This window comes from Microtus pennsylvanicus, chromosome X, assembly GCF_037038515.1.
Source record: "Microtus pennsylvanicus isolate mMicPen1 chromosome X, mMicPen1.hap1, whole genome shotgun sequence".
NCBI classification, from domain to species: domain Eukaryota; kingdom Metazoa; phylum Chordata; class Mammalia; order Rodentia; family Cricetidae; genus Microtus; species Microtus pennsylvanicus.
The window spans coordinates 22,195,222-22,339,400 of NC_134601.1; the positions used below are offsets into that span (position 1 = coordinate 22,195,222).

The window sequence follows — 144,179 nt, forward strand, 5'->3', positions numbered from 1 at the left end:
GTATACTACCAGGCTTTAAATTATAACAAAAGAAATAGAATGTATGCCATTATTTCTAGAGACTGTCACTGGATTTCTTGATGCATTTCCACTATTTGTCTCCATCTTTCTGAGAGCCTAAAGAGCCTCATATCTACTCTTGTGCTTTTAACTGTCCCAACTCACTAGCCTTTCACTTTTATCTAAATAGAAACTGCATGCTCTCATATATTCTCTTACAAGACTCAATTATTTCAGTAACATCATAAGAACAAAATATGCATAAATATTCATATTGTTTATAACATCTGTAAATATGATCCTGCCATTGCAGCTTGCAAATATAGGGTTTGTTATCCAATTAGCAGAAATACTGAACAGGAAACATCTGAATTTGGCAGCATCAGATGTCAGAGTTGCAGACATTCAAAACACACAAGGGTTTTAACTTATTTCTGAAAACTCTTCATAAATAACTACTTCCATTCCTAGTTGTATTTGTTGATAAAGCAGAAGCCCTACATGAGTAAATGCACAATTTCCATGATGAGAGTGTATTTCTGAAAATCTCCAATAAATTCTATCTTTGAGTTTCAGGAAGGTGTGGCCCCTTACAGTTTTTGTATGATGAGTGACTCACTCACCATTGTGGATCTTCAGGAAGACTCGATACAGACTATATAGGCAAAGCAGAAAAAAAAAAGAGCAACACATTTTAAGCCTTGTGTATGTTCTCCTCCAAAACACCATTGCTGCTTCAGAAAACTGAAAGTCAGGCTATGGCAAGGGCAACATTTCTAGGATACAGTTTTATGTCACTGTCTCTTTGTGCTTACCGAAATTATGATACCTGGATACATCTCTTCTTACCTATTACTCTCCTAAGTATCCAAGAGTTTCTCAGAAGTAAGATGCCACAGAGCTGTAGTCTAGCACATAAACTTAGTTCCTTTTCAGAAAAACAGTATGTAAATAACTCAGGAGAGCTAATAGTGAGAGACACACACACATATACAAACACATCACACACACACAAACATACGTAGATAGAGAGAGGGGTTGGGAGGCTGTGTCTATTCACTGTCCCCCTGCTTCAGTCTCCTGAGTGCTGGATTTACAGCTGGATGTCACCAGGCACCAACTGGCCTTAACATTTATAATGTAAACTCCCCAACTACTTATCTCTAATGCTATTATAAATATTCCTATAACTGACCTTTCTAGAAGAATGGTGAGGAATTGAAAGTTGATATCAGTGTGCTAGTAAATCCATCACAGATGAAAATAATGACATTTGTTTATTACATTTAAGATTCAGGCAGAATCTGTGCCAGAATGTATAAGAGCTTATAGTTAAAACCTTGCTAGGGGGAAGATATGACCCACATTGCCATAGTCGTATTTGAAACCTGGCTCAAAAGCAAAGCATGTAACTAATTCCACACACCACATTATTCATACACTTTGAAGCGGTAATGTCTTAGTCAGTTCAGGCTGCTTGAACAGAAAACCATCAACGATGGAGCTTTTGAAAAACATATTTGTTTGTCACAGCTTTGGGGGGTGGAGCATCCAAGATTAAGGCACTAGCTTGGCCAGCTCTGGCGAGCACAGAGACCTTAGTTTGCAAGTCATTGTGTGAGAACATCCGTCTCTTTCTCATTTAATCACAGCACTAATCCTATTCATGAAGGCTCCAATCTCAGGGCCCAGTTACCTGGAAATACCTCTCTTCAAAATACTGTCACATTAAAGATAGACCTTTAGCTAATAGATTTGCATGGGGAAAACATTGTATTGAAGTTGTTAATAAATACAGTGGGGATAATTTCACAGTCTGACCTCCTGACCTCCCTCTTACACACACACACACACACACACACACACACACACACACACTGAAAATCTATTCATTGAAGAAACATTATTAGTTGTTCTGAGTTATACACATACTGTTTTTTTCCCCATTAGATACTAATATTATTGATGGAGGAAGGTCATTGGCTAATAAAGGAACTGCTTTGGCCCATTTTATTGGTTAGGACGTAGGTAGGTGGAGTAAACAGAACAGAATGCCGGGAGGAAGAGGAAGTGAGCTCAGACTCGACATCTCTCCTCTCGGGAGCAGATGCCTCAGAGAGAGACGCCATGCCCCGCTCCCGGGCAGACACACGCGATGAAGCTCCGACCTAGAATCTTCCCAGTAAGACCAGTGCTCACAGATTATTAGAGATGGGTTGATCGGTATATCAGAATTAGCCAGTAAGGGCTAGAGCTAGAGGGCCAAGCAATGATTCAATGAATACAGTTTGTGTGTTGTTATTTCGGGGCAAAAGCTAGCATAGCAGGCAGCTGGGGTGTTGGGGACGCAGCCCTGCCGCCCTATTACTACATATCATGTGCTAGACTATATCTAGGTGGCATCTTGCTTCCCAAAAATCAAACGCTAGGACTGATCATTACCCAATGAGCTTTAAAATCGCCATACAGTCTCTAAAATCTAATTGACCCAATTTAAGAACAACTTTGACAACAAGCACTATACTGAGTGCAACTTTCTTGGGGGTAATGTGGCTTTTGTTTTTTTGGTAGGTTTTAGTTTTCTTTTGGGGTTTGTTTTCAGGACAGAGTCTCTCTGTGTAGCCTTGGCTGTCCTAGAATGCACTCTGTAGATCAGATTGGCCTGTAACTCAGAAAACTGGGTGCCTCTGCCTCCCAAGTGCTGGGATTAAAGGTGTGCACCACCACCACCAAGCTGGGTTATTTTTTTTAAGGACCCCACACCTGGAGGTGTAAGAACACAAAAATGTAGTTGTTTATAATTCTAAAGTCTGGAAGTCCCAGAGTCACTCTCTCTTCAAAGCTTTTAGTCAAAAGCCTCTGCCCGCTTTCTTCCAGTTTCAGGTAGATGGAGCTTTCCCTGACCTGAGGCAGTATGACTGCAGTCTATGCCTGTCTTCTCATCATCAGCCTCCCTACATCTAAACAGTCCTCTTGGGAAAACAGCAGTCACAGTGGATTAGGATCTACCTTCATTCTATACAAGCTCCTCTGAGCATGCTTGCAGGTGCAAAGGCCAATTAACAGGTACCAGGGCTAGGGATTGAACCTATCTTTGAGGGGGACACCATTCAACCCATAGCACTGGGGGAAAAGGATTTCTGAATGATCCTTTACACTCTGAATTCCCTTACCTCTTCCATTCAAACCCTGGATAAGTCATTCCATTACCCAGCACACCATTAATTTTGCCATATTATTAGAAAGATACTGCCTAAATGGAAAACAATAAATAAAAACACAAAGATTTGATTTACTTTACTATTTTTCATTTTTAAAGTATCTTCCAAATCCTATGGGGGAAAAGCATATCCCAGTACTCGAATCAAGCACACAGTCATTAAAGTCTAAAACCACAGATGTCACAGGCTCCATGTGGTCATTGCCTTTAAGCACACAGTCTGCTACAATCTGTACCAACTGACACTTCCAGGTGGTGTACAAGAGAAGCCCCAGGGAAGCTGCATTCCTTCAATCTAGCCGCAGGGTAACATATATCACAAATCCCAACTTTTAAGAATGCTTTCTCCTGGATAATCTGGGGGCTTTTTAATTACATTCCTCCTTCCCTTTAAATGGGTCATAGGAAAAGCGAGCACCTAGTTTCTATGATTTAATGAAACTGTAATTTGTACATGGATGCTGATATTGTATAAAATCTCTATCCCAAGCGTGAAATGAAAACCAGTCACACTGACAATATTATGCAGGGGTGTCTTAAGTTCTAGGACATTTTATTATAGGCCAGTGGTGCCATCTCATAAAAAGAAAATGATGAGTCAGTTTGACACCACAAGAACAATATTTTCCTGGGAGAAATTTTAGAATATTCTGCTCCTAGATCTGAACTAACTTAAACACAAAACGAAGTGAACAGATGGCTACGGCATTTGCTATCACATATGGATGAATGATGTACTGGGTCCCCTGCAACTAAGACTTTCTGGGCCTTTTGACTCTCAGATGTCAGGGCAGTGTGGCTCCAAAATCCTAAATTCAACTATGCTTTTGGGCAGAGGAAATTAGGATGCCCTACGGACAGTCAGTACATGGCCTGGCCAAAATCAAAATGCCTATCTGGTGTTCCTATGCTGAGCTGTAGAGATTTTTGTTTACCAGATTCAAATGTAAAGCCTAATAATATCCATGCCTATGCATTCTTCTGCCTCAGTGACTATGTCTCTATGTTGCTTTCCATGCCATTCCTTTCAGCCTGCTCTGTATTACCACCAAGTTTTAAGAAAACCTCATATCCACTAGAAATTCTCACTTCCTGGGGGTCCCCACATTCACTTAAGATTTTAATAATGCCATTAGTGACAGTTGCTGTCCCCATTGTCCTTCCAGACTTAGAGGATGACCTCTTTCCTCTCATATATAGTCACTATCTTGGTGTGGGAGGTCCTCCTGTCACAAACAAGCGGCCTTCCTGTTACACTATCCCACACCATCTAGTCCTTTTAGAGATCAGTCAGATTTGGAGCCCAGTAAGTCTGGTCATACCTATCATAAACTGCAATAATGGTTCGATAAATATTTGTGGTACTGGAGTTTGAACCAAGTGCCTTCCTCATGATAAGCAAACACTCTACCATCAAAATGCATCTGAAACCCATATTTTACATTTTAATTATTTGTTTTTAAAAACAATTAATTTATTAATTATGTGAGAACTGTATATAATGTATATTGATAATATCCTCTTCCTCTCCCTACTCCTCCCAGGGCTACCTCCACTCTCCTTCTCATCCAACTTCAAATATTATTTAAAAAAATTAAGACAACTACAATTTGTGTTGTCCAAAGACTTTTGAGTCTGGGGCCTGTTCTGGGGGCTGGTCAACCTACCCTTAAAAATATCTGACTTCCCATAGCTCTCCAGGTAAGAGTGGGAATTCATGTCTACCTCTTCCTTTCCTTGTTAATATTCTCAAGTTTTAGCTTGCGTAGGTCTTGTACATAATTATTTAATCCTTCTGAGTCAACATTTTCACAATTATGCTTCATATTTTTAATCTTTTTACATCAATATCCTGAAGCCTGTGTGAGCCACTGGACCTAGCTTTAGAGTAAAAATGTTTTTAAAGGGTAACTCCAGCGGTGGTTTGAATAAGAATACCCTCATAGTCTCATATATTTGAATGGTTCCCAGATAGCAGTGTGTTTAGGAAGGACTATAAGGTGTGGCCTTGTTGGAAGAGGTATGTCACTGGGCAAGGACTTGAGGTTTTAAAATCCCCATACCAGGTCTAGTCTCATTCTTTCCGCCTTCATCTTGTGGAGTTAATGTGAACTCTCAGCTATTGCTCTAGTGTTATGACTGCATATACACCGTTCTGCTCCCCATCACGATAAATGTGGACTAACCCAGGGAAGAAAGCTCTTAATTAAATGCTTTCGTTTATAAGCTGTTTTGGTCATGGTATCTGTCCACACCAACAGAAAAGACAACCCCAAAATTCCAAATAAGCAATGAGCTACTTACTAGTACCTTACAGAAATACTAACTGTAGTGTATAGCTTTGTTTCAACAATAAACTACTTTTGATACTCTCTACTCTTGCTTATACTATGTGTTTTGGAGATTTGAGAACCCTTCCCCACCTCTCACATGTTCTATGTGTTTCTTAATTTCTATTTGCCTTCTTCTTACTTCTGTTAATAACAATGAATATAGATTCAAGGTTAAATTTGTCTATTATTAAGATTCTTCATTCCCAAAATTATTTGTGAGATGGCTCTGCTTTTTTATAGAGTTTCACAGTGATATTAGAAAATTATTTTGATTGTAGCACTCATATCCATCAGATGAAGAAGCATTTACTTAGTAGGAAATCTCTTGTTATGAATTAAATCAGATTTAATACACTGACATCCTCAGTATTTCTAAATGTCACTAACTTTGGAAACAAAGCCTTTTAGAAAATAATTGAGCTGGCTGCACTAATGTACATCTGTAATCCCAGGAAGGCCAAGGCAAGAAGATCACAATGTTAAGACCAGGTTAGTTAGATTCTGTCTTAAAATTTAAAAAAAAAAAGCATACTTCAGAAAAAAGCAATTAAAGTTAAGTAAGGTCAAATGGCTGGGCCACAACTCAGTATGTGTGCTTATTCGAAAAAGAAAGAAGAGAGAGCATGTCATGTGAATTCAAGAAAACAGCGATTGACAAGCCAAGGAAAGAGTCCTCAAGGGAAACAAATGTCACCACCACTTTGAACTTGAAGACTTCTAACCTCCAGTTTATGAGCAAATATGCTTTTGTGACTTTATGATACTCACTTTTTAGTATGTTTTCAGAGCAGTCCCAGAAAACTAATAAACTTTCTTTAATGTCACAAATCCTCCTCCTGTGAAGAACAAACCAAAGAGGATGTGTTTTAATACATTGTTCATACGCCATATTTGGCATTTGATGTGTTCTTAGAAATAAAGACAATGTCATCCTTGTTTTGTACTAAGAATCATTCTGTCTAACGATATAGTGTTCAAACCCTAATTATAGCTAGAAATTTTTAGAAATGGACCAATGTACAGGTACATTTCTGTTACCTGGCAACCAAGAGAGTGAGGCTGAGGCAGGAAGATCAGAAATTTGAGGCCAGTCTAGGCTACATAGTGAGACTCCCTTTTTTTTATTTTGTACATAAATAAGCTTTATTTGCAGGGGAGCAGAAATTTAATCAAACAAGCCAAATCCCATGTCATAATCCAACTCCTTGAACTCCTCCCCGTCTTTCTTCTCCTCTGCTGGAGGGGCATAACCAGCAGCAGGAGCTGCAGAGTCAGGGGCAGCAGAAACAGCCGTAGCCCTACCAGCAGACACACTGGCAAGTTTACCAATACCCTGGCCAGTGACATCCTCAATGATTTGCCCATTCAGCTCAATGATGACCTAGTTGAGCCTGTTATCACCTTCCTCAATGCCCACACTGTCTAGTATCTTCTTATGTCTTTGGCACTAGGAGAGGAATTGATCTCAAGGACAGCAAACAAGCAAGAGAGTCCTTAAAGTATTGGTCGACTGCTGCAGGACTGGCCTTGTTGGCCTCAGGCAGCAAAAGGTGAGACTCCCATTTTTACAAAAAAAAGTTGATGAATAGATAGGACACCTGATTATGACCCATTTCATCAATTTGGGAGTCATATAACATTTTTCAGGGATTCAGGTCACAGGACCTCTTCACATCTCTGTTTACTATTCAAGAGCAAGAAAGAAAAAGACCTGTCTTGATCACTGCAGGCAAAGACCAAGTGATAGGGTGTGACAGCATTTTGAATGTGTCAAACTTTGGAAAAATATACAGCCTGTAATTTAGCAAAGGACAGGGATTGCTAGATGTTTATAAAACGTCCTCTGTCTCACCATAATCATCAAGTTTTAAAAACTAATTATGAACTGATGAAATACACACAAAAAACTGCAAGGGAGACTAGCATTTAAAATATTAGCATTTTTAGAAATACAAATACTGCAAGTTTCCTCTCATATGTAGAGTCTAGATTTACATATACATATACACATACCCCCCCTCTGTGTGTGTGTGTGTCTGTGTGTGTGTGTGTGTGTGCTATATAATCAGAAATGGGGCAGTGAGAGAGAGACAGAGGTCTAAAGAGGAACAAAAAAAGATTATGGAATATGTGAGACATGAAAATAGAAGAAACTGCCATTTGGGAACGACTAAGGGAGCTAACAAGAGATGTTGAAGGGCTGGGAAAAGAATAAGAATAGAGTATATTAACATGTATTATCTATGTGAAAATGACACAGCAAAATCCATTACTTTGTATGGTGTCATGGGACTCAGCCGTCTGGTAATGACATTGCTGTAGCCATCTTAAAACAAGAGCAGCAATAGTTAATTACACAAGACCTGTGCAAGATAGTCCCTCTTGGCATTCTCAAAGTACACTCAGTCCTTCCTGACTCTTAATACATACATCAAAGCAGTTAGCAGCTGTTGCGTGAGGAGACACTTTTTTGATGATATAGCTGCCAGTAAGTCACTCATGCTCCTGAAGGCAACCTCTTCTCTTCCTGTACATAACCATGACTAACCTTGCTGATTCTCTGAACTACATTTGAATGGCACTCTTTCTCTAGTCTTCCATTAATCCCCAGTCTGGAGAACTAGAGATCTATTCATGTCTCCTCAGGAAACATCACAGAGCACAATAATAAGAATAACAATAATAACTGCTTTGACCCAGACAAAACAGGTCTAAGTTCTGCCAATTATCCTTTGGATAATCCAATTCTTTAACCCTTGATTTCCTATATTAGTCTGTGTTTCATTACTATAACAAAATGCTGAAGGAAATTTTATAAAGAAAGGAGTTTTATTTAGCTTTAGAAGTTGAAAGTGCAAACTATATGGTGGAGGTCTGGAGAGAATCCCTTTGGTGGTTTCACATCATGGGGTCATATGTTAAGTATCTGTCATGTGGTCTTTCTTATTTGTAAAGCTACCAAGATTCATTTATAACATCTCTAACTTATGTCACAACCATATCTAATGGTTTTCCAAAATCACTGCAGTCCAACTGACTTTCCACCCTTTTGACACCATTAGCATAGCTCTTTGGGTATTAAGCACCTAGATGACTTTGGGAGATGAATGGTATTCAAACTATAGTACTTCCACAACAATAAAATATAGAAAAATAGTAAATTATAAGTTACTATTCATATTAATTGAGGTAATGATGATTGTAAATGAGTTAACACAAATTTAGCACAATATGAATATACAGCAAGTACTTAATAAATGCAGATATATCAATGGTATGTTTTATACAATTTCTTATTATGTAGCTCAGGTTATTCATAAAATTATGATCTCCCTGCCCTAGCTTCTCAAGTAAGTACATTACAGGACACTATTCATATTAAAAACCTAGACATAGGCTTTATAAATCCTCTTACACTTCCCCAAACCACAACTGTACCTCTTAACAAGCTCAACCTCAGCCTTAAGTCTTCCAGAATGATCACAGAAATGCAAAACTTGGCAAGTGATTATATGCAAGGAAGCTGGTAAAGACATTAAAGAGCACATGTGGTTTTCATTTTCCTGAAAGAGAAACCAAAGTCTGAGTTTACACTGTCAGGCCAAATTAAAAGATACAACCAAACTTTGGATTCTCCCCTAGCGGAGCCAGGTGGTCAAGCATAAACCATAGCAAATCTGATCAGGCTGTCACCGTTTGACCTTTGAGGTTCAAGCTGAGTTCAAAAAAGAAACAGCAGAATGTAAGTGTGGAGAAGAAAAGGAGACACTCCACTGAAGTGGAGCAGGAGCAGACACAAACGTGCTTGTCTAACAGGTAGCTAGCTCTCTTGCTTCTGGCTTCTACATTCTGGAATGTAGTTCTTAGAGAGTGATGGGAATATGCAGCCTTTGTGAAGGGTGTGGTGTTCTTCGGGTACTGGTGATGACAGAAGGGTGCCTACATCCCCAAGGAGGCAGACTTCTAAAAGCTCCCTTACCTGTTTTAACATGTGTCCATGAGTGTGCAAATTTAGCTTGGAAGTATCTAGTTCATACCCGGATAAGGCACAGACATAGGAACAGACTTGAGGTTGGTCGTTGCTTTCTTCTCACTCATTGCTATACATTTGATTTTAACTGTGTGTATTGGAGATATACAGTACTTATCTTGACATACATGCATACAAGTGATTATATCAGGCAATCAAATGAACATATTCATTGCATCATATTCTCCTTTTACTAACATTATTTTTTCTTTGTTTGTTAGTGTTGGCTAGTGAGGATATACTAGAAAGAAAAAAAGATAAGAGACCTTGATGAGAAATACCCATGTCACACAGTGCTTACAGTGTCCCACTCTACAAGCTTTGCATGCAATGATCTCATTTAATTGTGCCAGCATCCCTGTGAGGAATATGCTTTCCTTAACTTTCTAGATTTAGGTGCACAGTGGGACAAAGTAAATAGAAGTAGTGAATCCAGAATTCAAATTAAATAATCCATCTCTAATCAATCTTTCATAGTGCCAATACAAAACATCTAGTAATACGTCAACAAATGCTTTCCAAGTGAATGAATAATTTTTGGATATTAGAAAATATGTATATTTTCTTATTCTCTTGGATTGAGATTTTAGAGGCTACAAAGTTTTCTAAAGTTTTTAAACTCTATTTCCTTCCAGCAGCTAATGCTAACCCATAATTGGCAGTTAAACTTGAGAAAACCAATATACTCTATTCTAAACTCACACTGTTTTCTCAATTTGATTAGGTCTTTTGAGCATTCCATATAATTTTGTTCATATTCATTTCCTCCCCCAACTTTCTCTAGATCTGCCCCCTCCTTACTCACCTAACTTTGTGTCCTTTTTGTTCATTATTCATTCATTTGTTTGTTTATTATTCAATGGAAAGCCACACACCCCAGAGCACAAAGTGGAATTGATGGATTTTTAAAAACAAATTTAAAAAGCCACATTTTTAGCTTGACATGTTTTCACTTTTCTTTCTTGATAAATTAAATCAACCAAGTCACAAAAATTGCACTCATAATCAATAACAAATATATACATCATTCTAAAATAGAGGGTATGCATTACCGAAAATTATAAAGTACAAGGAAGCATTCACAATGCCACCTTTAAAGATTCCCTATGTTGACTTGTAATGAACATGCTCCTTAACTTCCTTAAAAAATGGATACATACAACAGAGGAATTTACATACATGTTTGTATATGCATATGTGTCTTGGTTTGGGTTTCTATCGCTATGAAGAGACACCATAACCATGGCAACTCCTATGAAGAAAAAAATTTAATTGGGATAGCTCACTTACATTTTCAGAGGTTCGGTCTAATATCAACATGGTGGGACAGACATGGTACTGGAGAAGTAGCTGAGAGTCCCACATCTTTTGCAGGAAACAGGACGTGGTCTCTTTTTTGCTTGATCAAAGGAAACCTCAAAGCCCAGCTCCACAGTGACGCACTTCCCCAACAAGGCTACATCTCTTAATACAGCCACTCCCTTGGGGGATAATTTTCTTTCAAACCACCATAATATATGTCTTGGAATTCAGGGCTTCATTCATGCTAAGCCAGTATTTTATTGCTAAGTCACATCCTTACTATTTAATGCCTCTTTTTTTTTAAGTTTATGATCTGTATCTATGAACTTCAGTTAAATTTTATCTCATTTAATATGATAAAAATTACCCCACAGTTGAATAAAAAAGTCATTTCCAGTAAAATTTTCTTAATTATCAGTAAGTTTTTTTAGACCATTATTCAAAAATTCCAGAGCTAAGATTGAGATATGGCTTGGTGGTAGAGTATGTGACTCACATACACAAAACCCTGGTTTCCACCCCCAGTATAATATATAAAGTGAAACGTTAAATTAAAAAGTAAAATAAAATAAATCACAGTACCATAGAAAACTTGTTTTTGCTCACTGTTATTTTGTTTTATTTCAGCCATGATCTTGCTACAAAACCCAGTCTGCTCTCATAGTCAAGACCATCACATCAGCTTCTGAAAAGGAAGTAAAGGTTTGCTAGCAGGGTGAAAATGTGACTGGATGAAGTACTAACTATGTCCCCTAACATTCCTGAGAGACTGTATGGGGCATCTGGAAAAAGGACAGAACTCTGTGGAAAAAGTCAAGGGCAAGGGCTGATTTCAGATCATGATAGGCTCAGAAAGAATTTAATAAGGGTATAATAAATGAGGGTATAAAGATAAAACCAAAAATATCTTTTCAGATATTTTGAGACAAGTAAAGGTCTGAATGATGATGCAAATATGATAGCCTGAGTGATCTGATCAGACTCATCTCAAAAGGAGAAATTCAAGTAGCCAACATATATATCCAAATCTCTTAAGAGCATAGTTCACCAGTTTTGGTTATGAACAACAAAACTACTATTAGGTACCATCTCACCTCAGTTATAATACCTACTAACATAAGACACTAAAAAATACAAAACAAAAATAAAGATATGGAGAAAGGAACACTTGTGTACTGACAGTGGAAATGTAAATTATTATGACTATTTGGAAAAAAAATGGATGTATATAAAAAATGGAACGACTATGTTCGAGCTATCCCACTAATGGGCATAGGACCAAGGAAGTTAAATCAGCACCAAAATGACAGCTGTATGCCCATGTGTATTATAGCACTATTCACAATAGCTGAACTGAATATAACATAAGTACATATCAGTGGAAGAACAGACAGATACTCAGTATTCTCAATTGAAGTACTGCAGCAAGTTGCAGGACAACCTAGAATGCATAATGGGTGTCAAGTCAGTCAGCAGTACACAAGACTTCGACTCAAAAATCCAAAGAAAAGTGGGTGGAGGGATGACTTGGAAGTTAAGAGTACTTGCTGCTCTTCCAGAGGACTAGAGTTCGGTTGTCAGGATCCACACTGGGTGGCTCACAACCAGTTGTAACTCCAGTTCGAGAGGATCCAATGCCCTCTTCTAGTCCCTGAATACACTTGTACATGTGAGACATGTACTTGCATAGACACATGCCCAAAAATGTTTTTAAAGTCTTTTTTTAAAAATGTAAGAATTCAGGAATCAATAAAGAATATATAATGTAAATTTATATAATGCAAAGATGAACATATGTATATAATAAAATTTTATTCAGCTATGAAACAAAGAAAATCTTGATTTATGTATTGAAAATAGATAGAGGTGGAGGGTGTTATATTAAGTGAAATAAGGCAGGCACTAAAAGACATACTGCATGTTCTAACTCATATGTGGAAATTAGAAAGAAAAATGAACTTAATCTAGTACAATAATAATTGTAAAGGTTGGAAAGAGTGGAAGAGTAGATTAAGGAGACCAATTTTGATTATTTCATATTGTGATGTATATACAGTAATACCATTGTAAATTCCTTTAGTAGAGGAGTAAACATGTGTTCATCATAAATAAAATTAAAAATAAAACAAATATAAGTATATGAAGTGGAATGGAATTAATTCTTCATGGTTTCCCTGTTAGGAAGAAGTTATTAGGTATTAGGTTATAAGAATAGAATTAAAAGTAAGAAAATGGATGTTTCTGAGGTGTGTGTCTGTCTAAGTAGGTAGGTAGGTAGACAGACAGATTTAAGTTAGTTTCTATATAAGACATAATAAGATATTTGTCTTTCTTAGTCTGTGTGATTTTTCTTGACATAATGATTTCAAATTGCATCCAGAGGCTCTAGAGATGACTCATTGGGTAAATGTACTGGCTGCTTTTCTCGAGGACATGGGATCAATTCCCAGCATCCACATGGTGGCTAACAACCATCTATAACTCCAGTCGCACGGTATCCAACACACAATTATGGACTTCTCTGGCACTGTATACACATGATACATAGAAATATATGAAGGTAAAGACCCATACAAATAAAACAAATATAAATAAACTCTCCAATTGCATCCATTTTCCTACAAATATCTTAATTTATTTTTTTCTTTGTATACAACTGTATAAAATCATATTGTACATAAGCACAATATTTTATTTATTCATTTGTCTGTTGATGAACATATAGACTGGTTCCATGTCCTGCTTATAATGCAACTATAAACATGAATGTGAATGTGTCTCTGTAATAGATTAACTTAGAGTACTTCAGGTATAGAATCAAGAACAAGTGACTGTCGAAATGTTTCAGCAGGTAAAGACGTTTCTTGCCAAGTCTGGTGCACTAAGTTCAATCCCCAGATCCTATGCAGAAGAAAGAGAAAACCAACTCCTCTGACCTCCATTGTCCTTTATTGTCCTCTGAACTCCACACGTGTGCTCCACACATGAATACTACCATGGTGAATGCGTAATCTCCTCCAACCCCTCACATACATGTATGCATGCATGTACACATATGCATACACATAAAAATAAATAAACTAAAAATAGTGATATAGGTGGGTCTTATGGGGTTTCTACTTTCATGTGCTCCTAGTTACAAAGGGTGGAGCTGTCTCTCCTATGTCCTGTCCAGCCTGAGTTACCTTCCTGCCACCTGTATCCTTTGTCACATCAGGTTCTCCTGTTCTCCTCAGCTGAGTCCCTGGACAATCCCTCCCCCAGGATTATAAGAGATCATTTTGAGGCTCCCAGATCTAACACTACCAGGCAACACAGCTAGCTTTTGACAATAGATTCTTCCTCAAAATGGCACTTGACTGCATCATTTCAAATCCCCTAGTGTGACAAAATGCTACTTATTTGCACCACTAACATTTTTGCTAAAGGAATCACTGTCTCATTAACACCCACAACTGGATTTGAGGTTTGTGAGGGTTGTGAGCTGGTAGTCCTGAGCACAAGACCTCCTGGCTTCCTTCTGGCTTACCTTTGGAAGCGGTTTCTGATACCTCTCCCCTGAGAAAACTGTGGAGTTGGCCCTGTGATTGTCTTGCTTCTCTGTGCTCAGAGTCTTTGTTTCTGCTCTTTTCTATATCCCTTCACTACCTTTTGTATTTTTCCAAAGATATTCCTTTATTTCTCTTTTAGAGGTAATGCCTATTTTCTCTTATTCTGAATTCTTCTTCACTAGCTCTCATCGGAGCAGCATCTAGTCTCCCATCTTCCCTGAAACCTCAAGGAGTGACTTTTCTAGAGTAAATTACAAAGGGAGAGAGAAAGTTCAGAAAATGACTGCATGAAAGAGAGCTGGATAAGTTTCCCCTCCTTTGTAGTTCTTTGAGAGTGGGAGATAAGGACAGAGTGTATGAGCAAGTTCAAGTATAGTTGGTTGAAGGAAGAGTGAACTAAGCTCCTTCTGTTGTGACTTTCTCATTTTGTCAGGGTAAAAAGGACAAGTCTCTGGGGGAAATCAGCTTCAAGAAATCTGATCAAATGTGGAGTTTTTTGTTTGCTTGTTCATAAAGTTTATTGACAACTGTTTGATTTCCATACACAAACAGCACTTGAAATTCACACACACACACACACACATGCACACACACAAAGTACTCAAATGAAGTAGACATACAGGCTCCCTTTTTTAAAGGGAGACAAGAATTCTTCTCTCCCCTTAACGAATTCTAAAAGGATGAGTTTGTGTAAGGAGGGGGTAGATCATAACACAATTTTAAAAATTAGCTGTCTAAAACCTGGTCTGAAGATGGCTGAGTGAAAGAGAGACGCACTGTTCTCACCTATGAGATTTTCTGTATACATATCAGTTAGTGGGTAAAGGGGAAGATATAACATTCTGGAAGAAGTAAAGTTTCTATGAATGCTTAGAACCTGGTCAGATGAAAAATGACTGAATAAGTCTCCATCCCTGGGGTTACTTATAAAGTAGATAGATGAGGGAAGATTATAGCACATGTAAACAGCTGAGGAGATCAAAACATGATCAACTGAAAGAGAAACAGAACTAGAGTTCCTGTTAGAAGTTTCTGAAAGAGTGTGCATGAATAGAACGTCATCTAGAAAGTAATGAAGTGTCAGAGCATGACTGATGGAAGAATGACTAGATCATCTTCCCACTCTTACAGTTTCTTTGAGGGTTTGCATTGCCTTGGGAGAGAGATAATCAGCAGAACTTTCTTTAAAAAATGATGTGGGTTCAAAATATTAATAAATGTGCAGGAGCTAAACAATTGCTTAAGTCTTGTGAATTCTGTTGTGATAGAGGTGTGTTGGTGGAATATTCTAGAAAATACAACAAACAAAGACAATGTTTCAGTATGGTTTGGTTTGAAGAGGTCTGAATCAAGTTTCTGACACCCTATTTTGTTTTGGTTTTGTTATTTTGGTGGTGGTGGTGGTGGTGGTGGTGGTGGTGGTGGTGGTGGTGGTGGTGATGTGTGTGTGTGTGTGTGTGTGTGTGTGTGTGTGTGTGTGTGTGTGTGTTTGAAAACTATGACAGAATTTTCAGGAAGAAGTGATCAGAAGCCTAGTTCAGAATGCAGTTTGATGAAGAAGAACTGAATAAGCCTACATCTCTGGGCATTTCTGCGAGGGTGAGATAAAGAAAAAATATTCTAATGGAAGTAAAGGTCATAATGTGGTGATGTGGTTCTGAGAATGTTGCATCAAAGGGAAACTGAGCTCAGCTCCCTTTTCTAAATGTTTTTGTCACTGTGCTGGGATAAGCACAGAACATAAGAGATACTTGGGAATTGATTAGAACATAATTGGTTGAAGGAAAAGTACATTCTTTGTGTTAAGAGGCTGGTTTCAAAGTTTTGGAACAATTGTGGGTAGGGTGTAGAAGGATAGAACTTTCTTGAAGTAGAGTCATAGGTGTGCTCAACATATGATTGAATAAAGAAGACCTAAATCCATTTCTCTGGGGTTTCAATACAGGTTGAAAGTTGAAAAGAAACTTCTCTTTTAAAAACTATGTAATGAAAGACAATCCGGGTCTTTTATTCATAGATACCAAGCCATATGACAATGAATTTGCATATACTAAGTTTCTGCTGTCAGACAACCAACTTTTTTTTATCAGGTAGATTGTTTTTCAAAGTCGGTGTTATTCATTCACCTACTTCTGATTTTAAGTCACATTATGGGGGCTGTTGTCAATATGCTACCTTGACATTCTTTGCTTCTCTTTCTGGTTGTATTTATATATATATAATTTTATATGTCAAAGTTTTGAGAGGAATCATGCAGGGTTTAGACACTTAGGAGAGATTATGTGGTAAAAGTACTTATGGAGGCCATGTCCAAAAAGATATTCTTCACGAGACAGAATTAAGGAAAGTGGTGATGAAGGAGAAAGCGGAAATAGAATCAGAATAAGGAGGCAGCTTAAGTTTGGGTTTTTATTAGGAAATGGCTGAAAGAAAATCTTAGTGGAAAGTTTAGTCTCTAAAATTACACCAAAGTTAATTATTTAGGAGTTCAATCCCAAGTGTGATAACCATACAAGTAAATATGTATTTTGTAGTATGATAGCAAAATATGTCATCATTAAAATTAATTCATGAAATATTAGCTCCTAGAAGAATTAGATAGTGGCTCAATCAATCTACATATAGACATAAGGAGTAGGAAAACCAAAATAATTAAAATCAATTCTAGTGATACTAAATTCTCTATGAATTAATCTTGGTGTATTATCCATATATGTGACTATCACACCAAAGAAAACAGAAAAAAATTAAATCACCCCTAAAATTATGTCCAATGTTTGTTTCATAGATGTGTATTTCTATTGTCTGTTTTAAAAGCTTATCTGGAGCAACAGGAGGGCAATTGACTCAACAAAAGTAATTCTAGTCTCATTGGTTCCTGAACAACATGAATGAATGCTCATGTGAGGAAATAGGGGAGACTTCTATCATCAAATTAATTACAGAAATATGTCAATGGATAGAGTCTATGTAAGTAAGCATATATCTGAAGGAAAGGGGAGACATCATCACTAATGTTAATTCCAAATATATCTGTTTCTGGGCTAGATATTTGTTATGTCAGTTTCATGTAAAACTCTTCACAGGAGATGCTACAAGTTTATTGGAAAGTCTATTTGGCCACATTGGGCACCATTTTTTTTTCTAAAGTGCAATGTACAGGACTGTGAGAGAATCTACCACTGAGAGGAAAATCCTAGGGAGTAAAAGAAGTGAGTAATCAAAGACACAAGTGGTATAAGTCTTGTCTCTGAGTGGGCAGGAAACCACTGTACAGTGGCTAACGAGCCAGTTATTCTGGTTATAGGAAAAGGAAGTAGGTACTATAGGGTCAGGACACTCCACAGATTGTGGTTACTTAATATGAAATACATCTGTAGAGAGGAAGGCTCAGCTTCAATAGACAGTGACCACTATCTTAGTAGAAAATAAAATGGGCAACTCTAGAATCAGGGATTCCAGATCATGGACAAGCAACCAAAGAATGAGAAACCATTGAACAGATCTGGAGATCTATACAAATGCATGTAGAAATTGGCCATCAAAATATGGATTCCAAGACCACAAAACAGAGGCAGAGCCTTAAAAAGATGAATACTTTGTTTACTTATTGTGTGTGTGTGTCTGTGTGTGTAAATTATGGGGAGGGTATAGGCACACAAATATTTGGTGTCAGTGGATAACTTTATGGAGTTGGTTCTCTCCAGTTTTACATGAAATCTGGGATCAAACTCAGGTCATAGAGCTCACACAGCAAGTACTTTTACTGACTGAACCATCCTGCCAGTCCATGTTGTACTTTTGATAGAAGTTCCAGAACCTTTGAACACCAGGTGAAAGGAGCAACAGAAGGCTCAGAAGCTGAACTGGAAGCTGAAGAGACTATACATGGACAAGTCATCAAAATGGGAAGTTGAACTCATTTCAGGGGCCTTAGTGAATAGTTTGGGAACTAGAAAATTTGCTTCATTTTATAAGGCACAAGCTGCATGAGATAGCATTTGCAATGCATTAAAGGAGAGGAATCGGAAGGTTTGTGCTTGGCTGGAAAGCTGGGGTTCAGAACATCATTAATGCAAACTAAAAGCCTTTTCGATTCAGAGAATTCTTTTCCTACTGGGATATATTTTTATACTCCATTATTTTGTATAAATGTCATTGCTAATCACATTTTGTAAGTAAACATAATTACTTTCTAAAAAGCCTGGAGACCAGGGTGAAAACCTGGCTCTGAAATTTATCTGAATATAAATTCTGGCTTAACACACTTAGGTGAGCATTTTTCTGCCCGTGTCTACATGCCTGCACCAAAAAATACTTTGTGAGCAGTGACTTCTTAGAACAATAGTTATTTTGTGTTAGCTAAAATTTGTATTTTCAAAATATTTCTTTCTTTTCTTTCCTTTTTATGTTTGTTTTTGCGAGACAGGGTTTCTCTGTTTAGCCCTGGTTGTCCTGAAACTCTGTGGACCACGCTGGCCTTGAACTCAATGATTTGCCTGCTTCTGCCTCTCAAGAATTAGGATTAAAGGTGTGCACCAACCCAACCTGGTCCCACAACATTTCTTTAACTACCTCTTTATCATTTTTTTAATATTTATTTATTTATTATGAATACAATATTCTGTCTGTGTGTATGCCTGCAGGCCAGAAGAGGGCACCAGACCTCATTACAGATGGTTGTGAGCAACCATGTGGTTGCTGGGAATTGAACTTAGGACCTTTGGAAGAGCAGGCAATGCTCTTAACCTCTGAGCCTTCTCTCCAGCCCCTACCTCTTTATCTTAACCTCATTCTTAGAGAATTTTTCAACCAGGATTAACTTTTATTTTTCAGAAGAACATTAAGGCTCTATCTCCTAACCCCAAGGAAAACAGCGTTTCTAGCAGTCAATTTTGAAATAGAGCTTGAAGAAAATAGAGACATCACTCTCATTCTCTAAAGGAACAGACCCAAATTTTGAAGTGATTTTTCTTTAGCCAGGTGGTACAATAAATGAGCACAGCTGGGGTGAACCAAAATCACGATTTCAGTCACTTCTCTTTCCATTAGCTGTATGAATGGAATATTTTTTAACTTTATTTATTCTTTGTGTCTTTCACATCGTACATCTCCATCCCATTCATTTCCTCTTAACACCCATCCTCTGTCCTTGCAACCTCCCCCCTCACCAACATAAAATAAAATAAAAATTTAAGAGAAATAAAAGAAGAGAAGAAAAAAGGAAAAGGAAAATCAGTCTTGTCATGGAAGTTCTAGTGTGATACAGTGAGTCACGCAGTAAATCCTTTTATTCATATATCTTTACTTCCAAGTGTTCAGTGCAAAGAGTCATTGGTCTGGTTCAAGGCCTCTGATTGCTACACTATCCATGCTGGACCCTCGTTGGGACTCCTCTGGGTTATCCTGTTGTTGCCCTGTGTCAATCCTGCAGGTTTGGATCTCCAGGACCAACCCTTTCATGTTTTCCAGTAGATAATAGATGAGGTGGATGTTGAGGTGGGCCAACACATTGCCCTGGTTTTGGACCTGGGTAGTTGCATGGTTGATCATCCCACCAGCTTTTCCTTGACCTTACTACCAAGGTAAACTCTCCAACTTTAGTATGGTTAATTCATCTCTTGTAGCAATGAACAAGCCGTGGGGGCAGTTCTGCTTCCACATCCGCAGGGTCAGTTACCCCACATCTATATCTTCAGGGCCACCTCTACTGTGGGACTCAGGTGTGGTGTAAGGGCCTGTACTCTACAGCTAATGAGGAATAGGGACATATCTCCTGCTCTTATAACCCCAGAACCAGCTATCCCAACTAACTCAGGCATTGATGGACCAGAGTGTGGGTGTGTTGGAGGGCATCTTCTCCCCTATCCTGACCAAGCCACCACATGACAGATGAGTAATGAGGACATCTCTCCCATGCTCACAACTTTGAAGCTGGCTCACCTAGAGCTGTACTATCAGGAATGGCCCTGTTGTGTTGCCCAAAAAAGATGCAGGGCCTGCTCTCCAAAGTGTTGAAGCTGGTAGAAGGCAACTCTCCTTCTCTTAACGACTTATGGATGGAATCTTATGTGTTGAAAACTTAAGTAAGTTGTTGGGTGTTTTCGGATAGCACCACTATTTTTGTGGACTTTGGATTACTATGGGAGTGGATAAAAACTGGCACAACCATAAAGTTGAAAACCTAGCTTTAACAAGTATGAGAAGCTTCTTAGTTGGAACTCTGAGTTTTTGTTGATGTTTGACTCATGTAGGCACTGGTTTCAACTGGCAGGTTTTGTCAAGGTCTGTGGACATGCTGCTTCTTAAATGATTTTCCTTGTTTGTTTTCTCAAAAGCATGCTTTGGAATGAAGTAACATAATGGATTGGATATGATTCACAATAATCAAGTTACAAAGGGGAATTGATATGTGCACAGATAAGAAATGATTGGTCATGGGTTGATGATTACTGAGACTGCAGGATGAGTAAGGATGTGGAGGTCCATTATATTGACGTAGTTGTTTCTACATATACCTATGATTTGCCATTATAAAAGCTTTACCAGCACTATTACTTGATTTTAGAGACATGGCAGATAAGAGACAGAAGCTGGGTAGTACATAAACTCTCAAAGCCCAGGGCTTATCTACACATCTGGTAGATTCTACTGTCTTCTGAAGTGATAAATGTGCATATAACTGAACTTGTTTTAGGTGACTTAAATTTACATGAGATTGAAGAAACGGAAATTAACTCGGGCATAACGGTACACACCTTCAACTCCAGTACTCAAGAGGCAGAGGCAAGACAATTGCAAGTTAAAGGCCACCTGGGTTATACCAAAAGACCCTGTCCCCACCAAAAGTAAGTAAGGGATATGTAGAAATAGTGGTAAATATAAATGTACCTTTCTGTTCTGAGTTGATGAAAGAGGAAATTGCAGATTTTATGTAAAAGTGCCAATTTTCATCAGGTGTTGCTCAGTCTATGAGTCTAAAATTCACCATGATTTTTATTCAGAACTTTGATTACTAGGAGGAAACCACATTTGTAAAATAAATAATGGAAGTGATGAGACTTGTAGTGGACATAAGCAGTGAAATAGATTTTATGATTTGTAATTTTGCCTGCACAACACTGAAAAATCCAGGAGTGGCTGCATATTTGCTAAGCAGTTAGCTGGTTCTGGCTGTGCTCTCTGGCTCTGCTGTAAAATTACTTACATTGAGGCTGGCATTAATGCCTCACTGCTGAAAAATGAATAGGTAACCAACATCAAATAACAGACAGTGGTGGGTAATTTTTCAAGGTTTTATGGTAAAATAAAACAGATTTAGAAAGCTTAATGAAGCAAACATATATCTTAAGCAATTATGATGAGATAAACCACCCAAGGACAAAGACACGAAGGCTACACAATTAGAGCTCTGCAACCCATCCCATGCACTATCCTAATCCCAACTGTATTATCAATGAGCCATTAGGCTGGCAGGGTAACTCAGGGAGTAAGGGAGCTTGCTACACAGTACTAGTGACCTACATCCTGGAACTTGTGTAAAGGTGGAAGAGTTATCCACTGATCTATGCTTTGTGGCACACCCATCCACACAAACACACATTATGTGTACACTCATGCAATAAATAGAAACAATTGTAAGTGGTCTCTGTCCTAACTTTTCCAGCACTCAGTCTTTCACTTAAGTTTCTCACCCAAATGCATGTTTGTAAGGACAACCTTAGTGAGGTGCCCCATCATCATTCTTTTGTTATTGTTTATTCCTTTGTTGTTGTTGAGACAGATTTTCACTATATAAAGCAGCCTGGGCTCTAACTTGTGGGTCTCCTGCCTCAGCCTCCCAAGTGCTTGAATTATAAACATCTGCCTCCATGCCCAGCTTCCCCCTTAATCAGGCTGAAATCTTTTAAAATCCTGGATTTTCCACTCTATCCCTTTTCACCTTGTAGAGACTTTCTTTTGTCTTCTAGAGTGTTCTATGGGGTTGATTTTGCTCTGCCCTGAATTTCCTGAAAATTAGTATTTGCTTGCACAGGCTTGATCAGATTTGAATTGATTTTGTTTTTTATTTGTCTGCCTACATGAAGGTATATACCTCTATCTGGACGCCTATAAAAGCTTGGTTGTCTTTCTTTATATGGTAACTTCTTTAACCATCAATGCCATCAAGCTTGAGGTTGAAGCCATCTGCGGATATTTTTGTTGTCAGAATTGTGTTCTCTCAAATGGAAAGGGACCCATGGGAGCAATATTCTCTGAGTTCTTGGACATCAATAAATTGTTCTATGGCCTTTTCTTTGGATGTCAAGTTGGACATAAAATCTTTGTCCCATATTTTCTTTATTTAGCTCTATAAAATATGCAGTGTCCTTTCTGCTAAGAGAGTTTTGCTGTCAAAGTCTGCTGATAATCTGATTTTCCCTTGCTTATAAGGAATTTTGATCATCTTAACAGGAAAGACTTCTCCCTTCAAAGTTCAGTGATTTTCCAAGAATGTATTTCTCCATTGATTGCTCTGGGCCATTTTCTTCAGGTGCAAGATTGTATTCTTCTAATATGTGCTCTTGAAATATATTTCAGGAAGTTTCATTGCCTTGTACTTTTTATAATTTGTTTCGTGTTGTTTGCATAATTTTCTTCTTTGGGCACTGAGAGTAAGGAGAAAGAAAAAAAGGTTTTGAACAGCTGCTGGGAGCATCATCACAGGGATGAATAAAGAATTGCCAAGCAGTATTGAAAGCCCAGCTGAGATTAAATGGCATAAATTTGTAGTACTGCCAATTGGCACAGTTATCCAACTTTCTGTAGCAGAACTCAACACAAGCAAACAAAACAGATGTTTGGGATTATCTAGTGCTGTCTATTGGCAAGGTACGTGGCAAGTACGGTCAAGGAGTGACAGAGCTAGGGACTAGTTGAAATATAGTTGAAATACTTAACAAAATGTTAATTGTAAAAATAAAATAAAAATATTTTCTAAGAGATCTCTAATAATCTAACATTTTTTCTAACAAAAGAAAAGAAAAGTAGGAATGAAAGTAGTCTAATTTTTTAGAAGAATGTTTACAGTACATAAAGAAATCTGGAAAAAAATAATTGAAAAATAAATCATTTTCCTCAATTTGTTATTTGGACAAAAATACTGTGGTATGGTCTTGGCCAAACCATAAAATGTACCTATGTGTTTTGTTGTAAGATAATAATGTAAAGTAAAACAGCGACTTAAGAAAAAATAGCTCTTTAATTTGAGACTTTTTGTAAGTCATCTAAAGCAATATTTGTAAATGTCTGATTCATATTAATCTTATTTCTTCTGAATTTGAGAAGTATGAAGCAAAAAGTGCCAAAATCCTAGAAAATAAGTACAACTGCTATTTGTTTATGGAATTTTATATCAGAGAGAGAGAGAGAGAGAGAGAGAGAGAGAGAGAGAGAGAGAGAGAGAGAGAGATTCACTATGTAGCTCAGGTTAACCTAGAATTTAGCATCCTCCTGTCTCACCTCCTGCAGTACTGGGATTACAGGTTCTCATATAGATCTACTTTCTAAAGTGGACATGGACCAATATTTCTGAGTATTTGAGTATTTTCTGCTCTACACCCAGCTTAATGCAATACTAAACATAATTATAATAATAAATACTGTTTCCTTGGTTTATCTTTCCTCACTGAAGTGGTACAAATGCCCCTTACTGAAATTCTTTTTTCTTCTCCTCTAAGTGCCCCTTTACTTCAAGCGTCTTACCTGTGACATTATTTATACTTGCTGACTGGTTCACTGTCTTCTGTCTTCCTGTTAACTGTTGATATTATCAACTTGATGGTTTGTAGAATCACTTACACTCAGACATCTGCACATATCTATGTGAGATCACCTAGAATAGCTTAAATGTGGTAGGATGACCCACACTAAATGTGGGCAACATAATTACATGGGCTGGGGTCCTATACTAAACAAAAGGAGACATGAACATGCAGTAGAATTAATAAAAACCCAGAGACAGGTATTGGGGTTCAACCTAAAGATCAGTAAAGCATAACAGCCAAGCCACTAGAGAGCTCTTAACTCTAAGAAATCTCCAGAGCGAGTTCCTGTCTCACCCTCCTTATATTCCTCTCTAGCGCTGGGAATAAAGGTGTACAACACCACCGCCCAACCTCTATGGCTACTTATGTCAAGCATTTTGTCCCAACAATGAGAAAAAAACTAATACAAGTAACAATATATGATGTTAAGTTTTTTAATGAGTTGTGGTGACTAAAATCTCAGCAATTAGATACATACAAACCACATTCTTAAATAGGGAAAAATCAGCAGTTAAATGTAGAACATCATGTGCAATTTATTTTCTATAGCTAACCTTTCTCTGCTTTTTCTTGCCACTACTAAGTCTATCGTTCCTTCTCCAGCTTTTATTTTTTCATCTCTCTCTCTCTTTCTCTCTCTTTCTCTGTCTCTGTCTGTCTGTCTGTCTGTCTGTCTGTCTGTCTCTCTCTCTCTCTCTCTCTCTCTCTCTCTCTCTCTCTCTCTCTCTCTGTCTCTCTCTCTCTTTCTCTGTGTGTGTGTGTGTGTGTGTGTGTGTGTGTGTGTGTGTTTGAATGTGTATGCACATGCAGGCACATGTAGAGGTCAGAGGCATGTGTTGAGTACCCCTCTCTCCAGTGTATCTTTTGATGCACAGTCTTTCACTAAACCTAGAGCTCACTGATTCATATAGGCTGAGTGGCCAACAAGCACCAGGGATTCTTTTGTTTCCACCTTCCTGTGCTGAGATTACAAGTGTTAGCTACCTAATCTATCTTTCTATTCTCCAAATTCTCTTACTGTAGTGTATCAGTGCCCATGTCATAAACTTAGTTCTATTTTACTTGCTCTAATATGGTGAGCTTTAGGAAGAGCTAACCAGCTAAGTGAATTTCCCTCTTCTTTTTCATCCTCTTCCTCTTCCCCTGTCTCATACAGTAATCCAGGCTGGCCTCAAATTTGTAATCTGTCTCTCTCTGCTTCCCAAGTTCTGGCATTACAGATACACTTGGCTAAACAAGATTTTAATGAGCTCATGCGGACTAATCCACCCATGTGTATCCTTTATGACAATCTTAGCCTCTCAGTCATTTCGCATATTGAATTACCTTCAATCTATTTCCCACTGTTGCTCTTCATAGAAGGCTTGAGAATGCTTCTATTGTCACCCATAATGCCAGTGTCTGATGTTTTTACTGGACCAAAGCAGCAGTAGAGCTACTGAATGAATGCTTCCTTGCAGTAGCTTGCCACATGTCTCTGCTGCTATTGCAAGGATTTGAGTAATATTTTCCTAAATTCATCCTCACCAGGAATTTCAGAATATGACCATCTTTCCAAAGCCATCTTTGAAGGGTTGTTACAAAAGACAGAATGGGTACAGAGAGGAAACGGTTCTATGAAGACAGAGGAGAAATCAGAGTTACAATAGCTACCATAAAGCAAAGGCTTTATGTAGCCACCAGAAGTGGGAGAGATGCCTTATTTGTGGTAATTGATTATGGTAGTCTACAGGAAATAATTTGTAAATATTGCACAAAAGATTCTGTATCTGATCAATACCAAAACTGTTGGCATGAGTACTACTGTCAATTTGGATCTAGAAGTTTCCAGAGTTATTCTTGTTAACGAAGCCTCTTTGAATAAGGATTAAGGCTTACAATTATTGGCCCTAGTTTTATACACAATCTGATACATGCCATGTTATTCTTAGGATCTATTTCTTCTATGTCTTTCAAGTACTGTTATCTTTAAGAATTGAATTTGTTCATCTTGATCTGAAACCTATAATTCTTTAGCAAAAGAGCCTTTGGAGGTTATTATATTAGTGAATATAATACTCTGTGTGGATCGATCCTTTGTTTCTTACTGTCATACATTCTCCTAAACAATTCTTTAAATATGCCTGATGCCCTGATGCTCTTCTAAACTTGTGTGTGTGCGCGCGCGCACGTGTGTGTGTGTGTGTGTGTGTGTGTGAGAGAGAGAGAGAGAGAGAGAGAGAGAGAGAGAGAGAGAGAGAGAGAGAGAGAAGAGAGAGAGAGAGAGAGGGAGAGAAGCTAGGGACACATGTAGCAAGGCTGTCTTTAAGCATGCTATGATGTTAACCCAATCTATTGCCTCTGACACTCAAGTATGAGGATTAGTGTAGAATACACAATTTATTTTCTCTTTTCCAAATAAAATGCTCTTCCCAGAAAGACGAAAAAAAATAGACAATCCTTCAAATTAGTCATTTTTCTAAAAACAAACTGTGTGCATATTTCTCTGCACTTATGTATACATAAGTGCAGGTGCCTGTGGAAGTCAGAGGCATCAGCTATCCATGTGGCTACTGTAGAGTTACAGACAAGTTTAAGTTTCCCAGAATGGGTGCTGGGAACTGAACTCAGGTCCTCTGCAAGAGCAGTACATGCTCTTACCTAACAAGCCATGTCCTCAGCCCTTCCAGCAAGTCTTCTACATCCCAATGCAGGGGGGATTCAGAAAAGTTGAAACTATCTGGTTCCCACTTATCAACTCGCAGGGGCTGCTTGTCTGCTTCCACTTAGGACCCAATAGAGAGCTGATGTTCACTACCAACATGGACCATTATAAGTTTTTATTTCTCTATGCGTCTCTTGGAGCAAAGGCAAGTTGTGTGATGTTTCTTGTCCCGTTTTAGACAAGACATTTCAGAGCCCTTTCCTTTCTTTCCCAAAAGCAAACTGTGAAGATTAAACAAAGCCTCTGAACAACTTTGTTCTTTATACTTTTTTCTTTTCATGCTTCCCTCTCCAAGCTAAAGGGAGTCACAGGACTGTGGCAATGTTCCATTCTCTCCACCACTCATTTATGTATCTCAAGGACCTTGTGTGATTCGGCACAAGCACCATCTCTGCCACTCATGCATACCTTGGCTGCAGAGCATGAAAGGGTGGCTAAAAGGAGGAGGGCACAAGTTTTTGGTCGGAACACCTTGGAATGAGGGTTTCTTGTAGTGCTTTCCTTCAACCTGATAATTTTACCAAAAAAAAAAAAAGTCGATTGGAAAAAAATTTAAATCTTATAAATCTCTACCATTAAGTAAGAGTGGAGACATTTCCCTAATTCTTACCTGTTACCTTTGAAATATTCTGCTTACAAGGGTAGGGAGCAAACTCTAACACCCTGAAATACAGGTGCACAGTGTGGTCTTCAATGAATAGCACTGCAGGACATGCAGGGCAGAATATTGAGTAATGAAGAAAATTTTTAAAAGAAAGTAGTGCTTCAATTATAGTATAATATGACAAACTAAGCCTTTGTGCTTAAGTGTCTCTTGCCAGTGTCAATAAATCAGTTTTCTAGCAGAGAACTCTGTAACAAAAATCAGTTTTTCCTGTGGGCAGGGACATAATTACCTTGAGAGCTTGCCAGAGACATATAAAGAAGGACAGGAGATTGGCACCATACGTGGTAATAGGCCATTTTAAAGCAGTCACAGTTAATGCTCATGAGTGGGAATAAATGCAAGCTATATATGGAAGTAATTCCCCTGTAAAATTCAAGAAAACAGATGCATTCAGATTTCAATTCAAGATAAGCTTGTGGTAGTCTGTTAAATAACCAGTTCTTCTTGGTTTCTTGCTAACCCTAGGCTTTCTGCTGCTGGAAGAAAGGACGTGGTTGGTGTTATAAAATAACCAAGTCCAAAGAGCTGTCCTTCCTTACAAGAGACTCTAGTCACAAAATCTACATTAGGATTTAACACTTTAGCATATACTAGGTTTGAAGAGAAGCCTTATTCTACTTTAGCTTTGTAGGAAGATTCCAGGCAATAGAAGATGTGGATCAAGATGCTAGAAGCAAAAGAGGTTCAGGTTTACATGTGTCCCATGTCTACAGTAGATGACATATACTAACATTCAGTTTTGAAGTAAACTGCATTTCCCTTGCTTTGCTTCCTGTGTCATATGTACAGTTTGCTGATCTCATAAGTCAGATGCTTAATATTTTTTTATATATGTAAGGCCATAAATACCAACTTCCTATCATCCAGTCCAAAACACTTTCTGTTTGGGGTTCTGTGTATTCTTTGTGTGAAGATTAAAAGCATACTAATCCATGGGTACCAGAACCTTTTCACATTTCTTACTACTGTGATCACAGGCAAAATGACAGTTGGGTGCAGTAATGGCCTTCTCCAAAACTTCCATAATCTTGACTCACTTCACAGCAGTCTACTTACATTGTCCTCGGTTTATGACAACTTGCTCCTTCTGTGCTCTCTCCACATCTTATGCAAAAAAACACCTAGGTCCTCTCCCTGAATGTCCTCTTCCACTTAACTGCGCTAGACAATCCTGGCAAGTCTCCAAAGGAAAGTCATTTTGATTCATGTTTTGGGATTTCCTGGAATGATTGTCAAGTGAAATAAATTGCACGTGAGAGTTATTCTTTTCTCTGCCCTTATCCTCTTAGAAATTACTATGAGTTGTGTAGAGTGAGTGCTGGTAAATAGCAATTCACAAATCCGTGATGAGCTGCATGTGCCCAGTGTTTAAAGTGGCTAGAGACAGCCTCAAATAATGACACCAACCCCTCCATACTCAGGGCATCTTCAGTAGTCAGGTCTCTTTAATTCCTATTGTTTCGTTTGTGAACTTCAACTCAAGATTTAAAGCACAGTCATTTACATATGAGCCATTATGTTTATTCTTGCTGGGTAAGAGAACCTGGTTTTTGTTTCAGGAGTCAGTCAGACAGAAATCCTTGTGGTAGCTAGTATCCTCAATTTAACAGAATCAGAATTACCCTGGAGAGGCACGCCTCCAGGCACACCTATGAGAGAAGCCACTGATTTAGCCTCTAGGCACACCTTTGAGGGATTATCTTGATTAGATTAATTGAAATGGGATAATGCATCCTAAAAGACAGCAGCCCTATTCCCCAGGGCTAGGGTCCTGGACAGTGTGAAAAGGAAAAAGCTAGTTCAGTAGAAGCATTCATCTTCCTCTGCTTCCTGATTGTAAGTACAATGTGAGCAGATGCCTCAAGCTCTTATTACCAAGATGTTCTTTCTATGAAAAAAAGGTGAGCCAAAAGAAACCCTTTCTCCTCTGAATTGCTTTTGTCGGGGTATTTTAACAAAACAGAGAAAGGTAACTAAGAAATCCTAAGAGACAAACTAATTGCTAGAGTCACTTTGATTTTGATTTTCCTCAAAACATGGATTTAGCTAGAGTTTGGCCTATAACCAAAGTTCTAACAAATAAGATAACAAAGAGAATATGGGTACTATACCTAGGAACAAGTTTGCTTCCCAATAAAAGTGTCAGGGCATAAATGAGATACTTGCTGACATTACCCCCTTCTTTCTTCCTGCCTTAGACTAAGAAGAGAATTTTTAGCATTCCTAGCAATCTACCAACCATGATATGACAGGAAGAAAAAAGGCACAAGTGAGTAAGACACTAATGAAAGTGAATGTCTATGTATTTGATGTTGGTGTTGAGCACTCTCACCAACTGCAACTTTTCCCCATAGACTCACATTCCAGACTTCTTGGTTTCAGAACCTGTGCATATGAATGCATTAATGAGAAACATTCATTTATTACCATGGAGAAGTGTCTTGTGGTCAAATAATATGTTGTCATTAACAGAAACTGGACAAAAGTTATATAGATAACTTACTGTGTTTTCTTTTATCTCTGTAACTCTTTGTTTATAAGAAAATTTATTTTAAAATAAAGAATTTAAAACATTATCAAGGACCTCCCCCTAAAACTTCACTTCTATGAATTTTTTAAATAGTTATATATTATAAATTAATTATTTTAGAAATTTGTATTTATTAAAGAAAGTCATGAAAATATTTATTGTGTTTTTGTATAAGGCCCTGAGTTCCATCCCCAGTGCCCCTAAAACTAATAATAATGCTTATTACCTGCCAACATAAATAACATATTTTCATTAGAGTTACATTTTCCAAAACACCAACATTTTAGTGAGAAGAGTATCAGTGCTTCACATTTATTCAAGACAGTTAAGTGTCTGGTATGACAGATTTTATTGTCGCTACCTGCATTTGATCTATTGGGACATGTTGCCCTGGATCAGTCATATGAGAAACATCTAGTTTTACATCAGTATTTAGTTTGAAAGGAGTAAGTTAATGCTTTCTCAGATAATTATAGATAACACTATTTAATAGTTCATTGAAACTGAGGAGGTGGCAGTTTTTAAAAAGGTCAGTTGCCATATAGAATCAGAAATCATATTGATTAGTGTTTCGTAGTCTAGTATATTAAAATCCATTTCTATTTCTTAGAGTTAGATTGGATCTTGGGCCCACTATTGATTCTTTAAAATGAGGCAGTCACTAATTATTTGCAAATGCTGGCCCACTTAGTTAGGCAGGGCTTCTTACATTTTCTAAAACAATATAAAAAAATCACAATTTGTTAATACAGCGATCGATACTTTCATAAAAGTCTTTATTGCTGACATATTTGGGGGCCACTCCTTTGATTTGTGCTTTGATTTCCAGTACTCTCAGACTCCATTGCTTTGTACCCAGTGGTATAAATGTCACCAGGGTAAAGGAGGCAAACAGTAGCTTATATTTATAGTAATCATGGTTGTGAAGATTCTAAGGGACTCTCACTCTGAGAACCACACTGAAACTTACATGAGACAAACAAATCCTTATTTCTTTAGTTCACCATTAAAGAAGTTTTCAGTTATCTGTGACTAAAAGCATTGCTGATGCACACAACAGAGTGTATTATAGAGTATCCCTTGAGTCACCCATGCTCTTCCACTTCTGTTTACAGAAAAAAAAATCCTCTGGTTATCTTTGTAATACAGTCTATTTCTTTTACAATGCCATGGACTTCACTCCTCTATTTCCAGTTGCAATATTCTGACTGGCGTGTGCAGTCATAGGCTATAGATTCCTCAAACAATGTTAAGAAATCCTCAGACTGAAAGCAACCTACCTAGTTTTGAAATATATCTCAAGATTTAATTTATGGAATATGAATCTTCAATTATTAAAGTTACAGAGTGTGCCATTTTGAACACATTAATAATAAACTCATAGTCACCAATAATGCATCACTGTCAAATTAAAGACAGAAATCAATGTAGTACTTCCCTTAGGAGTCATTTGACTAGGAGGGGTCCCAAATTTGGATTCTCTACTTTGCTCTTCTTGTGGCTCTAGCTGTCCCTCTCTGCTGCATGAGCCTGATTCTGTGCCTGCCTGAAGGCAGTCTTGTGAATCTGTCCATCCTTGTGTGTCTTCATATGCTTACCTGTATCTGTCAGTCACAAAGGGCCTTTGCTCTCTGTGTGTGGAACAGCACAAAGAGCATCACATGGAGAATTAATGAAGGATACTTTACAGAAATCTGCAAAAGAGTTTTAGAAAGGATTAAGTCATTGATTTCAACTGACCAACATAACAAAAAGTATTACAAGCATTTTTTAAAATAAAACAATATCTGTATGTTACATTCAACATTTGTGGTGGGTATTCATTTTATAAGATGACTTTCAATCCATATTTGTTGTTTTCAGCAAATGATTATGATAACACACATACAATCACATAACCTCTTATCTAGGGAATGAAAGAGGATATAAGTAGGGATTACACCTAAACATTAGCTTAGATTGTAAAACTTAATTACACAGGAAAGCCAAAGCAGTTAAGTTGTTGCATTGTTTTCTTAAAAGAAGGATAAACAAGCAGGCTGAGGACATAGTAGGATAGCAGTCTTAAGTGACCCCTTGGTGCATTTTGAACTCTGGCTGTGAGGTCCCACATATTGCCTAGCCTTTTAGAGTGAGAAACTGAGCAACAAATCAACTTATTTTTATAATTATATTTGGAAAAGCTTCCTTTAATTATTGCTACATTGGGCTATCTAGAAAAGCAGCATATCTCAAGACAACGGAGTGCAAAACAGGGACAAGACACTGTCAAAGGTGTGGTGCTGGAGACATTGGACACTAGGTACACAACATAGTTCAGACAAAAGAAAAGGAGAAAAGACCTAAAAACAATATTAACTTCTGCATTATTTGATTTGGGGACATATTGCAGGAAGAATGTTGGTTCTGTGTTATTTTCCAGTTCACAAGTAATAAAGTCAATCAGTATTTTAACACTCGGCTCACCGCATTATCTAGTGATAATGCTTAATATGTGAGTGTGTCTGTATATAATGAAACTGGCAGGAAATATAGGCAGGGGTGTGAGCAATTTTTATTTATTTATTTATTTATTTATTTATTTATTTATTTATTTATTAAAGATTTCTGTCTCCTCCCCACCACCGCCTCCCATTTCCCTCCCCCTCCCCCAATAAACCCCCCCGCCATCATCAGCCCAAAAAGCAATCAGGGTTCCCTGCCCTGTGGGAAGTCCAAGGACCTCCCACCTCCTTCCAGGTCTAGTAAGGTGAGCATCCAAACTGCCTAGGCTCCCACAAAGCCAGTATGTGCAGTAGGAACAAAACCCAGTGCCATTGTTCTTGACTTCTCAGCAGTACTCATTGTCCACTATGTTCAGCGAGTCCGGTTTTATCCCAGGCTTTTTCAGACCCAGGCCAGCAGGCCTTGGTGAGTTCCCGAAAGAACATCCCCATTGTCTCAGTGTGTGGGTGCACCCCTCGCAGTCCTGAGTTCCTTGCTCGTGCTCTCTCTCCTTCTGCTCCTGATTTGGACCTTGGGGTTGTATTGCGGTGCTCCAGTGTGGGTCTCTGCCTCTGTCTCCTTTCATCGCCTGATGAAGGTTAATATCCAGGAGGATGACTAAATGTTTTTCTTTGTGTCCACCTTCTTATTTAGCTTCTCTAGGATCCCTAATTATAGGCTCAATGTCCTTTATTTATGGCTAGAAACCAAATATGAGTGAGTACATCCCATGTTCCTCTTTTTGGGTCTGGCTTACGTCACTCAGGATAGTGTTTTCTATGTGCATGTCCATGCGCACGCAAAATTCAAGAAGTCATTGTTTTTTACTGCTGAGTAGTACTCTAATATGTATATATTACATGCTTTCTTCATCCATTCTTCCATTGAAGGGTATCTAGGTTGTTTTTAGGTTCTGGCTGTTTAAAACAATGCTGCTATGAACATAGTTGAGCATATACTTTTGTTGTATGATAGGGCATCTTTTGGGTATATTCCCAAGAGTGGTATTGCTGGGTCCAGGGGTAGGTTGATCCCGAATTTCCTGAGAAACCACCACACTGCTTTCCAAAGTGGTTGCACAAGTTTGCATTCCCACGAGCAATGGATGAGTGTACTCTTTTCTCCACAACCTCTCCAGCAAAGGCTATCATTGGTGTTTTTTATTTTAGTCATTCTGACAGGTGTAAGATGGTATCTTAAAGTTGTCTTGATTTGCATTTCCCTGATCGCTAAGGAAGTTGAGCATGACCTTAAGTGTCTTTTGGCCATTTGAAGTTCTTCTGTTGAGAATTCTCTGTTCAGCTCAGTGCCCCATTTTATAATTGGGTTGATTAGCCTTTTACGGTCTAGTTTCTTGAGTTCTTTATATATTTTAGAGATCAGTTGTCAGTTGCAGGGTTGGTGAAGATATTCTCTCAGTCAGTGGGTTGCCTTTTTGTCTTAATGACAGTGTCCTTTGCTTTACAGAAGCTTCTCAGTCTCAGGAGGTCCCATTTATTCAATGATGCCCTTAGTGACTGTGCTGCTGGAGTTATATGTAGGAAGTGGTCTCCTTTGCCCATGTGTTGTAGAGTACTTCGCACTTTCTCTTCTATCAGGTTCAGTGTGTTCGGACTGATATTGAGGTCTTTAATCCATTTGGACTTGAGTTTTGAGCATGGTGATAGATATGGGTCTATTTTCATTCCTCTACAGGTTGACATCCAGTTTTGCCAGCACAATTTGTTGAAGATGCTCTCTTTTTTCCATTGTATACTTTTAGCTCCTTTATCGAAAATCAGGTGTTCATAGGTTTGTGGGTTAAAGTCCGGTTCTTCTATTCAATTCCATTGGTCGACTTCTCTGTTTTTATGCCAATACCAAGCTGTTTTGATTACTGTAGCTCTGAAATAGAGTTTGAAGTCAGGGATGGTAATACCTCCAGAAGTTCCTTTATTGTATAAGATTGTTTGAGCTATCCTTGGTCTTTTGTTTTTCCATATAAAGTTGATTATTGTCTTCTCAAGGTCTGTGAAGAATTTTGATGGGATTTTGATGGGGATTGCATTGAATCTATAGATTGCTTTTGATAGAATTGCCATTTTTACTATGTCGATCCTCCCAATCCAAGAGCAACGGAGATCCTTCCATTTTCTGGTGTCCTCTTCAATTTCTTTCTTCAAAGACTTAAAGTTCTTGTCAAATAGATCTTTCACTTCCTTGGTCAGAGTTACCCCAAGATATTTTATGCTATTTGTGGCTATCATGAAAGGTGATGCTTCTCTGATTTCCCTCTCTGCTTCCTTATCCTTAGTGTATAGGAAGGCAACTGATTTTTTGGAGTTGATCTTGTATCCTGCCACATTACCAAAGGTGTTTATCAGCTGTAGGAGTTCTTTGGTAGAGTTTTTGGGAGCACTTATGTACACTATCATATCATCTGCAAATAACAAATGTTTAACGTCTTCCTTTCCAAATCGAATCCCCTTGATCCACTTATGTTGTCTTATTGCTATTGCTAGAACTTCAAGCACTATATTGAAGAGGTCTGGAGAGAGTGGGCAGCCTTGTCGTGTTCCTGATTTTAGAGGGATGGCTTTTTCTTTTTCTCCGTTTAAATTAATGTTAGCTGTCAGCTTACTGTAAATAGCTTTTATTATATTTAGATATGACCCTTGTATCCCTAATCTCTCCAAGACCTTTATCATAAAGGGGTGTTGAATTTTGTCAAATGCTTTTTCAGCATCTAATGAAATGATCATATTTTTTTCTTTCAGTTTATTTATATGACAGAATACGTTGATAGATTTTCATATGTTGAACCAGCCCTGCATCTCTGGGATGAAGCCTACTTGATCATAATCGATCATTTTTCTAATATGTTCTTAGATTCGGTTTGCCAGTATTCTATTGAGAATTTTTTCGTCGATGTTCATGAGTGAGATTGGCCTGTAATTCTCTTTCTTGGTTAAGTCTTTCTGAGGTTTTGGTATCCGGGTGACTGTAGCTTCATAAAAGCAATTTGGCAATGGCTCTTCTGTTTCTAAATTGTGAAATACATTAAGGAGTATAGGTATTAGCACTTCTTGGAAGTTCTGGTAGAATTCTGCATTGAAACCATCTGGTCCTGGGATTTTTTTGGAAGGGAAGTTTTTGATAACAGCTTCTAATTCTTCGTGACTAACAGGTCTATTTAGATTGTTCACCTGGTGTTGGTTTAACTTTGGTATATAGTACTTATCCAAAAAAATGTCCATATCTTTTGCATTTTCCAATTTTGTGGCATACAGGCTTTTGTAGTAAGATCTAATGATTCTCTGAATTTCCTCTGTGTCTGTGGTTATGTCCCCCTTTTCATTTCTGATCTTATATATTTGCGTGTTCTCTCTCTGTTGTTTAATTAGTTTGGATAGGGGTTTGTCGACCTTGTTGATTTTCTCTAAGAACCAGCTTTTTGTTTCATTGACCCTTTGTATTGTTTTCTGTGTTTCTATTTTGTTGATTTCAGCCTTCAGTTTGATTATTTCCAGTCTTCTACTCCTGCTGGGCGCATTTGCTTCTTCTTTTTTTTTTTTTAAGAGCTTTCAGATGTGCTGTTAAGTCTCTAATGTGTGCTTTCTTTGTTTTCTTTAAGTGGGCACTTAGAGCTATGAACTTTCCTCTTAGCACGACTTTCATTGTGTCCCATAGGTTTGAGGATGTTCTCTCTTTGTTTTCATTAATTTCAAGGAAGACTTTAATTTCTTTCTTAATTTCTTCCTTGACCCAGGTGTGGTTCAGTAGTTGACTGTTCAGTTTCCATGAGTTTGTCAGCTTTCTGGAGGTAGCGTTGTTCCTGCCTTCTAACTTTAATCCGTGGTGATCTCATAAGACAAAGGTGGACACTGATAATTTTTTGTATCTGTGGAGGTTTCCTTTGTTACCGAGTATGTGGTCAATTTTCGAGAAGGTTCCATGAGCTGCAGAGAAGAAGGTATATTCTTTCCTATTTGGGTGGAATGTTCTATAGATGTCTGTTAAGTCCATTTGCTTCATTACCTCCAATAATTCTCTTATTTCTCTATTAGGTTTCTGTCTGATTGACCTGTCCATTGGTGAGAGGGGAGTGTTGAAGTCTCCTTCTATTAGTGTGTGTGGTTTGATGACTGCCTTGAGTTTTAGTAATATTTCTTTTACATAAGTGGGTGCTTTTATATTAGGGGCATAGATATTCAGGATTGAGACTTCATCCTGATGAATTGTTCCTGTTATGAGTATAAAATGTCAATCTCGATCTCTTCTGATTGAATTTAGTTTTAAGTCAGTTTTGTTAGAAATTAGTATGGCCATGCCTGCTTGTTTCTTTGGCCCGTTTGCTTGAAAAACCTTTTCCCAACCCTTTACTCTGAGTAGATGCCTGTCTTTGTGGTTGAGATGTGTTTCTTGTAAAGAGCAGAATGTTGGATCCTGTTTTCGTATCCAATCTTTTAGCCTGTGCCTTTTTATAGGTGAATTGAGCCCATTAATATTAAGTGATATTAATGACCAGTAGTGTTTACTCTGGTTTTCTTATTGTTTTTGGTAGTAGAGTTTGTGTGTCTCCCTTCTTTGAGTTGTACTGGTGAAGGGTCGCTAGATGCCTGAGTTATTGTAGGCAGTGTTGGCAATGTTGGATTCCTTGGGTTGCGATTTTCCTTCTATTAGTTTCTGTAAGGCTGAATTTGTGGCTACATATTGTTTGAATTTGTTCATATCCTGGAATGTTTTGTTTTCTCCATTGATAGTGAACAATAGCTTAGCTGTGTACAGTAGCTTGGGCTTGCATCCATTGTCTCTTTGTTTCTGCAGTACATCTATCCAAGACCTTCTGGCTTTCATGGTTTCCATAGAGAAGTCAGGTGTAAGTCTGATCAGTTTACCTTTATAAGTTACTTGGCCTTTTTCCTTTGCACCTCTTAATATTCTTTCTTTAATCTGTATATTTTGTGTTTTGATTATTATATGGTGAGGGGATGGTGTTTTTTGTTTTTGATCCAGTCTATTTGGTGTTCTGTATGCTTCTTGAATATTCAAAGGAATATCTTTCTTTATGTTGGGAAAGTTTTCTTCCATAATTTTGTTAAGAATATTTTCTGGGCCTTTGAGCTGTGACTCTTCTCCTTCTTCTATCCTTATTATTCTTAGGTTTGGTCTTTTTACTGTGTCCCATATTTCCTCAATGTTTTGTGATGAGAATTTGTTGGCCTTGCTGTTTTCTTTGATTAGTGTGTTTATTTTCTCTATGGTGTCCGTATAATCTGAGATTCTTTCTTCTATCTCTTGTATTATATTGATTATGCTTGTTTCTGTAGTCTCTGCTCATTGACCTAGATTTTCCTTATCTAGCCAGTCCTCAGTTTGTGTTTTCTTCCTTGCTTCCATTTCAGTTTTGAGTTCTTGAACTGTTTCCATTACCTGTTTGATTGTTTTTTCTTGGTTTCCCAGGGTATTATTTATGTATTTACTCATTTCTTCAAACTTTTTGTTATACTTCTCATCCATTTCTATAAGGGCATTCTTTACATGTTGTTTGAGGGTCTATTGCTTTCATAAAGCCAATTTTTTCCACTTCTGTGCTAGGGTGTTCAAGTCTTTCTGTTGTAAGATCATTGGGTTTTGGTGTTTTCATGTTGTTTTTCAGATTGTTGGGTGAATTCTTGCCTTGGCACCTGCCCATCTCCTCCTACCAATGCTATCTAGTGGGTCTTCTAAAACAGGATCAGATTTCCCTGCTGGCAATTGGCCCCACTTACAAAATGCCCCCGCTCCATTTCCTGGGTCCCCCTGTGAGCCAAGATCCCTCACAGTACTCAGAAGGGTCTACAAAAACAGGACCAGGCTCCCCGTTCGCCAGGGACCTCGTCAACAAAAGGTCTACCACTCTGTAGGCCAGCCATCAAAACAAAGACACTCCCACTCTTCCCCGAGCACCCGACCCAGTGCCCAAACAGGCTGAACTGGGTGATCCCGTGGCCCTGCGGAAGAGAGGGAGAAGGAAGGAAGCCTCTGGGGGCAAGCTAGAATGGGCCAGGGAGAGAGAGGTTGCAGCAGAGGAGGAACAGCCCCAGCAGAGGGGAGCAGCCCCTGCAGGCTGACCAGGGAGTCAAGGGGGTCGGGGAATGGCCCCGCTCCATTTGCTGGGTCTCGCCGCGGGTCAAGAACACTCTCTCCACTTAGGAGGGCCTTGAGGGACAGGTCCAGGATCCCCATTCGCCAAGGACCCCGCCAAAAAGGACCTCCCACTTTGCAGGCCAGCCACCAAAACACCTACTTGAATTAGTTGTAGTGGGACGATCTGCTCTCAGTTGGGCTTCACTGTTTCAAGCTTGGACCATCAAAAAATATAAGTTCCCATCTGCAGTGCCACAGCCTGCGTCTACGCTGGACTGTCTGTGCTGCCGTCCGCGTCTGCCAATAAAACACTTCTTAACCTTAATACAACTTATCCATTACTTATCTATAAAACACTTCTTAACCTTAATACAACTTATCCATTACTTGTCTATAAAACACTTCTTAACCTTAACTTATCCATTAACATTTCCTAATCTTATCAATTATCCATAAGATATCTCTTAACATTTGACACACTAAACATATGTATTAACACAGCTATGCTTTTCTCTTAACATCTCATACACACATGAAATAGCATCATACGACCTGGTATTCACTGGCTTAAAAAGGGCTTTTTGAATTTCTTCAGGCTGGGCTCTTGTTGGCACTGGGGGCTGGGTAGTGTAGATTGACTCTTGACCCCGTAGTCTGCGCTCGGGAGAAAAGGTTCCGATGTCCTGTTCCAGGCTGGTATCGGGTACTGGATCAGTCCTTGACCACGTCGTCTACGGCCTGGTGCTAGTCTATCTCAGAATGTAGGGCCTTGGACTCGGCTTTTCGAGTGACCAAATCTCTGGAGACAAGGCTTTTAGTTCTCTACTCTCGAAGACAAAGTTTTGCTCTCGGGATGGCAAAGCATTCTGAAAGGCAGAATATCTTGTCTGTTCTTGGGAGACACACCTTCAATGTCCACTCTCAGGGAATGAGGCTTTGCATTCGGGATGCAAGGCATTAAATGTCTGTTTTCAGGAGATGAAGCTCTGTACTCAGGAGAAGGAGCATTAAATGTTTAGGCAAGGCATTTAATATTTCTGCTTTCTGGGAGGCAGGCTTGGAGGATCTCTCTCTGCAAGGCTTGCTACCCAGGCCATTGTGAGAAATGAGATAACCATCCTGCTTCAGCCATCTCTTTTAAGTCAGTTCGGAACTGCCCCTCGTTTGATCCTTCCGATAACCAGGTATCCTAGGTTATCAGAATCGACTGGCCACAAAAGAATGGGGGTCCCTCATGTGTGGCAAGATTATTTCATAACCACAGTTGCTGGGTGCAGCCCTCCCATCTGGCAGGGCAGATGGGTGTGACAGCCTTCAAGTGGGCAAATGTTCTCTTAATATTTCACCTTAGTAATTTTCCACACCACACACAAGAAGAAATGTTTTTACATTACACCAAATTACATTCATTCTTATTCTATAAATTTCCTGCTCTATCTACCCTACAGATTCCCCTTTTTGTATTCATTCAGAGGAATCTGTTTCCATGCTCATTACAGGTAGCAACAGCTTATCTGACAGGGAACATGACTTCTCTGGATACCAACCATGGCCCGAGAACTTGGCTGTCACACCATGTAGAAATATGGGCCTAAAAGCAAATAAGCTTAATTAGAGGCTATGCATATGAGTGCTGAAGAAACTATTACAATCACTCTTTCTGAGAGAAGAATCCAGGAGTCACTTCAGAGGGACAGTGATATTGGAAACAGAACTATGTCCTCAATTTGACTCATAATTAAGTTCAAGTCTTAAACCATAATTGTATGGCCTTGTCTTCTATAACATAGAATATTAGAGACATACAAACAAGGAAAAGCAACAAGTAGGCTAGAGAGGGCTGATATTTGCTCAGGGATCCAGTCCACTTGAACAAATACTTGATACCTTCCAGAAGTACCTGGGGGAGAATCTTACAGAAATCTTCAGTCATATGCCATACAATTAGGGACAAGAGCAATTGATATGTGGTATTGGTATTTACAAGGTACCCACAGAATAGTGAGGCCTGGGGAAATGGGAACCATGAACAAACCTGCCATTGCTCAAATGACCTTAAAGTGGAAGTTATCTTTTACTTGTGCCTTTTAAAGGAATGCAAGGTATTTACTATACTGAGAAACTGTCTGATGGGCATATCAGATTGGAGTAGATGGAATATACAAAGATGTAGATGCTCCTCAAGGCTATAATGAGATCCAGTTTGTGTGCACCATGTGTTTTCATTTTGTATAGCTGCATATGTACACACTTAGAGAGAACCCTGCTATGTGAGCACAACACCAAGTGTAGATCAACTAGTTCTCAGAAGTGTTGAGATAATTAAAAGACTATAATTGTGAGGAATGAAAGATGCCAACTACTCCCTCCTCCCATTTAGAAGATCATTATGCAGCTATTAGGAACCTCTGAGGCTCAATAAACATCTTGATTATTTATAACATCTGCTTTGTCATGTAAATTTAGAACAGTTAAAAATCTCTTAAGATTTTGAAGTCTGAAGAGCTTCTGAAAATTGGTCAGCAGCTTAAAGGTACTTCTTTCATTAACGCAATTATATAGTAATTGGACATACAATGAAGGCAGAAAGTGAGCTTGGCAAATCCTTGAGTTTTAGATCGCTTTTATACTTATAACACTCCATTTACCTGAAGGGAGACAAAAAGGGCTATTCAGGGTGTCAAGGTTTGTTACTGCATTACACAATTCCCATCTAAATGTCCTCATACAATCCATGCTCTAGATATTATGGTTGTATAGTAAAGTTTTTGGTTATTTATTTTATTGTTTGTCTGTTTTGATTACTTTTCATGATTCTTTTACAGTGTCTTAAATAAGCAGTTGAATTAACACATCAGGATTTCTTCAAAGTCAAATTTGCCTTATGTAGAAAGTGTAGGCTGGATTAGAATAGTTAAATAAGCTACAGCAAGCACTAAATACACCACCAAATATAATTTCTTCAAAAATCCTGAGGGGAGGTGGCACCAGCAACTTCAAATTTCAGTAAACAGATTAAAATGAAACATTTCCATGGCTTTTCTCTTCCAATTCAATTTGACTATGGCAGCACTTCAAAGATTATAAATAAAAACTATGGTAACAGGGAAAAAACTTAAAGAATTCTTACATATGAAGGCATATGCATTATGTGTAGTCTCCTCCTTGTGAGATCATCAAAACTATGTTACTAGTAGAATTAAATACTACAAAAGGTCTATGCCAAATAAAAGTAACCACTAATGTTTCATTTTCAGTCTCTTTAATTTTAAACTTGGATCCTTAAAGTAATATCACCCAGGCACTATTCCTGTAGCCAGGCCTTAAAAGTGATTCATTATTTAAGATACGATATGCAAACTATACCTCAAGTGAAAGTCCAAATTACCAGTATCATGAAGAATTGCCAGAGATAGGAAGTCTCAGACCCTTTTCCTAAAGGATCACTGTTCTGATTGAAGACAAGAGACTCACACAAACAAAATGATCAAGATAGGACATGGTTACTATGTCACATAAGTACACACATACTAATAGCTACAGCAATTCAGACAAGGGTTTGAGAAGCCTCTTCTTTCCTGAGGCTATGTGGTGACTTGAATAATAATAGCCACTATAGCATCATGTATTAGAATACTTAGTAACTAGGGAGTGGTACTATTTGAAAGGACTAGAAGGATTGGGAGGTATCCCCTTGTTGCAGGAAGTGCATCACATAGGATGGGCTTTGCTATTTCTCTTCCTGCTGCCTGTGGGTCAGGACGTACCTCTGAACTACTACTCTGGTGCTTGCTGAATGCCAACATGCTTTCCACCATAATGATAATGGACTAAATATCTGAAATTGTTAATAAGTCCCCAATTAAATGCTTTCTTTAGAAGAGTTGTTTAATCATGGTGTTTTTTCACAGAAACAGAATACTGACAAAGACAGGCTTTACAAGAGTAAATGTTCCAAAGGTGTTCTTCAAGCTGTGCAATTTTGCTGTAATTAGAATCAAAGTACTATGCATGTAGACAATAACTTATTGTTCCAAAATCCTGGGTGTAGTTAATTCATTTATTGTAGTGTTTTTTATTATCAAAATCTATAACTATATATGACCATATTAAGAAATACAATGGGAACAAAGTTTAGAGAAATTAAAGCACCTAACTACCATATGTTCTTAATTTCTAATTGCTATATGAAATACAATTAGAACAATGTATAAAGAAATTAGAATATCTAAATATCATGGTTGACCTTAATTACTTAAGACCAGGAGTATTTAAATTTTACTTGTTTCTGATTCAAAAGTTCACAGAGATCCCTTGACTTTCAGAGGTTTTCCCCCCATGGTATAAATTTTAACTGTACAAACAAAAGTGTATTTGACTTGAAAAATTGGTTTTCTCTTAGTACTGTTCAGCAATTCAGTTTCACTAACAAGCCCCAATCTAGTGTCTTTGTTTATAGAAAAAGCTACTTGTAATTTTAAATGAATGTCATTTATTTATGCCGTGGCATTATAACAAAAGTAATAGCCATATAGAAGCTGACCTGTTCTCTGTGCTGTTGTGACCTTCTAATTTTAAGGGAGCTTTTTTTTCTACATCTTTAATTCAACAAGCATTTACTGGTTAGTATGTGTCAAAGACTATAGTAGACATTCACAAAATAAGAACAAAAGGAGGAAAAGGTTTCTTAGATCATGTACATGAATAATTACAGTAGGGTAGCATTAACACCATAAAATGTCCAAGTGTCTTACTTGGCTTAAGACTCTTGCATACTTTCCTAGTCATACTGATCAGTGTTTTTTCTCTCTTTGCCTTCCTTTTTATTAATTAAATTTTTAAATTATTTTGAGAATTTCATATATGAGTACTATCATTTCTACCCTGCCCTCTCATATTTCCAACTTCTCCTGTGTATTCTTCCTCTGATTCATGACCTCCACTTTATTATTCTTTTTTTTTTTTGAGACAGGGTTTCTCTGTAGCTTTGGAGCCTGTCCTGGAACTAGCTCTTATAGACCAGACTGGTCTTGAACTCACAGAGATCTGCCTGCCTCTGCCTCCCGAGTACTGGGATTGAAGGCATGCGTCACCACTGCCTACTTTATTATTCTTACTCTCTCTCTCTCTCTCTCTCTCTCTCTCTCTCTCTCTCTCTCTCTCTCTCTTTTTCTTTCTGTCTCTGTCTCTGTCTCTGTCTCTCTGTCTCTGTCTCTCTCTCTCTCTCACACACACACACACACACACCTATTCTGCTGAATTCATTTAGTGATTCTCATATGTGCATATTTGTGGCCCAACTACTTGTGATTGGATAACCTAGCAGGAAGATTATTCCTGAAAATAAACAGACTTCCCTTCTTTTAACAGTCACTATCCATCTGCCTATAGCTAGTAATCTAGATATGGGGCCTTGTGAAATTTTTTCCATATATGTTGGGGTATCAATTGATGTGGTCATTATACAGGTCCTGTTTATGCAACCATATTGCTGAGATTTCATGCCTACAAGAAACATGTCCTAGCTGGTGAATCTTCTTACTATTACAATCTACCTCCATCCACATTCTTAACTGAGACTTAGGTGTAGAGGCTGCACTGTAAATATATCATTTAGTACTGGGTTGTCAACAGTCATTTATTCTCTGTTTTATGAACAGTTGTAGATCTCTATAGTATCCTCCATCTGCTGCAAAAAGAAGCTTCTTTTGTGAGGGGTGAGAGCTATATTTATCTGTGTGTACAAGATGAAACTATACTTACTTAAAAAAATAGTAGTTTCTCTTCTAGGGTCTTTGACCTCTACAGGCACAAGTAGTTGGCTGAGTTCATAGTAGCAGGCATGAATTTCCACCCATATGAACATGCAAAGAGATAGCTGTTGGTTACTCCCAAAATAAAAGTGCCACAAATGTACCATTGAAGATATCTTTTCTTGCAGGGTATTTCTGTAGTTCACAGTATTTTAACTAGGTAAGACTATTGATTGCTTTTCTTATCCTGGCATATCGCCTTCTGAAACTACTAAAGATAGTCCTCAAGTAGAAGCCTTTAAGCTTAGTTTAAGGTCAATTCTTCCATGTCCTGAATCTGAAGTATGTGATACCTGCAGCATTACAGTATTTTCTCCAAGTTCTGGGAGGTAACGAAGGACCTCATAGAAATGGAGTATATTGATTCAGGCATTCTGTAGACATCCCAGACCAACAACCCAAAGGGATTTTTCCCTTTACTGGCCTGGAGATTTCATTCTTGGGAAAGCATTATTAGCCTGTGTGGATGGCGTGGCTCCATTAAGTGTGTTTGTGAGGGTATGATAGTATTTTTAAGTACTTGTAAAATAATGTTTCCTTGTGTCTTTTCCAAACATTCTTAGAATTATTAATCTATCTATATTCCTTCTATGAATTACCCTTCCTCCCCTCTTCCAGATAAAGTTCCCATCAATGTTTTCCCCATTCCAGATAAAAGTTCTCATCCATGTTTTCCCCATTATTGCCTTCACAGCACCTTATTTTGGCATCTTTGTGCATTATCCTTTAGGTGTGATTATGTGAGTCTATGTTTGGGACTTCTATCCAATTCAATTGATTTGCATGCGTCTTCTTTAAGCATTGGTCTTCTCTTTACCCACATGCCCTAAATTTTAATTTTAGGGCATTTGATAATGTTGTTTCTCATTTCTGTCGTCCTCTTTGCATCCATCAGCTAGCTATGTCCAATTATGCATAATGCTTCATCAGAAAAACTGTTCCTGGCCCCTTACATTAAGTTTTCTTCCTGTGATATTCTCAGTGTGCCCTATATGTTTCCATTTTAGCTTTTATTTCAATTTTAATTGATTATCTGTGGAACTCCATGAAGGTGAAATTACATCAGTACTTTTCACTTAGTATGTTCCCCCTGGCAAGCTCAGTACCTAAGACATTCAAGTTGCTGAGCACCACATATTTAAGGAGAAAGGAGAGGCAGGTGGGAAAGTTGAAGGGAGGGAGACTGGAGGGAGAGGGACAGGCAGGCAGGTAGGAAGATGGAAGGGAATTGAGGGAAAGAAAAAGGAAAGGAGGAAAATTGTTTATATATGTATAAGGAGTTTATGGGAGTCAAAAGAATTTGGAGGAATGTTCACTTTTAAGGTTTCTCTCTTTGTTCACTTTTAAGGTTTCTCTCTTCATCCAGTATTCCTAGCTTCTCTGTCACTCCCCTCCTGACTAAGAAAAGGTGTGTATGATTTCCAGGCCCAAGAAAATGTGCTAAATTCAGCCACTTTCTGAGGCTAGTACCTCTAGCATGAAAATGATAGAGATCTCAAAAGATTACAGTATTATGATTTCAGTAGAGGACTTCCTAAAGAAGCAATTCTATATGCATCTCAAACTCCTGGATATCCCCTCCTTTCATATTTACAAAAGTTCTTGTAAGTAGAAAATTCTTCACCTTTATTTTTGTGATGGAGGAAGTAGAAAAATAAACATCTAAATAAGAGTTGTTAAGTCATTTATAAATGCACTGCTTCATCAGTCTGCCCTCTTTTCCCGCAGGTAATTATGAATTGCTTGAATAAAGTGATAGTCATCAGTCTTAGGGAGATTAATGTTGTGAACGTAACAGTTCCCTTCTGGTGTGGTTAATGCCTGCAGTTAGATGCTTCCATTTTTATTTTTTATTATGAAGAGAAGAGACAACACAAAATCAGTCATCTTAGAAGGTTTCATAGCAACCCAGTGACTTTTTGATATCAAACAGCAACTCCTCTTTCCATATTCAAAAGACTAATATAGCATTTGAAGTTGTCTTTTCATTCTTTTATTGTAATGCTATAATTTTAAGTTACTATAGTAACCAGTTTGATTTGAGTGAAGGCTTCATTATTGTAATTTTAATTGTTTGGTTTTGTTTTCTAGTCTAGTTCCATTTCAGTTTAAAAGATGAAAAAAAGATTATCTTTTACTATTCTCCAAATATCATGGAACACAAAGACAATTTAGACAGTGATTGTGTCTGACTATTTCCGAAACTATATGTTTACACATCAATACTCAATGTCTATTTTAGAAACATTAGACATTGTACTAAAGCACATCATTGTTTGATATAATTAAGTATAAAAGTACCAGTAACAATTCTCCAACATGCCACTGAAAAATATATAGTGTACAACTATTTAGGCACTACATTACTGTAAAAAAATATTTATTTTCAACTTCATATATTACATTGAAAACATAATCATCATATTTAAATCATTAAAAATGTAAGAACTAAGAAAAATACTCTTACAGTGAATTCATCTGATTTTATCATAGTAATCAATTAATGTAATTTAAATTACCCATGTCTGATTAACTTTTTTAAAGTTAGTTAGGGTTGTTATTGCTGTGATCAAATACCATGACCAAAATCAATTTGGGGAGGAAAGGGTTTATTTCAGCTTTCAATTCCAAAATCACAGTGCACCACTATGGAACTTAGACATGGCAGGGAACGAGAATCAGGAACTGAGGCAGAGGCCATAGAGGAGTGTTGTTCACTGACTTTCTTGTTCACTTTGTTTTGTTTTGTTTTGCTTTTGTGGCAACTCCAACTATAGGATGGTCCATCCCACATCGATTATTAATCAAGGCTTACTTATAGGCCAATCTTATGGAGGTATTTTCTTAGTTATGGCTCTTATATAATGCCACCTTGTGTCAAGTTGATATAAAACTAGCCAGAACAAAAACTCTACTAATGCATGACTTAATAATTCAAAATAATCAATTTGATTCCTGAAAAGACAAGTAAGTAACCCCATCCATTACACCATCTTGGACAGTTTGGAATCTGAACCCAGAGTCCACACAGAACTTCAGATAGAACTTGTAGAGCCAGTTCACCCCCCCTGTTCATGTCAGTCACTCACTGATATCTAGCCTCTGGGATGTCAGCCACCCCACCCAGCATTACACCCCAAGCCTGCATGGAGCTTGAAATAGAACTCTAAGATATCCAGAGCACATCCTCTACTCCACCTCCTCATGTATCAGTCATCCCAAATACTACGCCCAGTTGGGACCACCTGAATACTGAACCAGAATAGTCTCAAGATTGAAAACTGAGCATCATTCATCTGGTGCATACCATAACAAGTTTGTGTAACAGCAAAGATACAAACACTCACCCAACAAAAGTAAGACCAGATATTCATATACAGAAATACCAAAAGCAAGCTAATTCCAGATACCTAGAACCCATCACAAAACCACAAATATCACGAAGATCAAAGATTACATGTCTCCTTCATTAACCAGCATCTCCATCATAATATTCCCCAAGAAAAGCAATATAAATGACTCTTAAGACAGTACTTCAAAATAGCAATCATAAATATGTTTAAGGAGCGCAAAAAGAACATAAATAAATGTCTGAATTAAGAACATGAAAACACAACAAGACAGTTGAATAAGATTATAAAAGCAATTCAGGATATGAAAATAGAATTTAATTAAGGGATAAGAATCTAAAAAAAATCTAAAATAGAACTCAAAAATATAAAACTCAGGAAGTGAAACAAAAAGTCTCAGAAGGAAGTTTTACCAACTGACTGGATCAAGTGAAAGTGAGAATTTCAGATATCAAAGACAAGGTAGGCAAAAAGAATCATTCAGTGAAAGAATATGTCAATCTGAGATGATAGTTTATATAAGTGTCTCCAAAATTTCTACCATGGAACTTCTACAACTCATAAACACCTTCAGTAATGTAACAGGACACAAGATTAACTTGAAAAAATCAATAGCCCTCCTTTACACCACAAATGATAAATGGATTGAGAAAAAAATAAGAGAAACATCACACTTCACAATAGCCACAAATAGCATAATATATCTTGGAGTAACTCTAAACAAACAAGTGGAAGACCTGTATAACAAGAACTTTAAATTTTTGAAAAAAGAAATTGAAGAAGACACCAGAAAATAGAAAGATCTTTCAAGTTCTTGGGTAGGGTGGAATAAACATAGTAAAAATAACAATCTTCCTAAAAACAATCTACAGACTCAATGCAATCCCCATCAAAATCCCAACACAATTCTTCAAAGACACAGAAAGAACAATACTCAACTTCATATGGAAAAGCAAAAAACAAACAAACAACAGAATACCCAAAACAATCCTGTACAATAATGGAACTTCTGGAGACATCACAATCCCTGACTTCAAACTCTTCTACAGAGCTATAGTACTGAAAACAGCCTGTTATTGGCATAAAAACAGAGAGGAGGACCAATGGAACCCAATCAAAGACCTGGATATCAATCCACACATCTATGAACACCTGATTTTTAACAAAGAAGTAAAAAATATCAAATGGAAAAATGAAAACATAATCAACAAATAGTGCTGACATAACTGGATGTCAACATGTAGAAGAATGAAAATAGACCCATATCTATCGCCATGCACAAAACTCAAGTTTAACTGGATCAAAAACCTCAACATAAAACCCACCACACTGAATCTCATAAAAGAGAAAGTGAGAGGCACCCTTGAACACATTGGCACAGGAGACCATTTCCTAAATATAACTCTAGTAACACAGACATTGAGAGAAACAATTAATAAATGGGACCTCCTGAAACTGAGAAGCTTCTGTAAAACAAAGGGCATGGTAAACAAGACAAAATAACAGCCTACAGAATGGGAAAAGATCTTCACCAACCCCACATCAGACAGAGGGCTGATCCCCAAAATATACAAAGAACTAAAAAAATTGGTCATCAAAAGAACAAATAATCCAATAAAAAAGGTAGCTTATTGACAACTTTAATATATCAAGATTTTCTCCTGGATTACAATCTAGGTAAGGAACAAACAAATCCCAACCTGTGTAAATAATAAGGTTTTTTTCCCATTATTCAATCTATAAACTTCCATAAAAATTTGCAGAATCATTCAACATGTTTAGGAAATTTTTATTTAATATCATATCAACAATTCTTATCCATGGCCATGTAATTTTGTAAGCTACTCCATGTGATATTTGATGACGAGACAATTTAGTTTTTAGAATTGAAGTAATGCCTTTCTCTAGACTCTTGCCTTCTGTGCCACACTGATCCCCAGTAAGGCAAGTTATGGAAGGTTTATGGATCACATAATGTTATTTTTTCATATTTTTTTATTTTAAAAAAATTACTATTTTACGTACCAACCCCAGTTCCCCTTCCATCCCCTTCTCTGCCACCCTCCCACTCCTCAGAGGGAGTAGGGCCTTCCTTGGGTAGTCAACAAGGTTTGAGATACCAAACATAAAAGAATATACCCTCTCTCAGCACCTCATGGAACCTTCTTTAAAACTGACCCCATATTCAGTAACAAAGCAAACTTCAACAGACATAAAAATTTAGATTAAACCCCTGTATCTTATCGGATCACTATGGCTTAAAGTTCAAAATCAACATTATAATTATAGAAAAGCCTACAAACTCATGGTAATTAAAGAGCACTCAATTGAATCACACCTGGGTCAGGAAACAAAAAAGAAAGAAATTAAAGACTTTCTAGAATTCAACAAAAATGAAAGCACAGCATATCCAAACTTATGGGACACTATAAAAGCAGTGCTAAAAGGAAAGTTCATAGCACTAAGTAAAAGAAGGGCGGAGTCAGAGATGCCATGGATCCGCCCTCTGAGATAGACATGCTGGAACTTTGCTGGTAGGCCACCACCTATGGTGATACACAGATTAATAGAAATGGGTTACATTATCATGTAAGAGTTAGCCAATAAGTTCTAGCTAATGGGCAAATCAGTGATGTAATTAATACAAAAAAAGTAAAGAACATGGCGAAATTTCACATTGGTGACTAAGCAGCATGCCTGAAAGCTCTAGAACAAAAAGAATCAGACTGACCCTGGAGGAGCAGATGCCAGGAAATAATCTAATTGAGGACTGAAATCACTAAAATAAAAACAAAGTAAACAATACAAATAATCAATGAAACAGAGAGCTGGTTCTTCTAGAAAATCAGTAAGATAGACAAAAGATTATCCAAACTAACCAAAGGGAGAGAGAATATCCAAATTACCAGAATCAAAAATGAAAAGGGAAAAAAAAAAAAAAATGAAAAGGGGAACATAACAGCAGACACTAAGGAAATCCAGAGAATTGTTAGGTCACCTACTGTTCTTTAACTGAGCATTTACTGGTTACTCCTAGCAACAGCTTAAGTAAACAACAAAAAATGAAACTTTGCAATATCTTTCCTATCCTTTCCTTTGAAAACTGTAAGAAGGGACTCCCACTGTGTCAATGTTCTAAATTCTTCTCTGAACCCCTATTATACTATTGTTTGTCACAGTGGTTTGAATGAGAATGTCCCCAATAGCCTAATAGATTTGAATGATTAGCCACCAGAGAGTAGCTCTGTTTTGAAAGGCTTAGGAAGTATAGCATTGTTGGAGGAAGTGTGTCACTGGGGGTGAGCTTTGAGGCTTTTGAAAGCCCAAGCCAGGCCTAGTGGCTCTCTCTTCCTACTGCCTACAGATCCCAGTGGAGAATTTCAAGCTACTTCTCCAGCAACATGTCTTGTCTGCCTGTGCGCCATCAAGTCTTCATGCCAGGAAAATGGATTAAATCTCTGAAATCGTAAGCAAGCCCTAATCAAATGCATTCTTTTATGAGTTTCTGTGGTCATGGAATTACTTCACAGCAATAGAAAACTGACCAAGACATCTATCTCTGTCTATGATCCTAATAACTCTTAACAAATCTCTTACCGAATAGGCTAGTCCTACTTGGTATCCTCCTTGAACATAACATCTGAAAACATTCTACGATTGTATTATGTCTGAAACTTAGAGGAAGTACTGATGAATCATAGCTAAAATGAAACTGAGGAGGGGTAGAAAGACAGCTCTGTAGGTAAAGGTGCTTGTCTGCAAGTCTGGTGACCTGAGTTTGATCATCAAAGCCCATGAGGTAGAAAGAAAGAATTGACTTTTCCATATGGATAAAGAAAAGAACTGATTTACAAGTTGTCTTCTCACCTCAATATATGACACAGTACATCGATTTTCAAACCACACATGCACTCACACACAATTCAAAATTTGAAAAAATAATAACTGAGCAAGACTGATATAAAGAATAATGAAGAAAGTATGCATTTGAGAGAACTGAACAGTTCGCATAAAAGCTACCTGGCTTTTCAATTCCATTTTTTACTAAGCAAATATCCATTCAACCTAAAATTACTTAGGGTTTACATTTGACATAGTCCCTAAATCACTAGTGGTTATATGATACCATTTGTGGAAATATGTAAATATTGTGTAAATACAGATCTACAAACCAAGCATATTTATTTGTAATAAGAGTCCCAATATAGTTAATAATTCTGTGAAATCAAAGTGCCTTCATTTTTTCTACAAGCTTTAACTTTCACCAGTGATATTGATATGTATCTCAATATATGCATGCAATAATTAGGGGCATTTCATATTTGTAAATTCAAAGTTAACTGTATAATATGTATTCCGAGATAGCAGGCGAAAGAGACTATTTTTCCTAATTGACATTGAAAGAAATGATTAGCATGCTGCAGTACTTGTCTAACTCCTTTAGATGCATTAATTATTCAGGATTAATTCTGGGAAAATCCAGAGAATGCTTATGATGATGAGTTCTTAAGATATACAACTGTTCGAGGAGATAAGAACTGTTCATGAATTTATCATGTATTCAAATACACTATAAAGATCTTGGCTGCTATAAATGTCTTCTACTTTTTATATAATTACTAACTATTGGTGGTGAATGCACATTAACATTTGCCCATTAAAATCAGATTACAATTTTCTGAACTATTAAGATTTATTAACCTTGGACAAGGTTATATATAAACTACTTAAAGCCATGTATTCGTGAATATATTTTATATACATTTGCCTCTTTCATATGAAATGCCTTATCTGAATATGCTAACAAGATTAATATGCCAACTCTATACCAGCTAGAATATAGACAGTTGAAGATACAGTCATCAAACTAGATAATTAGGAAGTATACTGTCTAGCAAGAGAGATTATTAAACAAACATCAATAAGGAATTGTGGTAATTACTACAAAAAAAGCAGGGGACTCATGGGATCATTTACATAGATGTAACCCAGCATCAAAAAGACAAATCTTATATGTCCTTTCTCACACATTTGGCCTACCTTCTAATTTTCATATGCTTGTATTTATGTCGGAACAAATTTATATAGAGCTTAGAAAACTAGAAGACATCAATGGAAGAGAAAAAATGACTTAAATGAGTATGGAAGGTTGGGGGTAGTCAAGTCAAACTAAGAATGTATAAAAATTCCATGGAAATATGTTACTTTCTATATTATTTTTTTAAAAAAAATGTTACTGTACAAAAAAAGAGGCAAAGTATCCTGTTCTTAGACAAGATAGAAAAGAACACTTGCTAGATACTTAGTAGGAACAGCATTAGGAATTTCTTTGCAACATATTCTCAATGATTTAAAGTTTATGGTGAAGCTGCTGGAACCCTGGGCTTGGAGGAGTCAGAGAAAATCCTAGAATTGTAGATCTGGACAAACCTGGAAAAGAAAAAAACATTACAACCGGTAGTCAAATGGGTGATTCATCACATGAATTACAAAGAAGAAAGGAGCAACAAACATGGTGACATCTACTTATACAGAAAATGATAGTTAAAAAAAAAAAAACACTAGGCAGGAGGAAAGACACATTCCCGAGTGTTAACAGCTCTCAATGTTTCTGGTTACAGTGGAGTATGAGCACTCTCTGACAACATATTTTGTTTGCTCATGTAAATGCATGTGACTGATGAATATATATTGGTTTTGAAATAAGAAAGTAAAATACATGGTGAAATTATTTTTTTGTTTAGCCAGTCTTAATTTTTTCCAGTCACTAAAAGCACAACTGGATGAGCACTAACAAACTTGGCTAGATAAGAGATGGGGAAATTGCTTCAGTAGTTAAGAGCACTTGCTGCTCTTACAAAAAACAGGAATTTGGTTCCCTGTACTCACATAGGGATCTGACACCCACTTCTGGCCTCTTAGGGCACACACACACACACACACACACACACACACACACGGATGGAGGATACAGAGAGCAGATACACATGCATATATATAAATAAAAATAAAATATTTTTTGAAAATCATATATATAAAGTTATTATGCAAATTAACTGAAGCATAATGCTTAAGGATACATGAAGGATTAAAAAAATCTTTTGAAAATTGCATCTAACTTATTAATTTTTGAAATAAGTAATGATGTTGTATGTCATATACAGAACAAACCCCCACCTGCCCCAAAATATCATAAATTAAAATTGTAATCCTTAATGAAATTGTGTTTGGAGATAGTGCTTTTATGAAGATAATTAATGTGAAATGAGATCATAAAGAGAGAGCTCTAAGGTAACAGGACTGGTCCCTATAAGAAAAGAAAGAGATAATGCATTTCTCAGATAGGAAAAGTCACATGAACATGACCACATGCAAACCAAAAAGAGGCCTAAGAAGACAGTCAGTGGTGGCACACATCTTTAATCCAATCATTCAGGAAGCAGAGACAGGCAAAGCTCTGTGAGTTCATGGCCAGTGTGGTCTACAGAGTGAGAGCCAAGACAACAAGGCTACACACAGAAAGAAAATAGGCCTAAAAAAAATAACTAAACCTACTGACCTGACATCTTAATCTTGGAAAATTCATTTCTATTTTGTTATGCCAACCAAATAGACTTATATGCTTAGGATATTTATGTCCAATCAAATCTTCAAGTTGACCAACATGTTTTAAGTTGAAATACTTTCAAAGACTGTGTTGATGAAATGGCATATGATTTTTTTCCCCTTTTAAGACTAGCATTTGATTGGTGAGAGGGAGGTAAACACTCTACCTTGAGCTGTGACAGTCTATTCAACAAAGGCAACTGCAATGGTTAATTTGACTAAACTATGGGATACTTATAAATTTGATAAAACATTAAGGTGTTACTAGATGAGATTAACACTGACATCTTTTCTTGTCTTCTAGGACATATACATCTTCTTCTGTCTTTGACCTCAAACAAACTAGAATTTAACATCCTTTAGATGTACTAATCTGGCCAATCTCCCAAGTAACACCAAAATTTTAGAGTAATGATCAGGCAATAGAAGAATGAAATCCATGACCAAGTGAAGAAATCATAGTGAAACAAGGAACCATCAGAAAACTCTCATATAGAACTGAGATCTGATTATTTTCAAGGTGACCCACACTCACTTCAGCTGCACACAGATTCTGATGGCTCCTTGTTCTACTATGCTTCCTTGTCTTGGCCATAAATTCCATTTCTTTTGCCTAAAGAAATAGCTTGGACCTTTTATAAAGAATTATATGCTGAGCCTGGGAAATACAAAGACCGTTTAAAAGCAGTTTGGGAGGGAGGGAGGGAGGGAGGGAGGGAGGGAGGGAGGGAGGGAGGGAGGGAGGGAGGGAGGGAGAAAGGGAGGGAGAAAGGGAGGGAGAAAGGGAGGGAGAAAGGGAGGGAGAAAGGGAGGGAGAAAGGGAGGGAGAAAGGGAGGGAGAAAGGGAGGGAGGGAGAGTTGACTCCATTAGAAAAGAACACATACAAAAGAGAAGAAATAAGAAAGAAAGAAGGCAGAAATGAAGGAGAAGAGAAAAGAATAGAGAGAGGAGAGTCATTGCATTAACCCCATCACCAAATCATTTATTAGTGTGGTAGCAGTTTCCTCCAAAATTGAAAACCTTCCTTCTTGGAAGGAACACATTAAGACACAAGAAATACAGAGGGGTTGCGGGCAGGAAACAGATATTCAAAGAAAATGAAAATAGATTATTTTCTTATAAAGGGATAAATGGAAAACTAGAATTGGAGGATTAAATGAAGATGGGGATAGGAGGGCTGGGAATATGGAGAAGTATGGGTAACACAGAAGGGCTTTTGAAAAGCAATATAAAAAATGTGCTACTATAGAGGCTTCCTGAAATATATACGAATACAAAGGGAATTTACATGGAGTTACCAGGTAATAGAGAAGACAATGCCCCAACTTTGTGGATTGTAGGCATCAAACTTGGGTCATCAGGCTTATACAGCAAGCACTTTAGTTACTGTACCATCTCACTGACTTGCCTTTCTTTTTTATTGACACCAAGATTTTATGTAAAACAGCAATGCAATTTTTAAAATTTATAATTTTACTTTTCTCATGGGAGGGCATAAATACAGGCCCCCACTGCCATAAATCATGCAGTCAAGTTTCCCATATTTTGGGAAATCATATGGGGTAAGCACATCCAGAGTACAATGAATAAGCCTCACCCTGGGAAAATAACCTCTGCGGTCATATCAACCCAGCCAGGTAAGTATACAACTGTGCAGTTTTTGAAGCTAGAATCTTTTTATATTTATATTTATTCTTACATGTCACATAATTTCTCATACTTGAGAAGTACCATGTGATCTTTTGATACATATGCACATTATATAGTGATTAATCATATTAATTAGTATACACAACACCTCAAACATGTATTTTTTTTTTGCAATGATAAAATTCAACGTCTTCTTGAAATGTACATTATGGATAGCTATACTCATCCAACAGGCTGCTTAAGGACACCACAGAACTTATTCTTCCTTTGGTCTATCCCTTCTCATCTATCTTCTCCTCTACCTTCTCTAGACTCTCATCATCTCTATTCTACTTTTTATGAAATTGGTATATTTAGGTTCTGTGCATGTGGGAGATTGTGTGCTGTTTATCTTCCTTTGCCTGGCTTATTCCCATTTAAAAAAAAAGTTTTCCAGTTTCATCTGCATTGCATAAAATGACATGAAGTCATCCTTTTTCCCAAAGAAAATGAAACAAGTGTCAAATGAATATTTCCACCACTCATGTTTACTGCAGCATTATTCACAAAGTATGCAGACAGGAAATTGGTCCTTCCAGAATTTTCTTAACAAAATGGATAAACCCTGTCATCATGGCACACACCACAGAATGTCATGAGCTCATCCAAACTGTGTAGTTTTGGCTATCCTAAACTACACAGTGAAATTTCGTATTTGTTAAAACAGCTGTCATTTATGTACACACAGAACAGCTATGGAATAGGACTGAATCATGTTTTGTGGGGACCTTGATCATATGTGATAGCGTCAATGTAACAATTCAGAAAATATTTGATATTTGTGCTCTTCATTTCTGAGAATTAACTGAATGAGAGATAGAATGCAGTTTCCCAGATACGATTCCAGAAGCAGCAGCCATGTTCTCACATGTGGAATGGGTAAAATGATGTCACGGTTGCTGATTGTAAAACTCTATTCCAAAGCACATCACAATAATAGGGAGGAAACAAAGCAAATGTGACGGAAAATGTATGCTCAGGAATTAACAGAACTCAGAAATTCATTCCTTGGACTTAAAAAAAAATCTTGTCAGGTAGTTTAAATCTTCATGTATTTTTTTTAAGAATGTGCTTCCAGTGAGTTTTCTCTTGTGACTTTCTCTTTCTCGTCCTTTTGTGATAACTCATACACACACAATAGAAATCAAGTCTTTAGCATCTTAAGCACTAGAATGTATCCAAGTTTGCAACTTATCATTGATTTACTGTATCTCTTGTCATAGCAAATATTTTCGTTTTATATAGATAAATATGTTTGATTTTTAAAAAATAACTTCTGTTCCTCTTGCCTTGCCAATCTCTTTTTGTTATCCTTTGTTTTTCCTTCAAGATTTTAATTTTTATTTGTTTACACTTAGTATGTAATCCATCTGGATTTTTTTCTTTTCTCATTTTTTTTTTGTTTTTGCTTTTATGAGTTGGGATCCTAATTTTATTTTCTTCCATATGGATAGCCAGTTGTCCCAAAATCACATAATAAATATTCCATTCTTTGTCTCTGAATTTGAAATACCATTCTAATATATATTAGCGTATCATATTGTTGAGTTTATTTCATTTTATATATTTTAGCCTTCAATTTATTTACAATTTATAATTGTGCAAGTGGTTCTCTAGTTGTTCAGTGTTGTTTATTGAATATTAGTGCTTATCCACTGGTTTAGAATGCCCTACGTATCTGTTTCATTCATCTTTCAATTTGGGCCCCAGAATCTTCCCCTTTCCTTATCTGTAGTTCTAAAATATGTTGTTATGTCTGGTAGACAAATAATCTCCATCTTTTTACTTGTCTTTATTCAAAAGTAATTGGATATTCTCATATTTATTCTCTCAGATGAACTGTAAAGTATCCTGACTGCATCATATCTACCTCAATACATACAGATATTAAGTATGTATAAAGAGACATACACATGGTGGTATGACATGCTTTTGAGAGTGCATCGTATGTGTACATACAGTTTCTGTAGCACCTTCTGTAATTTATATGCTTTTTCACATTTTTTCATTTATTAATTCATTTATTTTTTTTAAAAAACCCTATCTTTTCTCATTTTACATACCGATCCTAGTTCCCACTCCCTCCCCTCCTCCTCTTCCCTCCATTTTTCCTTCATTTTACCCTCGCCCCACTCCACTTCTCAGAGAGGGTAAGGTTTCCCATGGGGAGTCAACAAAGTCTAGCAAACTACTTTGAGGCAGAACCAAGGCACTCTCAAATATAGCTAGGCTGAGCAAGGTATCCCCCGAAAGAGAATGGGCTCCAAAAAGCCAGTAAAAGCAGTAGTGACAAATCCTGGTCTCACTGCCTGTGATCCCACAGTCTGCCCCAGCCATACAACTGTCACCCACATTCACAGGGCCTAGTTTGGTCCTATGCTGGTTCCCTCACTGTTCACTTGGAGTGGGTGAGCTCCTACCCATTAGCTCAGGCAAGCTGTTTCAATGGGTATCCCCATCATGGTCTTGACCTCTTTGCTCATATTGTCACTCACTCTTCCCACTCTTTGACTGGACTGTGGGAGATCACCCCAGTGCTCCACTGTGGATCTTTGCCTCTGCCTTCCATCAGTTGCTGGATGAAGGTTCTATGGTGACATTTAAGACAGTCATCAATCTGACTACAGGGTAGGGCCAGTTATGTCATCATCTCCACTATAGCTTAGGGTCTTGTCTTAGCTGGGGTAACCCTTGTGGATTTCTGGGAGTTTCTTTGGTGCCTGGTTGCTTGCTAGTCCCATAAAAGCTCCCTCAATCAAGATATCTCTTTCCTTGCTCTCCGTCTCTGTCTTTTCTGTATCTCAAGAATCCTGTTCCCAAAAAGTCTCCTCCCCATCCCCTTGTCACCTTCTCCTCCACTTCTGTGCTCCCTTCTCTCCAGACTGCCATGCTCCCAATTTTCTCAGGATATCTTGTCTATTTTCTCTTCCCAAGGGAATCTATATATGTTTCTCTTGGGGTTCTTCTTGTTACTTAGTTTCTCTGGGATTGTCGACTATAGAATTTTTATCCTTTACTTTACAGTTAGTATCCACTTATGAATGAGTACATACCATGCTAATCTTTCTGGGTCTGTGTTACCTCACTCGGGATGGTTTTATCTAGTTTCATCCATTTGCATGCAAATTTCAAGATGTCATTGTTTGTTACATTTCAGTAGTATTCCATTGTGGAAGAAAAAACTATCTTCAACAAATGGTGCTTGAATAACTGGATGTCAACATGTAGAAGAATATAAATAAATCCATATCTATACCCATTAAAAAACTGAAGTCCAAATTGATTAAAGAACTCAATATAAATCCAACTACACTGAACCTGATAGAAGAAAATTTGAGAAGTAGCCTTCAATGCATGGGCACAGAAGACACCACTTCCTAAATATAATACCAGTATCATAGACACTGAGAACAACAATAAATAAATGGGACCTCCTGAAACTGAGAAGCTTCTATAAAGCAAAGGTCACAGTCAATAAGGCAAAATGGCAGCCTACTGAATAAGAAAATATCTTCACCAACCCCACATCAGAGGATTGATCTCCAAAATATATAGAGAACTCAAGAAATTAGACATCAAAATACCAAATAATCCAATTTAAAATAGGGTACAGACCTAAACAGAATTCTTAACAGAAGAATCTCAAATGGCTGAATGACACTTAAGGAAATGTTCAACATCCTTAGCCATCAGGAAAAAACAAATCAAAATGACTCTGAGATACCATCTTACACCAGTCAGAATGGCTAAGATGAAAAATACCAATGACAGCTTATGCTGGAGATGATGCAGAGTAAGGGAAACACTTTCATTGATGGTGGGAATGCAAACTTGTACAATCACTTTGGAAATCAATATGGCGGTTTCTCAGAAAATTGGGAGTCAATGTACCTCCATTGAGATCCAGCAATACCACTTTTGGGTACATATCCAAAGAATGCTACAAGGACATTTGTTCAACTATGTTCATAGCAACATTATTTGTAATAGCCAGAAACTAGAAACAACCTAGATGCCCCTCCACCAAGAAACAAATGAAGAAACTGTTGTACATTTTTTACATTTTTAATGTCCATAATTTTGTTCATTTTAGTATGTGGTTTTCCTATGTAATCGTTATTAATGTTATGGTTTGAATCTTAACTGTCACCAACAGGCTGGGATTTTGAGGGTTTGTTCCCCAGCTGCTGCACCATTCTGAGAGGCTATGAAACCCTTAGGATGTAGGGCCTAGATGGTTACAGTGTTTTAAAAATGTTGCAAGATCCCCAGCAGGCCCACAGAGCAGCTAGTCCCAGACAGAGATGGCTGCCGGACCCAGAGCAGTTAGTTGCAAGATTCCTGGCGGGCTGGTCCCAGCGAGGCAGGCTGGTGTGAGCAGGGGGTGGGTAGAAGGGACATGCTCAGACACATTGTATGGAATAGAATTGGATATGTATTACTTAGAGGAGACAAAAAGAAAGAGAAGAAGAGGAGATAGACAGAGAAGGGCCCGAGAGAGGGACATGCGTACACGCCAAGAGGGGACAGACAGACTCTAAGATGGCAGGAGGAGGGCAGGGGTCGCCAGGAGTGGGCATAGCTTGTCTATTAAAGAGATAAAAACCATAACATAGTGACACAGTGGATTCTTAATGGCAAACTGTTGAAGGTTACTGCACACACCCAAGTTCTAGTCATTCTCTACTGCTTGGCCTTCCAGGACGTAAATATCCATTGCCCAATGCCTGAACTGAGGATCTACCCTGCCTTCTCATCAAACCAGGGACCCCTGTGAAACCATGATGTCTGAAACTTTTCTGCATTAAGTTGTTTCTGTAAGATACAACTAGCATTAAAATATGCTGGTTTTATTTTTCATTTTATTATCAAATAGTTGATGGATAAAATCAAAGAAACTGACTTTAACATATTAATACGGTGCTTTTTGTACTTCTTTCTCTTGTCTTTTTTAATGTTGGTGGGTATTTTGCCTGAGTGTGTGTGTGTGTACCCCATGTGTGCCTGGTGCTTGAGGAGGTCAGATCCTTGCAATTGGAGTTACAGACTTCAATTGAGAGCCACCATACAGGAGCTGGAAACTGAGCTCCAGTATTATGGAAGATCAGCAAGTGCTCTTTTCCTCTACCTCTCTCTCTCTCTCTCTCTCTCTCTCTCTCTCTCTCTCTCTCTCTCTTCTTTCACACACACACACACACACACACACACACACACACACATACACACACACTGTAATTTTTGTAATGACAGGGCTCTCTATGTAACTCTGGCTGACCTGGAACTTGCTATGTAGATCAGGCTGGGATTACAGATTGTGCTACTATACCCTACTTTCTGATTGAATTATATATTTATATCTTCTGAATGCTTTGACAAATAATAATGATATACCATTATCTTTATTAATAATATTACTTCATGTAATAGAAATAAGTAGATAAAGGCTAGAGAGATGGCTTAGCCATTAAAAGCTAGGTTCACAACCAAAATATAAATAGACAACTCTATTTTTCTAAATTTTAATGAGAATTGTTCTAGTGTTTCCTCATAAAATATGCTAATGTTTTCCTAAACTTATTTTTTAATAAAAAAGAAACTATATAGGGTCAGATTAGGTGTTGGTAGAAATTATCTTTATTATTCTGCTTTAAAGGTGCCTTATAGTGGCATCTGTTGAATGTCCCCCCCCCTCAAAAAATGTACAGAAGTAAGCTGTCATTACCATGCAGACAAGGCCAAGAAAGATACCACACATAGGCACAAAAATAGCGTGGACATGCCGTTAAAAAACCTCAGGTCACAAAGGTACAAATCTCTTAAGTGTTTCAACTCCAAGTTCTTGAGGAGCATGAGTTTTGCCAAGAACAACATCAAGAAGGGCCTAAAGAAGATGAGGGAAAACAATGTAAAAGCAATAAATTTACGTGCAGAGGCCATCCAGGAGGTCACTCATTCTGCCAATCAAAGGGCAAAGCTCAAACTGAGACTGATGGTGACATCTCAGCCTCAGGCTTCAGCTCTTGTTCCAGCTCCAACTGCTGCTTGGCACCCAAAGGTCCCAAGACCTTTGTGAAGGCCAAATAGTAAAGACCTCTCTGTTAATATGAAGACAGATGGACTGGTGTGACCTCCCTCCACCCCTAAAACTGTATGCAGATGGTTGGTGTCCTGTGCTGTTTCTACAAATAAACTTGAAGCAGGACCCATTCAAAGGAAATACTAAAACGTCTAGGAAAGCATATCTTTCCCTTGACCTGTTATTAAGAATTCCTATGCTAACTTTTTTATGAATTTACAGCATAAAATTTTTTAAATGTTACTGAATTCAATTTTGGGTTTTAAGATTAGTATTAGATAAATATTCTACAATAAATACTCTTTAAACTAATATGTTTTCTTTGAGTGCAGCTCAGGTTCCATAATTTTCAAAAAGCTGTTTTGAGAAAGGCTCTCATTCTGTAGCCCTGGCTAACCTGGAAGATGTTATATAGAACCAGGCTGGCCTAGAATACATGAAGATCACCCACCTGCATCTCCCTCAGTGGGGCTCGAATTACCGGTGTACACCACCATATCTGGTGGGCCCCATACTTTTAATAATACCTTTTTGTTCTTCCATTTTTTAATAAACACTGATTTAAGCTATGCTTTATTTTCTCTTAAATCCCACAGTTATTTCAGGACTGTCTTAGATACTTAATGGTTTGCTTTCCTAGTTACTGCCTTTTGATAATGGATGATGTTATATATTCTCGCTAAAAAACAAGGTTGATGTGATTTGATAAATGCAGTAAGATCTTTTTGCAAATTAAAATATTTTGTTAACTTTTGTTAATTATCTACAAATATTTGAAAAGACGAAACTTTTTGCTGTGGTATTAATGAATGTGTCAAACTGATAACACTCATAATAGATTAGTCTCTTTCCTTGTTCTCCTCCCTTATTTAATTTATCTACAATTAAGAGAGCTGTATAAATAGCTTCCTAAATGGTAATAATTTTTTCAACTTTCCCTTATGTTCCAACAACTTTTGTGTTGCCTAACTCCTAGACGTGGCTTTATCAATAAAAGACAGATTTTTCAATGTACTTGCATGTTCTCTAAATTTAATTCTACTTTTTCTGATGTTGAAATGGTGACCTTTTCTTTCTTCCAATTTGCATTTGCCTGGGATAGCTTTGTTCTTTACTTTAGTTTTAACCTTTCTTTAACCTAGTCTTAGAATATTAGTCTTGTGTCTTGAGAATTTAATCCATTCACATTTATAATAATGAGTAATATATTTGGCCTTAATTTTGGCATGCCATTTGGTGTACTTAAATATTCCAAAGCTTACTATGTCACTGCCTTTGAAATTTACTTTCCCAATACTCTAGTTTTTCTTGGGCTCACTGTCTTTCTCATTCTACTATATTGATATGAACCTTGCATATGTTAGGTTTAATGTGTGATATTCTAGTTTCTCAAAGGAGCTCTGATTTGTAGTCTGTACCCATTGCTGATGCAGATAGTGAAAAGTCTTATTAATGATAACTTGGAGAGATAGGAAGAGATTTGCAAAGTAACAATCAAAAGCTGGCTCTAAAACACTGGATTTATTTTACTAACATTTGCACTTAAACTTTTGATCTTTGGCACAGCAAGGTAGCTCAACAGGTAAAGGTGTTTGCCACACAACTTGGCATCCTAAGTTTGGTCTCTGGTACCTACTTAAAGTTAGAAGGAGAGAACTGACTCCACTGAGTTGTTTTCTGACATTCACCTACATGCCTACACATGCACATCATGTCCTGCTGACTACAAATAAATTGGATCTCTACATATACACAAAGAATTAATCTTTTCATTATATAATTAATCCTTTAGTAATTATTTTGGAATTGCTCTTATATATTTCAGAAACAACTCAATAATGATTATCCTTTAGTTAATTTTGTGGTTTTTCTGATCAAAACACTCAGAAACATATTTTATGATGATATTAGTAAATTATTCAAATGGCATTCAAGTCTATAACTTTTCTTCACATTGCAAGTTTTATTCTTAGATTAAATTTTAGTAGTGAGGTGGTATCTTCATAGCTACTTTGAAACTCCAGAAATGGTCTTCACCCATTTAAATATGATTTAATAACAAGATAATTTGCAAATTAAAGCACAAGAAACAATGATACTTTTCTACAGATCATGCTGTAAATAGAAGTGACTGTGCACTCTATATAAGAATTTCTACCTGTGGAACCTCTTCTGGAGCCTAACAGAAACTTAGAGAACTTTCTATTTTATTCCTTTAAATCCTAATTTCATCTTATGTGTATACTCATGCATATTCAGGCAATGCATGCACCATTTTCACGAAGTGCCCACAGAAGCTAAAGGAGGATGTCAGATTCCCTGGAACTGCAGTTAGGGATGATTGTGAACTGCTCTGTGAATGCTAGGAATTGAACCCAAGTTTACCAGAATAGCACTAATTGCTTTTAACCACTGAGCCATCATTTCCACAGAGTTCCTTATCGCATTTCATTTGGTTATTGGAAACTGACACCATAGTCTGCAGAGGGCTACTGCAGAGGAGGCGGTTCCAACATTGACAACATTTGTCTTCCTCCAAACAAAGATAGGGAGTCAAAAGGGTTGTGTACAGTACAGGATGAAGTTTGATTTTGTTATTTTAAAATATTTTTGAAAAGTTCTTAACCATTCTTCCTCCCCTGCCCCATCTAGTAAGTAATTTTTGTCTTCTAACAATGCTGAAAAGAAAGAGAACATGACTAGAGCATAAAACCTAGGTCCTAGATCTAGGCTGGGCTACATATTCCTTTGCATGGAAATTGGATGTTTCCTTGGGGTCTTTATGTCTTTGTCTTGTCATTTGATCTTAAAGTAAATGATGCATACCCTCTTTTAAACTGAGTAATTATTTATTAATCCATTTCAGGGAATACCCTACTCCTTACCAATATACTATCCAAAAGAAATGAGAACACATGGAGTTCTTATTTTAGAGAGAGAGAATTCAAGATGGAAACTGAATTTCCTGATTGTCACCTCATAGCTCAATCACCCAACTTCAGGTTTGTTGGTATATTATGTCCAAAGTCAAAAATTTTATAAAACATATTTGTGTCCTTTTCTTCCAAGTGAAGAGGGTGGGTAGGAGTTTCTTGGAAACTCCTTGTGATCCAAAGGTTTGTATGTTTAATTTGCTCATATCTATATGTACATAGCTAATGAGAACCAGGGGATTTTCTTTCTACTATAAATGTATTCTTGCAACTTCAATAATTAATACATTAAAACAGGTTTGTGCTTCTGCTATAGTGTTTAGCTTCATAAATGCCCCCACATTTAATAATAATAATAAGTTTATTTATGATACTGAAATTGTCCTATTGCAATTGTTTGAAGGTGGTCAAGTGTAGTGAAAAGAGTGTAGAATAACAGTTAAGAGTTTGACTCCATTTATAGTTAGAGGAATTCAACTACTTGCCTTTTGATTTAGCCTTAAAATGAATGAATAAGATTATATACATCTTCAAGGTTTATCTACTTATAATAACTTATTTCTTGAATTACTTAAAAATAGCTCATTATTGCTTACAGATGAAATATGTTTATGATTCCTTTATCTTATCTACAATATTTCACTTTCGGCCATGCCTTAAAGTTCTGTAAGTGTGCATGTTAATAGAGTTAAAATAAGAAGCAATACAGTAATGAACACTTCATTCATGCATGCATAATTCTTGTTCTGATAACATTTTTGAAATCCATGGTATTACTACAAGTATTCCTTTTTTTGTTTCCATAATGACAAAATAATATTAATAATACATGCCTAGAATATTAACTATGTTGGGATAATGAGAAGCTTAATCACCTAAAAATCCATTGGAAATAATTCATGATTGTGTTTTCTGAGGAGATCATTCACTTTTGTTACTAAGCTCATCCGCGAAATGTCATGGGACCTTAGTGATGTGACTTCTGTGTCTGAGATCATCATGCCTGGGACCTCCGCATGCAAGAATGGAGTTTTAGAGGTGAAAGACTAAAAGTTAATTATTTTCTCTATTGAAGATAGACACTTCCATTTAGTGGGTATGGTTTAGGAAAAATTGTGTACATAGTGAAAGATAACTAGTATGTAGTAGTCTACCTAAATAGTAAATAAATAATTCTTCAAAATATCTTTTAGCATGTCGTTGGCAATATCGTTCACAATGTATTAGCACATGGTGAATGGTATTAAGCCTCTTCTAAAAACATATAATTATTTTTAATTTTACAAATAAAATGACTATGACCTACAACTGATCCAGATTATTCAACAAATAAATGGCATCAAAGATTAAAAAAAAGAGTAAAGGAAAATTATTATTATGGCAAGCCCCAAACATGACAGTTTTAGTATATGACCTCAATTGCATTCTGATTACAAACTAACGTTAAAAAGTTTGACTTTATGGTCTGGAAAGATGGTTCAGTGGTTAAGAGTCCTTGCTACTTTCCAAGAAGACTAGGGTTTGAGTTCCAGCACCCACGTGCAGCTCACAACCATCTGTAACTCCAGTTCCAGAATGGTGTTCTTTGGCATCAGGCACACATATGGTAAGCAGACATACATGCAGGCAAAACCTCAGTACATATCAATAAAAATTAAAGCATACTTTAGATAGTTGGGGAAAATCAAACAGAAACATATGTGAGAACATTAATGAATTGTTACTTTTGTCAGGTTCATAATATTGTGGTAACTTTAAAGTGTTTTTAAGGATAAGATTAGCTAATAACACATACTTTTGGGGTGATACTATTATTGGGATTTGTTTCAACATGTTCAAACACAGAATGAAATGATGGAGACAAATTAATGGACCAAGCATGGTAGGAAGATGATAGTAGTTGAAGCTCGGTGTTGAATATATGACGATTCAGCATACACATAGATCTAATTCCTTGCCATCTGAAAAGTCCATATTGAAGTCATAAAACATTGAGTAAGATCAAAATAATTACAGAACACAGAGTTTAATGTTTACTCTTGGAACCATGACAATGACATGTAGCAAAATTTCTCTCCAAGCCAGATGAGAGAACAAAATTCAGGAAAGGAAAGTCTACAGGGAAAATAAATCCCTAGCAAGCATAAAATGCAAACCAAAGCATTAACAATAAATACTGATTCACATGAAACCACAGAATTTTCATTGAACCAGAACTGCCAAATATAAAATATGTGAGGGACAGGAACAAATTCAACAAAATGCTGTTTCTGAGTGACACTAAATCTGGGAAGTAGGTTGAAAGTAAAAGGATCCAAAAAAAAATGCTCTCATTTGAGAGACTGCTAACAAAAAAACAAGCAAAAGGTCAGACTTGCCCAGAGGAGCACACCTAAGACACTCTAACAAGCGTATGGAATCACTGCATGAGAAAACTTTTAATTAACCACTCTACACTTGCATGAACTAGAAGGTGACAGGGTTTAAAACAGAGATAGAACCTTTTCACAATGGGAAGTTTTTTTTAACAAGTTTCCTGGTGACTGATGCTTTGACTAAACAGAGAATTAATAAGGGAATATATGACTTGAATGGTTGTTTGAGCAAACAGATGCATGTAAAACTCTAGATTTAATAGCCCAAATGACACATTTGCTAAGAAAACAGAAAAGTGTATACATAGTATCATTTAGCCAACCAGAATCCCTCATAGAAGCAGTATAAAAATGAGAATAGTAGCATTAAACATAAAAATCACCAAGGATAGCTTTAGAAAAAGTTATGATGAGTTTAGTGAATATGGCACATTAAAGTCTGTTAATGTTATTTTATTGTTAAAATTATCTGTATTTTCCTAATTGTCATCAATGAATGGAAGCCAGTGCAGAGATCCACGGCTAAGCACTGGGCTGAGCTCCCAGAGTCCAATCAGAGAGAGGGAAGAGTGATAATATAAGCAAAGGGGTCAAGACCAAGATGGGGCTAGTGGGAGCTCACTGCCTCTGGACTGACAGCAGGGGAACCTACTTAGGACCAAAGTAGGCCCTCTGAATATGGGTGACAATTCTTTGGCTTGGGCAGTCTGCGGCGCCACTGGCAGTGGGACCTGGGCATGAACTGGCTTTTTGGAGCCCATTCCCTATGGAGGGATACCTTGTTCAGCATTGATACAGGGGGGAGGGACTAGGTCCTTCCTCAACTTGATATGCCAGAATTTTTTAACTCCCAAAGTCCTCATGCTCTCTGAGAAGTGGATGGGGGTTGGGGGAAAGGTGGGGAGGTAGGAAGATGGGAGGGAGGAGGAACTGTGGTTGGTACGTAAAATGAAAAAAAAATACTTTTAAATAAAAAAATAAAAAAAGTATGTGCTAATGTTCACAACAAACAAACAAACAAAAAAACTCTACCTCTCATCTTAAAGGGAATAAGAGATAGTTTATTATGGGGCCATTTTGAGTGACCCTGGCCCAGAAACACAGAATTAGATTACCCCAAATTCTCCATTCCAACCTGAAAACCGTTTCATGAACTTGTATAATTTTATGGAACAAAGAGAGTTGTAAGGCAAGTTGAAAATACATTTGGAGGGCACATCAGAGAGACAGGTATGGCGAGACAGGGGGAGCTTTGGCCTCAGATACTATCTGTAACATTCTTAGCTTTCTGTTGATGGATGTTAGAGGATCTACTAAGTTAATATATTTAAAAGCTTCTTATCTGTTAGTTGCAGGCCATTCGTTCCCACACAGAGGTAGGCAAGGTAGCAGGCTAAAGCTAGCTCAAGATAAGGTATTTAGGCTCTGGACTTGCAACATTCCAACCTCTCCAGATCTCTGCAGTTCTAATCAGTCTCTGTAGACACACTTTCCGGTAATTCTGTTGACACAGGTGAAATGGCTAAGCTGGCAAAGGGACTTTACGCACTAAGCCTAGTGACCTGAGTTCTGTCCACTGAACACACGTGAAGGTGGAAGGAGAGAACTAACTCCACAGAGCTGTCCTTTGATCTCCATATATACATGGAGGCACATATGGACCCCCTCCCCTCCAAACACACTTCACACACATACAATAATAATAATATTTATATTTACAAACCGATTTGATGAGTTTCTAGCCTTGCTTGACAATGCCATAACAAAACTTCATTTCATACAATGAAGAAAAACAAACTAACAAAGAGTTTACTTCCCTTTTCTACTTCCGCATTACCAGTCTGCCTTTCACAATCCCTTTTGATACAAAGCCTCTGAAACAGTATGGTAACCTGCTTTCATTTGTTCTAGTTGTGTAAATAGAAAGCAAATATTTGTTACAGTTTTCATTCAACTAGTTGGTAATTTTGAAAGAGTAAAGGAAATGAAGTCAGAAGCCAGTGATAATTGATAAAGGTATCTTGAAAAAAAAAAACTGCCAAAGATTTAATGTCCTATAAATTGTTGAGAAACATTACCAATAAGTGGGAATACTATTCATTCCAATATTAGTCATAACAGAATAGGATGTAAGGATATAAAGAATAAAATGAATTTTAGTGAATTGGAACATACACAAGCTAGGGCACCCAGTCCAATGTCTTCAGGCTGGGACAATGGGCTAGAAAATCAGAAGCGTTGACATCACTGTGGGCCCTTGAATCAGAAGTTTGCAGTGAATGATGATGAAGGGTAAAGCAGCATCAGAAATGGAGGAAGCCAGTGTGAGTGAAGTCCTAAGTGAGTGATCATTGTTGACATGAGCTATAAGGATCTAACTGTGTTGCCTAAGCTATTCTTGAACTTGGGTTCCTCTTGCCTTCTGAGTGCTGCCATGCAGGTGCACTAGCATGCCTGGTTTGCAAGTTTGCATATGCTTGCTGTGGCTATTCTGTCCATCCAGGAGTACAATCACTGCCTTCTGATGTTCTCATTCTGGGTCATTATCCTATTTGGCAGGATGCAGCTTCAAACACAGCAAACTGATCCTCCACAGCTGTATCCAGTTCACTAGGTACCTAGTTTAGGTGGGTTACATGCAGACTGGTGTACATGCCTGAGGAGTGGGTGAGGTAGGCCTCCCTACCTAATATAGATTTGCTTGCTTGCTTTTAAAGACAAAGTCTTGTGTATTCTGGCTGGCACAAACACGCTGTTGTAGCTGAGAATGTACATCCTCAGGCTTCTGATCTTCTTACTTCCACCTCCCACATTCTGGGATTACAGACACATTCTACCAGGCGGTGCTAGGTAGGGATCATTCCCAAGGTGTTGAGCATACTAGGCCAGCACTCTACCAACTGAGCAGCATCTCTAACACTATGGGCTTAAGAGATAGCACGGCAGGTATATGGCAGCTGCAGGGAAGCCCCCTGAGCTAAGTTCTTGAGTTCCCTGGAGTGGTTTTATTACTTGTGCTTAATTTATTATGTCATTTTTAAAATTCAGATAGAATCTTGTCCTATTGTTCTATCTAGATAAGAGAATGACCTACAGAAGTCATATTTTTGGTTTGGAATGAGTTTAATATCAATGAACCAAAGTAAAAGAAGAGATAGCAAGGAGCTAGCCACTAACTGAGCTCCACGTAGGATGAACCTTGAAAATATGAACACTAAAAGAAGCTAGATGTAAGTGCCACATTTTATCATTCTATTTCTATGAAGTGTCCAGAATATGCAACAGAAAATATATTGATGCTTATGTGGAGCTAGATGGAAATAGAGAGAATAGGCTGGATTTCTACCTGAGGTTATGAAAATATTTTAGAATTGATTGTGGAAATGGTGGCAGAACTCTATAATTATACCATATAAATATGTTATAAGCCGGTAAAGTTGTTTACTTCAAATACACGACTCATAAATTTGTGTTACCTTACAATAAATGAGTTAGCAAAAATGTGTAAAGGTGGGAAAATATTTGTTTCTTTCTATATTTTTCAGCTTCGAATTATGATAAAGGTGTGGAAATTCCTGTTACTTAAAATAACAAAAAATAAAAACAAAGAGAAGGAGGAAAAGAAAGGAGGGAGGATAAGGGAGAAGAGTAGAGGAGGCTAGAAAAGGAGAGTGGAGGCAGAAGAAAAGGTGAGGAGAAGAGAGAGGGGGAAGGGAGGGGAGGGGTGAGGAGAAGAAAGGAAAAGAGGAGGGGAGGGGAGAAGAAGTGTAGAAAGTGAATGAGGGAAAAGGAGAGGGAAAGGTTAAACCCTTCTGTCACACCTATATGAGCCTGTATGTGAGCAGAAATATAAATTGGGCTTTGTCCAGCTTTCTGTAGTACTGAATAACCTGGCCATATGATATATCAGATTAGAATGTCATATATTGTTTTCCATTTACTGCTTATCTGTAACTGCAAAAACACTTGGCACCCCTGCCAATATGCTTGGCATGTTGCTCTTCTTTAAGATAGAGAAAAATTCTCTTCATTAAAAAAAAAATCATCAGCAGGCCAAAGGAAAGACAGTCACCTGGCTTTGTCTTTCTTTTTGGCAAACATATATTAACCAGATGAGATTCCTTTAATCCTAGCACAGTTTTCAATAATAGCTAGCTTTGATTTGCATCACAATAACACGGTAGTGTTAATACACAAAATGAAAAGAAAGAAAACTAGCATACCTAGGATTTTCCCCTCCCCACTCCCTAACAAACAGTTTAACTGTGTATATTGATCAGAGAAACCTCAGGGCCCATTAGAAGAAGAAACAAATGCACAGAGCGAGAATCAAACACAGCTAAGTATGTATGAAAAGGCCACAAGGAACCCTGCTGCTTTGTATGCTAATTAAAAGATAAGATAAGGGTCAGCAAGGTGGTTGAGGGAGTAAAAGTACTGGCTTCCAAGCCTCATGGCCTAAGCTTGATTGCCAGAACCCATATAGTAAAAAGGTCAGATTACTCCCTCAAATTGTCTTCTGATCCATACACATGTGTGTTTGCATGCAGGTGCACACGCACACACAGAGAGCATATAAATAAATAAATAAACATAATAAGATTTTAATTAAATTAGCAAAAAGAAAACAGTTTAAAACTGACGCAGAGAAATTAAGAGCACACTGTTACTGATAGCTTATACATCCCTTGATAGACATCTGCCTTAGCATAGCCTTCTCATTTGTTGATGGTAAATTCAATTTTGCCCTTTTTTTAAAAAAGCATTTGTTTATCCTTATTTTATGGGCATGAGTGTTTTGCCTGCATGTACATATGTAGAAGTGCATGTACATAGGCATACAGCCGGCAGAGGTTAGAGAACGGGTGGTATCTCCTGCAGTTACAAAAGATTGGGGGTGGACCTGTGGGTGCTGGTCCACTGCTAGCACAAGTGCTCTTAAATGCTGAACCACCCCCCCCACACACACCCTAAATTTACCCTGCTTTGAAATTTCACCTTCCCAACACAATAGAGAAGAGGTCAGTATGTAATCCGTTGCAAAGTCAGTTGCTGATAAATGAATAGCTGATAAATCGTTGCCCTGATAAGTAAAATCAACTGTGTTTGAAAGACTAGCAGGGACTAAGAATTCAATGGCAGAGTGCAGTTCAAAATACTCCCTTTTGTTAAAAAGAAAAGATTCACTGTCAAGATTAAACAAAAGTGCACAGTTAATGGTGGAATTTCAATCAGGACAAATGACTTAGAGAAGATGGAAATTCAGGTGAGGTTGAAGGGTGCCTGGTATGGCTGGGGCTCCTCAGCAACCTGGCCCCTCTCACATTTGCAGCCCTAGCGCTGAGCCTACGGTTGCCAGGCCAATCTTCTTGGGCTATCAATTATACTTGAAGATTTGGGGGAAAATATGAGTTTTATGCAAATTCACCTGTACTTGGAGCACAATGCATATGTTTGTTCATATGGAAGTTCAACTATAAAACAATAGGCCTCTGAAACATTCTGAGCGAGGCACTTTTGAACTTTGCTTGAGAGTCGTTAAAACCACACACCTGTGATCAGGGCACTTGGAAAGCTGAAGCAACAGAATTATAATAAGATTGAGGCCTGCTTTGGCTAAATAGTGTGACCTTGTCTCAAAAGAAATACAAAGTATGATGGGTAAGCCAAATCACGAGTGACCCAGATATTTTCTACTTCTTAGTGTATAAATCCAAATGTCAATCCCTTCCCTTGAGGGTGGGCTGGACTTACTGTCTAACAAGTAGACTAAGCAGGAAGTGATGGGGTGTTACTTCTGTGATCAGGTTACAAATCAACATGACTTCCACCTGCAGCAGCCTTTTGGGCCTTTCAAACTTCCAGGTTGTGAGCTGCTCCTAGCTGAGCCTTGAAATGATGGCTGCTCGAAAGACTCTTTGACTCTGGATTTGTGGGAAAATCTAGGCCAGCAACGCTGTAGGAATAAATTGGGCTGTTACGAGCTTACAAGATTTTGGTAATTTGTTAAGCAGCAGTGGATAACTGACATAGCATGAAAGCAATAGTACTGCCTGGTTATGTGCAGAACAGAATTTTAAATCCATTGGTCTTTAAGAGGGATCAATGCAAAGGAAAAAAGGAAGTGGAAAAGGAGGGAGAGGAAAGGCATAGGGAGAGAAGGGGGACAGGAAGTGAAAGAGAGAGAGGAAAAGGGGAGGAGGGGGAGAGGAAGGGATGCATTACTGCCTTCTGAACAGCTGCAATTCCTCAGAAATAGAAAAGGAGAGAGGAGTTTGGCTCAGTTCCTAATTCCTCCCTTCTCATTTTGAGGATAATTAGCAGTTAATCATGAGCTTGCATTTGCTAGTTGTCTGAAGATTGAAATATCCAGTACTATCCTTACTCAATAATAAACTTCACATCTCCCACTTTTCAGGCATAACCCATCTTAAACACCTCATGCTATATAAAACCATTTACATGATGTCATGTAATGTCCTTTGAATTTGGCACTTTTAACCAGCCTCTTTCTATATCCCACCCTTCTATAAAAGAACTGGTATGTACAAGAGATGGGAAACTTTCACCACTCTGTAATGATCAAGGAGAAAAATCAACCTGGCATGTTGAAAAAAGACCAGATTTTAAAGTAATTTTCAAAATTTACTTTTTCAAATATCAGGCACTTCATTATGAAATTAAGGCAAAAGTAATTTCATAACGTTACATATAGTATTAATAAATTATTAATTATTTATATAAACAATTCTTTTAATCGCTTATATAACTATAAAACAATTCCTTTTAATGTTGGCATTCAGATTTTGAAAAAAAATATGATGATTTCTTCCATGTGTTTTGATACCATGGTTGATTAAATATCTGAATCTTAATTCCTCTTAATCTACTTATTGTTAGACCTTAATGTTGTAAATGAGATTTTTTTTTACTTTTTCCTTGATAAGAATTATGAATAGACAAGGACTATATGTGGTATGTATTAAAAAGTAAGGAAATTCTTGTTTGCTGAAGTATGAATTTAGAGGATATTATGTGAAGTGAAATAAGCTAAGCACAGAAATTTTAACTTCAAGTAGTTAAATTATAGGAATAGAGAGTAGAACACAGATTACTAGGTCTTGAGCCCTGGCAATAGTTTGTTGTGAGAGACAGAACGGTCAAAGGAAACAAAAGCTTCAACTAGACAGGATGAATAGAGCTAGTATGGTGAATTACATGTTGTTACCACAAAATAAGTATTTTGAGGAGGCAGAGGTGTGATTTAGCTTAATTTAATTTCTCTGCAATATATAAAAAATCAAAACCTATTCTATTCCCTAAAAAGATATTCAATTTAAAAGGCTTTTTGTTTTAGACAAGGTATTACTATGCTGCCCTGGACGACCTTGAAGTCATAGAGATATCCCTGCTATCACCTCCTGTGTACTGGGCTTAAAGGCCTGTGCCACCATAGTCTTAAAATCACTATCTTTTAAAATAAGTGTTGGAGCCACAAATTATCGCAAGTTCTGAGTTGCAATTGACACTACATTAACAAACATGTTCCAAACACAACACAGACTATTTCATTCTTCCTAATAACATAAAAATGAGGAATAAAAGCAGGGAGTAGAATGCAGAGATTACCCAATGGCTAAGAGCCCTTGCTGTTCTTCTGGAGGACTATTCCCAGTACCCACATCAGGCGGCTCACAGCTACGTGTAGCTGTAACTCCAGAGGATTGAACACATCTGTCCTCTGTGGGTACCTGCACTCACTCCCGTACACACACCCACATGCAGACACACACAGCTACACATAATTAAAATAATAAAAACATAAAGCTTAAAAAGTGAGAAAAATGAACAATAGCACAAAATTTCACACAATCAGCTTGGATACAAGCGGCAGCATGTAAGTAGACAGAGAATGCTGTACAGGCTTGGTGAGCCTGGAGTAGTCCACTCAGATCAGGAGGAATGAGTGTATATGTCCTTCCAGCTCTTCCACTATAACTGGAATACAGGGTAGAGCATTATAAGTCACTGACTGTTCCAACACAATGCTGTGTACTTCTGTGCCTCTATACGAACCTTTACAAATGCATACCCGTGGGAGCTGAGTGGTGACCTATCTTTCCATTTCACTCAAGATCAGTGCTCTTAATCAGCATTGCTGTTTCAGCCACTCCATCAATTTGATGGACATTCAACTTGAGGGAGTGAATTTTCCATTACTAAGAATTATATGTAAGCTTTTTTTTTGTAGTGGAGACACTTTTAGAAAATTATGCATAGGTCTGCCAAGGACATTGTAATTCTGTCATTCTGAACACATTGTACAACCAGGAGACCTAGACTGATGCTGTGATTGTAAACCACTTTGGGATCCTTTGGGATGAAGCATAATGCCTAGACCATTATATCATATAAGAACAGGAAGGAACAAGAATGGCAGAACTTATGAGGCATTAATCACTGAATATTATTTCTAAATTATTCAAAGTGATTCCCGGGACAAATGTTATCTCCATTTTGACACCAAATCCATGTAGACTTGACAGGTAAGAAGCTTATTGTTGCTTTATATTTTCCCTGCCTCTTTTCTTTAGATTCATAAGTCAATAGTACGTTGGCTTGCTTCCTTACAAAAGACACAGCTACATCAATAGATATCATCCATCAAATACCACCTAGATTGTACCTCAGGGAAACTGATTGCCCACAGATTCCCTTCAACATCCCCACAGTGGTTAGCACACAGTTCTTCCCTCCCCATCTTTTCCGTGCACGGAAATTGCTTTCTTTCTTGAATTCAACAGAGATTTGGCTTTTTCTAAGGCAGCCCTCAGGGACATTTTGAAAGCTTTCTCAAGATTGTATCATTTATTTGTCTGCTACAAAGCAATGCCGGCAAAAAAAGGCTCTAAGTAACAGCTCAACATTACACAGCAAATCCTCTGTGCCCATGTTGAGGTCAAGGCCTGGCTGTTTGCTTCTTGACCATGGAATAAATCACTCTTCCCCTTTGGTAGAGCAAAGTGAACTGAGGAGAAGCAAAACAGGCCTTTTAGGAGAGAGGAAAGGAAGAGGGGTAGAATTCCACAGCCTGCCTCACCCAGTTGGAAATCAGGCTGCATCTGCTCTTTCAAGATGACATAAGGAAATGCTCATTTTACCCTATGTACATTCTATGAAAAACAACCTTCTCATGTTGCTGGTGAGAATTCAAAGAACACTTCCAAATGAAAGTTGACAACTTTATGATTAAAGGAATTATGTATAAAGGAATGTTAGGGAGGTTGCAGCCAAAATATCATCAAAATAAAATTTAGCATTTCAGCTTAGGCGACATCTCATATTAAAGATAGATTAAAGTGTGGATTTCATAGTCCTGTCTAGTATAAAACCTAACAATCAACTTCCGATGATAATGTTATCTTGAAGACTTGGGGGAGCAAACTTGTAAAATGCCAGGCGTGACAGAGAATGCCTGCAAGACGTGAGTTGGGGAGGTGGGAAGAGGAGGCTCACTAGGGATTGTTGCTTAGGGAATCTTGCTGAATTGGTGAGCTCGAGGCTCAATGAGAAATCCTGCCTCGGAAAATATAGTGGAGTCTTTTCAGAAATCACCTAATCTTGACAAGCAAACACAGGGCCATGTACTCTTGCACACAATTGTGCACACACACATGAACATATACATCAACCATATAAACACACACATACAAAGAATTTACTACATATTATGCCACAAACAAATATAAACATGTATCTCTGAAAACCACTATATATTGATGGCATGTCTATATAACTGAGTTATACATGGGGCATATATCATTCTACCTTGTCTTTCTAAACTGCTGTTTTTCCAAGAAAGATCCATTTCCTTCCCCGTTTATTTTCTTTCCCAAAAAAGCACTCTCGGTCTTCTCTTCCTTTAGGCTTTACATGCTGTATAAATTGATCTCTCTATTACAGGAAGGAAATTTTTGATTTCCTGTCTGTTCTTATCATATCTGCTCTAGTATAGTAACACCTATCTGGCCCCATAATTTTATATTTTAATTGTCTTTGGTTCAACCATTTCAGTGCATCAGTAGATGTAATAGCTGTAAACTTTGAATTGGTTTTCTGTTCCCTGTCATGTAAAGGATGTCCATAAAATTAATCATGACATCCAGAAACGTGTTATTGGGAATTAACATAGTTCAGAAGAAGAACTGGTTGATTAGGATTGGAATGTGGGGTTCTAAAGATTCTAAAGATTCTCTTGGCTTCAGCTGAGTGATTGTCAAGCTGTACTGTTCAGTAGAGCATTAAATTGTCTCTTAATCATAATACTTAACCTTGAGTCCACCAAAGTTTAGGGAGAGAAAGTAAATACTTGAAGGTATCGGGTGTTTTTGACCTTGAATTTGAGTATTGCTTTTGACATTAAATAAATAACCCTAACTAAATGGAGTGCCTGAATGCAGCAAGGAAGAAATTAGAGATACTTTCCACTAATGGACAACAATGGAAAATGACTGATAATCATGACTCTTCCCAGGTTAGAAGTGCGGTACTCTGCTCTTCAATGTAAACTCTTCAATGCAAACTTAAGTGTGAGCAAATTTTAGAAAATAAAACATGAGGCAGAAGACAAGACTGATGCTTTTCCCCCACTGTAAACCCTAAGAGACCTATGTGAGAAATGGCACAAGCAGATCCCTTGAAAATCTACACTGGCCATGGAACAGAGTAATCATGCCACCTCTATAACTTATTGCTTGTTCTTTCCCAACAAAAAGAAAGACAGATAGCACTGGAGTAAGGTAAAAAGTAAGCCCCCAACACTTTAGTCCCAGGGCTTAAAAATAAAACCCTGAAACACAGATTCAAGGACCGGGTATCAAAGAGATATGTGTCTTGGATTACCAGCCCATGAAGTCAATTAAGGTTTTACAAGGATTGGCATGCTAGTCTGCCTTGGAAAGAGCAAGCAGGGAAACTTAAGTAAGCCTACTAGCATTGATGAAAGCCATTTAATCTACTACTGAAAGATTCAACATATTTGTATTAAGAAATCTTTGATGGGGATTTCTAGCACATATAAATAAGAATCCTAACAGAGACTGAAGAAAATGGGAAGAGAATTTTTCCCTAGTGGAAATTGGCATGTAGAAAGGTAAATATACAGCAAGTGCCCATGGTCTTCTGGTTAGTAAGGATGGATTCCAGATTCAACCCAAGTCTGTTTGATGTTCAAACCCAGAGTATTTCATGCATACTAAAGGCATCAATAAAATGAAAATGATAATAGTGCTTGACACATAGAATTTTATAAATGGTCAGACTATCATCTGTCACATGATTTTGGATAAATCCCTAAACAACATGCAGAGAGTGAAAATAAATAAATTAACCATAGTGGATGGAAAGGGGTTCATCTTGATAAGAAAATTCCATATAAGCTGTAAATGACATGCTGTTTGATCCAGCAAATCCTGTACCTAATGCCCTCTGTTACATAAAATGTATAATTAGATGATCGTTGCTACCACTTAGTAGCTTAGAGGAGATTAATTGTGATTGCTGTACACTATTAAAGTATAAAGCTACCCGTAGCCTAAGTAGATTTCATTCCACTGTTTTCATAAAAACTAAAAAACTACAATGTATGTTTAGAAAAGCATTATTTGGGCATTATTCTGAGGTCCTAAACTAAGGATTTTCAGCATGCACATTATAAGTTATGAATGATTAATGTACAACATGTGTAAGGCAATTTCTTGCTTAATATATAGAACTATGGGCAGGAATTCAGTTTCCTCAAATCACAAGAATCTGTTTGGAAACAACATCAACTTGGCTTTATACAGTTCCAATTGGTTAATTATCATATCAATGTATCATGATTTCTACTTTTAAAATAATAGTCAGATGACTAAATACCCAGAAATTTAATAATAACTTTCATATACTAGTTTTGAAAATAACTGTCAGGCTTTGATTAATGAAAATTCACAAAGTCTTCCAGACGAATGGTAACCGTAACACTGGACTATGGAACATCTTTCAGTAAAAATTCTAATGACCAACATCAATTGTTTGAGTGTTTTTTAGCATTGATCTCAATGAATTTCTTCTCCCTAAGCTTTGCTAAAAGGCGAGGTGGGGGGGATACATCTGTATCATGAGTGGGTCTTTGATTTTTAGTATATGCAATTGTTTGGATTCATGCCTCAGTTCTTTCTTTCCCCTGAATACAGGTACTCAATTATCACTGGATCTCTGAGGCAGACAAAGGTGTTTGATTTGTAGTATTTCCTTCAAAGCATTAATACGTACATAGAGAAGAAGTACCAGGTCATTGTAGCAATTGTTTTTTTTTCCCAAGCCACTGAACAGCATAAACTCAAGCATCTCTGCATCTTCCCACTGCGCCCCCAGCAAGTCTTCATGACAACCAATCCTCTTAAGAAAAGAAGTGGGTACTAATTATTAGTGGGTAAGGAATATAACACCCTTTCTACTTTGAAAACAAAAACACATAGAAGTGTAACGATGGTTTATTTATTTATTTATTAAAGATTTCTGCCTCCTCCCCGCCACCGCCTCCCATTTCCCTCCCCCTCCCCCGATGAAGTCCCCCTCCCTCGTCAGCCCAAAGAGCAATCAGGGTTCCCTGCCCTGTGGGAAGTCCAAGGACCACCCACCTCCATCAGGTCTAGTAAAGTGAGCATCCAAACTGCCTAGGCTCCCACAAAGCCAGTACGTGCAGTAGGATCAAAATCCCATTGTCATTGTTCTTGAGTTCTCAGTAGTCCTCATTGCCCACTATGTTCAGAGAGTCCGGTTTTATCCCATGCTTTTTCAGACCCGGGCCAGCTGGCCTTGGTGAGTTCCCGATAGAACATCCCCATTGTCTCAGTGTGTGGGTGCACGCCTCGCGGTCCTGAGTTCCTTGCTCATGCTCTCTCTCCATCTGCTCCTGATTTGGACCTTGAGATTTCAGTCCGGTGCTCCAATGTGGATCTCTGTCGCTGTCTCTTTTCATCGCCTATAACGATGTTTTGACTAATAAATAATTTGTTCTAGTACATCAACAGAAAAATAATGAAAATTTATCTATGCAGTTTACAGATTTTTTTTCTTTCTTCCATAGTGAGGATTGAAGCCAGGGCCATGCCCATACTAAGTACATGCTCTACCACTAAGCTACATCCTCAAGCCCAATAAATAACCAAATCATTTAATTTACAAGCTAATTTTATCTCTTCATTGATCATGACACCTGTAAGTTAAACTTTTCTTTTAACTTATCACTTAACCCAAGAAACATCTTTAATTAAAACTTATTACAGATTCAAATTATTAGTGTCTGAAGATGATTAGCATTTCCACATCAACATTGTATACTTTTTTTACAGTGTTAACATTTCCTACCACTTTTTCAAAAACAAAACATGTGTGTTATGATTCTAACCAAATAATGTCTAGACATCAAACAAAAAAGGTTTTTCTAATCTTTCCATCTATTTTTTAAGTACTAAGAGAATTTACCAAGGAAAAAAATGAAAACTAGATCAAAGTTTGAGCATTTTTAAAGACAACATGTTCCCACTTTTGACAGATAAAGAGGTAATAAAAAAAAGTTCTGCATGCTGTGATCAATAGAAATGAAGACAGTTGGGGTTTACTCTTTTTTGCCTTTAAAAACTAAACAGGGTTCACCAATGACTTCATTAAACTTGGCACTTCAAGGCAAGCAAAATAGCATTCTACATTCCTGGTACAAGCTGATAGTAAGTAAAGGATGACATTGAATTAAAGAATGTATTCCTTTATAGGAATTCAAGTACAGTCTGCCCTGCTATTTTCCAGAATCAAATGCAATGATACATCTTGAATTAAATTATCACGAATCCCTTATTCCCCTCATAAAGAGGTAAAGGAGGTTTTTTCTGCCCTCCTCTTCAACTAAGTTAAAACCTAGATCAGAATTTTTAGTTGAGAACTCTAAATGAAGACAGTTTGCTGCAATGTTGTCACTTTCCTCAGTCTATAGGCAACTCTAAGTTAAAGTAAATCCCCATTACTCATATGAAAAGTTCCACACTTTCCCTAAAGCTCTCGGGATTTCTTGAGTTAGGAGAAGTTGAAAAGGGAGGAACTTGTCTCCCTAGTATGTGACTCCCTGATTTTCAATATTCTTATCCACCCTTTATGTAAAGCCGTGACTTTTCATCTTACCACTTTGAAGTCTTCTTCTGTCTTGTCAATCCCATATACCAGTCCTTACTGATGACTCCAGAGTACTGCTAGGATCCTGCAGTATGGAGAGAGATCAAGGAGAGAATGTTGAACCACATTGAGTCAGAACTAAATGTGACATTTCAGATATCAGAAAAGAAAAATGTGAAACAAAAAGTGCAAAAATGGCAACGAAGATGGAAATGCATTCAAAAATATGAGATGACACATGGTTCCTGTCTTCATGTAGAAGGCACATAGTCTATTGAGGCATATTGAAATATACTTGGACAGAGGTAAAGTTCAAGAGTGAATCTTTGTTCTACTTGTTTCTTTTTTTTTTTCAAATAAGTCCTATGATTGGATAGATGTCAAAGTAAATTGGAAGCTAGAGAGTTACTAGGTGTCTAGTGCTGAATTTTACAACTGGCCAAGAGAAAATCTGGAAAGATTATGGTCAGACTGAGGGTTGAGATACAGGTGTTTCTACTGTCTGTCAGGATGTTCCCTATCTGTCCATCTTTGTACACAAATCGGTAAAAAGGGAATTTGGTCTCCTCACTGTATTGGATATTATTTCCAAATAAAGTCTTAACTCTTTCATCTTCCTGATTTTATTCCTTGTACATCAGAATCCAATAAGTTCTTGCTAAGAGGGAAAATGGTTTTGGAAATATCTTATGATGATGTTCAAATACATGCCAAATCTTCACTGCATACAGAAAAAGTTGTAGAGGGGGGCATCTTATCATTACACGGTAGAAATAGGTAATCAGAGTTGAGAATACAGATATGGAAGTAGACAAAATGTTCAAAAAAGAATCTTTCAGACACCCCTGTAATCAACTTTGACATGTCAGTGTTTGACCTTGAAGCAACTTCTGGCAAGTTGGATGGCATAATTTCCTAGAATATCAAACTGGATAGATCCATTAGCCTGGTGACCCTCACTTGGCATTTTCAAAGAAATTTATGACTGGTAGTGATAAGGTTGTGAACACTAAAAGCTGCCTGGGTGATGAAAATCCTGTCTGGAAAAAAAATGTGGACAGATTTCCCCAAATATAGTCACACATTCACCCTCCTTTAAAAGACATGTTAAAGTCCGACAATGCCAGGAGCATTGTGGACTCTATTTTTTTTTTTGAAATTATCTCTTCTAATGGAAATGTTTTGAATCTTACTATGTATGTAGAGTTTTGCTAGGTATGTGGGGAAACACACACACACACCCACACAAACGAGATGACCTTTTCTTTCTTGTAATTGAAAGATTATTGGGCAAATAAGTAAATCAGAGTAAGTTCATGCCACGTGGAGGTAAAGACACCCTACTGGGAGAGTTAAAGGGAAGAAGTGATTGATTCTGATCAATGAGTGTTAACTGAGGAGATGATTGACTCAAGGTAACTAAATTAAGTTGGACCCTTTGTGAAATTGAAGAGGAATCTACATTGTTTCACTGGTTTAAATCCACAATGGGAAATCTGCCCAGAGATTATCCATCCTACAATGGAAGAAATGTTATTAATGAGACAAAAGAGCTTTCATCCATGTCACCACGAATCATATAACCTAAACGCTATCAGCAAATAATATCTGTTCTCACAGGAATTTCTCTGTGTTACAAATGTCTAAAATATTTAATTCGAGAAGAGCAATGTCAGGACTCTTAGTGGTAGAAAAATAACATCTTGAACACTGCCTAAAGGAACAGAAATACATAAATATTCTATCATTAGAAAGATGTACTGGAGAGTGAAATAAGAGTCATTTGCTGGGCTCAATATAACTGAGATTCACATTTTTCCCACAACTACCAACTGTTCCATAATTACATAGTAACCTTTTTATTTCTAATCTTATCATGCATCTTAACCTCAGAATGAAAAATATTTTAAGAATAGCACCTATATATAATGAAGTCCTTGAGGGAAGAACCTAAATGATAGTGTACATCAAGACACCTATCTCTTTGATAATGTGAAGAAAAAAGGCAAACTCATAAAGATATCATGTCCTAAGTACTAGAAAAGTAGAATTCACTCTTAACTGTTATCTCATTCTTATACATTATATTAGACTTGTACATTTTTGTACTCCATCCTTATCGCTATAAATAAGAGAAAACTAGCAAAAAGTACGGAAGAAGATACATAAAATAGTCTGATATCAGCCCATGTTGTTACTTTGACAAGCATTTGACATTTGATGTTATAATGAAATAGAGGGTGCTCAAGATGGACAAGAACTCGCTTCATACAGTAATGAAATTACATAAGTAATATTTAAACAATTAATGTGTTTCTGGTCATAATGGCTCATCCCTGCAATCTTTGTACTTGAGAAGCTGAGGCAGGAGAATCAAAATGGGTTTGAGATTAGCCTTGCCTACAGAGTGAGTTCTAGGATACCCTGACCTACAGATTAGGGCTTTGTCTCAAAAAATAGTAATAATTAATATATTGGGCAAATGGAGAATATGTTTATTTTTCTGATTTTGTTAGTATACAAAATAATTTTTATATTTCATATGTATCATTATAGCTTACTCATATTTTCACATACACACCATTGCCCTCCCTTGCTCATCCTCCCCCTCCTTCCTAATGGTCTTCTATCCCCTACATAGATGCCTTTTTGCTTTCATGTCAAATACACACACACACACACACACACACACACACACACACACACACACATATTTGGACATATATATGTGAGAGAGAGAAAGCAATATTTGATCCCCCCATTACTCTATTCTTGCGCTATATCCATCTTCTTTAGAACTATTCTCCTACATTGTCATCCTTCAATTTCCATATTAGTTAAACCTTTAAAAAAGACTAGACTCCACATATGAGAGAAAACATGTAATATTTGTCTCTGAATCTGGCTGATTTCACCGTGATCTCCTGTTCCATCCATTTATCTACAAATGAAGTAATATCATTCTTCTTTATATATTAACAAATCCTCGTGTGTGTGTATGTGTGTGTGTGTGTGTGTGTACCACATTTTCCTTATCAATTCATCTATTGATGGAAATCTAGACTGGTTCTGCCTCTTAGCAGGGGAGCAAGGGAGGGCAATGATGTGAATGATGCTGTAATAAAATATTGATGCTCTGGTTTCTCTATGGTATGCTGACCAATAGTTCTTTGTGTAAATACCTAGGAGTGGTAGAATCGGTCATATAACAGTCTGGATCATGTGTTCTTTTAGCTTTTGAAGGTTGTACTAGGTCATTCCTTGTGACTGCAATTACTTGGTTCTCTGGGAAATTTCTATATGTGAATAAAATAAGAGGCATGTACAAAACATTAGAGAACTTGAAATATTTTTAAAAATTTGATATCCAGAGCTTTGTTCTTATGGATCAACCACATACATGCAATGTCCATGGAGTCCAGAAGAGGGCTTTGAATCCCCTGGAACTAGAGTTTCAGACATTTGTGAGTTGCAATGTGGATGTTGAGAATCAAACTCTGGTCCTCTCGCCAAGCAGTCATGTTAACTGCTGAGCCATTTCTTCAGTCCAACTTGCAATATTTTATGGAACAACAACAAAAAACTATGTTGAAGTCTTTGTGTAGACCTAATATTTAGAAACACGTATTTTTAAATTCTTTTTAGAGAACTTATTTTTTAACTACCTATTTGACAACCAGAATTGAGTATTTTATTTGCAAAAAAAGTGTGATTTATCCTTAAGTCATAGTAACTCCAGAGCCTAATCATAGTGAGATTTTTAGGGTCCATAACATTTAATATTTTAATTCATTTTAAATTATAAAAAGCACATATTATCCAAACTCAATTGTATTATTTATATCAACATAGTCGTAATATAAATTATATAAGAATATTATTAATATTCTTTAGTCAAGAAAGGGCCCATGAAGACAAAAGTGGCTAGTGCTCATTAAAGACATATTGTAGTTACCATGTGCTTACTTACATTCTATGAGAAAGAGACTGCCTGCTGTAGTCTAAACATATCCTCTAAAACCCATAGTTTAAAACTTAATCATGAATAAGAAAACAATAAGAAGTGTATGCTTAGAAAAAGTGAGTTCATTAGGCAAAGAGCCAATTGTAAAAGAAGAGATCATATGAATGGAATTAATAGTTTTATAAAATGGCTGAACTGAACAGTGCCCTGGAAACACAGCTTAATAAACTCAAGATGAAAGATAAAATAGTCCTCAAATAAAATGGGCAGAAAGAACAGAACTGATTACTGTTTCCTATCCTATTTAAGGTAAGTGCCTAGGAAAGTATCTGGGATGTATTAAGTTCCCAATAAATATTCATAAAATATTGAATGAACAAATAAGTCGTGTTTAATTGGTCATATAATTGCATCTTACATAATAACAAAATAATTACACTACATGTAACAGTCCTTCAAAACTAGAGCTTACAGGCCCAAAAATTGTTTTAGGAATATAGATCAGAGTTAGGCTTGTACACATGATCTTGGAGACATGATCGCATCTAGATGCTCTCTCTGGTCAACCTAAGTTAAATTTCACTTAAATTTACACTAATTTAAATTTAATAAACTATTAAAAGGAAATGGTTATTCCCTCAGCCATCTCGCACATTTCAAGTAAATAGTGAAAGTGTTTTGGCCTCCATGCTACTTCCCAGAAGTTTAATATATTAGTCCATATTTTAAGTGTATTTCTTATACTTTAAATGAATTGGTTCTAGTTTGTCTGGATGAATACATTTTCCCCTTTTTTAATTTACAAATCACATCAGTCTTCATTTGGAACCCTCTTAATTTCTACCTGGTAGGGCATTCACTATTGGCTATTACTATAGCTTTCTTCGCAAACAAAGGAATTGCTGAGTTTACTGAGTCACAGGAAAAAAGGAGAGAAGAGGCTGAACCTTGGGATCTGATAGCTACTCTCATTAGTGGTGTGCTTGCTACTGAGTGATGCTGGTGAATTCTGACTCTCTTTAAAGCACTACTACAGTCAGTAGCTGGTAAGGCAGGAAGTGGGTGACAGACTTGCCTTCCAGTGATGTTTTCTCTAACACCTCTATGATTTGCCTTAGGGAATGCTAATGATGAGTCTCCAGCATATACTCTCTATGAAACATTAGAACCACAACTTCCCTGCTCATGATCCCAACTAACTCTTCCTCTCCGGAAATAATCATGTACCAGTTTAACAGCTGATGGGGAGTGAAATCTCAAAAATAGCCTCTTACCCTTTAGTCCAATACAAATTTCCCCAATAAAGACCTGGGAAGCTGTGTTTAAAAATGGTTTTGGAGTCTGGGCCTGGTGCCTCACTCCTAGATTCTAGTACTAGGGAGGTTTAGGCAGGAGGGTCATGAATTTGAGAACAGACAACACTGTATAGTATAAGACTACGCCTCAAAAAGAAAGAAAGACTGTGTGTGGCTTATACTTTTTTTTTCTTCTAAATAAAAAAAGGCAAATAAAGGTGGGGGGGATTGATGAAAACAGGAAAGAACAGAAAAAAAGAAGGAAAAAGATAACTTTACCTGTATTCATTATTAAGGCCCAGAAGGTAGTTCTCCGGTGGAAAATTAGTATTTCTATACCAGGTACTGAACAGAGAACCATGGGAAGGGTGAGTAATTACTCTATGACTGAACTACAGCCTGAGACCAAAGCTGACTGATTTTGAGGAGACATCATACCAATTTCTTTTTTCTCACTCATGTTGGCAATGACCCAAAAGCACTTTGATTACTGTAAAACATAAAACACTGTGACCTGCTAAGAGATTTTTCAATCAATGAAAAGGGAGCAGAAGTACCAACGTTTGGGGTCTATCAAACACAGGAGCACCTACTTAAGATTTGGTTAGAGAGGGTTTCCACTTAGGATGACAACATCAAACTACTGTATTATCGGAAAACAATTACAAGGGCATATGGGGCAAAGCCTGGACTACTTCAGGAAGAGTATACTTTACAGTCCTTCAACAATAAATGGAAAAGTTATTTTCTGATAACTTCACAAACTTAGCTTTTCTGAAACTACTCAGAGTTCCACTCAGCTTTATCGTGAACTCGGGCATCTTTCCCAAGAATATTCTGACATTAATTTGTCAGCAACTCCGGTTGCAATAGGTTTTTAGCTCCAGAATATTCGTGTTAGGCTCACCCTGCTGTTTCAACTTGTTTGGGAAATTATAAGAAATATTCTTCCACCTTCAAGTGAAAAAATATCATGGTTTCAGGTTATTCAATCAAGTATTGAATTGTTTCTTTGTCATTTAGTCCATCACAAAGATTTGTAATAGAAGTAACCAAGCATCAGGTGCTATATAAATAATATGTGAATAAGCCACCCTTAGTAATAAAAAGAATACACACACTCCACTCAAATATCCAGTAGAAAAGTACAATTAACTACAATTATATTTTATGTTCTGCTAAAAGTGAAACTACAAATGAGAAATGAGTTAACTCTCAAAGCAGCAACCTTCTCAGGGTCTTTCTTTGGAGTCCAGGCTGGTCCCAAATCCCTGAATGCAGGAATCACAGGTTTGGGCAGGACCACTACACTCAGCTCTCAAGGTCTGTTCTCAAGCATGTGCACATAGTGATAGGTGAGCGGCCCTGCCTGATCTGTATGTCAACAGGTCGATGCTTTAATAAGTAAATTTAATCTTAGTAAATTAATCACCCTAAAACATTTTCTAAAAAGTGAATGTATTGATTTATTTATTTTACATCCCTGCCCACAGTTTCTCCTCTCAGTCCCTCTTTCCACCTCCCTTTGGCCCCATTCGCCCCAATCCACTCCTCTGTTTCTGTTTAAGAAAGAGCAGGAATATCAACAAAAGTTGGTATATCAAGTTGCAGTTTAAGAAAGGGCAGGAGTATCAACAAAAGATGGCATATCCAGTTGCAGTAAGACTAAGCACCTCCCCAGTAAAAGTCTGAGAAAGACTCTGTCCCCACTGTTACAAGTCCAATAAGAGGACCAAGCCACACAAATGTAATATATATGCAAAGGGCCTAGATCAGTCCTATGCATGTTCCCTAAATGTTGGTTCAGTCTCTGAGGCCATATGAGCTCAGGTTAGTTGTCTCTGTGAGTTTTCCTGTGGTGTTCTTTACCTCTCTGGCTGCTACAAACTTTTCTCACCCTCTTGTGTAGGATTCCTCAAACTCTGCATAATGTTGGACTGTGGGTCTGCACCTGTTTCCATCACTTGCTAGATGAAGCCTCTCTGATGACAACTGAGCTAGGCGCCAATCTGGTCAAAGGAGATGGCCAGTTCAGTCTACATATTTGCTATTGCTAGGAGTTAGCTGGGGTCATCCTTGTAGATTCCTGGGAGATTCCCTTGTACCTGATCTCACCCCCCCCCCCGACATACACACCTTTCCAGTAGTTTCTTTCAATACCCTGCCACATACAATCTGACTGCTCATGTTCCCATCCCTAACTGTCCTTACTCCACTCAAGAAATATCTTCTATTTCTCCTTCCCAAGGAGATCTGGGCATCTCCTCATGAACCCCCCTCTGTGTCTGTGGATTGTAGCATAGTTATCCTTTATTTCATAGCTAGTATCCACTTATGAGTGAGTGCATACCATGTTTGTCTTTCTTGGTCTGGCTTATCTTACTCAGCATGATTTTTTTCTAGTTCCAACCATTTGCAAATTCCTGGTGTCCTTTTTAACAGCCAAGTAATACTCCATTGTGTAAATTTCATTCTCATCATCTATGCATCAGTTGAGGGACATCTAGGTTGTTTCTGGGTTCTGGCAACTACAAAGAAAGCTGCTATGAACATAGTTGAGTAAGTGTCCTTGTGTTATGATTGAGAGTCTTTTGGGTACATGCCCAAGAATGGTATAGCTAGGTGTTGTAGTAAGCTGATACTCAGTTTTGTGAGGAACCACTGCACTAACTTCCAAAGTAGCTGTACGACTTTACACTCCCACCAATAATGGAGAAGTGATCCCCTCTTTCTACATCCTCTTTAAAATATAACCTCCGAGTTGTTTTGGTTTGCATTTCCCTGATAGCTAATGATTGAAAGACCCTACAGACCCCCTCCTCAAAACCCGCAGCTAGCATGCTCCCGGGGGAACGTCCTGTTTGTTTTAAACAAATCTCCGGATCAGCAGCCAGCCTGCTCCCGTAAGAACATCCCAGGTGCCTGAGAGAACAGGAGATAGAGATAGGAAGACTGCAAGGCAAGATGTCAATAAGATAGGATGTCAACAAAGCAGGTTAGTTATAAGATAGGAACAGGATGACTGTTGCCAGGCATCCATGCTGAGAGAGGAAACCTTTCATGCCCCCCGCCACATTCCGATAACCACGCTTTTGCTTCTGTAAACTTGCTTCTTGCTGACACCCATGCTAAGAGGGGAAACCATTCATGCCCCCGCCTCATTCCGGTCGATCGATAACCACGCTTTTGCTTCTGTAAACTTGCTTTTTGCTCTTCCCTATAAAAAGCCCGTCCTCCAGTTGGCAGGTGCGCAAGTCCTCCGAAAGACTTGCTGCCCGCAGGTACCTGTGTTTACTCAATAAACCTCTTGCTAATTGCATCCTGTGGCCTGGTCTCGGAGTGTCCTGGTTCTGGGGTCTTCATCAGAGAGGAAAGGTCCTCTCTGAGGGTCTTTCATTTGGTGCATGGGCCGGGAAATTGAAGACCTTCACCCAGGAGCTACCGACCCACCACCGGGAGGTAAGCTGGCCAGCACCCATTCGTTAGTCTGTGTCTGTGTCATTTGTGTTCTTTGTTAAGCTCTGTACGCTCAGATCTGAGTGCTCTGAATCTGGCGAGGTAGAAAGGAACTGACGAGTTCGGACTTTCCCTCGCAGCCTTTTGGAAGACGTTCCAGGGGCGTCTGGAGCCTTTGGGGCTCAACCCGTGTCGGAAAGATACGTGGATCTGGTTGGAGAAGGGAGGTCTGGACTCCCATTGTCTCCGTCTGAGATTCGGCATTACGCCGAATCTGCGCCGGCGCATCTGTATTGTCTGTGTATTTTTGTGCTTAATATGTTCTTTGTTTTGTATATCTGTTTGTACTCGAGTCTAAATCTGGTACCATGGGGCAGTAAATAACCACCTCTTTGACCCCAACTCTATGAAAATCCAAAAGGAACGCTGACAGTCTGCCCCTCCTTTACTTCTCTAGGCTGTGCCTTGCTGAGGCTGTGCTGCTGAGCTGCCCTGCTTGCTATTGCAAGGGGGGAGGGAACAGGGCTGTGATCTCCTGCGGCACAGCCTGGGGCCAGGCCTAGGCGGGCAACCAGCCTCTGAGCAAACTTCTCAGCAGGACGCAGGGCAGGGCATGGCAGCAACCCTGGCCCAAGTCAGAGAAGGGGGCAGCCATGGCCCCCCTGAAATCCCTGTGCTGAGAGTGACGTCCTCTCTTGCTGACCTGAAGTCCACCAGCACCGCAGGGGAGGACTGGGGGAGGAGGGCTGCCTTAGACAGTCCAAGGTGTTCCCTCCCCCTACAGCCAGTGCAAAGGTCTTCACAGCTGCAGTAGCAGTGTGAGGGCTAAAGAGGAACTGAGTTGAGGCTTCCAGACGGTGGACCAATCCTGACCTCACAAGTTCCCTGGAGGGAATTCCTCCTGGGGCCTCTGGAATCCCATTCAGAGAAAAGCTGCTAGATTGCTGTGAGTACTGAGGTGGGGTATGGGAAGCTTGTGCTATACAACTAGGAGCTCACTATGGACAGAGCTGAGACTGAAGCCAGGTCCTGGGAGGATCCCCAGTGGGGTTCCCTGTGGAGAAGGCTTGTTTTCCCTGGAAAATAAGGTGCTAGAGATTAAATGGCAGCCCCCATCTGCAAATGCCATGTAAAACCTTGTGCCAAAGATCTGTGGCCCTTGCCCAGGGGAAATAGCTGGTGCTAACGCCAGGGTCACAGAACTAAGGCCTCCTGTGGAGACACATGCCAGCCAGTTGGGTCCAAGCTGGTGCTAATTCCTCCCCACAGGACCCAGTAAGCCTGGGAACCTACAGTAGGCCATTTCTCTGGGGTCGGATACCCTATTAAAAAGCAAAGGTCCCCTAAAGAACCTGGACCTTTCCATTTTGGCAGTAGGGCAAGAGATTGCAAGTAAATATCCCTGTGGCTGTTGGTAAATGGTGAATGTGGATTCAGGAGTGGCAGGTAATGGAGTAAGCTGACATTAAAAGGGCCTACCAGCCCTGATAACATCTGTCTTCTGGGGATGCTCTATACCAGTCATCATGTGCTGCATCCAGGTAAAAGCCTCTGGTTTAAAAATTGGAAAAATTAAATTAAGTCACTTTAAAATAATATGCATTGTTGGTTTCTATATTTCTTACTATGCAGTGTGTCCAGAGGAAAGTAAATTCCCAGCTCTGTTTAGATGGATGCAGGACTACACTGTCTTCAAGAACTATTGCTGTAAAAGGCCTGGCACAGGGCCAGGGCCATATGAACAGCCCAGCTGAGCTTCTAAGCCAGCCCATGTTTAGATCTGAATTTAACACTTGTTAGCTCACAATGCTTGTGATAAGGTGGGGGCCCCGAGTTGCCCCACAAGGCAAAGATCTGCTAAAGCCTCTCACCCCACTACGATGGCAAAGGGGGTGTTACTGAATGATGAGGTTGAGTTAAAATGGCCCTTTTGACTCTTTATAATGTTTATGGCTATTTTAAAAAAAAAACATGGCAAAGATTCTCATTTATTATTAATATAAAAAAGGTGCATTTTGGGTTGTTTTCAGATTCTGTCAATGATAATATAAAGGATGTCGCTAAGTTTTTAAGGTAATATGTTATCTAATTCTGAAAATCCACCATGCTAATGTTCAAAGTAGCTGTAAGCATAAATTGTCAAATGATATTTTTAATCTTGGTCAGTTTTACAGGAATAAGATAAAATCTCAGAATTGTTTAATTTGCATTTCCCTGATGATTAAGGATGTTATATTTAAGCAAATTTTAAATATCTTTCAGTCATTTCAAGTTCATTTGTTGAGAATTTACAGTTTTGGTCTGTGACATAATTGTACTGAAATATTTGTTTTTATGAGGATTAAGTTCCTAAGTTCCTTATATGCCTCATGATACCTCCCCATTCTACAGGTTGATATTACATTCCGTTGATTATATCCTTTGCTATACAAAAAGCGTCTCAGTTTTAAAAATCTTATTTATTGATTGTTTCTCTCAACGTCTATGCCACTGAGGCTGTGTTTGAAAATGAATTTTAAACATTTTTTTCCTTCTATAAAAAGTTCAATATTGTTGGTTTTATGTTAAGGTCTTTAATTTGTTTGGATTTCAGTTTTGTGCATAGAGATAAATATGGATCTATCTTCATTCTTCTACATGATAATGTCTAATTAATTCTTAAAGGGAGAAACTGACAGTCAAAATGCTGGGCTCATGGCAAATCTCAGGGGGGGGCTGCAAGGCACCCCACTAATTCGGCCAAGGTAAGAGAGGTTCTCCAGGACCAGTTACAATCTATGCTCCTTAAATGATTAATAAAAGTTTACAGGCATTTTACCCAACCTCTGGAGGTCAGCAGACAGCAGTAGCCATGGCCTACATAGGACAGGCAACATCAGATATAAGAAAAAGTTACAGCAAGTAGATAGGTCACAAGATTATACCTAGTAAAATTTGGAGAGACCAAAAAAAAAAATGTTAAACGAGGGACAGAGAAAGGGAAGCGAGAGAGAGAGAGGCGGGAAGCAAAAGAAAGATAGGACTCAGACAGATTAGGAGCCTGGGCAACAGAAGATCAAAGACAAATGAAGAGGAACACTGGAACTGAGTAAAGAATACAAATTGGACACCTTACGAACTAGAAATTTGGGAAAAAGACAAATAAATGACTCGTTCCTCCCTGGTCACTTCTGAATGTATGACCAAAGCCTTTTGTTGACCAAACGAGGGACTTTTGCTTTCGCTGCTGTTTTCAGTTCTGCAGGAGACGCAGGCTGCTTGTCTGCCTCTGCCTCTACCACGCCCTCCTCACCAGGATGACCACCTCTCCCTGCCATCACCGCTGAAGAAATCCTCACCTCCTAGCAACTGCCTTGGTGCTGTGCTTGCTCTAAAGCCTGCATGAGCTCTGACTGCTCACTCTACAGTCTTGCTCCCCTCACCCATGTCAGACTGTGATACAGCAGTCACCATGCTACCACAGGTGCCCTCCTGTGCCAGACTACTGCTCCTGTGCTGGGCTGACGTCGATGGACTATGGATCCTGCCAGCATCTGCATAAAGGACAGGCGAATGGCAAAATGGCAGGCTAAGCTGTGCCAGGCAGAGCCGAAAATGAGGGCGAAGCTTGCCAGGGGCACAAGGCTGGCGGTCCGAGCTAAGCAGGTACACAAGACTGAAGGTAAGCGGAAGGCGGGGGCAACATTGGTGGACAGGAAGCAAATGATCTGGGCCAGTAACCTCCCTTCAGGGATGGCGGCCCGACTGGAACGCTGAACTTGTGGCTTTGATACAAGCTCTACAGATGGCAGAGGGAACGTCTATACTAACAGCAGGTATGCTTCAAAGCAATATACAGACAAAAAGGACTGTTGACATCTGCTGAAATTTTGAGCCTCCAGGAGGCCACACATTTGCCAAAGAAGACAGCCATCATACATTGACCAAGATTGAGACATCCAATGTAATGGCTAAGAAGATCATAAAAAAAAAAAAAAAATCATCCTAAGGTTTGGGATGCCCAATGTAATCATGTCCCATAATAGACCTGCCTTTGTTGCCCAGGTAAGTTAGGGTGTGGCCAAGACATTGGGGATCAATTGGAACTTAAGCTTACCAACCCCAAAGCTCAGGTCAGATAGATAGGATAAATAAGATTCTAAAAGAACAAATTGACATAATTGGCCCTGGAGACCAGCAAAAATGACTGGACAGACCTCCCTCCCTCCTGTCCTGTCCTGGGTTCAAAACACCCCGGCAATCGCTGCCACTAGTTCTGTTGCCTGGCTAGTTAGCTGCTGCTCATGTATCCGCTGACAGTGGCTGACCCTGGTGATGAAATCCTGAGCTCAAGGCTTACACAGGGCAGGCACATCCGCTATAAGGTGGGCTTATATCACCTTTTAGGCTCTTCTTTCCTAGAGTCAGAAACCCACAGGGCTCTGCTCATTTTTCTTTAGGGTCTTTTGAAGCACAATATCAGACAGCAGAAGCAAAAGGCAATTCTGTTCTGTTCCTCCACTGTGTGTCTGGGACTTATTGACAGGAATTATTTTTTTACAGTTTGAGATTTTTCCGGATCAGACCGTTTTGTGCAGATAACTTCAGAGAAAAAGCAAACACACCTAAAGCTTCCTTACCTCTTGATAGGTTTTGTTTTTCTACAGGAAAATCTTGTTTTAATCTGTGGGGTTATGAAATGATATGGCTTTCAAAAGATAAACAGATATGGTTTAATATATGATAAAATAGATATCAATGGGATGTTAAAACTTTTTTTTAATGCTGTAGTTACAAATGTAAAGCCTGAGTAAGTCAGTCTCAAAAAGATATTTATGTCCTCATTCGCTGTCCTCTGGCTTTAGGGCTTTTTGTTTTGTTTTAAACATTTGTCATTCTGTATTGCATTTTCTCTCATTGTTTGTTAAAGTTCTCACAATGGACACAACCCTGTACATTTGGATAAAGCTGATGCTACAGGATGCAATGGAAACCTGTAAATGCCATGTGGTGCCAGCTGGACCAAAACTGACCTCTCCGGCACATTCTCTGGAGTTGAGGAACAACACTCCCGGTGTCTACAGCAAAAGAGATTTGTATTCATAATACTGAACTTGCCTCTTATGAGAAGGCATCCATGTGTTTCTTAGGGCTGAGTTAAGCTCTTTGTAGTCAATAGACTATTATTGCCACAGTGTTGGGTGCTATTCTCGGGTCTACAGTGGTTCACAATGTCTACCATGTAGTTACTTTCAAGCCTCATTCAGATAATTTTGTTAAGAGCTATGTACACCCTAGAGATGTTCTACTATCTTCTCCCAATACTGCTCTGTAAAGTATAAGTTATTTTGTCCCATCAGTTGTACTAGTTTTCATATGGCTATTGTCTGAGCAAATCTTTCAGAGGTGGTGCTCCATAACAGGAGGGGCCTGGACCTGTTGCTTTTAAAGAAAGGGAGTCTTTGTGCTACACTCAGGGGAAAATGTTACTTTTATGCTGACCATACTGGATTGGTTAGAAGATCCATGACCAAGCTTAGAGAGAGGTTAAGACAGAGACAAAGCTGTTCGAATCACAACAAGGATGGTTCGACGGATGGGTTAATAAGTCTCCCTGGTTTACAACTCTATTGTCTTCTTTGATGGGTCCCTTGATTATCCTCCTTCTGATTCTCCTGTTTGGGCCTTGCATCTTAAACCGCCTGGTCCAGTTTATAAAAGATAGGCTGTCAGTCATTCAGGCCCTAGTACTGACCCATCAGTATCACATGTTACCACAACAAGATACCGAGGTTCTGTAATTGCTTTGAGTAAAAGATTTAACTCATTAACAAAAGAAAAAGGGGGAAATGAAAGACCCTACAGACCCCCTCCTCAAAACCCGCAGCTAGCATGCTCCCGGGGGAACGTCCTGTTTGTTTTAAACAAATCTCCGGATCAGCAGCCAGCCTGCTCCCGTAAGAACATCCCAGGTGCCTGAGAGAACAGGAGATAGAGATAGGAAGACTGCAAGGCAAGATGTCAATAAGATAGGATGTCAACAAAGCAGGTTAGTTATAAGATAGGAACAGGATGACTGTTGCCAGGCATCCATGCTGAGAGAGGAAACCTTTCATGCCCCCCGCCACATTCCGATAACCACGCTTTTGCTTCTGTAAACTTGCTTCTTGCTGACACCCATGCTAAGAGGGGAAACCATTCATGCCCCCGCCTCATTCCGGTCGATCGATAACCACGCTTTTGCTTCTGTAAACTTGCTTTTTGCTCTTCCCTATAAAAAGCCCGTCCTCCAGTTGGCAGGTGCGCAAGTCCTCCGAAAGACTTGCTGCCCGCAGGTACCTGTGTTTACTCAATAAACCTCTTGCTAATTGCATCCTGTGGCCTGGTCTCGGAGTGTCCTGGTTCTGGGGTCTTCATCAGAGAGGAAAGGTCCTCTCTGAGGGTCTTTCAATGATGTTGACCATCCCCTTAAGTGTTTCTCAGCCATTTGAGATTCTTCTGCTGAGAACTCTCTCTTTAGATCTGTACCCCATTTTTAATTGGATTATTTGGTTTGTTGATATCTAGTTTCTTAAGTTCTTTATATATTTTGGAAATCAGCCCTCTGTCAGATATGGAATTTTTGAAGACCTTTTCCCACTCTGTAGGCTGCCATTTTGTGCTATTAATGGTGACTTCTGTCTTACAGAAACTTTTCAATTTCATGAATTCCCATTTATTAATTGTTAACTTTAGTGCCTGTGCTGCTGAAATCACCCTGAATCTTTGTCTCTTCATCTGTAGCTTAAGATGATAATGAATTCTTCTATGCACTATTTCTCAAAACCTTCTTATGGAAAGCTAAAAGGAGATAACTACTATTCACAAGATGCAAAACTATTCATTCATATATACCATGTTCATTTAGCTCAGAATTAGAAGAGCTATTCAAATTATAAAAATAAATTCAACAAAGTTGTTGATATTGAGTATTATGGAATCATTAACAATTTATAGGCCTTCATTCAGTGTCTTAAATTAGCAATTCTGAAGGCTTTAAGGTATCTTATGTGGGAAGGTGATAAAATGAGAAACAGGTCCTTACCCTCAGGAAGCACAGTGTGAGTGAAGAAGAGGCATGCCTGTTGAGCTAGCTAGCTTTATGTCAATATGACACAACATAAAGTGATCAACAAGAAAGTGCCCAGACCATTGTGAATGGTGCCATCCCTGGACTGTTGGACTTGGTTTCAATAAGAAAGCAGGCTGAGATAACCGGGTAAGGACTGTGCACACCTTTAATCCCAGCACTGGAGAGGCAGACACAGGCAGATCTTATTGAGTTCTAAGCTAGCCTGTTCTACAGTGAGTTTTCCAGGACAGCCAGAGCTACGCAGAGAAGCTCTGAGTAGAAAAAAATAAAAAAAAAAGTGGGGGGAAGAAGGAAATAAAGCAAGGAAGGAAGAAAGAAAATGAAAGAAGGAAGAAATGGAATAAAGCAAACAAGCAAGCAAGCAAGCATGCATGCATGCAGGCTAAGCAAGCCATGACATGCAAGCTAAAGCAATACCCCTCCATAATCTCTGCATCAGCTCCTGTCTCCAGGTTCCTGCTTATTTGAGTTCCTGTCCTGACTTTCTTTGATGATGAACAGTGATGTGGAAATGTAAGCCAAATAAATCCTTTACTCCCCAAGTTGCTTTGGTGATGATGTTTCATTGTAGCAATAGAAACCAAAAGAAACCTGGAAACCCCAAACTACAAAGTAGTTCATTCAATGCCACAATAGGGAAGAGTAAAAATGCATGTCTGGTCATTTTTAATGTCCTCTCTCTACAAGGTACACTGTTACTGTGACATCAAATGCTGATGTGAAAATAAGAATTTTAAAAAAGATTTTTTGAGTCAAGGTCTCTCTATATAGCCCTGCTTGCTCTGGTACTCACCATATATTTCAGGTTTGCCTCTAACTCACAAAGATCCACCTGCTTCTGCCTCAAAGGCATGTGCCTCTGTACCCAGAAGATACATGCCTTTGATTTAGACAGACATGCTCTCCATACATGTTATTAGTTGGAAAATAGTAGCATATTTTACATGCAGTTGTCCATTTCATATTTTAAAACAAAAGCTTCATTAAAATAGACTCTGTGTATAGTCAGTCTTTCATTAAAGATTGAAAGAGATAATCATTTGTGGCATTGTTATTTAGTAGTATAGTTCTTTAATTTATAATCTTTTTGTATGTGTGTATGCTGGGGTGTGTGGCAGTGCATGTATGAAGGTCAGAGGACAGCTTTCATGAGTTGATTCTCTTTTTAATCTATCCTTTATTTGTCCATCTTTATTTGGGTTCTAGGTGTCAAATTAGGTCATCATCCTTAGCCCTCTGAGTCATCCCTGAAAGCTGTAGTTCCAAGTTTCTACAAGAGTCGATGGTTTTAGCTCTTAAGTATAGTTTATTTTTCTCACTAATAATTAACAGGCAGTGCTTGAAGCAAATAAATATTTTTTATATTTAGAATTGAGTATGAGATATTTTTATTGCTGGAGAAATATGCCAGAGTACAATTACTCATATTATTTAGCCAGGAATGATGGTGTTTGCCTGTAAAGACAGCAGTTGGTAGGTTGAGTTGAAGGATTATGAAGTCAAGGTCAGGTAACATAATGATATCCTGTCTCAAACAAAAAAATGTGTCTCTTTTTTTTCATTTAATCTCACTTGAAATATTTGAGGAAAGTAAATGTAGAATTTTAACAAAATCACAGAATGGCCTAAGGAAACTCTTTCCTACTCTAAACATTTAACTGATATGAACTATTGCTGAGCCTGAGTTCTTTCTGTTTTGTTTTTAATAAAGTATCAGGTTTTCCCAGGACAATATCCCACAGGAGGGGAGGATTTATTTCTAAAGGATATGATTTTTTTAAATATGCTGCTGTAATTCTAGGACAGCTGTCTCTTTGGGAAAAAAAAAGGCAAGCAAGTGGATGCCATCTGTATAGGCCTATTCCAAACGATAGGAACAAGTTGGATCTGAGGCTGAATGACAAATATTATGCATTTTGAACAAATCTAAACCTGTCATTCTTTTCAGCTCTGATGCTCAAGAAATCATTGAAAACATTTAATAACCATGTCATTGTGCACCTTGAGAGGTGGTTTGATTTCAGGGATTACAATTACCTGGGAAACACAGAGCCATTTGCCTTGCAGAAGCTATTTAAATTCTGAGACCTCTTCATCACTGCCCTGAAGCTTCAACTTACATCATCTCCTAACATGAGCTGGCGTATTAGGCTTGAAGCTGTGCTGAAAGCCAAAGCACTACCAACACTGCAGGCTGATTTTACTGACAAGTCATGCAGACAGCGTAAGTCTGATGGACTATGGCATATACACGAACTTTGGAGAAAAGAGGTTAAATCGTAGGAGGAATAAGGTTTGGGGAAGAAATGATTTCGCAGCAGGAAAGAATCAGTTAGGCAGCCAAGCAGAAGGTCCGAACAGGTATTTAGTTCTTTAGGGACGCAGTCAGCTATGTATCAAGGTCAAGGAAATGCATGAGATCAATTAGAGTAGGTATTTACAGGCACTTAATATTTGATGATGCTGATATTTAAAGAGAAAGGACAAGGAATTCATCTTCCTATGTGCTATTAATTTATAAATATTCTGCATTTTAAAATAAAGCTTTCCACTGAAATGATGTCCTTTTATCATCTTTCATTTTTGAAATGTATTTCTTGTTGGATTTGTTTTCAATAATTGAACTATATTAAAGCATATTATTTAAAATGCTTATTCATTTAACCCCAAAGTGATTAAATCAGCAATAGGCATGCATTATGAAAAACTTTATCAATCAATGTCAGATTTCAAATGTTTGAAATTGTGCAGTAATATCCGTGATAATGATTTTAGAAATAAAGAGAAGGCATCATGATTCTTAATGTGTATTATGACATTTATAAAATGCTAGGGAGAAAAAATATGAAAAAAGAAAAGGAAAATGATCTATTAAAGGCATGCATGTCAATTTTATAGAGTGGTTTAAGATTAGAGCTTTACTCAGAATGAGCTAATTTTATGATTATTTTATTTTATAATCCCCAATAGAAAAGGCTCCACTTCAAAAATGTCCAGGTGACATTTTCTAATTTAACATGTCTCTTTATGTAATGTTTACCTATCTGGAAAATAATATTTGTAAAAATTGTGTTTTATCTCTTCTTTGTTTCACTTGCTGGTAATGCCCTCAAAAGATTTCTTGCCTTCAATAGCTTGCTTGTTTCTTCCAAGCTTTTTGTTATCAAGATTTTAAATTGTTCCCTGGGATATGTAGGGATAATTATACCAGTACCCTCAATATCTGCATTCAATGGCAGTAATTTCATTTCCTGCTTTGAAAGAAGCAAAACAGCAGTTAACTTATTAAAAGTTCACTGGTTATGACTCTATGAGAAAAGAACTTTCTTCTGGGGTCATTTTATTCTTTAATAGGAGTCTAGTGGGGCTGTTCTAAATTTTAAAATGTATGAGTTACTTTCTAATTTTTCAAATATGCCTGCAACATATTTGTATTTGTTTCATCTTTCAATGCTCATTCTAGAAAGTTCTCTAACTTGTCTTATATATACAGCTACATGCTATAATAATGCTATCCTGTTATATATTGTCTTGTCATGAATTTAGGATGTATAAGACGTATTCAGTCTCTGAGTTCCTTTGTTGATCTCTTTCCTATTACACTGAGACTGTGGCTGTTATTATTATTATTATTATCATCATCATCATCATCATCATTATCATTTCATCAAGGTGTATTTTCTTCTATTTCTGTACTCAACTCAAATCATGCATCCAAGAACGATTTTTGTTAAGCAGTATGGTAGAAATAAAAGAAGTATAATTCATAGTCTCTGCATTAAGAAAGGAGAAAAAGCCACACAGTGATGGTACATGCCTTTAATCCCAGCACTGCAGAGGCAAGGGACGCCAGCCTGGTCTACTGAGTGAGTGAGTCAGTTCTAGGACATCAAGAGTCATGAAGAAAAACCCTGTCTCATAAAAAAGAAAAGATAAGATAAGGAATGAAGAAAGGAAGGAGGTAAGGAAGGAGGGGGAGAGAAAGGGAGGCAAGAAAGGAGGGAGGGGAATGATCAAGTATAAACATGTATGACATAGTAGGAGTTATAAGAGAAATTTTCAAGGTTTCTTTATTTTTGACACGTATACAATGAAAAACAATCTTATATACGCCCCCATTCACCACTTCAAATCTCCCTATGACTCTCTAACACATCTCCAAATTCTATGTCCTTTTTGGTTGTTTTTGATGTTCTACTAAGTCCAACTAGAGTTGTCCATATGTCCAGTCACTGAGACATAGAAAATCTCTTCACATACTCAGAATGATTCTCCCTCTCCCAGCAACTATCCACTACTGTTAGAGACTCAAGTTATAAGTGGGGTCTAGGGAGCACCTCCCCAACAATGCCAGCATTTTGGCAGGACAGAACTTGGGCAAGACTTGTCATGTTTTACAGAAGGCAGTACTGTTCCACATCCCTCTGCTCTTACAGTCTTTCTTCTTTTTCCACAGTGTCCCCTGAGCTTGTGTGTTAGTGGTGTTAATATAGGGCTGAGAACTCAGTCTCATAACTCTCAGCACTTTGACTAAATATGCATCTCTCCATTGATGCTACCCACTGCAAAGAGAAGCTTCCCTGATTAAAGTTGAGAACAGCACCGGCATATGAGTATAAAGCATAAATATTTAGAAGGTAATATGAAAGCATGACTATTTAGTAAACCAACAACAGCAGTTTCTACCCTAGGGCTTATCACCTTCTGTCCTGGTTAGACTTATGTGAATTTGACATAGGCTATAGCTATCTAAGAAAAGGAAAAAGAACCACACTGAGAAAATGCTTCCATCAGATCAACCTGGAGGCAACCATGTGGAGCATTATCTTGGTTAATGATTGGTGTGGAGGTCCCAGCTTACTGTAAGTATTGCTACCTCTGGGCGAGTGGTCTTGAGTTGTAAAAGAAAACAAGCTGAGCAAGCAAGCCAGTAAGCAGCAATCCTCCATGGTCTATGGTTCAGTTCCTGACTCCAGGTCCAGCAGTGGCTTCCCTTCAGGACAGACTGTAACAAGTAAGCCAAATAAACCTTTTCCTTCTCAAGGTGCTTTTGAGACAGTGTTTTGTCACACCAATATAAAAACAACTAAGAAACCTCCATATTCCTTCACCTCCTTATTTCTCCCATACTCCAAGGCTCCTCACTGTTTACGTGTTTCCATTTCTGGTTTTCTATTTCACTACTTTCACTTTACCTAAATTCTACTATGCCCCATCTCTTAACATTAGCCTCCCAATGGTCCCTTTCTAGTCCCCTGGTTTTTACTTTATTCCAGATTAAACACACCAAACAATATTTGAAGCTAGGATGGACATAACACAGAGAATATACAGAGTTTTTTTTCTGGACTTGAGTTTCCCCATTCTGTACAATTTTTTCCAGTTCTATGCATTTAGCTGTCAATTTCATGGTTTCAGTTTTTGTTGAGCTAAATAGTATTCCATTCTGTATATATACTACATATTTCTTAGCCATTCATCTGATGATAGACATCTAGGTTGATTTCCCTTCCTAAGACTTTTTGGCAGCACAGGAAGACCAACAATCAGCAAGTAGAGTCTAATGTACAGTAAAGGAAACTGTAAAGCAAATTAGTATATAGCCCAAAGAATGAGAGAAAATATTCCTAAACCAATATAATTTATAATTATATCCTAAACACTTATCTTTATAGATAAGTGAAGCACTCACTCTTAATCAAAGAATATTCTTTTTCCCTGCAAATGGAGACTATTATAGAGATCCAGAGACTCATGTAGTTCTGTCCCATAGGTGAGTCTACAATGCAGCCTCTCTACCTAAGGCTCAAGGAACATCACAGAAGAGAGAGCAGAAAGACTAAGAGCTAGGAAGCAAGGACACTTGCTGAGAGATAGTGTCTTCTGGATATGACAGGGATGCTGAAACCAAGAGACAACATGGAGACTGGTTTGGGTAAGTAGAACGACTCTGATAAGAAGTAGGAAATATAAAGTTGGAAATAAACTGGGGTCTTGTTTTTCTGGATCACAAATCTTACAGTGGAAATTTGAATATGATATTTCTTGGCTTGTGCTAGACTGACATTGACAATGGCGTAGAAAAATTGAGTATAAGAGATCTAGGAAAGACATCATCAATAGGGCTTTTATCTATCCAAAGCAGAATGTGTTTTTATGTACTGTATAATTGGAAAAATATTATGAGTGGAAATTATAATAATGGCTCCCACATTTTCATATTTCAAAGAATAAAAAATGCTTAAGTGAGAAATTTTATTATACATTCTATTCCTATCCAAAACTTAGATGGTACCTACTGATGCAACAGTGGCACAACCTTCAGGGTAACCAACTCCTTTCTTATTAGATGTGAGGCCTGGTCCACAACAGGTAATTAATCTCTTATACTGTGAAAAGCATCAAAAGCCCATAGCTTTGAGGGACATGGTCCTTAGGAAGGAACCTCCTACTGTTATTTTGATAAACAAACCTGGCATTTAACTACCTTTTAAATATTTATGTTAATATCAGTCTATTAATGTTTAAATCAATAGACTGAGCCCATTGGCTTTCTGCCATGGATAAAAAGGCACTCATAAGGCTCCACCCTCCCCTGAGGACCTATATGCAGGTAATGGTTGTTTGGGGAGGGAGAATCATGTTCCTCAGCGGTGTAGCCACTAGAAAGTTGCCCTTGCTATAGTAAATACCCACACTCATGCTCATGCAAACAACCCTAAAGGACATAAAAATAGAAGCAGACTTGTAGGTAACAGGAGGTTCAATGAAAGAAAAGGAATAAAAGAGAAGACTGTAAGAGCAAAGTACATTGTTTACACACATAGGCAATTGAGAAAGAATAAAATAAAAACAAGATGCTATCACACAAAAGTTAGATCCAGATAATAGAGATGTGAAGTGGATGAACTAAAATTGTTCCTGACCAATCATTAGTTCAACTGTTCTTTTTCTTGGTTTTGAAACGTTGTGTTGTTTGCAAATCCCATGTCCCCTCTTCTTTTTCTTTTCTTTTTCAAGTCTTTGACTTTCCAAACTTCAGCTAGTTACTCTATTTCCAAATGCTACTTCTTGCAGGTTCAGATTTTCTCAAACAAAACATCTTTTGTGTTTGGATGAAATGTTATGTACATATCTGTTAGGTCCATTTTGTTTAGAATGTCTTTGAGTTACCACCAACATTTCTCTGTTTAGTTTTTGTCTGGGGGACCTGTCTATTGGTGAGAGTGGGATATTGAAGTCACCCACTATCAATGAGTGAGGGTCAGTATGTTATTAAGCTGTAGTAGAGTTTATCTTATGAATTTGGGTGTTTGATGCATAGATATTTAAAATCACAACATTCTTGGAGAATTTTTTTGTGAGTATAAAGTATCTGTCCCTATCTCTTCTGATTAATTTTGGTTTGAGGTTTGTTTTGTCATATATTAAAATGGCTATACTAGCTTGTTTCTTGGGTCCATTTGCTTGGCATATCGTTTTCCCTCCCTTTTAACCTGAGGTGCCATCTGTACTTGATATTAAAGTGTGTTTCTTGGGTATAGAAGAATCCTGTCTTCTAATCCAGTCTCTTAGTTTGTGTCTTTTTATTGGGGAATTGAGACCTCTGTTATTGAGAGTTATCAATGAGAAATGTTTATTGAGTCCTGTAATTTTGGTGTGTGTGTGTGTGTGTGTGTGTGTGTGTGTGTGTGTGTGTGTGTTCTCCTCTTTCTTGATTTACTGGTCTGAAATATGTTTTGTTGTTGTTGTTGTTGTTATTGAGTACAGTTTGTCTCTTCAAGTTAAAGTTTTCTTTCTAACCTTCTGTAGAGCTGAAGCTGTAGATAGAAACTGCTTACATTTGGTTTTATTGTGAAGTGTCTTTTGCTCTCCATCTTAGGTGACTGAAAGTTTTGCTGGATAGAGTATTCTGGGCTGGCATCTGTGGTCTTTTATAGCTTGTAGAACATCTTCTCAGACCCTTCTGGATTTTACAGTCTCCATTGAAAAGTGAGGTATAATTCTAATAGGTCTGTGGTTATATGTTATTTGGTCTTTTTCCCTTGCCACTTTTAATATTCTTTATTTTTCTCTATGTTTAGTGCTTTGGTTATTATGTTTCATGAGAAATTTCTTTTTTGTTCCGGCCTATTTGGTACTTTATATGCTACTTGTACCTTGATAGGCAGCTCTTACTTTAGGTTAGGGAAGTTTTCTTTTATTAATTTTTTTATTATTTAACTAAAAAAAAAACAACCCAAATTCCCATTCCCTCTCCTCCTCCCATTCCTTTCATACACCCTACTACTCTACCCCCTTTAATCCTAAGAGAGGGTAAGGCATTTTGCTTTGTGGAAATGTCCAAGGCCCTCCCTACTACATCTAGGCTGAACATTCAAAGAGAATAGGATCCCAAAAAGCCAGTACATGTAGTAGAGGTAAATCCCAGTGCCACTGCCAGTGGCCCCTCAGTCTGCCCCAGCCATACAACTGTCAACCACATTCATATGGACTAGTTTGGTCTCATGCTTGTTCTTTTCCAGTCCAGCTGGAGTTAGTGAGCTCCCATTAGCTCAGGTAGACCATTTCAATGGATGAACCCTTCATGATCTTGACCTCTTTGCTCATATTCTCATTCCTTCTACTCTTCAACTGGACCTTGGGAGTTCAGTCAGTGCTCTGATGTGGGTCTCTGACTCTGTTTCTATCTGTAGTTGGATGAAGGTTCTATGGTGATGTTTAAGAAAATCATCAGTCTAACTATAGGGCAAGACCAGTTCAGGCACCCTCTCCTCTATTGTTTAGGGTCTTAGCTGGGGTCATCCTTGTAGATTCCTGGGAATTTTTCTAGAGCCAGGTTTCTTGTTAACCTCATAATGGCTCCCTCAATCAAGATATCTCTTTCCTTGCTCTCATCTCTGTCCTTCCTCCATCTCTACTATCCCATTCCCTCAAGTTCTTCTCAACCCTTCCCTTCTCCCCTCCTCTTCCCCTGTCTATGGACATTCCACCCTGAATGTCCCTATCTTGTCTGATCTCAAAGCTAAGCAGGATTGAGCCTGGTTAATACTTGGAGGGGAAATTTTCTTCTATGATTTTGTTGAAAGTATTTTCTGTGCCTTTGATCTGGGTTTCTTCTCCTTCCTTTATTCCTATTATTCTTATATTTGGTCTTTTCATAGTGTCCAATATTTATTTCCTAGGTGTTTCATGCATGGATTTTCTTTATTTGATTTTTCTTTGATGGAGGTATCTATTTCTTCTAGCTTGACTTTGATTTCTGAGATTCTCTCTTCTGTCTCCTGTATTCTTTTGGGGAGGTTTGCATCTGAGGTTGCTGTTTGAGTTCCCAAATTTTTCACTTCCAGTTTTACTACAGTTTGGGTGTTCCTTAGTGATTATATTTCTACTTTCATGTCTTGAACTATTTCCTTCATTTCATTTAACTGTTTGTTTACATTTTCTTTAATGGATTTATTCATATCCCTGAGTATATATATAATAGTTATTTTGAAGACATTGCCTTGTACTTCAACAATATTGCATTTCTCAAGGCCTATCGTGGGAGGTTTTCTGGGCTCTAGTGAAGACATTGTCTTGACTGTTATTGACTGTGTTTTTATGCAGGCATGTGGGTTTAGGATGACTATTATTCTAGATGCTGATATCTGCATTGTCTTTATTGGGTAGGTGCTTCATTTCTTGGTTTTTGTTATCCTCTTGTTCTTAGGAGCATATGATGGCCATGAGTTGACTGGCAGGGAATGTTTCGGAGCCCCAGCCAGATTGTCCACTGTGGGTCCTGGGTAGACTATGTTTCTAAGAATTGGGAGCTGACATTAAGGAATGGATTGGACTTAGGGAGGTGGAGGTTGAGAGGGTCCCACAGGAGGGAGGAAAGCTGGGTGTGGTACCAGGATCTGCATAGACCTCTGGAAATGTGGGCAAAGAGGAAAGACATTGCAGATGATCTATTACCAACCTAGGGATAAAATTAGGGGATTGGATTTAGAGTACAGGAGGGAGGGTGAAGATCACCACCTGATTCCCTGGCCAGTGACATTGCAGGCAGGTTCCAGGTAGTACCTGCAGGAAGAGATAGTCAAGGCTCACTATGTGATTCTTGACAGAAAATCATAAATGGCAGATAGAAAGTTAAAGAAGGAAACAAAGTCAGAAGGAAGAAAAAAGTAATTGAAAGTCTCCCAAAGATATCGAGGAGTGTCTTTTGTCCTTACTCTAGTGGTAATGAAGATGTATGAGACATAATATATAAAATGTATATATATATATATATGTGTGTGTGTGTGTGTGTGTGTGTGTGTGTGTGTGTGTGTTTTAAATTCTACCCTGCTAAATCCTTGAGTCAACGTTATGAAGAAAAACTTAGTATCTTATTGTTTTCTTGATTTGATTAAGAATACCACTCACTTTGGGTTCACCCTCTTATTTGGCTTCTCTAGGATCACGAATTATAGGCTCAATGTCCTTTATTGATGGCTAGGAGCCAATTATGAGTGAGTGCATCCCATGTTCCTCTTTCTGGGTCTGGCTTACCTCACTCAGGATAGTGTTTTCTATTTCCGTCCATTTGCATGCAAAATTCAAGAAGTCATTGTTTTTTACTGCTGAGTAGTAGTCTAATATGTATATATTCCATACTTTCTTCATCCATTCTTCCATGGAAAGGCATCCAGGTTGTTTCCAGGTTCTGGCTATTACAAACAATGCTGCTGTGAACATAGTTGAGCAGAAGGAGAGAGAGCACGAGCAAGGAACTTAGGACCGCGAGGGATGCACCCACATACTGAGACAATGGGGATGATCTATCGGGAACTCACCAAGGCCAGATGGACTGGGTCTGAAGAAGCATGGGATAAAACTGGACTCGCTGAACATAGTGGACAATGAGGACTGCTGAGAAGTCAAGAACAATGGCAATGGGTTTTGATCCTACTGCACGTACAGGCTTTGTGGGAGCCTAGGCAGTTTGGATACTCACCTTACTAGACCTGGAAGGAGGTGGGAGGTCCTTGTACTTCCCACAGGGCAGGGAACCCTCACTGCTCTTTGGGCTGATGAGGGAGGGGGACTAGATTGGGGGAGAGGGAGGGAAATGGGAGGCAGTGGCATGGAGGAGGCAGAAATCTTTAATAAATTAATTAATTAATTTAAAAAAGAATACCACTCACATTATGTATAAATATTCATATATATTCAAGATTTAATTAACTACTAAATGTGGCACATTATATTTAAGTTCTTTAAAAAGTATTTTTTTCTTATGTCACATCAAACGTGGTTACAAACATAAACCACAGTGTAGAAATAGGAGCTGCGGGACTGCGTTCTGGCCACCCTGGCTCCCACATGGCTAGCTATGCCCCAAAATAATTACATGGAAACTGTATTCTTTTAAACACTGCCTGGCCTATTAGTTCCAGCCTCTTATTGACTAGCTCTTACATATTGATCTAACCCATTTCTAACAATCTGTGTAACCCACGAGGTAGCTTACCAGGTAAGATCTTAACCTGAGGCTGTGTCAGATGGGAGAATCATGGCGACTGCCTGAATCAGCTTCTTTCTCCTAGCATTCTGTTCTGTTTACTCCGCCTATCTAAATCTACCCTATCAGAGAGCCAAGCAGTTTCTTTATTAATTAACCAATGAAAGCAACAGATAAGATACAAGTCCCACCCCCATCACCACAGATGAGGGCAAAACACTCCATTGGGGCATGGGTAGAAAAGGAGAAACATGCTGGGCACTACTATTCACTCATTTGGATCATGGGATCATAGGATTGAAAAAGTAATGAGCAGGGAGACTTTATTTAGGTCCTGGTATTTTAAAGAAGAAACAGAATCTTAGAGTGTGAAAACTTTAAGGTTATATACCTAATAAATGATGACATTGTGCTGATTAGTTTTTTGCCAAATTGACATAAGCTAGGGACATTTGATAAAATGTCCCCATAAGACTGGTCTGTGGGCAAGTTTAGGGGGCAATTTCTTGATTAATAATTGATGTGGGAGGGCCAAGCCCAGTGCCTGTCCTGGCCAGGTAGTCTTGGATTGTATAAAGAAACAGGCCAAGCAAGCCATATACGATGCATTCTTCCGTGGTGTTCAGCTCTTGACCCTACAACCCTCCTTGAGTTCCTGCCCTGACTTCCCTTCATGATAGACTGTAACCTGGCATACTGAGTGGTTTTGTGTGTCAATGACACAAGCTAGAGTCATCAGAGAGGAAGAAGCCTCAGTTGAGGAAATGCCTCCATGACATTCAGCTGTAAAGCATTTTCTCAACTACTGATCAATGTGGGAGGTTCAGCCCACGGTGGGTAGTGCCATCCCTGGGCTGATCATCCTGGGTTCTATAAGAAAGCAGGCTGAGCAAGCCAGGGAAAACAAACCAGTAAGCAGCACCTTTCCATGGCCTCTGCTTCAGATCCTGCCTCCATTCCCAGTTCCTGCCCTGTTTCAGTTCCTGCCCTGACAGCAATGTAGAAGTGTAATCCAAATAAACCTTTTGCTCTTCAGCTTACTTTTTGGTCTTGGTGTTTCATCACAGCGATAGTAACCCTAACTAAGACATCTGGAAATCAAATAAACCCTATTCTCACGTTGCTTTTAGTCATTGTGTTTATCAGAGCAGTAGAAAGCAAACTAAGACAAAGCTCAACTTTGATGTTCTCCTGACTTTTACTTCAATGCACCATACTACTTACGCATATCAGTTCATCTCAATAAACAGTTACTACAAACTATGGGGTTCCGTCTATATACTCACAAAGGCAATCTGTCTTGGAGAGAAAAATAAAGCTTCCAAAAGAGTTTTTCAGTGTTAAGACACTGACTATTCACTAAGACACCGTGAGACTTCAAAGGTCAACATAGAGGAAAAAGAGGCTGTTATCAGAAATAACCTGCAATCAAGTGTCTGATGGTAGCACAATGTTGACTAATGCAAGAGTAAGGCACGTGAACTAAATAAGACAGGAGTAGAGAAGAATTCTCTGTTCTCAAAAGCTACTAGATACAGCTCTAAGGAGACATTCTTTGAAAACTTTGTGTTACCATTAATAAACCAGGAACAAAAATATTCTATATTCACTCTCCTTGAAGTATGTATCTAGAAAGGTTGACAGGAGTTAAAGACTGTTAAAGAATTGTAAATATCCCTTCCAAAATCCCCAAAATCTTAGTTATATTAGTTACACGTTAGCCAAGCTATGTGAGAAAATAGGTCTCAGAAACAAATGGCAAAATATTGGTTTTGTTCATGTTTACCAACGATGCAGCCTATGGTTCTATAATGTCACATGCTTGGGAGAACATTATGGCAGTAGAGATATATTGCAGAATGGGTTCCTTTGCATTATAATATTTACATTTTTTAAATAACATACTTATATTGCTTTTTGAAAATTGCATAGAAAGTATTTTAGTCATATTTACCCACCATTCCTTGCCATAAGTCCTTCTAGATCCACGAAACACCCTGAGCCCCAAACAGTTTCTTCATCTATAGTCTCAACAAAGCAGAGGAAAGGAAGAAACTAAAGGTTAGGTGTAACTTTCAGAGGGATGGGCCAATGGCCTACTTCTTCTAATTATGCCCATGTTCTAAATCTTCTACCACCTTCAAAAATAATACCACCAGCTCAAGACTGATTGTTCAATACAGGAAGTGGTTGGGCATATTGCATATTCAAACAATGCCACATTAATTATGTATAATTATTCAGAATTACTGCTAAGGAATCGTGAGTTGATTAATCAGAAAAAGGCACCAAATTTAATAACCTGGGTATGATTCCCTGGGACACACATGGTAAAAAGAAAAGTGACTCTCACAAGTTGTCATTTAACCTCTATAGTTGTCCCTTGGTGCACACATGTGCAAATGCATGCATGTGCGCACACATGCGTGCACACACACATACACACACACGTGTGAACAATTAAAGCAATAGAATGTGATTTAGAACCTATAAAGTGCCTACTAAAATACTAAAATGTGCTTTCTTCAGCTCTACGCTACTAGATATCACTAACACACGGCTAATATTGGAGTCTTCATTTTATTTCAGAGTACATAACTCCAAGAAAAAATATAAAACTTTGAGTAGAAGTCTTTATCCAGAGAGAAGCACTTGAGGCTCCAATAATTTCAAATTAATAGTTAACCTCAGAGCATGTGTACCTAGTAAGTGATTTCAAGCAACTGAAAATAAAAAAGTATAACAGTTTGCATTTACTCCTCTAAAACAAAATTAAATGTTAGGGCTGGGGTTCCAAAACAGTATTTGCCTAACATGCACAAGGTCCTGAATTTAGTCCTAAATACTGCAGAAGAATTGTTTTAGTAAAGTAGAATGAAATCTTCACACTGTAAAATGTAAGCCCAGAATTGTAGGCAATCTGTTTCCACAAGAAATTATATCATATACTGAGACATTTTCAGACATGTTTTTCATTACCATTAACTCCTCTTTTAGTTTATAGTCATTTTCTCTTTACTTTTTATCTGCATGTTTTACTGTTGCTCTGTCAACAAAAGGTCTGTTACTATGTTGACACGTAAGTAAAGGTTCTTTCAATATTTGCTTAATTTTGCTATATCGGGGCCATTTCCCTTTATACATGTTTAAACATTTGATGGTTGCTTAGACCAAAAGAACAACATAAGGAGAATAACAGCAATGTGAAAACATACTTTCAAAGTCATTGCATAAACAATGCTAAAATTAGATATAGCACTGTGGAAAAATGCCATTTCTCTTTCTCCTGTGGAAAAATCAGAGCTCTGAACTTGTAAGAGTTTGACAGGCTCAACATGGATCAGAATAATTAGGAGAGTGGGAGAGGATGGGTGAGGAGAATAAAGAGAACAGGGGAAAAAAAGTGGAGGGAAGAAAAGAGAGCGAGGAGAAAGAGGAATAAACACCAAGACAACATGACATAGAATAAGAGAATCAAATTTCACTCTATCATTAATTCCCAAGACAATAGTGAATAAGCACAGCAAAATATTTGAAAAATTGTTCCAAACAGTAGAAGACGAAATTTATGTGAGTTTGTTACCAACAAATACTGTTTAAATACTTGGCTTGAAATACAGAGGCAGTGGAACTTGGTTTTGAGTCTTAGCTCTGAAAGATCAGAGTAAATATTCTAGTCTGTATCTTAGTAAATGTAAAACTTGCAGGGTTGGTATGTCATTAAAGGCAATATCAATAAATAGCAGCTACTAGTAAGTACAGCCTTTTCTGTTGTTAAATTTATGATACTTATGATCAACTTAGCCCTTAAAAGCAATTTTAAGCCCAAAATTAATATTCACACCATAGACTCTGTGAACCTACCAGTAAAACCCTATTAGCATATTTTAAAACTAAATGTAATTCTTATGAAATTCCATCTGGTGATACAGCATATCTTTCCATTTATGTAGTTTGTCTTCTCTATTTAAAAACTACTAGGGTCACTGTTATGCCTCGGAGAATACAATTTGTCCTATATCTACCACAGTAAAAATGGTTTAACTTCTTTTCACTCCTGATAAAAAAAATCTACTAAAATATAATAACCTACAGTATTCTCTACAGTAACCCAAAAGAAATAACTTAAATAACCATCAATAAAGAAATAGTTAAAAAGCCAGCTTGCCATTCATACTTCTGAATATATAAAATAATTCAGTACAATGGGGGCATATATATCTGTATGTTTTGACATGAAACAAGAACAAGCATCGTGAAAGACATATCATAAGCAAACAAATCACGTGATTGAATATACATGATTATGTCAAATATACAAAACAACAGCACATAGTTTCATAATTGCATGTGTATACAAATACAGCAAAAATATGTGCAAAGAAAGATGCTAATTAGTCCACTTTTCATCTCTTTAATGAAATACTTGAGACTGGATACTTTATAAAGACATTTAACTACCTTATAATTTGGAAGTGCTGAACCAACCATATAGAGAAGTGAGAAGTAGCAACAGGAAATGATAGTTGAATTCCAGAATCAAACCATAATTAAATAGTTTTGTTGTATAGAGGCAGTTTTAATAAAAGACAAAACATTTCTTTCACATATAGCACAGTAATTATTTATGGAGTTAAGAGTTTCTATCTTGCCTATGTCACTCTCCAACTTTATAACTTTGAATATTAGAGATAGAGAGATTGATGTAGGTGGGTCTTTTTCTGTTTTGCTTTCATTGGTTAATTAATAAAGAAACTGCTTGGCTGATAGGTCAGAACATAGGTGTGTGGAGTAGATAGAACAGAATGCTGGGGAAAAGGGAAGTGAGTCAGACACCATAGCTCTCCTCTCCGAGATGGACGCAGATTAGAATCTTCCCAGTAAGCCACCACCTCATGGTGCTACACACATTAATAGAAATGGGTTAATCAAGATGTGAGAGTTAGCCAGTAAGAGGCTAGAGCTAGTGGGCCAAGCAGTGTTTAAAAGAATACAATTTGTGTGTTGTTATTTCGGGTGTAAAGCTAGCCATGCGGGAGCTGGGTGGAATAAAAAGCAGACCTGCTCACCTCATCACTACAAGAGATGGCTCAGTAGTTAAACACACTTGATGCTCTTGTAGAGAATCTGAATTCAGTTCCCAGGTCCCACATGGTGGTTTACAATTGCCTGTGATTCCAGTTCCAGGAAACGTACAGATAATTTAAAAATAAAAATAAAACAAAAGACTTTTGATTTTCTACATACCTGATACTTTCCTGTTTTTTTGTTTCCTGATATATATACTGTGAATACCTCATAGAATTTTAAAGAATTAAAAGAATTGATAGTTATTGAAAGTTCAAAGCTGTACATGGTAGAAAGTAATTGTACTTGAGATTTATTATTATCAATATTATTTTGTGTGTTCAATTAAACAAATATTGATTAACTAGTCACATTTTTTCAGGTATTTCAGCTGCCATTAGTAACATGGAGGTGACTATGAGTCATCCCCTGCCATTGATTAAGTCCATTCAATGTGTTAAGAATAGGCACATGTCTCCATGAGGTAAGCACAGTGGGATAAGCACTGAAAAAAATCAACAAATTTTATGAGCCCTCAGAGGAGGAAAACTCAACCCAGCCTTAGGGAGGGAAGTAAGGATGCAGAATGAACATATTTGTTATGGAAATTTCTAGAAACTTGGATTCCATTCCCTTTTCTCCAAAAGGGAAAGTCTTTAATCCTTGCCAAAACTAAAAGTGACACATCTAAGTTGATGTTTCCTCCACTCATTCTGATTACAATGCACACTTGGCAACCAAGAGTTACCATTATAAGACATGACAAAGTTGTTCCATAAGAAAAGTTGGGAAACAACTACAAATTTCAAAGTGAGTTGAGTTTAGTACACAGAGTGCCAATCTTTCCTAACATAATTTCCACATTCAGTGAATATTTTATGGTAAGCTTCCAACAATTTCACAACAAATATCTAAACCCCAGGCCAAGTACTTGAGAGAGTCAAGATAAACATAAGTTAGCACTGCATCTCTGTTTTTTAAATAAGGATGTGATAATAGCTTGTCTAAGTGAGAGCATGTTAAATAACTAGAACAGAACACTCCAAACATGGGTCAACATCTTGTAAGATTCAAATGAATAGTTATGTAGGTAACTAGCATGTAAAACTGAAATAGGTTAAAAGAATGAGGGATATTATATTGATGGTTTTAGGTCACGTTAACACAAGCTAGAGTCTTTTGTTCATGAATCATAGAGTCAATGAGCCATAGAGTCATTTGGAAGAGGGAACCTGGGTTGAGAAAATTTTCCCAACAGATTGGCCTGCAGGTAAGCATGTGGTGCAGTTTTTGGTTGATGATTGATGTAAGAGGACATATATCACTGGGGATGGTGCCACACCTGGACAGGTGGTCCTGGATGGTATAAAACATCAAGCTGGGCAAGCTATGAAAAGCAAGCCAGTAAGTAGCACTTTTCCATGGCCTCTGCATCAGTTCCTGCCTCTAGTTTCTTGCCTTGAGTTCCTGTCATGACTTTCCTAAATGATGGACTTCAAGCTGCAAGCTGGAGTTTGAAATTAACCCCCTTTGCTCTCATTTGCTTTTGGTCATGGTGTATTGCAAGATATTTAGTCACACTGTGTGAAGATGTCTCCATTTGACCTCACCTGCCTAAGGCACCTTCTGACTGGTTTAATAAAGAGCTGAATGACCAATTTCTAGGCAGATTAGGATACGTGGGACTTCCAGGCAGAGATAGACCTCTGGGAATAATCAGGGAGGTGGGTATTCACCAGACAGATGTGGAGGAAGTCAGATGTAACATACTGAGGAGAGGTAGCAAGCCATGTGGCAAAACATAGATTAAAATAAACAGGTTAATTTAAGTTTTAAGAGCTAGTTGAGAGCAATCCTAAGCTAAAGCGAAGTTTTCATAATTACTAAGAGGTCTCTGTGTCATTATTTAGGAGCTACTGGTATAAAGAAAGCCCAACTACAATGGTGTTTTATCACAACAATAGAAACCCTAAGACAGACACTTTCCAAATAAATTCAGTTAGTTCCACAAACCCCAAGACAAGCAAAAATGAAAATTTTCCTGTTAATAAGAGCTCATGGTATACAGAAAAACCAAAATCTTTGCTTACATAAAATGAATTTAAAATATAAACCTAAACAAGTGATAATTTAGATTCTTAACAAGTATTACATATCCTTTATGGAACAACTTGGAATAGATTTTCATTGCCTACAAGATAAATTTGTTTTCTTTACTATTCCAATGGAAACCATGTGGTCCCAGCTGGAATGATTTAAATAATATGCCTTCAGTTTCCCATTTTTGATATTTTTCAAGAGAAATTCTAACCAAAAGTAGCCACATTAATCACATCTCTATCATGAAAACCTGTAAGTATAGGCAGCCAATGCCATCTCCCTCTGCAAAATACTCTCAACTCTTACCAAGAGTTTATAGCCTGAACCTTTGGTAATCTCTACATCCACCGCAAGAAACTTGTCATAAGTGAAAAACATTACAAACAAATAGCAGGACAGAAGTAGACAATCGCCTTGGATATTGAGGCTAACTTTCAAACTCCAGGACTTGACTATATCTTAACAGAACTAGTGTGCATTATCTAAAAGAAGCAAGTGCTAACCATAAAATGGGATAACACATTTCAAAAACTAGAGTTGGCTTAATCCAGATAGCACTGCCTGGAGAGAGGAAAGCTTGTGCTCTAACTAGTTGTATTCCTTAAGGAAAAGCATCCTTTACATGAAAAGCAAGCAGGAGCTGATAGCCAGTAGAATTTGCATACTTCTGATCCCACTGGTACAAGTCTTCCTAGCCACTGAATAAGACACTCTAGAGAAAGAAACCCTACAACGTATATTTTAATTCAGTTGTGTGGCGGCATTATTTCATACTATAAAAATCATTTGTTTCAGAAGATAGTTTCATGAGTTTTAACAAGCATAACTGGATTTATATCCACAATTGTAATTAATATATGGAATAGATATGACTAAACTTCTTATACACATTTGTCAACCAAGAAAACATGAAAACATACTGGTAATAATTATTTTTATGAAAAATATCATGTTAGCTTAGAGAGAATTTGTTGACAGTTCCTAAATAAACTCCTGAAAAGAGCAGAGTTTATTCTCTCTGGTATATATCATATCTAGATAATACATATGATCAAATTTATTAAAAAGTTATCTGTAGACCTGGCTAGCTCAGTCAGTAGAACACAAGACTCTTAATCTCAGGGTTGTGGGTTCAAGCCCCACGTTGGACACCAATCTGTTCTAGGAGGCTACTTGTTTGTTCCCAGCTGCTCAGTCCCAAAATAATCACACAGAATATATATTATTTAAATCACTTCTTGGTCTATTAGCTCTAGCTCCTTATTGGCTAGCTCTTACATCTTAATTTTACCCATTTCTTTTAATCTCTGTATTGCTATGCGGTGTGGCCTACTGGCAAGGTTCCATCCAGCATCTGCTCTGGCAGGGCTACATGGCTTCTCATTGACTCTGCCTTCTTTTGCCCAGGATTCAGTTCAGTTTTCCAGCCTAACTGTATTCTGCTCAGCCACTGGCCAAAAAAAGATTTTTTTATTCATTAATCAATAAAAGCAATACATATACAGAGGGACTTCCCATACCACTTATCAAAATAACTGAAGGTAGATATGCTTGAGATAGAATGCTTGAAGCATAGTCTCCTTGACTATAATTTGACTTCAAATGCTATATGAACATAGAGCCTCCAGCAGAAGAGAAGTTGGATTGGTTAGTCGTTTTTGAGAAAAATGTTACTCAAAAGCATGATTCATGGACTGATGCCCATATGATGACTGTATGATATGGGACTCTAATGGAAACAAGTACTGAGAGTAAACAATTAGAATGTTTATTATTATTTTCTTTCAATTAAAAACTTATACTAGAAATTGGAGATTTTTGTTTTGTATATCTTTATTTTATTTCTCTAGTAATTTGTTTTTATTGTATTTAGGATGAATTTTGCTCTCTGACAGACTGGGTTAGGTAAAACTTGTTCTTTCACACAGATTAAGAAATACTGTTCTAATGTATTCCTATACCACATATTGCTTATAATTACTAATATTGGCCACTCAGTGATCTCTTAATTACTTACATCATTAAATCAAGGGCCTGTGAGCTTTTTCTGTAAAACATCAGATACTGAATATTTTAGGATCTGTAGGTCTGTTACGCTACCATATTCTGTCATTGTAAGGCAAATTTTGCTTTAGACAATATACAAAAACTTGTTTGTATTTCAATAAAATTTTGTCATCCCTAGAGGCATGTTGGATTTGCTTCATGGTCCATAGTTCACTCTGACCTATATTATTATTTGGTTTTGTCAATTACATTGGAGACTTTTCAAGAACAGACAAGAGGGCTTATCTTTTGTTATTGTTATTTTTCATTCTATAAAGAAATGAAAAAAGTATAACCATTAAACTGAAACAATAGATGAATATTGGTATAGGAGGTCCTTCTGTTTATGTATTGCTTTCATTGGTTAATCAATAAAGAAACTGCTTGGGCTGCTAGAGCAGGACTTAGGTAGGCGGAGAAGACAGAACTGAATTCTGAGAGTAAGAAATCAGAGTCAGAGAGCTGCCATGAAGATGCCAGGTCGGACATGTTAAATCTTTCCTGGTAAGCCACCATGACCTCGTGTTGAACAAAGATTAATAGAAATGGGTTAAATCAAGATGTGAGAGTTAGCAAATAGGAGGCTAGAGCTAATGGCCAAGCAGTGTTTTAATTAATACAGTTTCTGCATGATTATTTTGCATGTAAGCTAGCCAGGAAGCCAAAACAAAGGGATCCGCTCCCTGTAACAGAATATTTCAGATAAAAATAGAGAAAATGAAGCAAAGATATAGAAACATAAATATGAGTATCTTCATACATTTGTGTTACTATAACAATATATCATAACCTTGTAGGGATAAGTCCCGCCCCTTAGGGGGCGTGTTCGCCTCGGGCTAATGTCTGCCTATAAATTTGGCGAGCGTGCTCCGAGCTGGCTCTCTTCTACTTTCCTGGTCTCCGCGGGAACGGTGGTTCTGTAAGTCTATTTCTACATTAAAACTATATATATTTTTACAAACTGTCTGCATTCGTTTACGCCGCTACATTTTGGCGTCCAACGTCGGGCTATTTTGCCCCCGACTCAAGCGGGTAGCCCGCTAGCTAACACAGCACCCTCCTGGGTGCTGTTTTTCAGTTCGTGACTCCGGCCCCAGTGCCGAGTCCGAGACATACTCGGCCACACAGGCCCATTCTGCCTGCCTTGGCTAAGTTTTACAGCGGAACCCCACTGCCTGAATTAGCGGAAGCTCAAGTACCTGCGGTTTTGCAACAAAAGCTGCCCCAGCCCATTCATTCTGAGGATTGGTGGAGACAGAATCTACCCCCGGCCAGTCTAAGGATTCTGTAATGGTAAACAGTCTCTCTCTCTCTCTCTCTCTCTCTCTCTCTCTCTCTCTCTCTCTCTCTCTCTTGGCTGGCTCGCTGGCTCCTTTACTTCTCTGATCTTTCAGTATTTACCCCAATATCTGACTCTGGGTTTTTATTATTAAGACCAATTAAAGTTCTCACTACACCCCACAGAAGATGGGGAGGAAGAATTGTAGGAGTCAGAGGAATGGAGGACATCCAGAGAACAGAGTCCACACAATCAATTAAGCAAGGCTCATGGGAGCTCACAGAGACTGGAGCAGCCATCATGGAGCCTGCATAGGTCTGTGTTAGGTCTGCATATATGTTACGGTTGTTAGCTTGGTGTTTCTGTAGGACTCCTAACAGAGGGAGTAGGAGTTTCATTGACTCTTTTACCTGCTCTTGGCACTCTTTTTCTTCTGTTGGGGTGCCTCATTTAGGTTTGATGTGAGGTTTGTACTTAATCTTATTGTATCTTATTATGCTATGTTCTATTGATTTCCATGGAAGCCCTGTTCTTTTCTGAAGAGAAATAGATGAGCAGTGAATCTGGGGAAGGGAAGTGGGTGGGGACTAGAAGGGGAAGACGAAAAGGAAACTGTGGTCAGGATGTATTATATGAGAGAAAAGAATAAAAAGTAATAATTAAAAGATTAAAAAATAAAGTGAAACAGTTAATAAAAGGGAGTACTTGGGGCTGGGTTTTGGTGGCACATGCCTTTAATCCCAGCACTCGGGAGGCAGAGGCAGGCAGATCTCTGTGAGTTCAAGGCTAGCCTGGCCTACAAGAACTAGTTCCAGGACAGCTATGGCTCTTTCACAGAGAAACCCTTTCTCAAAAAACTAAAAGGGGAGGGGGGGCGGTAAAGAGGGAAATAAAATTATCTGGTAAGAATGAATGAGAACAAATGGTAATGACAAATATGTATGAACAAGTCATGATGAAACTCATTACTTTATATCCTAACTTTTAGAAATTGTTAAAAAGAAAATGACAAAAAAACACTTATACAGATATGATTAGCATCTAATAATGGTCTACCTTTAGGTTCATAGGTTGAGCCTTCTTATTATATTTTACATGGTAGAAGGGGGAACACTTCTGTCTCTCTTTAGACTATTTTCACTTGTTTATAAGATAGGGTGTTTTATACCCCAAACCAAGCTTGAGATTAATGTGTAGCCTAAGATAACCTTGAAATTATGATCCCAGTTTATATAATGTTGAGGATTGCACCCAGATCTTTACACATACTAGGCCCTCTGTTGCCTCTTGTATGAGTTCACTAATCCTATTCAGAAGAGTTCTGTTTTTATGATCATCTCATCTCCCCAAGCTCAATACTGTCCCACTGGTGATTCTGTTTCCATATATGAGGTTGTTGGTGGGAGGAAGGACAAGTGAAGATAAATTAACCAAAGCTAAGAAGACTGAGGATAATTTTCAAAACAACCACTAATTAGATATATTTCTGTCATTATAAATATATTGCTGATCAATTCTTTTTCTACCTTCACTAAATATTGAAAAGTGGAAATATGTTGACATTTTCCAAAAAAGAAGTTAGATACCACATAAAGACAAACTTCTGGTTTAGACTGGGTCACCAAAGGATTTCATTCAACACAGGTTATCCCAAAATAATGTCAAAACATAATCAGTTTTCACTCTTTAACTATAGTTTTTTTAATTTTTATTTATATGTATATGCGTAAATATGCACATGGCCATGTAGGTGTACTCAGAGGCCATAAAAGTGTGCCAGGTCTCCTGGAACTGAAATTACAGGCAGTGTAAGTTACTCAACATGGGGGTTGGATTATACCTGGGTCTTCTGCAAGAGCAATAGCATACTGTTTAACCACTGAGTTATTTCCCCAGACATCTCCTGAACTCTTAGAAGAAAGAAATTGAGGCAGCTGTCCAAGAAATGTCTTAGAGAATTTTCAAGGTTGTTTTTACTTTTAAGCCTAAGAATTCACCAAGTAGATTTTTTTTCACTCAGATATAGGCTTCATTGCTCTATTAAAAAATCTTTTAAAATAAACATAGTAATTTGTTTGAAATAATTGATGCTTTATATTTTATGACCAGGAAAAAAATCACATTGTCTAAAACAAAGATTTTAAGTAAAGTGTTCAACTGTAATAGGTGACTAAAATGTAATCCAAATTTGATGATTTTAGCCTTAGGTCATATACATATCCATTAATACTTAAACAGAGGAAGGAGAATAGGTTATAAATATTGTAGAAGTGGCATGTGAAGAATTTTAAATAAGTGAATTGCCAGTCTTCATTACAGCAACAAAATTATCATGTAAAGCCACATTCATATATTCATTTAGTCAAGAGTACCAACTATATGCCAAAAATTGTCAGTGATATGATGAAACAAATAAGACTTCTGCCTTCCAACTGCTTATATGCTAAAGTAAATGAAATAGCACAAGAGATTAGCCAACAGGCTACATTCATAGTTCATGAAACTTATCAAATGTACCTTGCTAATGCTAATTAAATGACAGTATTTACACATTTTTATTGGTGCTATACTTTTCCAGAGATGAAGAATTGTTGCCTTTTCCAAAAGGGAAAATAATAATTTCTTTAGGATAATGGTAAGTTAATCAAGTTAATATGATGGTCTTAAAATTGTGTAACATAAAATAAAACGGATCCTGGAAAGAAGGTTCAGCAGTTATGAGCATGGGCTCTTCCAAAAGACAAAGGTTCACTTCTCAGCACACACATGGTGACTCACAATCACCTGTAACTCCAGTTCCAGGGGATCCAATGCCCTGTACAGTCCTTCTGGGGCAACAGGCACTCACATGGATACATAATATAAATCCAGACAAAATACGCATACACATTAAATAATGCAAAATGTTTTTGGAAAAATGAAAGTTTCAGGCCTAAGAAATTTATTCCAACTTATAATGATATATACTCAATGTAGAATCAGTACTCAAGCATTTAAAAATCCATTTTAGATTCATAAAAGTCACACAAGTCATAGATAGCAAAATCATTGGCAGCTGAATATTTACAGATGTAAAGTGAGCCATATTGTAAAAGAACTCTCCTCAGCTTCCTTAATTAAATCAATTACATATTGATTCATACATTGAAGCCAAAATGTTAACTTTGTGATAAGGTCATCCTGTCTGATGCTTAATGGCTGTATTAGCCATAAAAATCACCATTATGCAGAACCTTCGAAAGGGCAACTTAATATGACAATTTGAATGTTTTTGAAGCCACATGTTGCATTGTTCTCAGCTTACATGGGTAGTATTTCGTTCTGCTGCAAATAACATAGTGAATCAAGAACAGCACACATTTGCACAGATGAGTCTCTATGTCTACATGTCAATGAAGGCTTTCTGTCTAACCTAGTGCCTATGTACATGAGGCAGATTCAATAATGCATCTTAAGGTTGTTCTCACAAAAGGCCTGACCTACTCAAGGTTTCTCACCAAAATACCAAAATGCCTAGAATGGTTCAACAACAGATTCCCTACATTGTCTGTGTTTTAGTACTCACCATGCTCCTCTTACAAAGACAAACACTTCCACCCAGGTTTTATAATTTTTCTCTTCATTTCTATGTCTCTGGTTTATTACCTTATCTCCTGGGCTATAATCACAATTAGGTTGAACAGATATTCGAAGTAGAAATACCATGTGTAAACAAGTCCTGTCATGGTAGGTTAGAGGATTCACTAGTGTGTCAGAAGACAGAAACATATTTGCACCAGAATAGTAACACTTAAAGCTGATTAGAGCCACCTGATGAAAGCCTCCTAGCATCCACTGACATAGATTAACCTGAGGGGTGCTATAACTAAACATGGTTTGGTTACTCCCCAGGATTGTAAAAGACCAATTAGAAATAGGGGAAAAAAGCATGGGCAGAGAGGAGACATACATATTATAAACCACACAACAGACTGGCTTTCTTTATTTACCCCATCCCATCTTGCCTCCAAGCATTCCTTTCCATCTGTGGGGTCTTTGGATCCCCCAACTCAGCCTGCTTTGGGGCTGAGGGTATGGGGAGCCAATGGTGAGTGGTCCTGCCACTGGGGCCTCTTTGTACCACACCACCCTGCCCCCACAAGCCTGCCCTTTTGTCTGCAAGGTCCTTGGATCCCAGCAAGAGGCCCTGCTCCTGTACTCAGGAGATCCATCCAGGATGGGTCCTTAGATCCAACAGAACAGCCTTCTTTGGGGCAGAGGGGATATGAGAGCCAGCTCCAGTGCTGAGGGGCCTAAGAGAAGGCAGACCAAGAAAAACTGCCAACTATGCAGTCAGCCACAGCAAAGATTGGACCAAGACGCCAAGACTCTCCTGGCCTCATTTGAAGGAAGAAGTGGGCAGGCAGCAATGCAAAAATTCATCCAACATCCTGAAAAGCAACATGATAACACCAGAATTAAAAAAAAGCAACAACAACAGGAAGATTTGAACACCCTATCCCAGAAGAAGAAGACAAAATCAACTTTAAACGTAACCTTATAAAAATAATGAAGACCTGTAAACAGGAAGTAAAAAACTCCCTTAAAAATGGAAGAGAAGACAAACAAAAAGTTAGAAGAAATTAATAAATCCCTCAAGATATCCAAGAAAAAGCAATCAAACAGGTAAAGGAAACAGTTCAAGATTTGAAGACCGAAATGGAGGTAATAAAGAAAACACAATCTGAGGGATGTCTGGATATGGAAAATCTGGGTAAAAGAAGAAGAACTACAGAGACAAATATAACCAACAGAATACAAGAGATAGAAGAAAGAATCTTGGGAACTGAAGATACTCTAGGAGAAACGGATGCATTAGTCAAAGAAAACAGCAAATACAACAAATTCTTAACACAAAACATTCAGGAACTCTGAGACACCATGAAAAGACCAAACCTAAGAATAATAGGGGTAAAAGAAGGAGAATTCCAGATCAAAGGCCCAGAAAATATATTAAACAAAATTATAGAAGAAAACTTTCCCAACCTAAAGAAGGATATTCCTATAAAGGTACAAGAAGCTTATAAAACACCAAATAGACTGGATCAAGAAAAACATCTCTTCACCATATACTAATCAAAACACAAAACATAAAGAATAAAGAAAGAATATTAAGAGCTGAAAAGGAAAAATGTCAAGTAGCATATAAAGGTAAATTTATCAGAATTACACCTGACTTAGCTATGGAAACCATAAAAGCCAGAAGGTCTTGGGTAGATGTGCTGCAGACAATAAGAGACCATGGATGCAAGTTCTGACTACTATACCCAGCAAAGCTTTCTTTCACCATTGATGGAGAAAACAAGATATTCCATGACAAAAAGAGATATAAAAAATATGTAGCCACAAACCCAGCCTTACAGAAAGTATAGAAGGAAAACCACGACCCATAAAAGCCAACAACACCCACAATAGCACAGACATCTGACAACCCTCCACCAGCATAACTCAAAGAAGGGAAACACATAAACACTACCACCAAAAAATTAACCGAAGTTAACAACCACTGGTCATTAATATCATATAATATCAATGGACTCAATTCACATATAAAAAGTCACAGGTTAGGAGAATGGATATGAAAATAGGATCAAACATTCCACTGTTTACAAGAAACACACCGCAACCTCAAAGAAAGACACTACCACAGAGCAAAGGGTCGGGAAAAGGTTTTCCAATCAAACAGAACTAAGAAAAAAGCAGGTGTGGCTATAGTAATATCTAAAAAAATTGATTTCAAACTAAAATCAATCAGAAGAGATGAGAAGGACAGTTTATACACATAACAGGAAGAATGCATCAAGATGAAGTCTCAATCCTGAATATCTATGCCCCTAATAAAAAAGCACCCACATATGTCAAATCATACATCAAAACCCACACACGAATAGTAAGAGATATCAACACTCCTCGTTCATCAATGGAAAGGTCAACCAGACAGAAACTTAACAGAGAAATAAGAGAACTAGCCCATGGACACCTGGGATCCCCTCTAGAGCCAAGTCTCTTGCCAACCCTGAAATGACTCCCTTAATGTAGATATCTTCTTCCCTGATCCTATATCTACCCTTTGTCCATATCCACCCTCACACTCCCCCAAGCTCTCCCCAGTCTTTCCTTTCTTTCTTTTCTCTTTTCCTCTCCCTTTGCCTAACCCCACCCCCACCCCTAACCCCACCCCCATGTTCCCAACTTTTTCCTGGCAATCTTGTTTGCTTCAAATTTTCAGGAAAATTTATATATGTTTTTCTTTGGGTTCACCTTGTTATTTGGCCTCTCTGGGCTTGCGAACTATAGGCTTAATGTCCTTTGTTTATGGCTACTGAACCACCACTGGGTCAAGGAAGAAATAAAGAAATTAAAGTCTTCATTGAATTCAAAGAAAATAAAGACACAACATACCCAAATTATGAGACACTATGAAATCAGTGCTAAGAAGAAAGTTCATAGCACTAAGTGCCCACTTAACGAAAACAAAGAAAGCACATATTAGAGACTTAATAGCTCACCTGAAAGCTCTAGGAAGAAAAAGTAGCAGACTCACCCAGGAGGAGTAGAAGACTGGAAATAATCAAACTGAGGGCTGAAATCAATAAAGTAGAAACACAGAAAACAATCCAAAGAATCAATGAAACAAAAAGCTGGTTCCTGGAGAAAATCAACAAGATTGACGAACGCCTATCCAAACTAATCAAATGGCAGAGAGAGACTATGCAAATTAATAAGATCAGAAATGAAAGGGGGGTCATAACCACAGACACAGAGGAAATTCAGAGAATCATTAGATCTTACTACAAAAGCCTGTCTGCCACAAAACTGGAAAATATAAAAGAAATGGACACTTATTTAGATACATACCATATACCAAAGTTAAACCAAGACCAGGTGAACAATCTAAATAGATCTGTTAGTTGCAAAGAGTTAGAAACTGTTATCAAAAACCTCCCCACCAAAAAAAGCCCAGGAACAGATGGTTTCAATGCAGAATTCTATCAGAACTTCCAAGAAGACCTAATACCTATACTCCTTCATGTATTTCACAACATAGAAGCAGAAAAGTCATTGCCAAATTCCTTTTATGAAGCTACAGTTACTCTGATACCAAAACCACACAAAGATTCAACCAAGAAAGAGAATTACAGGACAATCTCACTCATGAACAAATCCTCAACAAAATACTGGCAAACTGAATCCAAGAACACATTAGAAAAATTATCCATTATGATCAAGTAGGCTTCATCCCAGAGATGCAGGGCTGGTTCAACATACAAAAATCTATCAATGTAATCCATCATATAAATAAACTGAAAGAAAAAAAAACGTATGATCATTTCATTAGATGCTGAAAAAGCATTCGACAAAATTCAACATCCCTTTATGATAAAAGTCTTGGAGAGATTCGGGAAACAAGGGTCATACCTAAATATAATAAAAGCTATTTACAGCAAGCCAACAGCTAACATCAAATTAAACGGAGAGAAACTCAAAGCCATCCCACTAAAATCAGGAACACGACAGGGCTGTCCACTCTCTCCATACCTCTTCAATATAGTGCTTGATGTTTTAGCAATAGCAATAAGACAACATAAGGGGATCAAAGGGATTCAAATTGGAAAGGAAGATGTTAAACTTTTGTTATTTGCAGATGATAAGATAGTGTACATAAGCCATGCCAAAAACTCCACCAAAGAACTCCTACATCTGATAAACACCTTTGGTAATGTGGCAGGATAGAAGATCAACTCCAAAAAATCAGTCGCCCTCCTATACACAAAGCATATGGAAGCAGAGAGGGAAATCAGAGAAGCATAACCTTTCACGATAGCCACAAACAGCATAAAATATCTTGGGGTAACTCTCACCAAGAAAGTGAAAGATCTATTTGACAAGAACTATAAGGCATTGAAGAAAGAAATTGAAGAGGATACCAGAAAATGGAAGGATCTCCCTTGCTCTAGGATAGGGAGTATCAACATAGTTAAAATGACAATTCTGCCAAAGGCAATTTATAGATTCAATGCAATCCCTATCAAAATCCCATCAAAATTCATCACAGATCTTGAGAGGACAATAATCAACTTTATATGGAAAAACAAAAAGCCCAGGATAGCCAAAACAATCTTATACAATAAAGGTACTTCTTGAGGCATTACTATCCCTGACTTCAAACTCTAATACAGAGCTACAGTATTGAAAACAGCTTGGTATTGGCATAAAAACGGAGAAGTCGACCAATGGAATCGTATAGAAGAACCAGATTTTAACCCACAAACCTATGAACACCTCATTTTTGATAAAGGAGCTAAAAGCATACAATGGAAGAAAGAAAGCATCTTCAGCAAATGGTGCTGGCACAACTGGATGTCAATCTGTAGAATAATGAAAATAGACCCATATCTATCACCATGCACAAAACTCAAGTCCAAATGGATCAAAGACCTCAGTATCAATCTGAACACACTGAACCTGATAGAAGAGAAAGTGGGAAGTACCCTACAACATACGGGCACAGGAGATCGCTTCCTATGTATAACCCCAGCAGCACAGACATTAAGGGCAACATTGAATAAATGGGATCTACTAAAACTGAGAAGCTTCTGTAAAGCAAAGGACACTGTCACTAAGACAAAAAGGCAAACTACTGAGTGGGAGAAGATTGTCACCAACCCTGCAACAGACAAAGGTCTGATCTCCAAAATATATAGAGAACTCAAGAAACTAGAATTTAAAATGCTAATTAACCCAATTAAAAAATGGGGCACTGAACTGAACAGAGAATTCTCAACAGAAGAAGTTCAAATGGCCAAAAGACACTTAAGGTCATGCTCTACTTCCTTAGCAATCAGGGAAATGCAAATCAAAACAACTTTGAGATATCAACTTATACCTGTCAGAATGGCTAAAATCAAAAATACCAATGATAGCCTTTGCTGGATAGGTTGGGGAGGAAGGGGTACACTCATCCATTGCTGGTGGGAAAGCAAACTTGTGCAACCACTTTGGAAATCAATGTGGTGGTTTCTCAGAAAATTTGGGATCAACCTACCCCTGGACCCAGCAATACCACTCTTGGGAATATACCCAAGAGATACCCTATCATATGACAAAACCATTTGTTCAACTATGTTCATAGCAGCATTATTTGTTATATCCAGAACCTGGAAAGAACCTAGATTTCCTTCAATAGAAGAATGGATGAAGAAAGTGTGGAATATATACACATTAGGGTACTACTCAGTGGTAAAAAACAATGACTTCTCGATTTTTGCATGCAGATGGATGGAAATAGAAAACACTATCCTGAGTGAGGTATCCCAGACCCAAAAAGAGGAACATGGGATGTACTCACTCATAATTGGATTCTAGCCACAAATAACTGTCATTGAGTCTATAATCTGTGATCCTAAAGAAGCTAAATAAGAAGGTGAACCCACAGAAAAACATATAGGTGTTATCCTGGGTATGGGAAGTAGACAAGATTGCCAGGCAAAAAAATTGGGAACTTGGGGGTGGGGTGGGACGGGGGCAAGGGGAGATGGGGAGATAAAAGTAAGAAGGTTAGAATGGCGGGAACTTGGGGAATCAGAATGATTTGGAGAAAGGAAGGTTGGATAGAGGAGCAGGGAATCACATAACTTAATGAAGGGAGCCATCTTAGGGTTGGCAAGAGACTTGAACCTAGAGGGGCTCCCAGGTGCCCAGGGCGATGTCCCCAGTTAGCTTCTTGGGCAGCTGAGGATAGGGAACCTGAAATGACCCTATCCTATAGCCATACTGATGAATATCTTGCATATCACCATAGAAACTTCATCTGGCGACGTATGGAGAGAGAGACAGAGACCCACACTGGAGCATCGGACTGAGCTCCCAAGGTCCCAATGAAGAGCAGAAGGAGGGAGAACATGAGCAAGAAAGTCAGGACCATGAGGGGTGAACCCACCCACTGAGACAGTGGGGCTGATCTATTGGGTGCTCACCAAGGCCTGCTGGACTGTGACTGAAAAAGCATGGAATAAAACCGGACTCTTTGAACATGGCGGACAATGAGGGCTGATGAGATGCCAAGGACAATGGCACTGGGTTTTGATCCTACTTCATGTTCTGGCTTTGTGGGAGCCTAGCCAGTATGGATGTTCACCTTCCTAGACCTGGATGGAGCGGGGAGGACCTTGGACTTTCCACAGGGCAGGGAACCCTGACTGCTCTTCAGACTGGAGAGGGAGGGGGAGAGGGGTGGGGGGAGGAGGAGAAGAATAGGAGAAGGGGGAGGGAAATGGGAGGCTGGGAGGAGGCGGGAATTTCTTTTTTTTTTCTTTCAAAAAAAAAAGGACATTGAGCCTATAATTCATGATCCTAGAGAAGCTAAATAGGAAGGTGAACCCCAAAAAAAACATATAGGCATCCTCCTGAATATTAACCTTCATCAGGTGATGAAAGGAGACTGAGACCCACATTAGAGGACCACACTGAAATCTCAAGTTCCAAATCAGGAGCAGAAGGAGAGAGAGCATGAGCAAGGAACTCAGGACCGCGAGGGGTGCACCCACATACTGAGACAATGGGGATGTTCTATTGGGAACTCACCAAGGCCAAGTGGCCTGGGTCTAAATAATCATGGGATTAAACCAGACTCGCTGAACATAGCGGACAATGAGGACTACTGAGAACTCAAGAACAATGGCAATGGCTTTTTGATCCTACTGCACGTACTGGCTTTGTGGGGGCCTAGGCAGCTTGGATGCTCACCTTACTAGACCTGGATGGAGGTGGATGGTCCTTGGATTTTCCACAGGACAGAGAACCCTGGTTGCTCTTCGGGCTTACAAGGGAGGGGGACTTGATCGGGGGAGGGGGAGGGAAATGGGAGGCGGTGGCAGGGAGGTTGCAGAAATCTTTAATAAATATATAAATAAATAAATAGATAAATAAATAAATAATAAAAAACTCCCAACTAAAAAAAAAATAAACCCAAGACAATATGGTTTTAATTCAGAATTCTACCAGAACTTCCAAGAAGAGCTAATACCTATACTCCTTAATGTGTTTACATAATAGAAGTAGAAGAGTCATTGCAAACTCTTTTTATGAAGCTACAGTAACCCTGATACCAAAACCACACAAACACTCAACCAAGAAAAAGAAATACAGACCAATCTCACTGATGAATATTAATGCAAATATTCTCAATAAAATACTGACAAAGGAAATTCAAAAACACATCAAAAATCATCCATTATGGTCAAGTAGACTTCATCTTTGAGATGCAGGGCTGGTGCAACATATGAAAATCTATCAATATAATCCACCATATAAATAAACTGAAAGAAAAAAAGTATGATCATTTCATTAGATGCTGAAAATGCATTTGATAAAAATCAACACCCCTTTATGGTAAAGGTTTTGGAGAGATTAGGGATACAAGGATCATATGTATATATAATAAAAGCAATATACAGCAATCTGACAGCTAACCTCAAATTAAATGGAGAGAAACTTAAAGCCATTCCACTAAAATCAGGAACAAGACAAGGCTGTCCACTCTCTCCATATATCTTCAATATAGTGCTTGATGTTCTACGACTAGCAATAAGATAACATAAGGAGATCCAAGGGGATTCAAATTGGAAAGGAAAGAGTCAAACTTTCGTTATTTGAAGATGATATGATAGTGTACATAAGTGACCCCAAAAACTCTACCAAAGAACTCCTACAGCTGATGAATACCATCAGTGATGTGACAGGGTACAAGATCAACTCAACAAATTCAGTAGCCCTCCTACAGACAAAGAATAAAGAAGCAGAGAGGGAAATCAGAAAAAAACATTATGTTTCACAATAGCCACAAATAGCATAAAGCATCTTGGGGAAACACTAACCAATGAAGTAAAAGATCTATTTGACAAGAACTTTAAAGCTGTGAAGAAAGAAATTGAAGAGGATACCAGAAAATGGAAGAATCTCACATGCTCTTGGATTGGGAGGATCAACATAGTAAAAATGGCAATTCTACCAAAGGCAATCTATAGATGCAATGCAATCCCCATCAAAATTCTCCACAGAACTTGAGAGAACAATAATCAACTTTATATGGAAAAACAAAAATTCCTGGATAGCCAGAACAATCCTATACAATAAAGGAACTTCCAGAAGCATTACCATCCCTGACTTCAAACTCTATTACAGAGCTACAGTAATGAAAGCTTGGTATTGGCATAAAAACGGACGTTGACCAATGGAATCAAATCAAAGACCCAGATATTAATCCACAAACCTTTGAACACCTGATTTTTGACAAAGGAGATAAAATTATATAATGGAAGAAATAAAGCATCTTTAACAAATGGTCCTGGCATAACTGGATGTCAACCTGTAGAAGAATGAAAATAGACCCATATCTATCACCACGCACAAAACTCAAGTCCAAATGGATTAAAGACCTCAATATCAATCTGACCACACTGAACCTGATAGAAGAGAAAGTGGAAAGTAGCCTGCACTACATGGTCACAGGAGACCACTTCATACATATAACCCCAGTAGCACTGACAATAAGAGCAATGATTAATAAATGGGACCGCCTGAAACTGAGAAGCTTCTGTAAAGCAAAGGACACAGTCATTAAAACAAAAAGACAACCTACTGAATGGGAGAAGATCTTCACCAACCCTACATCAGACAAAGGTCTAATCTCCAAAATATATAAAGAACTCAAAAAACTAGACATTAAAATTCTAAATAACCCAATTAAAAAAATGGGGTACTGACCTGAACAGAGAATTCTCAACAGAAGAAGTTCAAGTGGCCAAAAGATACTTAAAGACATGTTCAACTTACTTAGCGATCAGGGAAATGCAAATCAAAACAACTTTGAGATACCATCTTACACCTGTCAGAATGGCTAAAATCAAAATCATAATGATAACCTATGCTGGAGAGGATGTGGAGTAAGGGGAACATTCATCCATTGCTGGTGGGAATGCAAACTTGTGCAACCACTTTGGAAAGCAGTGTGGCAATTTCTCAGAAAACTAGGAATCAACCTACCTCAGGATCCAGCAATACCACTCTTGCGAATATACCCAAGGGATGCCCAATCACACTAAAAAAGCATTTGTTCAACTATGTTCATAGCAGCATTATTTGTAATAGCCAGAACCTGGAAACAACCTAGATGCCCCTCAATGGAAGAAAGGATAAAGAAAGTGTGGCACATCTACACATTATGGTACTACTCAGCAGTTAAAAAAAAAAGACATCCTGAATTTTGCGTGCAAATGGATGGAAATAGAAAACACTGTCCTGAGTGAGGTAACCCAAACCCAAAAAGATGAGCATGGGATGTACTCACTCATAATTGGATTTTAGCCATAAATATAGGCCATTGAGCCTATAATTCATGATCCTAGAGAAGCTAAATAATAAGGTGAACCCAAAGAAAAATATATATATATAGATCCTCTTGGAAATTGGAAGCAGACAAGATCGCCAGGCAAAAGTTGGGAGCATGCGGATTGAGGTGAGGTGGGGGGAAGGGAAGAGGGGAAGAGAGAAGAGAGAAGGGGAAGATTGGGGAGAGCTTGGGGAAGTGGGATGGTTGAGATGGAAGAAGTGTAGATAAGGGAGTAGGGAAGAATATCTCTTAATTAAGGGAGCCATTTTCGGGTTGGCAAGAGGTTTGGTTCTAGAGGGGTTCCCAGGTGTCCACGAGGATGTTCCCGGCTAGGTTCTTGGGCAGTAGAGGATAGGGTGCCTGAACTGACCTTGTCCCATAGTCAGACTGATGACTATCTTGAATATCACCATAGAACCTTTGTCTGGAGACAGATGGAGACAGAGACCCACATCAGAGCACTGGACTGAGCTCCTATGGTCCAGTTGAAGAGCAGAAAGAGGGTAAATATGAGCAAGGAAGTCAGGACCACGAGCGGTTGGTCCACCCAATGAGACAGTGTGCCTGTTCTAATGGGAGCTCACCAAAGCCAGGTGGATTGGGACTGAACAAACATTGTATCAAACTAGACTCTCTGAATGTGCCTGACAATTGGAGCCAACTGAGAAGTCAATGATAATGGCACTGGGATTTGTCTCTACCACATGTACTGCTTTTTGGGATCCTAGTCTATTTGGATACACACCTTCCTAAGGCTGGATGGAGGGGAAAGGGCCTTGGACTTCTCACAGTGCAGAGTATTCTGCCCTCTCTTAGGACTGGAGGGGGAGGGAGGAGGGTGAGTGCGGGAGCAGGAAGGAAATGGGAGGAGGGGAGGAAGTGGAAATTTTGAACTTTATTATTTATAAATCAATATAAAACATAAAAAACCACACAACATGTAATGATCAACTAAAGTACAATGGTAGCTATGGGAATGGACGTAAAAGAGTAGGAGATATTGATTATTCAATCATATAGAACCAGACATGTAAGTGGGCACAAGACAAAAAAAATTAAAGGAAGCAAACAAGAAAGAAGGAGAAGTAAGGATGAAAGGAAGGGGAGGGACTGAAATCAAAGAGAGAAGATAAATAAAGAAAAAGAAAAGAATAGGAAAGGGGAAACATGAAAGAACGTGTAAACTACCTGTGGTTTTACATATTTGAGATACTTAAAGAAGCAATTGTTTGTCATTTAGAGCTTGATGCCAGTGATGACTTCTTCAATGATGCTGAGTGTACTGTTAGAGAGATATGAGCAGTCACCTGGGGATGGCATTCTGCAGCTCAAGATAAAAGTTATGGTCAGGATATATTTAAGGGTTATCTGAATAGAAGTAATAGCTTTCAGGAATGAGTAAAGAAACTAAAAACCTGAACACGTTTTCAAAGAAAATTGAAATTCCAGATAAGGATAGAGTTTCTAGAGGTTTTAGCACTTTTGACACATGTTACAATGCCAAGAGGAAAGTCACTACTTTAGACCTTCCTTTGTAAAAATGTTTCAATTAATTATTTTCAGAGAATATTCTCTTACCCAGATTCATATGATCCTTCTTACATGTACTATATAAGTTCAATAGGTCAAACAATGTCTCCATTATAATAAATCCCTGGTATTCCTAGCACCTGGGTCATGTAGTCAGATGCTGGATTCCAGCCAAATGTAAAGACTGCCCTACTCTAACTCATGCCCCAACATGACATATATTTTCAATGTATATTTGCCAGGGCACTAATTGTTCAAGGGTTTGCCAGAGGCCATACTGCCAACTAGAATAGGAAAACTGTTAGTGGTTTAGGATTGCTGACTCCATATCTTTGCACAATATTTTCTTATGAACTTTCCAGGATTCCACTTATTTTGCAAAGCAAAACAAAGGATGCTTGCAATATTGTATTTCAATATTCAAATTTAGTTATGCTTTTTCTGAAATATATTATTCATAACTATATGACAAAAGGAGTGGTTTTAAACTTCTTATAACTAATTTCCACTTCTTATCACGATATCTTAGTCTAAACTTAAAATCAGCTTCCATATGAGGGCCTCTGTTTTTTCTCTCTTACACAAATAAAAAATGCTAATTAGAAAATATGGCAAAGCTTCAAGCATTAAAGCCTCCAATTTTCTATGAAAGTGACATAGTATACTTTAAAATAGACTCAAAGTTTTCATGAGTACACAGAAGGGAAACAAACTACAAAAGATGTAATATATGCCTAAAAATAAGTGGTAAGATTTTTCATCCTGTAGAAGACAGACTTATAAGAATTCAAGTGTAAAATCAAGTTTTATTGGGCAAGGTCATGGTGGGTGAAGTTCCATTAAAGAAACAGAATGGCTCTCAGGCAAGAATGAAAGTAATAGTTTATATTAGCATATCACACAATGAATTAAGACCTTGGGAGAGTGGGCTTAATTAGGAAGGAATGTTTAGAAAAGGGAGAATGGCAAAAGTTTCAGTGAGACACCCTAGCACTGTCCAGGGGAGTATCAATATCAATACCACTGGGAGTGTTATTCTCTTCAAAAGTAAACAGAATGAAGTATCACTGTGTCCAGTAACAGACACATTGATACTTCCACGCCAGTAGTCATTACCCATTAATTTCATCCCATTGACACACTGCTTACTCCTTGAGTCTTCTTTCCATTTGAGGGTTTCCAATGAAGAGGGAGCACAATGCTTTGATCATATCCACATGTACCTTCTATCCATGATAAGATTTGTAATTTTAATTGTAAATCAAAAAAATTTGAAATCGTTTTTACAAGGTGACTCTCTATATGTGCACAGATCATATTTCTAAGTCAACCATGTTAAATACCCAGTACCAATCTTGGAAAATACCTTTTATTTATAAATGAAGAAGAAATATGCATAAACAATGTGTAATTGATATATATTATACACAAAAATCTTGAGTAATTGTTATCACAGTGTGTTTCATTACTTAAAAGATAAAGGTCTGTTATACAAGGATTAATATAGTTAGTAATATCCTATACCTAGAAAAACTAACGCCACATATTCTTTCTTATTTGTATATCCTAGTTTCAAATCTTCTGATTTGCGTGCATAGACATCTATTTTAGTTAGGGTTTTATTGCTGTGAAGAGACATCATGAAAATTCAACACCCATTTCTGATAAAGGTCTATGTGCTCCTCAGTAGAAGAATGGATAAAAAAGGTGTGGCACATATACACTTTAGAATTCTACTCAGCGGTAAAAAACAGTGACATCTTGGATTTTGCATGCAAATGGATGAAAATAGAAAACACTTTACTAAATGAGATAACCCAGACCCTAAAACATGAATATAGTATGTACTCACTCATTAGTGGATTCTAGCCATAAACAAAGGACATCGAGCCTATAGTTCGTGATCCTAGAGAAGCTAAATAAAAAGGTGAACCCAAAGAAAACCATATATTTATCCTCCTGGATATTGGAAGTAGACAAGATTGCCAGGCGAAAGTTGGGAGCAGGGGGGTGGGGGTGGGTTGGGGGAAAGGGAGATGGGGAGAGAGAAAGGAGGAGAGAATTGGGGAGAGCTTGGGGGAATGGGATGGTTGAGATGGAGGAAGGGTGGATATGAGAGCAGGGAAGAAGATATCTTAACTAAGGGTTAACTTAGGGTTGGCAAGAGACTTGGCTCTAGAGGGGTTCCCAGGTATCCAAGGGGATTTCCCCAGCTAGGTCCTTGGGCAGCAGAGGAGAGAGCACCTGAACTGGCCTTGTCCCATAGTCACACTGATGAATATCTTGCATATCACCATAGAACCTTCATCTGGCGATGGATGGAGATGGAGACAGAGACCCACATTGGAGCACTGGACTGAGCTCCCAAGGTCCAGATGAAGAACAGAAGGAGGGAGAACATGAGCAAGGAAGTCAGGACTGCGAGGGGTTCGTCCATCCATGGAGATCGTGGGACTGATCTAATGGGAGCTCACCAAGGCCAGCTGGACTGGAACTGAACAAGCATGTGATCAAACTGGAGTCTCTGAACATGGCTGACAATGAGGGCAGACTGAGAAGCCCATGATAATAACACCGGGTTTTGATTCTACTACATGTACTGGCTTTTTGGGAGCCTAGTCTTTTTGGATGTTCACCTTACTAGACCTGGATGGAGGGGGGAGGGCCTTGGACTTCCCACAGGGCAGGGTACCCTGACTTCTCTTAGGACTGGATAGAAAGGGGGGGAGGGGAAGGGAAATGGGAGGATGGGAGGAGGTGGAAATTATTAATAAATAAATAAATAAAATGAAATAAAATAAATAAAAAAGAGAGACATCATGACCACAGTAACACTTATAAAGGAAAACCCTTCACTGGGTCTGGATTGTAGTTTCAGAGGTTTAGCCTGCTATCATCATGGCAGGAAGCATGGCATTGTGCAGGCCCCCATGACTCTGGAGTAGGAGCTGAGAGTTCTACATGCACATTGAAAGGCAGCAGACAGTAAACTGAAACACACTTCTTCCAACAGTGCCATAACCTATTCCAATAAGACAATGCCTTTTAAAAGTGCTACTCCCTATATACCTATGGGGACCTATTATATTTAAACTACCACCATGCCATAAATGTAGAAAGGGAACATGTGGGGAGGGGATAGAAGGTACTCTAGGGAGAATAAGACACAGCTATTTGGGAGGAAAAAAGGAGAACCATGGGATATAGACTTAAACTTAAGAGGAAGAAGGGAGAGTAATACAATTGAAGATGGAGAAAGGATTGATAAAAAAGCCACTAAGAATGCTTGAAAAGTCATAAGGAAATTTATCACTTTGTAAAGTACATAATTTTAGTGATGTTATTTCACATGAGATGACAATGCCAACCCTAAGAATCATAGCCGACCTAATTGGAAAAAAAAAAGCATTTTTCCAATTGTTGGTCAAGAGCAATGGTTCTCAACCTGTAAACTGTGGGTCAATGACACTTTCACTGGGGTTACATAAGGTGATCAAAACTACAGATATTTACATTACAATTCATAACAGTAGTAAAATTAGTTACGAAGTAGCAATAAAATAATTTTATGATTGGGGGCCACCACAACATTAGGAACTGTGTTAAAGGGTCACAGCACTAGGGAGGTTGAAAACCACTAGTCAGGATGATAGAACTTCCAAAACAGTATAGGCTATTGCAATTGCTTTTGATTGCCTTCCAAAATTAGAAAGTAAGACCCTATTGCTGAAGACACTATACATTTCATACACGTGTCTTAAAATAATCGAGCTACAACTGCCCTGGAAGCCTCATCTCTGAACCAAAGCTTTCATTGGATCAGGTGTTTTGCAAGCTATTAGTCCTACCTAGCTGTAAAGTCTATGAAACACAACCATGATCAACCCATCAAGATATCCCAAGTAGGGCAATAGTGGCATTTTTATCTTGGGAGGTAACTAACAACTGCAGAATTGTATTTAAATAGGAATAAATTAATGTCTGTTACTATAAAACTAGCCAACTGCCCATGACTTAAGGGGTCATAGACACTAGGGAAAAACTTTTTATCGAAGCTCTCATCTCTTATAAAAGAAGCTTTTGTTCTTGGTAGCAGACAGGTCTACTACAAAGATCCACACTGATAAAAAGGAAGAGAATAACTGACTATGGAGTATACATTGTTATGATTTATTGCTGTGATAAAATATTCTGACTAAAACAACTTGGGGGAGGAAAGGCTTTATTTCTATTTTTGGTTCATGGTCTATCATTGGAGGAAGTCAGGGCAGGAACTCCAGAGGAACACTGCTTAGTGGTTTGCTCTCTTTGGCTTGCCCAGCTACCTTTCTTACACAATCCAGGCCCATCTGTTTAGGGCCTACATAAATTAGGAATCAAAACGAAATCTCCCAGATGTATCAAGTTGGCAACTCAAAGTAGCTATCATGGGTACAAAGCCTTAACTAGTACATCTACAATGTAATTACAAGTAAGGTTTGGAAAACATTGCAGAAAAGAGGGCAGAAAGAATTTAAGAGCTAGAGGACCAGGATACCTGGCATGAGATGGTGATAAATGTGTATGTATGTACGTATGTATGTAATACTGTCTAAAATATGCAAGTATATATGTGTTATCCTTTGGCCTTTCTCTTTCAAAAAGATTAGCAGAGCAAACAGGTTTTAGATATGAGTTTGAAGCAGAATCCCATTACTCCACAGTTTCTTTTATTCTCTGTGTCAGTTTCTGTTGTGGGAGCTGTGGGCTGCATTCCTGCCACCCAGCTCCTGGCCGCCTGGCTAGCTTATGCCCTGAAATAACAACACACAAACTGTATTCATTTAAACACTGCTTGGCCCATTTCTATTAATGTGTGTAGCACCGAGGTGTGCTTACGGGGAAGATTCTAGCCTATGTCCATCCTGGGTGGGAGCTTCATCACGTCTGCCCGGGAGAGGGGAGCATGGCATCTGAGCTCACTTCCTCTTCCTCCCAGCATTCTGTTTTGTTTACTCCACCCACCTATGTTCTAACCTATCAGGGCCAAGCAGTTTCTTTATTAATTAACCAATGACCTTCCTCAATCAAGTTTCTTGATTTCTGAAATGGAAATAATAAATATCTTAGAGAGCTATTATGAAACTTAAATAACACATGTAGAAGTACTCAAATATTAATTTCTTCCTTGTTCCTGACCTAGCTTAGCTATCTCTGCTTTAAAACACACACATAGACATATACATATAGAGATAGACACACATATATACACATTTGCATATACAATTAAAACATTCACACAGGCACACAGACACACACACACATACAGATACAAATGGAAAAGCACATAGTTATACCCTCATGGATGAACACAAAAACATTCACACACAGAAATATACAGCATGCAGCACAGACATACAGACATGCACACTTTATTCCACACAACTGTAAACTCCAGGAAAGTATATACCATAATTTTTGTTTACTACTCAATTTCTAATGCATGGCTTTTAGAAAACCCATATATATTGAACTATAAAATCAACTTAATTTAAAAATTGAATTTTTGTTTAATTGAATTTTAGAGTCACTTTGGAGATTTCAGATAATAAAAAAAAAACCATCACATATAGTAAAGACCTTCAAATATATTAAAGAGTTTAATCAGGTATTACCTCTATGTATCTTATTTTATGACTTTTGATTGATCATTATGAAATAATGTCTTAAATTATTACTTTATCTGGATCATCAACTAGGCAATTTGTTATTAGTTCTTCAAGGTTGTAAAAGAATTACACAATCACAATGATTTATATAACAGTTTGGTGATGGAGAGATGGTTCAGCCATTAAGAGCACTAGCTGCTCTTCCAGCAGACCTGAGCTAAATTCCCAGTACCCATATGGTGTCTCACAATATTCTGTAACTCCAATTCCAGGATATCTGACATCACTTTCTGGCTTCCAAGGGCACTGCATGCACACAGTGCACATATATACATACAGGTAAAAAATGCTCATACATATAAAATAAAAATAAACTAATTTTTAAAAATATCCAGAAGTTTAATGTTTCAGAAGTCTATAAGCCAAAAACTCAAAACCAATATGTCAGTGGGGTAGATTTCTCCTGAGAGTTGTGTGGGCAAAATGTCTGTTGAAACCTTTTCTTTTTGTCTTATGACTGTCATCTCCTCTCTCTCTTCTTATTCTTTCCTCTGTATATGTATTTCTCTGTATAAATGCTCATTTCCATGTTTTATAAGTACACCAGTAATACTGCATTGGGGTCCATTTCAATGATCTCATCTTAACAAATTCCAGCTTCAGTGACTTTATTTCCAAATAAGGTGACATTCTGAGGTGCTTTAACTCTCAGTGCAAGAATTATTGGGGGCATAACTCAATCCACAACATGTGTGTAATTATCTTTCAGGTCTCTAGGCATAGTCCATCCCCTTGATTATTGCCTCATGGTTACAAACACAGAAAAATATTTGACATTTACTAAATTAACATTATTTTGGCTATCTTAAAATAGTCTTAATATTCAGCCCTGTAATAAGGCAGAGTGGGTGAGTCACTTAATTTACCAGAGTGTTCAGCTGTCTAAAAAGTGCCTGCATCTTAACAAAGTTCTCTGACTTTGTTTTGTGCATTTGAACAACTTTTGTGTGTTGAGAAGATGGCATGAAGGATAACCATCAATCTAGTATAAGATTTTAGTGGATTTACAAATAGCAATATTGGAAGATATGAAAATGAAACATTTCCATTCTAATAAATGGAAATGTGATTCCCAGGATATATAGGGAGATCCTTTTTTTAAAAGTATGAAAACAAGTATTACATTTGGGAGATACACACATTTCAGGGGAATATCAATGGCTCCTAGACTTGAGATGAGATTAAGATCTTAGTGGTGAATCTGTATGTTCAAAAAAAAATGTGTCATAGTGTGGTTTTTCCAATCATTTCAAGCTTCTTTACAATGGATTTCAATAGAGACGAATTGATTCAAATATTGATCTTCAAAATGGTAGAAGTAATTGAATTTGTACAGCTGTCAAAGAATTTCATTGACTGGAATTGAAATAGTTTCATTTAATGTATATTCTGTTTCCCATGAGGTCATCTGAACCAATATAAGTTGACTTTGTTTGGTTTGGGGAAATAAAGGAAAATTGACCAAATGACTTTACGAAGGATTGATTTTTTGATAACCATGTTTTATCAATATTATGAACATATTCATTCTTATTCTTACTTTGATGTATACATATCTTGATTGTTTTGTAAAGTCACATCTTTGTGTGAAACATAAAGTTAGTATGTTACTGAAAAATGGGTTTTGCACCAGGAACGAGAAAATGTCCACCCCAATTCCAGCTCTGACTTGTAGCCTTGGGAGCTCTGGCTCTATCTCAGCAAACTAAGATTTAGCATGGTGTGGGGAGTCCTTTTGTATATGTGTTGCTTTTATTGGTTAATGAATAAAGAAGCTTCTTGGGCCTATAGCAGGGCAGATTAGAGCAAGGCAGGAATTCCAAGCAATGATAGAGGAGAAAAGAAGGCAGAGTCAGAGAGATGCCATCTAGCTGTCCAAGGTGTCTACCCCATGAATTTACCGGTAAACCACAGCTTCATGGTGAAACACAGATTAATAGAAATGGGTTAATTTAAGATGTAAGGGATAGCTAGAAATATGTCTGAGTCATTGGCCAAGCAGTGTTGTAATTAATATAGATTCTGTTTGATTTTTCAAGTCAGTGCGGCTGAGAACGAACAAGCAGTCTGTATCCACATTAGCATAGAAATTATATTCAAGTTCCCATCCAATTAGGAGACTATAATTCTCATACATGCAATCATTATATCTTCCTTACAGTATTTTCACTCACCTGGGAACTATAATAATATACAAGAAAATCTGTACTGGATGTGGGAATAGGGGCTGCTAATCTAAAGGATCATTCATAATCCACTTTTCAGCCTGATTAGTGACACCCATATAAGATGTTATGTGCTTTTAAATATTTTTGTCCTTAATTCCAAAATACTAAAGTCTCTGTGTTATATGAACATTATCACAGCACCACTAAAACTATGCAATTTTATTTTACATAAATCTTGGCAGAACTACTTTGGTACTTTTTCCTTGGCTAAGTACCAGGTTCATTTGTACTGGCTATATACCAACGGCTCTTTGTATTTTAAAACTTTACATGGGTCTTATATAATTTATTTTCCTACCTATGTAATTACCCTTGATGATATTATAATTCTTTTAAATAATTAAATGGGCTATGACTAATTTTAATACTGGTAACAAAATTTTAACTTGATCCTGCAATTTTAATATTGCCAATGTCATACTTGGAATGTAAATGAATTTAGCTCATATTCCAAGTGTTTCATTTTTTGACATTTATATTGAATAATAAACTGTTCAATATTATGAAATATTTATAAATATAGTCCTTTAATGAAGATGAGTCATATATATCTTTACGGACAGAGTTTAATTTTTGAGATACAATATTTAAAAGTAGAGATTAAATTTCTATTCCTTAACTCATGAAGAAATCTATTACATTATATCTCACTTTATCTTAATCTGACAACCCAAATTAAATGCTTTCATTCTGTTTTATTTCTTAATAATGTGATAGCTGATGGTCTAAAAACAGAATCTTACTTTTATTTATAATGGGTTTATTCCTTCTATTGGCCCTCAGATTTGTTTGCCATGTTTAAAAATAATTCTTTAATTGGGTGGGTTAGTTTTAATAAATATCTCCTATGGAGGTCTTTATTCCACCATGTGTCTTGGTACCTTTTATCAGCGAGGCATTCTCATCTTGCTTCCTCTGTGTCTGGGTGATGATTGCAGACTGTACCTTTCCTCTTCCCAAAATTCTTGTGTTCTTGTTGCTCCACCAATACTTCCTGCCTGGCTACTGGCCAATCAGCATTTTTCAGAGTAATACAACTGACAAATTTTTACAGGGTACAAGATCACTGTCCCAAAGTAATCTCCCCATTCAAATTACAAGCTACATGAATCCAATCTTCCTTTTTTTCATTTCTTGGGACAAGGCCTGGTTATGTAATTCTGACTAGTCTGAAACTCACTTGGTAAACCAGACTGGCCTCCTGCATCTACTTCTCAAATGAGTCACTTTTAATACATTCTTTGTTATAATGCTTAAAACAAAATGGAATTTACTCAACTTGCCTTATCAGATATAATACAAGCAAAAAAGTTAAAATAAAGCAATTACTTCCTGTGTTTTGTCTTAAGTTTCTTGTGTGCCTCCACCCCCTTTAGAGATCATTGACATCATGGGTGTAGCTGGGTTCCTTTAGAGGGGAGTTACCACTGGAGAATTACCTCTCCTACTTCTTATGTCTCAGTCTCAGGACCTGATAGGATAAATCCAAAGATCAAGCTGTTTTGTCAAATTTGATAAATTAAAAGTCATGTTATTATCTGTTTTTCTCATAATAAAATGATAAAAAGTATCACCTTGCCAATAGTTTATTTTATGAGCAAAATAAGAGCTTGGAAAATATATGGCATTATATACAAATATATAAATGATAATTTTCATTGCTATTATTTATATTTGGGTATTCAG

The 144,179-nt window shown here is 37.9% G+C and overlaps 1 non-coding gene across 1 annotated transcript; it reads right to left on the bottom strand.

Annotated features, from left to right (window-relative positions):
- Positions 1–55,990: 55,990 nt before the first annotated feature.
- LOC142841917 (U1 spliceosomal RNA) lies at positions 55,991–56,150 on the bottom strand. The gene has a single exon (XR_012909152.1). It is a non-coding gene; the product is annotated as a U1 spliceosomal RNA (small nuclear RNA).
- Between the last annotated feature and the right edge of the window lie 88,029 nt (positions 56,151–144,179).